General features: G+C 33.7%; 3 protein-coding genes across 3 annotated transcripts; 1 reads left to right on the top strand and 2 right to left on the bottom strand.

Annotated features, from left to right (window-relative positions):
* Positions 1-34,873: 34,873 nt before the first annotated feature.
* LOC121391718 (ankyrin-1-like) lies at positions 34,874-50,921 on the bottom strand. Its single transcript, XM_041523250.1, has 4 exons — positions 50,916-50,921; positions 48,315-48,468; positions 37,290-37,477; positions 34,874-36,469 (listed from the first exon to the last, which is right to left on the bottom strand). The coding sequence occupies exons 1-4, from the start codon at positions 50,919-50,921 to the stop codon at positions 34,874-34,876; spliced, it is 1,944 nt and encodes a 647-aa protein (XP_041379184.1).
* A 20-nt stretch (positions 50,922-50,941) lies between these two features.
* On the bottom strand, positions 50,942-54,948 carry LOC121391717 (solute carrier family 12 member 2-like). The gene is given in 19 exon segments (XM_041523249.1): positions 50,942-51,062; positions 52,171-52,248; positions 52,290-52,327; positions 52,329-52,390; positions 52,469-52,540; positions 52,543-52,624; positions 52,688-52,761; positions 52,764-52,787; positions 52,861-52,990; positions 53,036-53,143; positions 53,405-53,539; positions 53,619-53,700; positions 53,702-53,741; positions 53,831-53,906; positions 53,987-54,103; positions 54,189-54,283; positions 54,336-54,381; positions 54,384-54,578; positions 54,931-54,948. Coding segments are annotated over 19 exon segments (1,593 nt in total).
* Positions 54,949-56,749: 1,801 nt separating this feature from the next.
* LOC121391715 (cyclic nucleotide-gated cation channel beta-1-like) lies at positions 56,750-94,955 on the top strand. Its single transcript, XM_041523248.1, has 6 exons — positions 56,750-56,856; positions 57,981-58,170; positions 58,798-58,873; positions 63,142-63,260; positions 63,543-63,629; positions 94,698-94,955. The coding sequence occupies exons 1-6, from the start codon at positions 56,750-56,752 to the stop codon at positions 94,953-94,955; spliced, it is 837 nt and encodes a 278-aa protein (XP_041379182.1).
* Positions 94,956-105,892: the final 10,937 nt, after the last annotated feature.

The following is a 105,892-nucleotide window of genomic DNA, read 5'->3' as shown; positions in this document are numbered from 1 at the left end:
TGATGTATTTGGGATTTTTCAATTAAATAGTGGCAATGTTACAACATTAAACTAGATTTTTTAGCATAATAATTTAGAATGTTTAGGTCAATCGATAGTATTGGAATTTTAGCAATTTGATAAATTTAACAATGTTTAATCAGTTGTAGTTTAGAAGTTGTCAATCGAAGTAATTAGGGTAAAAAATGATGGAACTTTCATCAAAACCTGAAAAACCCAAATATTGGTAAAAACCAATCAAATTTTTATTATAGTTTTTTTTACAGCACAAATCTTTGAAGAGTGGTTATTATGACATTTGATGTTGAAGGCCCTGGTAAAAGTACATTGCCAGTACTTTAATGTTGATTAAGTAACCTTCCCTCTTAATTCTTAACAGCTAATAGTATTACAAGGAATAAGTAAAAACTCTATGAGATTTCCAAAGATAGTTTGTTACCCGAGCATTAGGTCTACAGGCTCAATTTTATAAAATTTTGATAAAAATAATGCACAGGTTGACTTTAGTCCTTTATTCATATAAACTTTTACTCAACTAAACCACAAAACACAGTGAAAGCTTTATTTATTCAACTTTTCACAATTGAATTAATTTTGATAAATATAGGATTTATTATTAGAACACGATCTATTTTTTGAATACGCATTATTCCTGCGTATATTTTCTTTGAAAGAGGTTATCCAAGCAAAGAAGAAGATCCACTATTACAGGAACGCTGCAGTGAAACGTGTTTTGATGACAGATTCATTTACTTTATCATTAAAAATGGCCTCCTTAGAAGGTAGTACTATCACAGCTTCAAATAGCATACGCATTAATACAGCTATTTTTATTAAGTTATTATGAAGAGCCTCATATGATAAATTTCTGAGAGAGTCACTAACTTGTTTTGGATGCTTTCAAAGACATTTCCTGATTTTTTCTAGTTCCCAAACAAAACTATATCCACCCATCATGTAATGATAAATTTGGAGATTACAATGTGTACGTGGCTATGCCCATTGCTAAAGTATGTGAAATGTACAAATTATATCATTAAATTTATTATGTCATTGTCTTTTTACAAAGTTATTAAAACCCAATCTGGATAAAGCAAAATCCAAAGATATATGCTCAAATGATCTTGTAATGCCTTCCAACTCACCATCAATTGAAAAGGTTAGTATAATCATTGACAGTGTTCATTGTCTCTTTCTACAAATTATTTGTCCGTATGATATTAGTCTGGACCTGCATTTTGTCAATATTTTACCTCACGCAATCCTTTGTCTCTTCAACAATCTCAGACATTGCTCAAAAATGGTGTACAACCTCCCCCTATTCTCACAGAAGTCGTGATTGTGGTTGATTTCTCTTCACCAAATGTCGCCAAAGAAATGCATGTTGGTCATTTAAGATCTACCATCATTGGAGAAAGTATTTGTCGTCTGTTAGCGTTTTGGCTGGTCATGATGTTGTTTTAGGTCTTAAATATTGATAATATGTTAACCAAGGATTTTCATTTCTTTACAAAAGGCTAAATCACATTGTTGCTGGGGTACTCAGTAGTGGCATGCTGAGTTGCTCATTTAAAAGACAAATTTCCAGAGTATACTACTGTTTCTCCACTATTGGAGACATACATTTATTTTATCAGGTATTACTTCATTCATATTGCTATTGATCTAATCTAGGACACAATATAGGATCCAAGAAACGTTTTGATCAAGACAGTGAATTCAAAAAAAGGGCCTATGCTGATGTAGTTAGACTTCAAAATGTGGACACTGAAGTGCGCAAAGGTTGGAGTCTGATCTGTGATGCTCTTCGACAAGGTATACAAAACAATACTTAATATTTTATGCTAATGACTTCTCAATTTATAGAGTTTAACATTATTTATAGAGACTTGGAATAACATTAACTGAAGAGGAGAATCATTTTATCAAAACCCTTTATGCCTGGAATAGTCAGTGACTTAGAAAGCAAGGTAAAAAAATCAAATCAAATATTAAGCTAACATTCAGTCTCCTAATAATGTTAACCGGACTTGTTAAATTGGATGAAGGACGCAAGGTTGTATTTGTTCCTGGTCAACAAGTTCCACTTACTGGGAGAAATCAGATGGAGGATACACTTATGATACATCGATATGGCAGCTTTGTGGCATCGTGTGAAGGAGGAAAGGCTGACTGGATTATTTATGTGGTAGATTCTGGACGGTATCTCTTCAAATGAACATACAAGTTTCTATGTTCACCTAATTGTTTTAATAATTGTAGTCTCTTCATTTCAAAACCGTATTTGAAGCTGGTAGGATGGCTGGCTATGCACCAGATCATGTGAGACTTGATCATGTTGGATTTGGTGTGGTTCTTGGAGAGGACAGTAAGAAAATATTGTAATCGTTATTACTTTTTCATGCATAATGACATGCAGGAAGAAGTTTAAGACCAGGTCTGGTGATACATTCGCTTACGGGATTTGCTAGATGAAGGCTTAGAGCATTCCTTAGCCGTCTGAAAGAAAAGGAAGAGATCAGGTATGACAATGCTTCAAAATTAATGATATTGTTGCCAAATTAAAATAAGGCTTTGACAAAGAGTGAACCTTGAAGCTGCTCAAAAATCAGTTGCTTATGGTTGTATAAAATATGCTGACTTGTGTCACAACAGAAATAATGATTATGTCTTCTCCTTTGACAAGGTATATATATATGTGTGCATTGTGTTTGTTAATTATAAGCTCCAATGATATTGATTATCTATAGATGTTGGATGATCGTGGCAATATATGCTGTTTATATGCTGTATGCCTACACTCGACTTAGGTATTTCAATATACACACAAAATAAAGAAAATTCCTTTACATTTGTGTAGGTCTATCATTCGATTGTCTGGAGTCACTGACACAACTACAAGAAGCTATCTTTTCTGTTCCAATTGATGTTTCCCATGAGAAGAGTTCAAATGGAGCTAAGTGTATTACTCGTTTTCCTGAGATTCTACACAGATAACATGGATGATCTTGTCCCGGATACTCTCTGTATTACTTGTATGAGCTGTGGTACTATATGACAGAGTTTATGTATGCGTGCTACTGTGTTGAAAAGGACAAAGAAACAGGTCATATCATACAAGTTAATATGATGTCGTATTCTTTGGTTAAGCTACTCGTCAGTTCTTTACCAAGCACTCCATATTCTATGGGATTGAACCACTTGAGAAAATGTAGCTTTTAGATTGTACCTGTTATACTACTAGTGTTGATTTTAATAATTAACTCTTTCATTAAGAAGATTGAAAAATCTAATTGTGTATGAGTTAACACAAAACAACAAGAACTAGGACAATATACTAAAGGTTAAACCTAATCATTACAGTATACTACAGACCAGTCATGTTAATAGAATTCCTTCAATGTTCACTCTGGCCAATAATTTCTCGTCATGTCCATAGCTGCAGAAGGTACAACTGTTAGGAAGGCTCTCACCAATGCGGGAGCTAGACCACGATACATACCTCTTACTCCATCATAGCTTTAATGATTTTAATAAAAACAGTCCAATAATTCCTTTATAGTTTGGTTGATCAGGTAAACCAGAGCTCTGTATAAGTGTTTTTAAAAACAACATCATTGGGATACTTAACAATCCAAGATATACAACCAGCTGTACCTCCATCAATACTAGTTTGAATTAAAGAGAGATCCTTTACAGATCGAGTTGGCACCTGCCCCATGAGAACTATTGAATCATATGAAGCCTATGTAAGCTGTAAAACCAGTAGAGTCTCTGATCACTGGAGCTGCAAAAACCCGTGCTAGACCCTCGGACACCACTAGCTTCTCCAAATGCGCTTGGGACTCTCCACAGACCAACATAGTTTTGCTTTGCTGTCTTTTCTCCAACATTTCTGATACTGCAGGTGATTTTTAATCAATTCCATAGGACTACATACAAAGATTTGGGGGGGGGGGGGGGGGGGGGTCTTTCCTCCAGCACCTCCGGCAGAGCAGAACAAAAGCACTTCCATTATATTTCCAAGAAGACTCTTTTGACCTTCAACCAAATCAATACATTGATACCTCCCCCAAGGGTATCCATACCTTGTAAATCCTTATCTATAAAAGATATTGCAGATAAGAATACTTAAACTATTTTCGACCCCTCATCTTGAATTCTTGATAAAAATCTAGGGTCTTGTACGTTTTGCTGTTTATTTTTGCAACGAGTCAATATTTACAATACATTAAAACTAATGCATCAAAATTTGATTACTTTGACGTATCAAACGGATGACAAGATAAACTCCAACACATCCGAAACATTTTTTATAATAAAATTTTAGTAGTAGTATAGGGGCTTATATGGGTTTTATACTCCCTCCAACGATCCGGTTTATTCCGAAAAGCGTTTTACCCACTTTGGAAAATGCCCTACTCTTTGATCTTATCGACAAATACATACCTAGCTTAATAATTTTGAATATTTCTAATAAAGATGCTATAGTAGCTTCCTTGAAATTAAAAATTATTACATAAAGTTATATGCTTTGATTTTTAAATCACGTAAAGTTTTAACGTACGGAAGCGCAAAAATTAAATCAAGCTGTAATTCTAACGCGGGTTCTGGTACCTAAACGCTGTAAGCCTTTATCTTCTTCGGGAGAATAAATTAAAACACTTTTTAAATGGGAAATTTGAACAGTCTATGAGACAAGCTAAAAGCCAGGCCGATGAATGAGAAATAATTTTACTTGTTATCAATGCTGCGTATCTGAGGAAAAAAATTAATTTTTGAAATTGTTGTCGTTGGGTTTAAAATAAAATGATCCGCATGATCTGATTCTATTTGAGGATACCTATTTTATAAATGGGTGGAATCGTTTTTGTTTGTTAAAATCTTTTTTCAAAGCTCCAAGCACTATATATATTAGGCTTGAAAGCGCCAATAATAATCATTTTAAACCAATAAGAGAACAGATTTTCTAGATCATGTCTTAAGAGAGACAGCATAGTGGCAGTTCTCCTTAAATAAAAAACTGTTCAGAATTGCACCCTTGACCAAATTTTTCCAAACAAAGATTCACAAACTTGGATCATACACCCGAATTTTTCAGTCTTAAAGTCAAGATTATGGCACGAAAAGATTCAAAAGAAATTTTACAGTTTCAACCATTCCTAAGTACGCACATTATACATTAAATAATAAATATGCAACCCTCTTTTTTGTGAAGTGGACATACTGATTAAATTTTATTAATTATAATACCAATATAAACTATTTTAATTGTATTTCTAATATAATAATATAAGGTTAAATTAATAATCATAAAATTAAATCATTGATTATTATTTATAAAACTTAATGCTATCAATACTTAAACCAGTTTACCATGCTCTACCATAATATAAATAAACCATAACACCTACAATACCTCAATATAATCAATAACCAACCAATACTACATGCCATCAATCCTATTAACGCGTTTATTCATTTTTAATTCTATTCTGTCTAGGGTATTGATTGGTGTAATACTAATAATTTATGTGTATACAGTATGTGGTATTAATGATATAACAGGTTTTTGGTATTATGGTGTATTGGGGTTGTATTGGCTACAAATGTTTACAAAATGCTTTCATTTCTTATTGGGGACATTCAATCACACCTTTAATAATGGGGTACAAAAATTATATTTGTGTAAAGAAAACATCATACTTTTGATTATATTTTGTATTGTCTGTTTTTAATAATAATGTTTATCTTTCTTCTTACCCAAAAATGAAGTGGTCAGGTTGACTGTTTATGGATTCATATACACCTTTATTATTTTTTGGGTCCATCCAATGAAAGTTCCATATGAAATAATTGAAATGACTTATTTATTACAATATAATAAACCAAATTATTCAAGTAACTTTAAATTATTATCCTAATATAAGAAAACAGTCAATCATTATACAAAATTAGTAATCAAAACTATTTTTTTTGACAAATAACTTTTAATACCCATGTTCCCATATATTTTTAAAAAGTTTTTCCAAAAAGAAGCAGCGTACGCTGGGATGACGTTTTTTATTAATAATCCATTTAACTTACATTTAAAACTCTTTAAATTTAATAATTTCACAGTTCATGCACCTTTCCCAAAATTTCTTTAAGTAGGGGGCATATAAATGTAAGAAAGTTCCCCCCCAACCTCCCCCCCAAACAAACCCCATTCCCAAAAAAAACAAAAAAAAACAGTCCCATATCCTTTTTTTTCCCCAAGTTTTTTAAAAATTTTTGGGTTTTTTTTTAAAACAATATCAATTGGATAACAAAATCCAAGAATTTCAAAAGTGAACCTCCAATACTATTTTGAATTAAAGGAAATCCCTTACATTTATTTTGCCACAAAATTTGATAATGAAGCTGAAATTGAAAACCAGGCAATCTTTTGTTCTTCAATCCCTTCTCAACTCCAAACCCAGCCCCTTTTCTGCCAAACAAGTATTTTTTTGATTTTCTCCCAAAATTTTGAATGCATGTGATTTTAAAATCAAATCAAAATGCTGTGTTTCTCCGATACCGACAGGAAATAAATACATATTGTTTTTATTCCTTTGAAGGGTCCTTTCATATCCTCAAACAAATTTTCCTTTAACTATTCTCCTAAAGGAATACATTTTTTACCCTTTCAAAAGCTTTGTTAATATGAAATATAACAGCTTTTTCATATTTAAAGTCTTAAAAAGTTTAAACTCCAAAATGATGAGTTTTTGTTTGGAGTCTTTTGAAAGTATCAAATATATCTTTTAAATTTAATAACATATTTTACTGTACAAATGAAAGGAAATCATTTCCAACCTCCTGGTTGAATTAGACTTAAAAATAATCATTTTAAAAATTACCCCTATGAACCTGTTTATATTGAAAGGTTGTATTTTTCTAAAAGCACTTTTTTAAACCAATTGTATTGAACCTTGTTGTATTTAAAAAAAGAATGATTGTGGTTTTCTGCAGCCTTTCCCAAATAACTAAAGCGGAAATTATTTTCTCAACGATAGTGTTATATTTGTAGCACAATTTTTAATTTAATTGGGTTTGGTTTAAACAAATAATGTAATTTTTACTTTTTCAAAATAATCAAAAATAAACAGTGGTAATGGGTTTTGTATAGGGTTAGGATTTTTTTGAGGGGAAAAATGACAATAATTAATTATTGTATAAAAATAAACAATTTTAATAAGGAAAATATTTGTTTGTTTGATAATAAGGTAACTTTTTTCCAAAAAACCAAATAAATATTCTTCCAATTTCAAGAATTAATTTCATTGTTTTTAATTACGCCACAGATAAGAATCTGCAACTGCGTTTAATATTCCAACATTTTAGTATTCTATAACCATAGAACCTAATGTTTCATAAAGTATAAAAAATCAGCAGCCTTTTCCTGTGGCTAGGTATGAAAAAGATTTTTTAAATTAAATTATTTGTTTTCCAAATTTACAATATTGGCCCTTTATCTCCGATTATTGTAATTTTTCATATAAATCTTTTAAAAAACAAAAAAGTTACATACAAAAAATTTGTAAAAATAACTCAAATTGTAAGAAACTGAGAAGTAATTTAAAAGTACTTTTATAAACATTGGAAAATATTTTAAAAAAGAAAAAAAAATTTATTGTAACCCCCACCAACAGCAGGAAGGATACTAACCCTAATTAATTCAGCAAAGGGGTTTATACCGAAACCGTAAGGCAAGGGCGGTGACTAAAATTTGTTTTAAAATAAACTTTTCCTCAGTTTATTATTGAAAAACCAAAGCATTTTTCTTTTTAATAGTTGATATTAAAGGGCTTTAGTAACCAATTTGGGCTTACAATAAATAAATTGGGTAATAAAACCCGGTGAAATAAAAATCTTTTAACGAATGATATTCCCATTAAGTATTTGAATTAGAATATTATCAAAAGGAAATAAGCTCAATTCTACTGTACATCATTTCATTTTTTATTTTAATATAATAATAATTTTTGTGTATTATGTGTGTGTTTATAATTATTATATAATCTTCCTTCTCATTGGTTTTCTGCTGACCAATCACACATTCAGAGATCTGGTTGACACAGTCTTGGAATTCAGATTTTCCTATTTAACTGCTCTACTGACCAAAACCGGACAACTATATCATAATAGTTTATCAGAATTTCCAAGCATTGCATAGAATAATTTGTTCACTTCAATTATATTCAATAAACCCCCACCCCGACACCAAGTTTACTGACATTTGATGCCATCTAATCAGCTACTTCTGATTTTACTCAGTAATACACATACATTTCAAAGAGCAGGTTAGCAGCAGTAAGAGCGTTTGCTCCAAGAACGCATCATACAATGGATTAATCCTATATATAGTAGACTTATAATATAGAAACTTACTGAGCGCAGTACATTGACCCTCACACAGATCTGTTGCAACAAGATTATTCCTCGTAAACCTCTGATGATCCTCCTGTGCTTGTCATAGTTTTCAATCCTCCCTATTTCTGGAGTAACCTACCAGATTTTCGCACATTACTTCTATAGTAGTTTTTGTAGCGTACTAATCCTTACCTGTGCCAGGACAAGAGCAGATGGATCATAGACGTCAATATAAATGTGAAGATATACAGTGTTTTCCTACCCATATGGTCTCTTTAGCAGATTTCATTAAAGATACCTAGAGATTTGATTCCAAACACTCAGATGGCCATAATCATACGGAAAACCCTAAACAGATAAACCGTTTTTATTGAGTTACCATGCCATGATACTATCCCTAAAAATTTTGTCCTTCAATCACAGCTTTCCTTTTATTAGATTATTCCTTACCTGATCTTTTGGCCATTTATAGTCATCATGTTCATACACCATCCTCGTAATCCACTCTGTAATCACATATTATGATCAATAATTCCCTTCTTCACTGCTCTTTCTAAATGGTGTTCCATGAGCTATCTTTTCATCCAAACATGGTATCATTCACATCTGGGTGAGCATCAACCGAATAATACCCACTGGACCGTATTTGTCACTGACAGCTCCTCAACAGCCAAGATCTAGAGTATGGTCTCCACCTATCCCAATGGAATACAGTTAGCATTGAGGATCTTCTTATAAAACTCAGTGATGTTATTGAGGGCTCTTTGAGAGATTGTACGGGTTCACAGGAACATCACCAATATCGGCAACTTGTAAAGATTCAAATGGTGCAGCTCCAGTCACTCTGCTGTATGGACCAATCAAACTAGACTCATGTCGTATCTTCTAGGTCCATGTCTTGTTCCTGATCTCCATGAAGTACCATTATCCATTGTTATTCCCACAAACAGGCATCTAATCCTTCAGGATCACCTTGTTGGAGAGGAAGTCTCATCATTGTAGCTATCCTCCAAAACTCAGGAACTACAGACTCTGGTAAAGGAAAGTTGAATGGTTTCTAAGAGCTACAGCATAGTGGAATCCCTCTCCTTTTGAAAGTGATAGACAAAGCCTTAAGAATGGCAAATCTAGCCATAGTCAACAAGTTATAGTTAAATAGTGTTCATGTCAGGACAACATTTTAATTCACGGGCGTTTATCAGGCATTACACTTCCCTTTTAAGGCGGGGCAGATTACACTTCCTAAATAGGGGTGGCTGTGCCACAACTAGGGCAAACGAGTCGGTGAATATTTTCTCCTCCAAGGTAATTATCGCATTGCTATAATCACCGTGTAGCAGCTAATTTGAAGAGAAAATTTCTAGCCCAATGAGTTACAGTATTACATTATTGTCAGTGATACAGCTGGGCAAGCTCATCTGGTGAGTGAGTATTGGGTTTAGTCCTGTCCCTATAGATGTGGTTCGATTAGCAATAGGGTGTATAGAGTATTTTGTCCTGTACATGTAATGACAGCATAAATAGAGTATTTGTCCTTCACTGGACTGTATTGTAGTGTATTATTGATTTGGTCTCTCTAAATTACTATATAATTATGTATTATGGCAAAGATGTGAGATACGTATAAACACTGACTGGTCTCCAGAGCCATGACATCAGGTATTAATAGATCACATCATAAAATTATATCTGATCTCAAGACCCTCATTGGTATAAGACAATTTTACAGAATGATTTTAAAGTAGACGAAAATATGACCTAGGCCTACTGTCCACTCAGTACTAGTACACAATAATAAGTAATGACTAAGAAATTGACTTTCATAGAAAATGTATAGCTTGTAAAAGTCCTAACAATGAAAGTACGGTCAACAAAACTTTAAAAAGCAAACTTTTATGGAAGCTTTGTATGTTTTGATTGTTGTTATTATTGACTAGTTTTGTTAGTTTCAATGCTAGATTTATTTGTCTGATCTGTTGATTTTTGTTGATGTTTCTCATGTAGTCATAGACTTACATGTATAAATGAAGTTATTATGTAATAATGAGGTTGTATTACCTAATTATAAAGAAATCATATAATTAGTACATGTATTTATACAAACTTACTATATATACTGAACTATATATGAGGTAAATACAATTAATATGCACTACATCTGGATCCAATAGATCCTCTAGAAACTCTAGAACCTGCAGAAATGTACAGAAGATCTACCACCAGTAGGCATATGACCAACAGAGTAAGAACATGTAAAGGACTAGAAAATTGAAAATCAGGTATGATCCTGAAGTGGAGATGAACAAGTAACTACTGGTAGGTAATGATGATGGTTGTGGTAGTGAAGATAATGTTGAGTATATTATAGTCAAAGGTAGAATACAACTCATATCGGCTATTAGTATCTTTGATAATTGTTGATGTTTCATCAGTAGCATAATATGCTGGAGTATGACCAATTCATTAACTATACAAGGATCAGCACCACGTAATAACAATGTCTCTCACTGCTTTGATATGATTTTCCATGACAAGCCATGTGTAATGCTGTATCTCCAGAGGGTCCATATCATTGATCTCAGCTCCATATTTCCATAACAAGTCTATAATTTCATGATGACCATTTTGACTAGCTAATCATTAAAGGTGTTATAAAGTCTTTGGTCATTATGTTAGGGTTTGCTCCATAATTGAGGAGAGCAGAGACAATTCCAAAATGTCCCATCCAACTAGCACAATATACTGCTATAGCACCATCTTCTTCTTGAACATTTAAGTCAACATCAGCTTTTAACAAACACTCCACTACTTCAAGATGTCCATTGAAACTTGCTATCATAAGAGACGTGTTACCATCCTTTGTAGGCATGTTAGGGTTTGCTCCATACTTGAGAAGAGCAGAGATGATAGCAGTGTGTCCCTTTTCACTAGCACAATAAAAACTGCTGTAGTACCATCATCTGCTTGAGCATTTACATCAACACCAACCTTTAACAAACACTCCACTACTTCAAGATGTCCATTGAAACCTGCTCTCTAAGAGGTGTGTTACCATCCTTTGTAGGTATTTAGGGTTTGCTCCATTCTTGAGAAGAGCAGAGACAATAGCAATGTGTCCATTTGCACTAGCGTAATAAATTGTTGTTGCACATGTTTTCCTTTGAGCATCTAAGTTGACACCACTTTCAACAAGCACTTCCACTACTTTGAGATGTCCATTAAAACTTGCTATCATTAGAGGTGTGGCACCATCCTTCTTTGGTATGTTAGGGTTTGCTCCATACTGGAGGAGAGCAGAGACAATTGAAGAGTGATCATTCTCACTAGCACTATAAATTGCTGTTGCACCACTTTTCCTTGAGTATCTAAGTCAACACCAGCTTTTAACAAACCTCCACTACTTCAAGATGTCCGTTGAAACTTGCCAACATAAGAGGTATGCTACCATCCTTCATAGGAATGTTAGGGTTTGCTCCATACTTAAGGAGAGCAGAGACACTGCAGTATGTCCTTTATGACTAGCACAATAAACTGCTGTAGCACCATTGACTGCTTGAACATTTATTTCAACATGAGCTTTTAACAAATACTCCACTACTTCAAGATGTCCATTCAAACATGCTATCATTAGAGAGTGTACTACCATCCTTCCTTGGTATATTAGGATTTGCTCCATACTCCAGGAGAGTCGAGACAATTGCAGATTGACCATTTTTACATGCAACAAAAATTCCCATAGCTTCCTCATGGGTACAGATTTGATCATTAATATTAATGTCAGCTACTGATAAAGAAGATTAACTGCATCAACTGAACCAACCTCAACAGCTTTCACAAAAAGAAAATGTTGTCAATAGAAATATTGTATCTTGATGTACATCACTTTTAAAATAACTCTACACATACTACTAGAGAAATAATACCAACTGAAGACATAAACTCTTTATAGTAAACTAAACCCAGTAACTAAGTCCTCAATTAACACATTAGGAAGAACAATCGAATTACTAAGTATACAACCTTTTTCAACAGATATTTTACCCAAGATGAATTTCTGGATTTTTAAAAAGTGCCTTGATTAACTTCTCAAAACTCTCATAGGGACATTACACCAAAAACCTAATAACTTCAGTTTAATGTGGTTAGTTCCTTTAAACATCTCTTGTGATACTTGATGATAGAGGCTTTTGATAGGAGCAAGCTTTTTCAATTTCTCTAATTCTTTCTTGTATTTTGTAAAGGTCTCCTTTTATTGACTTACAATTTTTTAAAAAGACATCAACTAAACCCCCCTTCAAGGCAATAATAACGAATAAAACAAAAATGTGGATTTAGGATTGCAAACACTTCATTAATAGTAGTGATGTCATGAGAGATCTTCAGGTTTATGGAGCTTAGTAAATAACATCGTAAATCTTCCACTGAAACTTTTTTGCATTGAGCTTTATTCTCACCTTATTTACTAGTTCAGCAAACTTTGATAGTATTTATTGTACTTTTTTCAGCAATATCATCTTGAACAAATAATTGCTTAATAGAGATATACTCCAGTGATTTAGGACTAGAAGTGTTAACCTCCATATCAACACTACAATCCTCCACTGACTTAGGACTAGCTTCGATATCAGTTACTAACAGAACTTATTATTAACTTACTTTATGTGTGGTAGGTATTGGATATCATTAACAACAATAATATATTTCTCACGAATTTCTTTGCAAGAGCACGATTTCCTACTTTGTCTAAAGCCCCACAATCTCCTCCCATGTAGGGTATTCTTCTCTGCGTTTCAAAACTTTGAATAATTCCTCTTTACATCTTCGAATTCCTTTGGACTCATACAGACGTTCAATTTCATCCAATATACATTCTTCTACTTCCAGAAGATACCCAGTGTACGCCAATCATTCTCCTTTTCTAATGCTAATAAAAAGTTAGCAACAACAAGACTGTGACTCATTATTGTAAGGGCTGATACGGAATTTCCTAGTCGATAGTATGGAATGTATCATGTAAGGATCTCATATAGTTAATAAACATATTAATATTAGCAACATATTATAATTAAAATAATTAAAAAAGATCAAGACATTGCAATAATAGACAATATACATAATCACTCTAGCTAAACCACACACCCCATAGTCTGTTAGGAGTAGAAGGTAAGTACTGATGTTTGGTGTTCCTCTCATCAGTAGTATAGGAGGTAAAATTAATTATAACTAAGACTCTTTGCCATCATCATATAACCACCAAACATCAATAAAACCACTCTCCTGTTTCTTCTCAAATCGTGATGGCATAGTGATAATATCAGGAAATGTGAAGAGACTGGAATACTTGAGGATGACAAAAGCTATCATCATCATTCTGGGGACTAAAAAAACAGATAATAAAATTTTTACTCAAGTGTTAGGAGATTTTCAAAGAGTAATGATAAAGTAAAACTTGAGTACTAGAACATTAACCCCCAGTTAATATCTGGAGGTGAGAAGTATATCATTCTCTAATATCATATACCTGGTTTTCTCCAGTATACTAATAAATAAAGAGCTTCTGCTGCTACTAGTGTTATTAAAGCTGCCCACCAACTGATGACAAAGATAATAGCTAGACATACAGCAGCTGCAAATAATGCTACCCAGTGAGAATAAAACTTGAATGATGGAGAGATTGGGGGAAGGGAGGAGGAGTAAGAATTATCCATTCTCTTAAAGTAGTCTTACCTGGACTCTTATGAAGGAGACAGCAAAACATGAAAAGTTAATGAGAGTATAGGCCATTAAAAAGAAGTTAGAAATAATCAGTGCTATAGTATTTAGGTCACCTACAAAATATATCACATACGTTTTTGTAAACATGTATAATAAAACTTGTATTGTACATGTTACATGTACTTACCAATAGCAATACAAGCCAGTGCTATACCTCTGATAGGTTCATTACCAGTACCCTTCCAACCTCCTTTACCAAACAAGACACACTACAACAATATATAATACATAAACTATTACACAAATGATATGGATTATAAATAGAATATGTAATTAGTACAATTGTGTACAAACTTACTATGCAAAGTAATTACAATTAATATGCAACTACATCTGGATCCAACAGATCCTCTAGATCCTCTAGATCCTGCAGAATGCACAGGAGACCCTGATCACATGTAGACATTCACACCAAAAGAGTAAGAATGATATAAAGGAGGAGAATGTTGAACACCACGTAGATTCTGATAGTGAATAGATTGAACATATTCAAATGTAGACATAGTACTAAAATCATCTAAAAAGTTGGAAATATAGATACCCTGCCAAATGGGCTATTAGGTGATTTATATGATGATAGGAGAGGGGATCTAATATCTTTGGTCATTATGTTAAGGTTTGCTCCATACTTGAGGAGACAGACACAGCTGCAGAATATCCATTCTGACTAGCAAAATATACTGCTGTTGCACCACTTTCCTTTTGAGCATCAAAGTCAACATTAACTTCTAACAAACACTCCACTGCTTCAAGATGTCCATTGAAACTTGCTATCATAAAGAGGTGTGGTACCATCTTTTGCCGTATATTAGGGTTTGTTCCATACTGGAGGAGAGCAGAGATGACTGCATAGTGTCCATTATGGCTAGCACAATATACTGCTGTTGGTCTCCATTTTTACTTTGATTGTCTAAACCAACACCAACTTTTTTAACAAGCACTCCACTACTTCGAGATCTCCATTGAAATTTGCTATCATAAGAGCTGTCCTACCATCCTTCATAGGAATGTTAGGGTTTGCTCCATACTGGAGGAGAGCAGAGGCAATTGCAGGTGTCCATTCTGACTAACATAAAAGATTGCTGATGCAACACTTTCCCTTTGAGCAACTAAATCAACACCAACTTTTAGCAAACACTCCATTACTTCAAGATGTCCATTGAAACTTGCTATTACGTATACAAGAGGTGTGCTACCATCTTTTGTAGGTGTGTTAGGGTTTGCTCCATACTGGAGAAGGTCAGAGACGATTGTAGAGTGTCCGTTCTGGCTAGCATAAGAAACTGATGTTGCACCACTTTCCCTTTGAGCGTCTAGAGTCAACACCAACTTTTAATAAGCATTCCATACTTTAAAATGTCCATTGAAACTTGCTACAATATGAGATGTACCACCACCCTTCAGTGGTATGTTAGGGTTTTGCATCATATTTGAGGAGAGCAGAGACAATTGCAGAGTGTCCGTTATCACTAGCACATTAAACTGTTGTTTCACCACTTTCCTTTTGAGCATCAAAGTCAACACTAGCTTTAACAAACACTCCACTGCTTTAAGATGTCCATTGAAACTTGATATCATAAGAGGTGTGCTACCATCCTTTGTAGGTATGTAAGGTTTGCTCCATACTGGAGAGATCAGAGACAATTACAGAGTGTCAATTCTGACTAGCACAATAAACTTCTGTTGCGCCATCTTCTGCTTGGGCATCTAAGTCAACACCAACTGTTAATAAACACTCCACCACATCAAGATGTCCATTGAAACTTGCTATCATAAAGGTGTGTCACCAGTCTTTATGGGTATATTAGGATTTGCTCCATGCTTGAGGAGAGCAGAGACAACTGCAATGTATCCATTCTGACTAGCATGCACAATAAACTGCCGTGTAGTACCATCATTTGCTTGAGCATCTACGTCAACCCTAACTTTTAACAAAGATTTACTACTACTTCAAGATGTCTATTGAAACTTGCTATCATAAGAGTGTGGCACCATCTTTCCTCTGTACATTAGGATTGGCTCCATACTTGAGGAGAGCAGAGACAATTGCAGAATGACCATTTCTACATGCAATAAAAAATTGCTGTTGCTTGATCATGGATACAGATTTGATCATTATATTAATGTCAGCTACTGATAGTAGTAAATTAACTGCATCACTGAACCAACCTCAACAGCCTTCAAGAAAATGTTGTCAATGGTAATATTTGTATCTTGAGTACATCACTTTTAAAAATAACTCTACCACATACTACTCGAGAAATAATACCAACTGAAGACATAAACTCTTTAGAGTAAACTAAACCAGTAACTAAGTCCTCAATTAACACATTAGGAAGAACAACCCAATTAATAAATACACAACCATCTCGAACATATATTTTGCCAGATGACTTGTCTTTTTGAATGAGATACTTCACTAACTTTTCAAATCTTTCAATAGTCACATTGCGCCAAAACCCTATCAGCTTTAGCTGAACATCATTAGTTCCTCTTGTGTTTTTTTGTACAATTGACTACAGAAAGTTTTGATGGAAGCTAGCTTTTTTAACGTCTGCCAATTTTCTTGTAGTTTTGAAGCTCAATTTCAATGAGTTACAATCTCCTAAAAATGCATCCACTAAATCCTCAAGACAATATATTGAATAAAACAAAACAATGTGGATACGAATCTCAAAACAATCATTAATAGTATTGATTTATTAGAGATCTCCAATTGTAAATGGATTCGAAAATAGTTCTCAAATTTCTACTAAAAAACTTTAGCATTGAAGTATTCTCTTACATGTCAACTAGTAAGGAAAATTTTGAGTGCAATCTTTGAAGTTCTCGAACTGGCGCATTCTTCAACTCAGTCCGTGAATACACATTTCTAGAGACAATATCTACAAACTTAGGACTGGAGTAACTTCTATATCACATTATTGTCATCCTTTCAATTGAGGTTACTTTGAGGTGGTATAAGTGATGAACTAATAACATTTTTCTCACGAATTTTTTGGAAGGCATGATTTCCTCATGTTGTCCAAGACTCTGCTATATCTTCCCAAGTGAGTCTTTGAGTCATTTCCTGTGTTTCAAACCTTTGAATAATTACCTCTTTGCTTTGACTCTTCGAATATCCTTTGGACTCATACCGACCATCAATTTTCCCCATCCAATATCCAATCTCTGCATCTCTTGCATTCCGAAAGATACCAATGTATGCCAATCATTCTCCTTTTCTAATGCTAATAAAAAGTTAGCAACAGTAAAGACTGTACTCATTATTTTTAGGCTGTTAAGGATTTCCCAGTAGATAGTAGGAGCTATGGTAATGTATCATGTAAGGATTCTATATAGTTAATAAACATATTAATATTATACTACATACTATAATTAAAATAATTAAAAAAAATCAAGACATTGAAATAATAGACATACAATAAACATCTTGTTAAATCATACACACCTCTTAGTCTGTTATGAGTAGAAGGTAAGTACTGAAGTTTGTTTCCTGGTATCAGTAATATGAAGTAAATTAAACTAAGACTCTCTAACCAACTCAGGTACTGTCTACAGGATCCATCTCATTGAGTACTGGTTAAGTACTATATAAACAAGATCATATTATAGGTAGATGAACAAAGTATATAATATATATCACTTACATTACAATGAGTCCTAGTTTCAGATGAATGATATGTAACATTTCTCTAATCTTCATTTGTTGATTGTCTTCTTGTCCAACTAAATTCATCAATACCTTCATCTAATGGAAGAGCTAAGTACACGATCAATACTAGAGAAAGTAGAAAGACAAGTCATTAACAGTATATCTCTAACACCATGGAGTTAGAACTAAGACAGTTAATGATGAGTTTTGTACATTACACATCTATATCATTGACTAGTAGTTATGTACTTGTCCTTTAGAAGGTTTGTTATTAATACAAGTAACTTCAAGAACATCAGAAAAATCAATATGAAAATTACAAAGTAGAGAGGTTCATCTTTATAGAGAATGATATAGACAGATATAAGAGAGTATTCACAAACCATCAAACTTGCAACTGTCAATGTTATGAGAAGATCCTGCTACAAAAATATGAAGTTTACAATTTCTTCATATTTATGACATGATAGAAGAAAGCAAGTAAGAATGCTAGTCCCTATATCAGAGATACATATACTAACTATACTACTAACTAGACACTCACCTCCATCATCATATAACCACCACACATCAATAAAACCATTCTCCTGTTTCTTCTCAAATAGTGATGGCATAGTAATAATAATTGTCAATAGTTGTATTCACCCTAAAAGGTAATACTATTACATAACTCTACTAGATAAACCTGTATTGCTACTAGCTAAGACTTGTTCACAGATTATAGTAACAACAACCTGCATGATATTTGATGGAAAAATATCAGGACAAGATGAAGGAGACCAGTTAATACCAAAAACTGAGGTCTATAGGAGATATAGAATCGAGTCTATAACCTACTGTTATTGACCATGATCATCTAGTTTCTCAATGTTAGGAGCTTTTTCAAAGAGTAATGATAAAAAAATTTGAGCATTAGAACCCTAGTTAATATCTGGAGAGAGATGAGAGAGAGGAGAGAGAGAAACATACAAGAGAGTATTATATCACTAAAAATATCATGTAACTAGTAATGATAACAGTATAATTAATGTAAGATGATACTTAAATTTTTCCTTCTTTTCTTACATATTTCATCTTTCCATAGCTAGTGCATAGCTATCTAGTGACTGTCTCACTTTTAAATTTTTTTAACTATCTCCACCTGTACCTCAATACATTGAAACTGTGTACTTATCTCACTGATAATTAACGGCTGTTCTAAAAAGAAAGGTAAAGAGAGAGAGAGAGAGAGAGAGAGCATAGAGTAGTATGTTATTCTCTGATATCATATACCTGGTTTCTCCTCAGTATACTAATAAATAATGAGCTCCCACAGCTACTAGTGTTATTAAAGCTGCTCACAACTGATGACAAATATAATAGCTAGACATACAAGCAGCTGCAAATAAATGTTACCCAGTGAGAATATAACTTGAATGCTGGATGCCAACCTGGAAAGAGTATGGGGACAAGAGGAGGAGGTGGAGGAGAGAGATTAATCCACTACTCTTAAAGTAGTCTTACCTGGACCTCTTAGTGAAGGAGGCAGCAAAACATGAAAAGTTAATGAGAGTATAGGCATTAAAAAGAAGTTAGCAGTAATCAGTGCTATAGTATTTAGGTCACCTACAAAATATATGACACATGTTATTGAGAACATTAATAATAAAACTTGTATTGTACATGTTACATGTACTTACCAATAGCAATACAAGCCAGTGCTATAATAATAGTCAGAAATACCTCTGATAGGTTCATTACCAGTACCCTTCCAACCTCCTTTACCAAACCAAATACACTATAACGATATAATATATGTGCTATTACACAAATGATATGGACTATAAATAGAATATGTAATTAGTACAATTGTGTACAACTTACTATGCAACTAATACAATTAATATGCACTACATCTGGATCCAATAGATCCTCTAGATCCTGCAGAATGCACAAGAGACTGATCACATGTAGACATCTCACCAAAAGAGTAAGAATGAGATAAAGGAGGAGAATGTTTGAACACTAGTGTAGATTCTGATAATGAATAGATTGAACATATTCAAATGTAGACATAGTACTAAAATCATCTAAAAAAGTTTGAAGTATAGATATCCTGCCAGATGAGCATTAGGTGATTTATATGATGATAGAGAGAGGAGAGCTATCAAAGGTAGGTAATGATGATGGTTGTGGTATGATGATAATGTTGAGATATCATTATCAAAAGGTAGAAATATAACCATATATCGACTGATAATTGTTAAATGTTTCATCAGTAGCATAAGACACTGGAGTAAAGCCAAACTTATTAGCTATACAAGGATCAGCACCCAGTATAACAATGTCTCTACTGCTTTGATATGATTTCCATAACAAGCCATGTGATAGTGTTGTATCTCCAGAGGTCAATATTATTGACCTCAGTCCATATTTCCTTAACAAGTCAATAATTACATGATGACCCACTTTCACTAGCTGTCATTAAAACGTGTAATATCATCTTTGGTCATTATGTTGGAGTTTGTCTCCATACTTGAGGAGAGCAGATTCAATTGCTGTGTGTCCCTTTTGACTAGCACAATAAACTGCTGTTGCACCACTTTCCTTTTGAACATCAAAGTCAACAGTAAGCTTTTAACAAACATTCTAAAGGCCCCGCTTCAAGATGTCCATTGAAACTTGCTATCATAAGAGGTGTGGTAACCATTTTTTGCCGGTCATATTAGGGTTTGCTCCATACTGAGGAGAGGCAGAGACAATTGCAGGAGTGTCCGTTATCATAAGCACAATAAACTGCTGTTGCAAGCACCACTTTCCTTTTGAGCATCTAAGTCAACCAAAGATTTACTTTCATTGAAACTGCTATCATAAGAGGTTGTCACCATCTTTCCTAGGTATGTTAGGATTGGCTCTATACTGGGGGAGGGAATGAAGAGACAACTGCTAAGTGCCCATTCCTACATTCAATAAAAATTGCTGTAGCTTGATCACAGGTAAGATTTGATCATTAATATTAATGTCAGCTACACATTACGCATCTATATCATTGACTAGTAAGTAGTATTTTGTCTTTAGAAGGTTTGTTAGTTAATACATGTACTTCAAGAACATCAGAGAATCATACAAATTTATGAAGTAGAGAGGTCATCCTTAAGAGAGATAGATAAGCGACAAAGAGGAGGAAAAAGGGGGAGATGTAGATAAACCAATCAAAATTTCTTACCTCAAACTTGCACTGTCATGTTATGAGAAGATCTCCAAAAATACAAGTTTACATTTCTCCCATAATTTATGATGTGATAGAAGAAAAGGAAGTAAGATAACTAGTCCTATATCAGGAGATATTATATAACTATATTACTAGTACTACTATTTTTTTTTGTACCTCAATCATCATATATACCACCACACCATCATAAAACATCCCTTTTTATTATCAAATAGTGATGGCATAATGATAATATCAGGATATCTGAAGAGATTTGGAACACTAGGATGGACGTGACTGTCCTCTCTTCTAAATCTTTTTCAACTATCTCCTCCTCTTCCTCAATACGTTTGATTAATGTGTACTGATCCTCACTGATAAATTAACAGCAGCTGTAAAAGAGGAGAAGATGGAGACTCTTCAGTATCCAGTGGTACCTCCAGTAAAACCATGAATATAAACTAAAGATCAGATAATAATGATACCTGTCATATAACTATAATAAGTTTTGGTTACGAGTCAGCTAATTATTGTGAATGAGAAGATATTAATGGTTGAATTCTCTTTCTTTGTCCCTCCTATTGATTCTAGTGGAGGAGAATGGCATCAGAAGTCCTGTTCATCAGTAACCACTCTACTCTTCCACTTTTCCATTGTCATCTTTTTGGTTGCATAGCTAGGGACTAGTAGAATGAAGAATGGTAAGCATTGGTTCATCATTAGTGACAACAAAACCAGCTTTTAAAAGGAAATCACTACATCACAACTGAATATCAAATGCATCACTATATCAGAAATTATAGCACTCCATTCTTCAGATATTCACTTACTGTAATATAATAATTGACATTACTTTCAATGTCTCCTTGTGAAGGAGGTCTTCCAGTACATCTTAAAACCAATCCTAAAGTATTAGGGCATAACTTACCAAGACGAGGATAACTACGAGAGAGTAATATACATCAAAAAAAAAACAATCATTTAAATCTTTCTGTAACTTAGTAGACTCTGTGCTCCTTCTCTTAATGATTTTAGCATTTACAATGATTATGGAATGCTTTTGATCTATAACCAAACATTAAATACATTCAATAAATGGTGTAAGGAACTTTACCTTTTTACTTCTAACCACTGTTCTCTTGTTAGGTACTTAGTAAGACGTTTTTCCATTAGTAGTGTATTCCCCCTAAAGTAATGCTATTACATATAATCACTAGATAAAACTTTTTTGCTTAACCAGCAAACTTGTCCCACAGATCGTAGTACAAACTACTTTGATGATATTGATTCAAAAAATAAGTCAAGTAGATGAGATGAAGGACAACCAGTTAATATTAAAAACTCCCACTGCTACTAGTCTTATTAAAGCTGCCCACCAACTGATGACAACATAATATATAGACATACTCCACCTGCATATAATGCTGACCCAGTGAGAATATAACTTGAATGATGGCCCCACTAAACCCTATAGAGATTTGGGAACATTGTGGAAAAAGGATAGAGAATTATTCCACTTATCTTAATAAGTAACTCTTACTTGGAATCATACAAGTAAGGAGGACAGCAAACCTGAAAAAGGTAAATGTGAAGTATAGGTGCCATTAATAGAAGACATTATATAATAAATCAGTTTCTATAGTAATTACTGGTTCCCCTACAAAATATAGCACATATGTTACTAAGAAACATAACAACTTGTATTGTAATGTTCTATGTACTTCACCAATAGTAATCCACGCCATACGTATACTAATAGTCCGGAAATAACCTCGAAGGGTCACATTACCAGTACCCTTCCAACCTCCTTTCCCAAAACCATTCAGATAAATGGAACGATCTTGTTCCTGACAGAACAAACTATAACAATATATAATAGATCTGAACTTAGATTAGGTGATACTGACCTGAAATTACTTTAGGGGATCAGTTTCCATCATGTAACTTTAATGTAGATCATTTTTCGTATATATCATAAATTATAATGAGATCCTAAAAAACCAATGACAATCTGATAACTGTATTTAGCCTCTATATATGTAGTCATATACTTAACATGCATAAAGGAAGTATTACTGACTGAGGATTTAGTATTAACCGAATTTAAAGAAATCATGATAATTATACATGTATTGTATCTTTACTATATCTATTGAAACTATTATTTAGGTAAATCAATTAAGATGCACTACATCTGGCCATCAAATAGACCCCTCATAAAACCTACAATAGACTCCCCTAGATCCTGCAGAATGTACAAGAATCATCTAAAATACCAGCAAAAACAAAAGGACTTAGCATATGACCAAACAGAGTAGGAATGATGTAAAGGGACTAGAAATTGAAAACATCAGGTAGATTTCTGATGTGGCTTGATGAACAGGTGGACTACTAAGTAATATGCCAATAATTACCTATTGATTCAGATTGGCCTATTAGGTGATTTGTTGCTGCTAGGGAGGGATATCTATCAAAGGTAGTAATGATGATGGTTGTGTTGTAAAAATGTTGAGAGAGTATTATGTCAAAGGAAGAATATAATTCATATCGGAGGATAGTATCTTTCGATAAATTGTTAAATTTCATAGAAAAGCACATAATGACACTGGGGCATGACCAACACGTTATTAGCCTATACAAGGATCAGCACCCAGGTGATAAACAAATCTCTACTGCTGTGATATGATTTCCAATACAACCCATGTGTAGTGCTGGATTTCCAGAAAGCGGCCAAGGTCATTGACCTCATCTCCGATTTTTCCATTAAACAAATCTATAATTTCGTGGATGACCTCTTGATAGTATCATTAAAGGTGAAAACTATCTTTGGTCATTATGTTATAGTTTGCTCCACCCTGAGGAATCAGAGGACTATTGCTGTGTGGTTCCATTTTCACTAGCACAATATATTGCCGTAGCACCATTATCTTGCTTGAGCATCTAAGTTAACAACCCACTTTTTAATAAAACAACTCTCACTATTTCAAGATGTCAATTTGAAACGTGCTATGATAATAGGTTGGTATACCATTCTTCCAGGGTATTTTAGGATTTGCTCCCATGCTGAGGAGAGCAGAGGACCATTGCTGTGTGTCCCTTATGACTAGCACAATATACTGCTGTAAGCACCATTATGCTGTGTGAGCATCTAATTAAACACCCACTTTTAAAACATAACCTCCACTATTTCAGGTGTCCATTAAAACTTGCCTATGATAAGAGGGTCGCACCATTCTTCATAGGTCATTTTCGGGATTGCTCATCACTTTGAGGAAGAGTATAGTATATTGCAGTGTTGTCCCCTTTTCACTTGCACAATATACTGCTGTAGCACAATCACGCTGTTGAGCATCTAGTTAAACACCCACCTTTTTAATAACACTACCCTCACTATTTCAAAAGTGTCCATTTGAAAATTGCTATGATAAGAGGGTCTGATTTAACAATTCTTCATAGGTATTCTTAGGATGTTGCTCTTGGCTTGAGGAGAGCAATGGACAATTACTGTGTGTGTCCCTTTTCCTACATACAATATATTACGCTGTAGCACCATTATCTGCTTGAGTGCATCTAATGTTAACCACCCACTTTTAATAAACCCGGCACTATTTCAAGATGTCCATTGGAAAACTTTCTATGATAGAGGTGTGGCCCATTCTTCATAGGTATGTTAGGATTTGTCCCATACTTGAGAAGAGTAGAGGACAATTGCTGTGTGTCCCTTTTACACTACCACAATATACCTCTGTAGCACCATCATCTGCTTGAGCATCTAAGTTAACCTTCCCTTTTAAATAAACACTCCACTATTTCAAGATGTCCATGAAACGTGCTATGATAAGAGGTTGTGGGCCAAACCATTCTTTCATAGGTATTTTCAGGATTTGCTGCCATACTTGAGAAGAGTAGAGACCATTGCTGTGTGTCCATTTGCATTCACTACCACCAAATATAAGGCTGTATCAACCATCATCTGCTGGAGTAATCCTAATGTCCACACCCACTTTTAATAAAACCACGCCACTATTTCAAGATGTCCATTTAAACTTGCTAGGATAAGAGGTGTGGCACCATTCTTTCCTAGGTATTTAGGATTTGCTCCATAATTGAGGAGAGCCGAGGCCAATTGTCGGTGTTGTCCCTTTTCACTAGCACAATATCCTGCTGTAACACCATATCTGCTGAGCTTATAAGGTTAACCCCCACTTTTAATAAACACATCCCACTATTTTCAAGATGGTCCATTGAAACTTGCTGTCATAAGAGGTGTGTACCCCATTTTTCAGAGGTATCTTTGGGATTTGCTCCATATGGAGGAGAGCCAAAGACAATTGTTGAGTGGCCATTCTACATGCAATACAAATTGCTGTAGCTGCTTGAATCAACAGGTAGAGATTTGATTATTAATATTTAATATCAGCTACTGATAGTAGTAGATTAAAGCTGCATCAACTGAGCCAAACCCTCCACAGCCTTCAAGAAAATGTTGTGCAATAGAAAGAAATTTGTATCTGAGGTACATCACTTTTAAAAATAACTCTTAGCACATCTACTACTAAGAAAGAATACCAAATGAAGACATAAAACTCTTTAGAGTAAAAACTAAACCGTAGTACTAAGTCCTCAATTAACACATTAGGAAGAAAACCAATTAATAAATACAACACCCATCTCGAACATAATATTTGCCAAGATGACTTGTCTTTTGAATGAGATACTTCACTAATTTTCAAATCTTTCAATATTCACATGTGCGCCAAAACCCTATGCAGCTTTAGCTGAACATTCATTAGTTCCTCTTGTGTTTTCTTTACCCAATTTGACTACAGAGGGTTTGCATGGAAGCCTAGCTTTTTAAAAACTTCTCCCAATTCTTTTCTTGTAGTTTTTGAAGCGCAATTATCAATGATTTACATCTCCAAAAGGCATCCACTAAAGCCTCAAGACAATACTACTGAATAAAACAAACACAAATGTGGACATAGAATCTAAAAACATCATATAGTAGTGATTTTATTAGATATCTCCAATTGTAAATGGATTCAGAATAAGCTTCTCATTTTCTACTAAAAAACTTTCTAGCATTGAAGTGTTTTTCCTACATTGTAAATAGAAGGAAAATTTTGAGTGCAATCCTTGAAGTTCTCGAACTGTGCATTCTTAAAAAAAAAAAAAAAACAAAAAAAAAAAAATTTTCAATGCATAACATTAGAGCCAAATCTACAAACTTAGAGACTTGGACGGTACTTCTATATCCATATTATGTATCATGAGGGACTTTGAGGGGGGTATGAAGGGTGACTGAAATAACATATTCTCAGAATTTCTTTGGCAAGAGCATGATTCGTACGTTGTCTAAAGCGTAGCATTTCTCCATGTGGGGTAATTTCTCTGCGCTTCCCAAAACTTGGAATAATGCTCTTTAACTTCGGATTCCTTTGGACTCATACAGACGTTCAATTATCCAATATACAATCTTTCTTAACATCTAAAGATTACCCAGTGTAGCCAATGGTCTCTTTTCTAATCTAAAAAAGTTGTAAAAAAAGCTGGATCCTTATTGAGGGGATATGGAAAGTTCCGTCGAAGTGGGGAGTAGGAAGTATCAGTAGGATTCTAAATAAAACATTAAATTATAAACTATTTAATTAAAAATAAAAAAAGATCAGAATGAAAATAGACATACATAATACTTGTTTAAACCAGAACACCCTTGTTGTAGAGTGAAGGAAGTATTGTTTTGGTTTTTCTTATCCAAATCAGCATATTTCTTAGGATCACCTGTTGATATGGTATTAATAAACAAGTCTATTAATTAGAGAACAAAGTATTAATATATTATATTCTTACAATGAATCTGCTTAAAGGATAAGAAATTTTCCAAATTGATTGTTTGAGGTTTTTGTCCAAATAAATTCATCAATACCTTAATCTAATGGAGAGCTAATAACGATAATAAAGAGAAGTAGAAGCAAGTCATTAACAGTATATTCTTAACACAGGAGTTAGAAATAAGACAGTTTGGAAGTTTTTCAAACTAATATATAGTAAGTAGTACTTGTCTTTAAAGGTTGTTATTAATACCCGTAACTTAAGAACATCAGAGAGAAATCGAAATTTGAAGTAGAAGGGTCATCATCTTTAAGAAAATAGATAAATAGAGGTATTTTAAAACCACAAAACTTTTACTAAAACTTGCATGCAAATCTTAGAGAAGACCTACAAAAATACAAGTTTAAATTTTCCAATTGACATGATAAAGAAAAGGAAGTAAGTAGTAGTCCAATAGGAGAATATATAATAGTAACTATAGACAGACCTCCATATCATATAACCCCCCAACATCAATAAAACCCTTTAACCATTACAATTAAGTATTTACATTAATTATTTTAGTCTGGAGCCAAAGTGAATGTATACTCCCATTATATTTTGTTTGTTCCATTTTCCTGTCTATTTTCATTTCAGGGGTTGATCCACAACAAAAAAAGGGACAGAGCGACCTGGATTACCTAAAATACAAGTTTCAGATTGATAGCGAAGTAAGAAAACAAGTCATAAATCTGACGGACCCAACACTTATTGGACAATAATAGAGATAGAAAGATGAGACTTACAAATGAATGAATGAAGGAGGGACAAACAAAAATGATTTAATAAATAAAAAATCACTTCATTTCCGTTTAATATGCCACTTGAGGGTTTTTGACAGTGGTAGTGTTATCCAAACGTGGAGCTAATCCAATTCGATGGTCTAATAACTTCCTTTTCCAATCAATTACCTTGGCGATTTTGAACCACGGGTTCAAAATAATTTAATTAAAAACATGAAAATTAGAGAAGAATACCTAAACTTTTGCTTTCCTGAGGATAGGACTTTTTTTTTTTTATTTTCCCGGCAAAAAAAATTTACCTAATTAGACACAAAAACATTACTCATCGTACGGGTTTAATCAGTTCTTCCAACCCAATAAGCATTGCCCATTAGGTAGAGGAACCACCTGGACCTACTCCCAAAGGATACGTAATAAGATAGCGGCAATATAAGTTTATGTAAAAAAATTTACCATTTTACCGTGGATGGGCCCAAGAGTTCCTTCCCTGTTCCAAGACCGTAAAGTTTTCAATTTTCCCCCCCCTCTCCTTGAAGATACTTTATAAAACAGTAATTTTAACCATTTTTTGATGCTAAAAAGGGGTAAGGGTTGGCCAGAATAAATTTCTGCCAAGAACATTGTAAAAAATAAGTAACATATTTTAACTCTTCCAATTTCCAAAAAAATAAAAAACATACCCCAAGAGATTTGTTGTTTAGTGAAGAGGAGTATTTGTATTCCCAGAAAGTGCTTCCCCAAGGATAAACATAGGATAGGGAGAAGAAGGACGAGTGCCCGGATGGAATCCCCTTTAATGAAAACCATTTTTGTTAGACAATATGATTTTGGTGAAACCGTAATGTCTACTTCATTCCTTGTGGAGTTTAACTTTCCATGAGAACTGAATATGTGGGATCTGTGAAAACATGTTTTTTCAGTATTTTGATGTGTTTGGTGGACAGTTGAGGATCCGATAATAGATCTATTTGTACAATGTTTATAAAATGCTCCTCTTGGAATTACAGAGCATGTGGTGGGGGGGGGTAAAAAGGTTAAAACACTCCTTATATGTAAACAAAAAATAGATTCTTCTCCTCTCTCTCTCAGCAACAACCAAACCCTCTCTTTTTTTTCCCTTTTTGCTAGTGGTAACTAGAATAAGAAAAATTATTTTTAATACCAAAACGGTCAAAAAACAATCAGTTTGCATGAAAAAGTTCAATGAATATGTCCTTGAAACATTCATGGTGTAATCTTAAGGATTATGATCATGGAGTAACAAACGGGCCTCTTTATTAATAATGTTTGGCCTACAAAAAAACAAATATTAAGTAATTTTTATAAAATATATCTGTGTTGTTCCCTTGATGAATCATTTGCTGTGGGAATGGATTAAGTTTCTTCTATAACCAAATTAAGACTTCCTAATTTAAAATAAATGATCAGTAATAGTTGAGAGCCAACCCTTCCTTTCCAATGATACCTGAGGGGAGGATGCGATTCCCTAATATTGGTCATAATTACCTTAATAGCCCATTTGATAGGAACAACTTACTAGTGACATAAATATAAGCCCAGCTTATGAAAGATAATACAAAAATATTTAGACCCATTCTAGCCCAAGGTTTTGGGATTGAATATCCAGTACTTCTTTGCCAGAACAAGAGTTTAAGATTTGGACCCTTGTATTTTGCCTCATTTGAAGCACCTGCATAATACATCACAAATAAATAAAAAGATAAAACTTAATACACACACCTTTAAAACCCGTTTCTTTGCCCTTTCATTTTCTCCGTGAGCCACACCTAAAACAATAATGTTATGGTAATTAGACAGCCAAAAGAGAAGTCATTTGATGGAAGGAAAAAACGTAATTGTAGATTGAATTTTATAGTCAAAATGGTGGCTTTAAATAGTTTTCAAAGTAAATTTGGAAAGGGCCATGTCCTGTTATAAACTTTTTTTGCAGGTTTAAATGTTTTTATAATTGAGGAACGAGTAATATTGTAAGCCAACAAGACTGGTCATGGGGGCCCCTGCCAAGGATTACTTTATTTTGAAATAAAACATCCTTGTTATCAAAATAAAACATTTCAATTTGTTCCTATATAAAGCAGTGATGGAAAAACCATTTCTCGAAAGTTGCTCTAGTTTGTTTTACTGGAGTCAAAAAAAACCCGGGAAAAAAGGTATAAAAACAGTCAAACTGCCTTTTCTCGTTTGACTGAAGAGAGGGAATATTATCCCTGGGAAGAGGTCTTTCTTGCAATTTTTGAAGGAAATACGGTTTTTATCCCAGCATTGGTCCGGAAAGAGCTATAGCAATTGATTGATAGTATTGAGGTTTCTTATGCAATTTCAATAAGAGGGCAATGTTGCGTTTGATTAGCGTGTTTTGGTTTTACATTTTTTTACAGAAATGATGGACAAGTAAGTTGTTTGTTGATTGGAGAAAGCATTCTTGCCCATTAAAAATAAGAGGATTTAAACAAAGCAAATTGTTTTTTAAACCCTTATTCAAGAATCGTCTTGTTCTTTCATCTATATGATCTTCCCTTTTTTGGACTTGTCTTTGGTTACTAGTTTCAAAAAATCTTTGCCAACAATGTCAGGAGGTTTAATAGTTGGTCGTTGAAAACTACATTATCATTGATACATATGGAGTAAACTAATGCGTTATTGCCAAAAAGATTGGATACTTCAGACCAGCCCTTAATAATTTGAAGGAGAAGATAAAAGTGAGAACTAAATAGTTATTTGAAAAGTATAGGCTTCTTCATTTCCCTTAATATTTTGTGTTATAGTAAATTTTCATAAATTTCTTAGAAACTGTAGTATTTAATTGTAATTAATTGGAATAAGATCCCAAAAAAAAAAGGATTTGTTAGAAATAACTAAAAATTAACTATTATTTGGAGGGTTAAAATTTTTTTTTAAAAATCATTTTCAATTATTATCATTGCAATAAAGGGTTGCCCTGATGGCTTTTTTTATCTTCAGTGTTTATTTTTATTTTTATTATGGACATTAAACCCGGATTTAATGGTATTTTTGAAGGGAATTTTGGGTACCACTGGATAGTGTGATTTTATTTGGGATGTGTTGTTGGTTATTTGGAACCTGTAGTCTGTTCTGAGTAGTGACCGGTTCAATTGGGGAGTTGAGAGGGACAAAATCATTGGGGTAAAGTGAAGATTGCAGCAACGCATGCAATTAGATCGTTCCCTTTTCGTTACAAGTCCATTTGGTGAACACGCGATCTAAGGGATTGTTTGTGCTTGTGGGTTATACTGGTGTCATTAGAGAGACATTTGGCCATAGCTTGGCTTTGACCCTGACAGATGGGCCATTGTTTTTGTAATGGGCCCCCACTAGTTTTTATAAGGGTATCTAGTTTGATGGTTTTATGGTGGTTCTAGTTTTTGATAGGGATGTTGATAAAAGGATAGTGCCCTAGTTTTTTTAGGTTAGATAATTACATTTGGCATGTGGTAGTTTTTTTGTGGCCCTTACTTTTACCCGATTTTTTGGGTTGACTAAAGCAACCAGTTTTGGGTTATATTTTTCCCCAGCTTTAGGGTGTATTGTCCAATTACCTGTTTATTAATTTTATTTTGTTGTTGTGTGGCTTTTGTTGTTGTCCCTTCAAAACTGGATTCCTTGTTTTTTTGTTTAGAACTGTGCTATGTGGTAAGTTAACCATTCTATAACAAACAGGCCTAATACAGTTCATTATAAGGAGATGGAAGTCCTTAAAATGTATGAGAAACAGGAATTTGTGTACCCATAGTAATGGGACTATTTCTATTCCTTTGTGTTTTTGTGTTAGCATTGCACTGGGCATTGCTCAAGAGCTTTTCTTTTGCTTCTGAATTAATTCTATGATAAAATATAATTCATTATCTTCGTTAGTATTGATTTCATTAGTTTCGAATTTCTTGACTTGGGTTATTAAGAGAGTTCAAAGACGCTTATGAAAAGAAAACAAGGCTTATTATTATTGAACAGGGCGTTTAAAGAAGCTTATATAAATAAAGGGGAATATTTTGAGGTCAGGCTCTGGATTTAAAGAAACTATAGATTAAGCTAAAGCGTTAGCATATTGGACTAAAAGAACTTCATTGGAGTTTGGACATTAAGACATTTAAATGTGGATAATAGTGCGGCTATTAAAAGTAGTTTTTATTTTGGCATTATTTGAAGCAATTTTTTTGATTAAGGGGCATTTAAAGAAGTGTGAATGTTTCATTTTTTTCAAATATGGCCATAGGGATTTAAAGGACATTTATTTTTATTTATTCCAATTTTTGAATTTTCGAGAATATAAATTTTGATTGTTTGCATATTTCTAAATTTAATTTACAAGTCATTTTTCGGGCTTATTATTTTAGTTTTTTTATGTTCCATTTTGTGAACCCAGGTTTGTAATAAAGTAAGTATTGTGATCCAAATGACGTTACTTTAGAAATTTTTTTAAATTTTAATATGATTTCTACATCTTTGGATCAAAAAGAGAATTTACCACAATAAGAAACCATTGATCAAGGAACTTCCAGTGAGTTTTAAACACATTTATAGTTGCTGAAAGATAAGAGAATTCTAAATCAATCAAGAATACATTGCAAGGAACTTCCAGTGAGTTTTATATATCTTACTATGTCAGGATATAAAAGGAATTCTACACAATCAAGAAGCCATGAAAGGAATTCCCAGGGTTTTTAAAACATTTTAAATGTTGCTTTGGATAGATAAGAGAATTTACCATAAAAGAATCCATTGATAAGGAATTCCAGTGGTTTGAAATATTTTACTAGTTGTAGGATAGAAAAGAGAATTTTACCACAATCAAGAAGGACCATTGATCAAGGAACTTCCGTGGTTTTGATAAATTTCTATTTGATTGGATAGAAAAAAGAATTTATACCATCAATAGAACTCTTTGACAATGAATTAGGGTTTTTAATAATATTTACTATGTTGCATTGGTAGTAAGAGAATTCTATTAATAATCAAGAATACCTTGATCAAGGAACTTCCAGCGAGTTTTTCTAACATCTTTTTTTGGAAGGGGAATTTAACACAATCAAGAATACCTGATCAAGGAACTTCGTGAGTTTAAACACATTTTTCTATGGATGGAAAGATAAGAGAATTTACCATAACCAAGAAATCATTGATAAGGAATTAGTGAGTTTTCAAATATTACTTTCGCATTGGAAAAAAAGAGAATTTACCCATCATCGAATACATTGATTAAGGGAATTCCAGGGTTTTTCATAATTGTTTCGTAATGGATAGAAAAAGAGAATTCTACCATAATCAAAATACCAATTCAAGGAACTTCCATAGTTTTTGTAAAATTAACGTGTCGATTGGATAGAAAAGTAATTCTATCCACAACCAAGATACCATTGATTCAAGGAACTTTCCAGTGGTTTTTATAATTGTTACCGTAAATTGGATAAAAGAGAATTTCCACAAAAGAAACCTGACAAGGAATTCCATGTTTTTCGTAAAACTGTGTCGATTGGTAAAAGAATTTAACCTCAACCAAGATACCTGATAGGAATTATGAGTTTTTATAAAATAATTTGGTTGCGTTTGAATGAAAAGAATTTCCATTAATCGTGAGTGGTTTGGGATATTGGATGAAGAAAAAAAGTGATCAAGACTCAACCAGTATATACGATAGTTTTTTCAAATTTTTTAGGAGTCAAGATAATTATTCCTAAAATTTTGAAGAAAGATTAATTAATATCTCTTCTCTTTCCCAAACAGTGGGCCAAAATTTAACTCCAGGGGTGTTTGGGGTTCAACAGTTCTGTAGGAGGCTAATCTTTAACAAAAAAGAAGCAACTTTAAATAATTTTCTTAAATTTTTGAAATTTATGGACATTGTTGATTTTTTTCAAAAAATGGTGGGGTATTAGTATTCACCCAAAAGGTAATATGATGTTAAATATATTTAAACCAATACTAGATAAACGTGTTTTGCTAACCAGTAAGACTTGTCCACAGATCATAGTACAACTACTGTGTGATACTTGATGGAAAAAAAAAAGGTAAGTCATATCAGGACGAGATGAAGGAGGACCATGTACTTACCAATAGCAATACAACCCAATGCTATAATAATAGGTTAATTACCAGTACCATTCCAACATCCTTTACCAAACCACTGGATAAAAGATCTTGTCCTGAAAGACACACTATACAACAATATATAATACATGTACTTAGATTAGTTCATATTGCTTACCTGAAATACTTTAGGTGGATCATTTCTTTTCATGTAAATTTAATGAAGATCATTTTAGTATATATCATTAATTAGTAATGAGATCTAAAAAACAGGAGAATATGATCACTGTATTTATTTCATATAATGTAGTCATATACTTACATGTATAAATGAAGTATTATGTAATAATGAGTTGTATTACCTAATTATAAAGAAATCATATAATTAGTACATGTATTATATACAAACTTACTACATATACTGAACTATATATGAGGTAAATACAATTAATATGGACTACATGTGGATCCAGGAGACCCTCTAGATCCTCTAGATCTTGCAGAATGTTCAGGAGATGATGACTTGTAGACATATGACTAACAGAGTAAGAATGATATAAAGGAGGAGAATGTTGACCACCAGGTAGATTCTGATAATGAATAAATGCCCTGCCAGATGGGCTATTAGGTGATTTATATGATGATAGGAGAGGAGATCTATCAAAGGTAGGCAATGATGATGGTTGTGGTAGTGATGATAATGTTGAGATATTATAGTCAAAGGTAGAATATAACTCATATCGGCTGATAGTATCTTGATAATTGTTAATATTTCATCAGTAGCATAATACACTGGAGTATGACCAAACTCATTAGCTATACAAGGATCAGCACCCAGTAATAACAATGTCTCTACTGCTTTGATATGATTTCCAATACAACCCATGTGTAGTGCTGTATTTCCAAAAGGTCCAATATCATTGATCTCAACTCCATATTTCCATAAACAAGTCAATAATTTCATGATGACCTCTTGACTAGCTATCATTAAAGGTGTAATACCATCTTTGGTCATTATGTTGGAGTTTGCTCCATAATTGAGGAGAGCAGACACAACTGCAGTGTGTCCATTCTGACTAGCACCATAAACTGCTGTTGCACCACTTTCCTTTTGTGCATCTAAGTCAACACCAACTTTTAACAAACACTCCACTACTTCAAGATGTCCATTGAAACTTGCTATCATGAGAGGTGTACTGCCATCCTTCGTAGGTATGTTAGGGTTTGCTCCATACTGGAGGAGAGCAGAGACAATTGCTGTGTGTCCATTCTGACTAGCACAATATAATACTGCTGTTTCGCGCCACTTTCCATTTGAGCATCTAAGTCAACACCAGCTTTTAACAAACACTCCACTACTTCAAGATGTCCATTGAAACTTGCTATCATTAGAGGTGTGACACCATCCTTTGTAGGTATGTTAGGGTTTGCTCCATACTGGAGAAGAGCAGAAATGATTGCAACATGTCCATTCTCACTAGCACAATATACTGCTGTTGCACCACTTTCCACTTGAGTATCTAAGTCAACACCAGCTTCTAACAAACACTCCACTACTTTAACATGTCCATTGAAACTTGCAATCATAAGAGGTGTGCTACCAATCATCGTAAGTATGTTAGGGTTTGCTCCATATTGGAGGAGAGCAGAGACAATTGCTATGTGTCCGTTCAGACTAGCACAATATACTGCTGTTGAGCCACTTTTCATTTGAGTATCTAAGTCAACACCAGCTTTCAACAAACACTCCACTACTTCAAGATGACCCACGAAACTTGCTATCATAAGAGGTGTGCTACCATCCTTCATAGGTATGTTAGGATTTGCTCCATACTGGAGGAGAACAGATATGATTGTGGTATGTCCATTCTCACTAGCACAATATACTGCTGTTGCGCCACTTTCCAGTTGACTATCTAAGTCAACACTAGCTTCTAATAAACACTCCACTACTTTAACATGTCCATTGAAACTTGCTATCATAAGAGGTGTGCTACCATCCTTCATAGGTATGTTAGGATTTGCTCCATACTGGAGGAGAGCAGATATGATTGTGGTATGTCCATTCTCACTAGCACAATATACTGCTGTTGTGTCACTTTCCATTTGAGCACTTAAGTCAACATCAGTTTCTAACAAATACTCCACTATTTCAAGATGTCCATTGAAACTTGCTATCATAAGAGGTGTGCTACCATCCTTTGTAGATATGTTAGGGTTTGCTCCATGCTGTAGGAGAGCAGAAACAATTCCAGTGTGTCCATTTTGACTAACACAGTAAACTGCTGTTGCGCCACTTTCCATTTGAGCATTTAAGTCAATACCAGCTTTTAACAAACATTCCACTACTTCAAGATGTCCATTGAAACTTGCTATCATAAGAGGTGTGCTACCATCCTTTGTAGGTATGTTAGGGTTTGCTCCATGCTGTAGGAGAGCAGAAACAATTGCAGTGTTTCCATTTTGACTAGCACAATATACTGCTGTAGCACCACTTTCCATTTGAGCATGTAACTCAACATCAGCCTTTAACAAACACTCTACTACTTCAAGATGTCCATTGAAACATGCCATCATAAGAGGTGTGATACCATCCTTCCTCTTTATGTTAAGATTGGCTCCATACTGGAGGAGTGAAGATGTAACTGCTAAGTGGCCATTCATACATGCAATAAAAACTGCTGTAGCTTGATCATGGGTATAGGCTTGGTCATTAATATTAATGTCAGCTACTGATAGTAGAAGATTAACTGCATCAACTGAACCAACCTCAACAGCCTTCAAGAAAATGTTGTCAATGGTAATATTTGTATCTTGAGGTACATCACTTTTAAAAATAAACTCTACCACATACTACTAGAGAAATAATACCAACTGAAGACATAAACTCGTTAGAGTAAACTAAACAGTAACTAAGCCCTCAATTAACACATTAGGAAGAACAGCCCAATTAATAAGTACACAACCATCTCGAACAGATATTCTACCAAGATGTACTTCTGAATTTTGAAAGAGATGCTTAACTAATTTCTCAAAATCTCTTAATAGTGATATTGGACCAAAGTCCCATTAATTTTAGTTCAATATGACCTTTTTCTCTTGATATCTCTTCTTGAATTTCACTGCGGAGAGTTTTGATAAAAGCTTCTTTTTTGAATGTTTTTAATTCTTTCTTGTAGTTTTTAAAACCATCCTTCAATGACTCACAATCTCCTAGAAAGGCATCCACTAAATCCTCAAGACAATAATATTGTATAAAACAAAAATGTGGACATACAATCTCAAAAACTTCATTAATAGTAGTGATTTCATGAGAGATCTCCAATTGTAAATGGACTCGAATAAATATTCGTAAACTATCTACTGATACTTTAGCATTGAGTTGCTCTCTTACATCATCTACTAGTTTAGCAAATTTCACATGTAGCTTTTCTAGTTTCCTGACTGTACTCACTTTAATAGGATTTACATTACTAGACCTAACTTGGAGATCTACAGCCCTTAGACTAGGAGTAACTTCAATACTACTACTTTGATCATTAGATGATAAATTAATATATTTCTCACGAATTTCTTTGGCAAGAGCATGATTTCCTACGCTGTCTAAAGCCTCAGCAATCTTCTCCCATGTGGGGTATTCTTCTCTGCGTTTCAAAACTTTGAATAATTCCTCTTTACATCTTCTGATTCCTTTGGACTCATACAGACGTTCAATTTCATCCAATATACAATCTTCTACATCAAGAAAGATACCAAGTGTACGCCAATCATTCTCCTTTTCCAATGCTAGTAAAAAGTTAGCAACAGTAACACTGTGACTCATTATTGCTGATAAGGTGTTCAACAGTAGATAGTAGGAGGAGCATGAAATGTATCATGTAAGGATTCTATATAGTTAATAAACATATTAATATTATACTACATACTATAATTAAAATAATTTTAAAAAAGATTAAGACATGAAATAATAGACAATACAATAATCACTCTAGCTAAACCAGACACACCCCTTAGTCTGTTATGAGTAGAAGGTAAGTACTGATGTTTGGTTTCCTCTCATCAGTAGTATAGGAGGTAAATTATAACTAAGACTCTAACCAACTCAGGTACTGTCTACAGGATCCACCTCGTTGAGGTACTGGTATAGTACTATATAAACAAGATCATATTATATTAGATGAACAAAGTATATAATATATATCACTTACATTACAATAAGTCAAGCTTCAGATGAATGATTATGTAACATTTCTCCTAATCTGATTTGTTTGACTGTCTTCTTGTCCAAACTAAATTCATCAATACCTTCATCTAATGGAAGAGCTAAGTAACGATCAATACTAGAGAAAATAGTAGACAAGTCATTAACAGTATATCTATCAGATATAGAGTATTCATAAACCATCATACTTCTTACCTCAAACTTGCACTGTCAATGTTATGAGAAGACCTGCTACAAAAATACAAAGTTTACAATTCTTCCATAATTTATGACATGATAGAAGAAAAGGAAGTAAGATACCTAGTCCTATATCAGGAGATAACATATACTAACTATTACTACTACTAGACACTGACCTCCATCATCATATAACCACCACACATCAATAAAACCATTAACCATTACAATTAATGTATTTACAATTAATGTATTTACAATTAATGTATTTTGTAGCTCATGGTAGCCAAAGTGGTATGTTATACTCCCTATTTATCCATTTTATAGTATTATGTATCCATTTATTCCTGTCTATTTATCTATTTCAGGGAGTTATGCATCCACAAACAAATAAAAGGTGACAGTAGCTGACACTGGATTACCTAAAATTACAAGTTATCAGATTGACTAGCAGCAAATAATGAATAACAATTGCTGTCATAAATCTGACCAGGACCCAACACTTTACCTGGATCAATAACCTAGATAGATAGATAGATAGATGGATGGGACATACATACAATGAATGAATGAATGGATGGACAAACAGACAAACTGATTAATAGATAATAATCACTTCATTTCCTGTTGATAATACTGCCACTTGAGGAGCTTTATAGACAGTGAGTAGTGTTACTCCAACAGATGCAGCTAATCCAATTTCAGATGGTCGTAATATACTTCTCTTTTCCAATACAATATCACCTTTGGCGATATCTGAACCCACGGGTCTAGAATAATATATAATTATAACTATGATAACTAGAGAAGAAGTACCTAATATCTTGTCCTGGTTTGACTGAGGATAGGATCTTTATTTTTTTCTCTATTTTCCTCTGGCAAAAACAATAATTATCATCTTAGCTTAGCACACCAAAACACTTACATCATCAGTACTGGCTATTAACTCAGTATCTTCCACCATAACTACAGCATCTGCACCATTAGGTAGAGGACCACCTGGACTTACATTCCCAAAGACTACTGTAATACTAGACTAGACAGACATATCATAAGTTTTTATGTAAAAATATTTACCATTTCACCTGCTGGAATTGGAGCCAAGACGTCTCTCCCACCTGTTCCATCAGCACCTATAAAGTTGAAGATGACTTACTAATAACAGCATAATTTTTAACTATCTTTTATGGATGCTAGAAAAGGAGGTAAGGGTTGGCCAGCAATAATATCTTCTGCCAAGACACATTGTAAACCATCTAATAATGTAACATATTATTAACCTCTTCTAATATCCAAAATAAAATAAAGAAACATACCTACAAGAGATTTCTGTTCTGTTAGTAGACATGAGGATGTATTTTGTGATATCACATGAAGTGCTTCATCCATTAATAACATAGGATAGGGAGAATGATGTGGACGCAGTGCCACTGGATGGAAATCCTCCTTTGCTAAAAAACCAATATTTGTTAGACAATATGAGTTTTGTGTGAAACCGTGAATGTCATACTTCATGTCCCTGTGTGAGTTTAATATTTCCATGAGAACATGAATGATGTGGGATCATGTGAACATCATGTGATTTGGTCCTAGTCATTTCTTGATGTGTTTGGTGGACATGTTAATGTGATCCAGATAATAGATCTATATTTGTACTAAATTGTTCAGTAAAATAGCTACCTCTTAGAATTACCCAGAGCATGTGGTAGGGTTGGTCGTAAAATGGTAAAAACTCCTGTATATGTAAACAAAAAGATTAGACTTCTCTCTCTCTCTCTCTCTTTCTCTCTCTCTCTCTCTCTCTCTCTCTCTCTCTCTCTCTCTCTCTCTCTCTCTCTCTCATGCACACATACACAACACACTCTCTTACTTCTAAACCCTTCTTGCTACCTGGTAAATTAGTAATTAGACAATTATTTCTAATACCACAAACAGGTCAATAAAACAATCAGTCTTGCATGAAACAAGTTCAATAAATATGTTACCTTGACAACATTGTCATTGGTGTAATCTCTAAGAATTTACTGATCATGGCAATAACCAAACCTGGAGCCTCTTTATCTAATAATAGTTCAGTTGCCTACAAAAACAACTAAATATTAAGTAATATTTTATATAAATACTACTTCTGGTGTAATGTCTCTTGGACTGAATCCTGTTCCGCTTGTAGTGAGAATGAGACTTAAGTTTCTTCTATCAACCCAATCAATTAAGACTTCCTAATTTGATGAAATCAATACTGATCAGTATATAGTTTGAGAGAGCCAACCCTTCCTTCTATCTCAATGATAAGCCTGAGGGGAGGAATAGCAAATTCCCTAATATTATTGGTCATAATTACCTTAACAGCCTCCATTTGATCAGGAACACACTTACTAGTGACATAAACATTACTAATGCTCAGCCTATGAAATGATAATACAAATAATAGTTCAGACCCATTCTCAGACACCAAGGGTTTGGGATTGGAATTATACCAGTACTTACTCTTGCCAGTCAACAGGGAGTCTTATCAGATATGGACCACTAGTCTCTTCTGCCTCACCTTTGAAGCACCTGTCACTAGCTACATCACATATATAAATAAAATAGATAAGAACATTACATACACACACCTCTTAAAACTCCTGCTTTTCTCTTTTCCCATACTTCATCCTTTCTCCTGTGAGCCACACCTCAAAACAATAATGTTATATGCTAATCTAGACAGCCTAAAATGAGAAGTCATTTTGACTGGAAGGAAAGTCAACTGTAATTGTAGACTTGAATTTCTGATAGTCAAATGGATATGTTCCATTTAAATAGTTTTCAGTGTAAAAGGGCCAATTGCCCTGTCTATTAAATCTTATATCTCATATAGACAGGTTTTAAATTGATTTTTAATAATTGAGTGAATGATGTAATATATTGTAAGCCACAAGACATCCACATGGCGGGATCCCACTGACCAATCGGATTACTTTACTCTGATAATAACACATCCATTGTGCTTATCAAAATAAAACTATTTCATATTGTTCCTACTATACAATGCAGTGACTGGTAAAACCAGTTTCTCTGACAAGTTGCTCTAGTTTGTATCTTACTGCGCATGCTCAAAATAAAACCCGGGAAAAACATGGTATAAAAACAGTACAAACCTGCACTGTTCTTCTGTTTGACTGAATGCAGAGCTGGTGAATATTGATCCCTGGAGAAGAGGTACTTTCTTCTGCTAATTTTCTGAAGGAACTACCGTGTTTTATCCCAGCATTGGTCCCTGGAGAAGAGCTATACGCAATTGATCATGACTAGTATTCTGAGTGTTGTCTTATGCAACTTCTCAATTCAGAGAGGGCAATATTGCAGTTTCGTTATTTAGTTGTGTTTGTATGTTGGAACATTTATACAGAGATGATGGACAAGTAAGTCTATTTGTTTGTTTGTTGATATTGAGTAGAACTGAGCATTCTTGCACCATAAAAATAAAGTAGACCTTTACTAACAAAGACACATTTAGTTTTTATTAGCCTTTATTCACAGCTAAGTCTGTCATTAGTTCTTCACTCTATATGATCTCTTCCTCTTCATTAGGACATTGTCTCTATTGATGTTACTCAGTCTTGCTAACAATCTTTGCCCAATAATGTCAGGAGGATCATTAATAGTTGGTCGTTGTCAAACACTCACATTATTCATTGTATACATATGGAGCCTAAACTAATGCTGTAATTTACCAAAAGACTGATGACTACTTCAGACCATGCCCTCTACATTATATTCTGACAGGAGAAGATAAAAGTGAGTACCACTACATATAGTCTATGTTGTCAACTAGTATAGAGCTGTCTTCATTCTCCCTTAATATTAGTGTGTTTATTAGTATAAAGTTACATTCATGATAGGTCTTATGTATAACTGTAGTATTTCAATTAGTACATTAATTGTGAATGTGAAGCATCCCAAAAAAGAAATGCACTTTGTTAGAAATAACTAAAATAATTAATCTATATATTTGTGAGGGTTAAATATTATTCTTGTTTTAAAATCATTTTTCTATATATGTATCATTGCAATAACTGGTTTAGCCCCTGATAGCTGTTTTTCTATCATCCAGTGTGTATCTTTTATTTTTATATCTATAGGACAATTAAAACTTTGGATTTAATTGCGTCACTTACCTCTGTTATTGTGAGCTATCATGTTGTGTACCACTCTGGAGTAGTTGTGATTTTATTGAGGGATATTGTATTGTTGGTTATTATTTGTAACCTGTAAGTCTGTTCATGTATGTAGTGTACACTGTCTCATGTATTGGGTAGTTGCATGATGGACAACATACATATGATGGACTAAAGTGAAGACTTGCATGTTAACGACACATGACAATATAGACTTCCATCTCCCTATGTTCTGTTACAAGTCCATTTGTTGATACACCGCTGTATCTAAGGGATTTGTTTGTGCTCAGTTGGGTTATCACTGTGTGTTCGCTTCGGTAAGAGAATCATTTCTGCCCCATAGCTTGGCTTTGACCCTGACGGTATCTGGGCCATCTAGTTTTTTGTAGACTGGGCCACCACTTAGTTTTTATAGACTGGGTCATCTATCTTTGTTTTTGATAGGAGTGCATGATCAACAAGGTATCATGTGCTCCTAGTTTTCTTAGGTCTAGATAATTGATACATTTTGAGCATGTAGGCTAGTTTTTTTGTGGCCCATCTACTTTTTACCCAGATTTTTCTGGGTGACCTAAGTCAACCCAGCTTTTACTGGGTCTATAGTTTTTCCCCAGCTTTTACTGGGTGTATTATGTCCACATACACCTCTGTATTATTTAATTTTATTTGTTGTTGTTGTTGTGGCTTGTCTTGTCTTGCTTGTCTTCCTTCAAAACTGTGAGTTACCTTGTCTTTTTGTTTAGTAACTGTACGCTATGTGACAGTAACTGTACTACTACATTCTATAACAGAACTAGGCACTAATACAGTTCATTATAAGGAGATGGAAGTCCTAATATATAATGTATTGTAGAAACTAGTGATACCTTTGTGTACCCGTAGTACATGAGGACTAGTTTCTATTACTCTATTATGTTTATTGCTGTTACTGCATTGCACTGTGAGCATTAGCTTCAAGAGCTTTTCTGATATTGCTTCTGAATTAATTGCTATGATCAAATATCAATTCATCATCTTCAGATTAGTATTAAGTTATCATTAGTTTTGTAATATTTCATTGACTATTGGTGACTTACAGAGAGCTTCAAAGACAGCTTATTGCAAAGATAGCACAAGGCATTCATTATTTATTGAACATGGGCTTTTAAAGATAGTTTATCATAATAACTAAAGAGAATATTATTGAGGTCAGGTCTCTGGCATTTAAAGACAACTTATAGTTATTAAGCTAAAGACAGCTTAGCATTATTGGACTAAAAGACAGCTTACATTTATGAGTTTGGACATTCAAGACATTTAAATGTTGGCATATATAGTGCATGCTATTAAAACGTCACGTATTTTATGTTTGGCATTCATTATGAAGCAATTTTGTTGATTTAATTGAGCATTTAAAGACAGTGTGTATATGTTTCATTTTCTTCTCAAATATGGCCTATTTTTGAATATTGCCTCACATTATACTGACATTGAGGATTAAAAGACACCTTAGTTTTCTAGTTTATTTCCAATTTTGAACTTTTTGAGAATATAAATTTTGTATTGCTTTGCATATTTTCTAATTTAATAAGCTTTTCACGAGTCACTATCTTCGGGCCTTATTTATCTTTAGTTTCTTTTCTATAGCTTCCATTCATTCTAGTGGACACAGGTTTGTTAATAAAGGAAGTTATTGTGATCCAAATTGACATTACTTTTCAGCTATTATTTTTTTCATATTTCTAATACTGATTTTACTACATCTCATTGGATCAAAAAGAGAATTCTACCATCAATCAAGAACTACCATTGACCAAGAAACTTCCAGTGAGTTTTTCATAATATTTTACTATGTCGCATTGGATAGAAAAGAGAATTCTACCATCAATCAAGAACTACCATTGACCAAGAAACTTCCAGTGAGTTTTTCATAATATTTTACTATGTCGCATTGGATAGAAAAAGAGAATTCTACCATCAATCAAGAACTACCATTGATCAAGGAACTTCCAGTGAGTTTTAAACACATTTTACTATGTTGCTTTGGATAGATAAGAGAATTCTACTATCAATCAAGAAGTACCATTGAACAAGGAACTTCAAGTGAGTTTTAAACACATTTTACTATGTTGCTTTGGATAGAAAAGAGAATTCTACCATCAATCAAGAACTACCATTGATCAAGGACTTCCAGTGAGTTTTAAACACATTTTACTATGTTGCTTTGGATAGAAAAGAGAATTCTACCATCAATCAAGAAGTACCATTGATCAAGGAACTTCAAGTGAGTTTTAAACACATTTTACTATGTTGCTTAGGATAGATAAGAGAATTCTACTATCAATCAAGAACTACCATTGACCAAGAAACTTCCAGTGAGTTTTTCATAATATTTTACTGTGTCGCATTGGATAGAAAAGAGAATTCTACCATCAATCAAGAAGTACCATTGATCAAGGAACTTCAAGTGAGTTTTAAACACATTTTACTATGTTGCTTTGGATAGAAAAGAGAATTCTACCATCAATCAAGAAGTACCATTGATCAAGGAACTTCCAGTGAGTTTTAAACACAGTTTACTATGTTGCTTAGGATAGATAAGAGAATTCTACCATCAATCAAGAAGTACCATTGAACAAGGAACTTCCAGTGAGTTTTAAACACATTTTACTATGTTGCTTTGGATAGATAAGAGAATTCTACCATAAATCAAGAAGTACCATTGACCAAGAAACTTCCAGTGAGTTTTTCATAATATTTTACTGTGTCACATTGAGTAGAAAAGAGAATTCTACCATCAATCAAGAACTACCATTTATCAAGGAACTTTCAGTGAGTTTTAAACACATTTTACTATGTTGCTTTGGATAGAAAAGAGAATTCTACCATTAATCAAGAAGTATTATTGATCAAGGAACTTCAAGTGAGTTTTAAACACATTTTACTATGTTGCTTTGGATAGATAAGAGAATTCTACCATCAAATCAAGAAGTACCATTGATCAAGGAACTTCCAGTGAGTTTTAAACACATTTTACTATGTTGCTTTGGATAGATAAGAGAATTCTACCATCAAATCAAGAAGTACCATTGATCAAGGAACTTTAAGTGAGTTTTAAACACATTTTACTATGTTGCTTAGGATAGATAAGAGAATTCTACCATCAATCAAGAAGTACCATTGAACAAGGAACTTCCAGTGAGTTTTAAACACATTTTACTATGTTGCGTTGGATAGAAATGATAATTTTATACTATCAATCAAGAAGTACCATTGATCAAGGAACTTCCAGTGAATTTTAAACACATTTTACTATGTTGCTTTGGATAGATAAGAGAATTCTACCATAAATCAAAAAGTACCATTGACCAAGAAACTTCCAGTGAGTTTTTCATAATATTTTACTGTGTCGCATTGAATAGAAAAGAGAATTCTACCATCAATCAAGAACTACCATTTATCAAGGAACTTTCAGTGAGTTTTAATCACATTTTACTATGTTGCTTTGGATAGATAAGAGAATTCTACCATCAATCAAGAAGTACCATTGACCAAGAAACTTCCAGTGAGTTTTTCTTAATATTTTACTGTGTCGCATTGGATAGAAAAGAGAATTCTACCATCAATCAAGAACTACCATTGATCAAGGAACTTCAAGTGAGTTTTAAACACAGTTTACTATGTTGCTTAGGATAGATAAGAGAATTCTGCCATCAATCAAGAAGTACCATTTATCAAGGAACTTCCAGTGAGTTTTAAACACATTTTACTATGTTGCTTTGGATAGATAAGAGAATTGTACCATCAGTCAAGAACTACCATTGATCAAGGAACTTCAAGTGAGTTTTAAACACATTTTATTATGTTGCTTTGGATAGAAAAGAGAATTCTACCATCAATCAAGAAGTACCATTGACCAAGAAACTTCCAGTGAGTTTTTCATAATATTTTACTGTGTTGCATTGGATAGAAAAGAGAATTCTACCATCAATCTAGAAGTACCATTGATCAAGGAACTTCCAGTGAGTTTTAAACACATTTTACTATGTTGCTTTGAATAGATAAAAGAATTGTACCATCAATCAAGAACTACCATTGATCAAGAAACTTCCATTGAGTTTTTCATAATATTTTACTATGTTGCTTTGGATAGATAAGAGAATTCTATACCATCAATCAAGAAGTACCATTGATCAAGGAACTTTCAGTGAGTTTTTCATAATATTTTAGTATGTCATATTGGATTGAAAAGATAATTTTATACCATCAATCAGAAGTACCATTGATCAAGGAACTTCAAGTGAGTTTTAAACACATTTTACTATGTTGCTTTGAATATATAAGAGAATTCTACCATCAATCAAGAACTACCATTGATCAAGGAACTTCCAGTGAGTTTTCATAACATCTTACTATGTTGCGTTGGATAGAAAAGATAATTTTATACCATAAATCAAGAAGTACCATCGATCAGGAACTTTCAGTGAGTTTTAAACACATTTTACTATGTTGCTTTGGATAGATAAGAGAATTCTACCATCAATTAAGTAGTACCATTGAACAAGGAACTTCCAGTGAGTTTTAAACACATTTTACTATGTTGCTTTGGATAGATAAGAGAATTCTACCATCAATCAAGAACTACCATTGATCAAGGAACTTCAAGTGAGTTTTTCATAATATTTTACTGTGTAGCATTGGATAGAAAAGAGAATTCTACCATCAATCAAGAACTACCATTGATCAAGGAACTTTCAGTGAGTTTTTCATAACATCTTACTATGTCGCATTGGATAGAAAAGATAATTTTATACCATCAATCAAGAAGTACCATTGATCAAGGAACTTCCAGTGAGTTTTAATCACATTTTACTATGTTGCTTTGGATAGATAAGAGAATTCTACCATCAATCAAGAACTACCATTGATCAAGAAACTTCCAGTGAGTTTTTCATAATATTTTACTGTGTCGTATTGGATAGAAAAGAGAATTCTACCATCAATCAAGAGGTACCATTGATCAAGAAACTTCCAGTGAGTTTTTCATAATATTTTACTATCAACAGAATATGGTAGAATATAAATGTACTAAATTTCTTATGAGTCAGCTAAATTAGGTGAAGATGAAGGTATTAATGGTTGAATACTCTCTCTTTGTTCTCCTATTGATTCTAGTGGAGGAGAATTATCAGAAGTATGTTCATCAGTAACCACTCTACTCTTTCCATTGTCATTTTGTGGTTGAGTAGGACCAATAGAATGAGATGGTAAGTATTGGTCATCATTAGTGACAACAAAACCAGCTTTTAAACGAAAGATCACTACACCAAAATGAAGATCAAATGCATCACTATACAAGAAATATACACTCCATTCTTCATATACCCACTTACTGTAATATATTGACATATTCTTCAATGTCTTCTTGTGAAGAGGTCTTCCAGTTACTCTTAAAACCAATCACTAAAGTATTAGGACGTAACTTACCAAGACCAGATAACTAGAGAGAGTAATATACATCTTAAAATAAATGTCTTATGAAAATATAATGTTACAATAAATACTATTTCATACGTATGTATAGGTTGCATTATTATACAAAGATTATGTATATAAACTTACTACATGAAGTAAGTCAATATGCACTACATCTGGATACAATAGAACTAATAGAGCTTCTAGATGTATGATTAGAAGAAGAAGAACAATGTAAAAGAGTAAAATAGTCCTGAACAGGTATATTCTGACTAAAAATATATTCAAAGTAGATGAAGTAGCAACATCAAATGACTGTGGTGACAATTCAACTATCACATCAAATTGGCTATAAGGTGATTTGTATGATGATAGGAGAGGAGATCTATCAAAGGTAGGTAATGATAATGGTTGTGGTAGTGATGATAATGTTGAGATATCATAGTCAAAGGTAGAATATAACTCATATCGACTGATAGTATCTTGATAATTTTTGTTAATGTTTTATCAGTAGCATAATATGCTGGAGTATGACCAAACATATCAGTTATATAAGGATCAGCACCCAGTAATAACAATGTCTCTACTGCTTTGATATGATTTCCATAACAAGCCATGTGTAGTGCTGTATGTCCAGAAGGTCCAATATAATTGACCTCAGCTCCATACTTCCATAACAGGTCTATAATTTCATGATGACAATTTTGACTAGCTATCATTAAAGGCGTGATATCTTTAGTCAGTATGTTAGGGTTTGCTCCATACTGAAGGAAAGCAGAGCAAATTGTGGTGAATCCATTTTTACTAGCAGTAAAAAGTAGTGTATCTAGGCCTAATATTGAAATGTTATTTTCATCCACTGATAGAATAAGATTGACTGCATCAATTGATCCAACCTTAAAAGCTCTTAAGAGAACTTTATCAATTGAAATGCTTAAATCCCGAGGTAAATCCCTTTTAAAAATAACTCTACCACATACCACTAGAGAAATAATACCAACTGAAGACATAAACTCTTTATAGTAAACTAAACCAGTAACTAAGTCCTCAATTAACACATTAGGAAGAACAGACCAACTAATAAGTACACAACCATCTCGAACAGATATTCTACCAAGATGAGTTTCTGGTTTTTGAATGAGATATTTTACTAACTTCTCAAACCTTTCGATAGTGACATTGGACCAAAACCCCATTAATTTCAGTTCAACACTTCTAGTTCCTTGAGACATCTCCAGTGATATTTGATTACAAAGACTTTTGATGGGAGCTGACTTTTTAAATTTCACTAATTCTTTCTTGTAGTTTTCAAATGCTGCCTTAATGGATTTACAATCTCCTAAAAATCTAGCAACTAAATCCTCAAGACAATAGTACTGAATAAAACAAAAATGTGGAATTAGAGTCTCAAAAAATTTGTTAATAGAAGTGAATTCAGAAGGCATCTCCAGTTGCAAATAGACTTGAGAATAAGTTCTTAAGCTTTGTACTGTTATTTTATTGATATGAGTTGCCTTCTTACATCATCCACTAATTTGCCAAACTTGAGCGTAAAGTTTCCAGTTCTCTCACAGTTTTTTCTTTAACTAAATACATTTTTGTATCATCAAATGATTCATGATGCCGGCTAGGAGTAACATCTGTGCTGTCACTATTAATACTTAATTCAGGAGTTGGTATTGTAGTAAATGATTTTAAACAATAGTTGCCACGAATTTCCATTGCAAGAGCATGATTTCTCATTTTGTCCAAAGCCTCAGTAATCTCTTCCCATGTGGGGTACTTTTCTCTGCGTTTTAAACCTTTAAATATTCCTCTTTACATCTTTGGACTCCTTGGACCATATAGACGTTCAATTTCATCCAATATACAATCTTCTATATCCATAAAGATACCCAGTGTACGCCAATCATTCTCCTTTTCTAATGCTAATAAAAAGTTAGCAACAGTAAGACTGTGACTCATATTTAACAAAAGACAGGAAAGTCCCTATGATAGTCTCTCAGCAAGAAGGAGAGTGGCTAACTCATATTCAAACTTGGAGGTTCTACCAACCAATCAAAATGCTTCTATCATGTGACTGACGGTCTTGCATACCAAAGTATAATTTCTAAAGCTACATCAAATTCCCTTCCAAAAGGAATCTTCTCTGCACTTCAAAACTTTGCCTCTTTATAGCTTTAGATTCTGTTCAATTCAATCCAATATATATATATTATATAATTTTGTCAATATATTTATACTATGTTCTACATCTATCAATTCATTATTGATTAATTTTTAGAGGTGAGCTACGAAGTTAACAGATAGTAGGAATAAGAAATACATCATGTAAGGATCTATATAGTTAATAAACATATTAATATTAGAGTACATACTATAATTAAAATAATTAAAAAAAGATCAAGACATTGAATAATAGACAATACAATAATCACTCTTGTAAACCAGACACACCCCTTAGGAGTAAAAGGTAAGTACTGATGTTTGGTTTCCTCTCATACAGTAGTATAGGAGGTAAAATTATAACTAAGACTCTCTAACCAACTCAGGTACTGTCTACAGGATCCACCTCGTTGAGGTACTGGTATAGTACTATATAAACAAGATCATATTATATTAGATGAACAAAGTATGTAATATATATCACTTACCATTACAATCAGTCTAGCTTCAGATGAATGATTATGTAACATTTCTCCTAATCTGATTTGTTTGAGTGTCTTCTTGTCTAAACTAAATTCATCAATACCTTCATCTAATGGAAGAGCTAAGTAACGATCAATACTAGAGAAAATAGTAGACAAGTCATTAACAGTATATCTCTAACACATGGAGTTAGAACTAAGACAGTAATGATAGTTTGTACATTACACATCTATATCATTGACTAGTAAGTGTGTACTTGTCTTTAGAAGGTCTGTTATTAATACCAGTAACTTCAAGAACATCAGGAGAAATCAAATACGAAATTTACGAAGTAGAGAGGTCATCCTTAAGAGAGATGATAAGAGATCGAGTATTTTATAAACCATCAAACTTCTTACCTCAAACTTGCACTGTCAATGTTACGAGAAGATCCTGCTACAAAAATACGAAGTTTACAATTCTTCCATAATTTATGACGTGATAGAAGAAAAGGAAAGTAAGATAGCTAGTCCTATATCAGGAGATAAACATATACTAACTATTACTACTACTAGACACTCACCTCCATCATCATATAACCACCACACATCAATAAAAACCATTCTCCTGCTTCTTCTCAAATCGTGATGGCACAGTGATAATATCAGGAACATTTGAAGAGATGGGAACACTTGAGGATGGACGAGAGCTATCATCATCAACCTGGTGACTAAAAATAAAACAGATAATAAATTTATTATTAACAATACAATGTAACTAGTAATAATAAACAATATGATTGATATATAGATCATTAAAATTGTTTATTCTTTTCTTACATATCTCCACTTTCCATAGCAAGTACATAGCTATCTAGTGACTGTCTCTTCTAAATCTTTTTCAACTATCTCCTCTTCTTCCTCAATACGTTGATAACTGTGTACTGATCTCACTGATAAATTAACAGCAGCTGTAAAAGAGAGAGATGGTGATTCTTCAGTATCCAGTGGTACCTCAGTAAAACCATGACTATAACTAAGAGGTCAAAAGAACATGATGTCATATAAATATAATAAGTTTCTTACGAGTCAGCTAGACTAGGTGAAGAGGAAGGTATTAATGGTTGAATACTATCTCTTTGTCCTCCTATTGATCCTAGTGGAGGAGAATCATCAGAAGGTCTGTTCGTTAATAACAACTCTACTCTTTCCACTGTTATCTTGTGGTTGAATAGGACCAGTAGAATGAGATGGTAAACATTTGTCATCATCAGTGACAACAAAACCAGCTTTAAACGAAAGATCACTACACCAAACTGAAGATCAAATGCATCACTATACAAGAAATATACACTCCATTCTTCATATAATCACTTACTGTAATATATTGACATATTCTTCAATGTCTTCTTGTGAAGAGGTCTTCCAGTTACTCTTAAAACCAATCACTAAAGTATTAGGACGTAACTTACCAAGACCAGATAACTAGAGAGAGTAATATACATCTTAAAATAAATGTCTTGTGAAAACAAAGATATACAACAAAAAACAATCATTTATAATCTTTACTTGTAGTAGACTCTGTGCTCCTTCTCTCAATGATTTAGCATTTACAATGTTATGGAATGCCTGATCTATAACAAACATTAAATACATCAATAAATGGTGTAAGGAACTTTACCTTTTTTTACTTCTCAACCACTTTCTCTGTTGTGTACTTAGAAGAATTCTTCTGTTAGTAGTGTATTCACCCTAAAAGGTAATGATATTATATATATCTACTAGATAAATGTGTTTTGCTAACCAGTAACACTTGTCCACAGATCATAGTACAACTACTGTGTGATACTTGATGGAAAAAAATAAGTCATATCAGGACGAGATGAAGGAGGACCAGTTAATACTAAAAACTGAGGTCTTTAGGAGATATAAATTAATATAGAATTGAGTCTAGTGACCTAAAGTTTTTGACATGATCTTCTAGTTTCCTCAAGTGTTAGGAGATTTTTCAAAGAGTAATGATAAAGAAAAGCTTGAGTACTAGAACCCCAGTTAATATCTGGAGAGAGAGGAGAGAGAGAGAGAGAGAGAGAACACAGAGAGAGAGAGTATTATATCATTCTCTAATATCATATACCTGGTTTTCTCCAGTATACTAATAAATAAAGAGCTCCCACTGCTACTAGTGTTATTAAAGCTGCCCACCACTGATGACAAACATAATAGCTAGACATACAGCAGCTGCAAATAATGCTACCAGTGAGAATAAAAACTTGAATGCTGGACGCCCAACCTAGAGAGAGTCAGGGACAAGAGGAGGAGAGAGAATTATCCACTACTCTTAAAGTACTCTTACCTGGACTCTTAGTGAAGAGGCAGCAAAACATGAAAAGTTAATAAGAGTATAGGCCATTAAAAAGAAGTTAGAATAAGCAGTGCTATAGTATTTAGGTCACCTACAAAATATATCACATATGTTACTGAGAGCATTAATAATATACTTGTATTGTACATGTTACATGTACTTACCAATAGCAATACAAGCCAGTGCTATAATAATAGTCAGGAAATAACCTCTGATAGGTTCATTACCAGTACCCTTCCAACCTCCCTTACCAAACCATTCAATAAATGGAAAGATCTTGTCCTGACAAACACGCTATAACAATATATAATATATGAACTTAGATTAAGTGATACTGACCTGAAATACTTTAGGTGCACTGACAAGACTAGCCAGAGCAGAAGAGAGTGTAGCAGCAAAAATACCAGCTGTTACAATAGGACCAAATGCTGATATCATTTCCATTATCTGTGTGTGTGTGGGGGGGGGGAGTAAAATATACCCAAGTAATGTCCACTTACTTGAAAATAAGGTATAAGTCCAAAACCACAGTTATTATTCGAGCACACAGTGTTCTCAATCCATCAGCTCCATTTCCATATGAACAAGTTATATTAGAACAGTCAATACAGGAGTCAGCATAATTTGGAAATTTGGATATATTATACATATTATTATCACAGAATGTGATATTGTCACTCTCAGCACATGTAAATGTACCCATGATACCTGAAAATAATCATCAGGAGTACCAGGTGCATATCGTAACACATTAAATCCTAACATCCAAGCCACACCCAGATATACAGTACTAGTAATAATAATAGCAAGAAGTGTTCCTTTGGGAATAGCTGTCTGAGGATTCTATTTAAGAGAAAAAGAAGTGCAAAAAATTTTGTAATATCTATTTTGTTTTCATGATGTTGCTAGTATTGATGTTTACCTTCAAATCTCCAGATATATTGGCTCCAGCTAATATACCAGTAGCTGCTGGAAAGAAAACTGAAAAAACAGTGAAAAGCTTTCTCCTTGAAATCAGGGACAAAATTTTCCATAAATGTTGTAGCTGTGAGAAACATGAAATTCAATTCATTTTAATGAGCCTGACTTACAACTATAATAAGTAAATCCTTGTAATGTAATCCTATTATCCACAATGACGAGGTATAAAGGAACAAATAATAGCATCTAACAGAGCTATGATCAATATTACCAATAGAACGATTTGAATCTGAGAGAGAGAGAGAGAGAGGTGAGAGAGACAGACAGACAGAAAGTGAGTGATATTACTAATAATATTAGCTCTCTTACTTTTGATTCCCAGTCTAATCCTATCATTGCTATTCCAAGTAATATTAATGCAGTAATAAATCCAAATAGTCTGATATGATTGATCTCAGATAAACCAGGTATCAGACTGTCATTACGCTATAATAATAGAAACATTGTATATCACAGTCTGTGTTGTGTGGACAAATCTAATAATCCATCTATCTATCCATTCATTTCTTACCATTAATAGTTCTGTAAGAGTCTCAGCAAAACCCACTATATAAAGAGCAACAGCTACTGCATTAGCTAATGAAAATATAACTCCAATAGCTCCTCCTAATAAATATAATTATATACAATAATAATAATTTAGTATGATAATATTTACCAAACTCTGGACCTAAACTCCCCCCCCCCCCCCCCCCCCCCCCCCCCCCGATATCAGATAAATAGCTCCACCCCCTTTCACTTCCCCATTTGTACAAATAGCAGACATTGATAATGTAGTTAATATGGTAACTACAGTAGAAAGGAGAATGATAACTGAAGCAAGTCCAATTCCAGCTTGACCAACAACCCAACTAAGTCTAATAAATAACATGACACCCAAAATATTGAGGAGACAACGAACCTGTGATAAAGAGAGGGAGTATATGTCGTGTGATCTAATAAGGTTATAATGCACTTTACCAGTACACCCATGATCCATCCTAATTTCTTAGGTTTCTTCTCTTTATTCCTATCTCTATGACAACATTGCTGCCACCATTTTGGTCTCTCAATTTCCTCTCCACCCTCAACCTCATCAGTAGCATCCTAACAATGACATATAACATGTACTATACATACTCAATATTATACTATAGTCATATCAACTTAATATTAAGTATAATGGTCCCCAGGTTATATATATTATAATATACTATTGTATTAGAATATACAAACCTCTTCAGAATGTTGTCTAGATTTGTGGTGTTCATTGCCTGATCGAGAGCATCCATGAAGGTCGAGGCATTCCCTTATCTTCTCCTTGATCTCGATAGTAAAGGGTAGTTGGGACAGCTTCAGAAGTATGGTAGACCATACTGGATATAGTTTTTCAGCAGCTGATGGACTACTGGCTAGTTCATCATGTAATGATTGTGGACGACTTTCTTCAACATCCCAACTTGAAACCTAATGTAATATTTAATTAAAAGTAATTATACTATAAAAAAATATCAATGATCTATCTTGATAAAGAAGATAATTACTATAGTAACAAGGTGAGTTAATAAGAATTCATTTAACTTTTGCTATCTATTATTAATTAAGCTACAATATCTAAAAATAACAAAACTATTATTAAAAAATTCATCCTATAACTTCGGAAGATACTGACTTCACAATAAAACAATAAAGATATATATAGTTATAAAGATTAAGAGATAGTTATAAAAATAAAGAGATAGTTATAAAGATTACAGATTTAGTAACAGTATCAGAGGAAGACTAATAGCTGTAGAATGATAGAGATACAGTAGATCTGGAAAGTTTCAGTGTTTATAAAAAGTTCTAACAATGAACAATGTATGAAATTTAAACACACTAATATAAATAATATATTATTACACATATTTATGGTATGTAGTTCACTTTTACACAATGGCAGATGCCTCTTTTTGAGATATTTGAAATTTACAAATGATTCAAAAGGTTCTATTATCCTCCATATAGCCACAGTAATTGCTCAGACAATGAAGGAGTTAGGAAGGTCATGAAAAGCGTGTCAAGAAAATGTGGACCTTATCAGCTGTACAGTTAAGACATGCGAGCTAAAATTGTCAAATATGCTAGTCATCATGATGCTACTGCAGCCCTGCATTTCTCTTTTATAGAATTATATACAGGATAGCCTCAAATAAAATGATCATTACCATATTCATTCATAGTGCTCAATGTGCTATACTTTCTAAAATTTAGAGGTTAACAATTTTCGTACATGCCTCTTGTGTCCGAAATTGTTTTAAACATGTTAATTGTTACATGAAACTTTTTGCAACACAAAAGTTTCCCCAATCTACGCTATAAAAACAAGCTAGTGAAGAGCATTGTCATCACACCTATTGTCATACTGCTTGTAGTTAGAGTTAATAAATTTATTGGTGCTATATGCATCCTATAAGTTACATACAATAATATATTAAAAAGATGAAAACAAAAAAATTGGTTATTACATTACATACATACTATATATATATTATATAATATATATATATATATATATATATATATATATATATAACATGAATAACATGATCCAAATTAATTATAGGAATACTACAGGCAGAAAAGACAGTTATAATGATGGCATTATGATATGATAATAATGACTGACCTCAGACTATTGTTACGACAAATTGATGGATCAGTACTCTCAGTTACTGGAAGAGTATTTAGTTCAATATTAGACATATTGTGACGTACAGCTACTACAAGTCCACAGAGTAGAAGCTAAAACAAGACTGAAAATAACTGGGGACATTCCTATACTCGTTATAATGACCATATATGGTAGGTCATATGATGAAGTATGGTGTGGTAGAGTCGAATTACGATTTTTATAATATTGGCGTCAAGTACGTAACAATATCGCAGTATAAATTAACAAGATATTAAATTTGTACACTAACAACTTACCAGACAGGGCAACTTGGATAAACTGCCAATAACTAATTAGAGATAGGCATTAAATAGAAAGAAGGTTACTTAATTATTATTTATTACTCAATTGTTTAATTGACCCGCCTATTTTAATTAATAATGGCTGAACAAATAGAATGTCTTGAAAGTGAAGAGATAGAGATAGCGACTGAATCACCTGAGGAAGAAGCATACAGTGAAGACCATGGCGAGGAGAACGAGGAGTAGTATATATAGTAATACTTCTACTGACAACAATATACAATAATAATAATTTAATATTATTAATTTTGCGCCTAAACTGTAGTAAATTCATGATATATGGTGTCGTTACTTATTAAAGATGTAATATCAATTAGTTCTACTTCAGGTTACAATATGATAACAAAAGACATTTATTTTACATGTATGTCATTGTTTAAGAGTTATTAACTGGTAAATCAATATGACTTCATTTTATAGAATCCTGATAGAATACCACAACAAGAAGATAGAGAGGACCCAGATGTGACAATGATAATGAGATAGATATTGATAAGACACTTGAAGAAAGAGCTGCACTAAGAAACCTCACAGTTCAAAATGTGAAAAGTATTATACATGTATGTGTTGTTGTGACTCCACCCACTAACCACACCCATTTTCTAGCATGTACTGAAGATAAAAGAGTTGTTTGCCATGGCTAAGAAAATTGGCAGATGAGGAAGACACACCCATTGATAATGATGAAGATATAATTCCCTTTGTAAGTACTAGTCTTGAATGCAATAGTATGTTAATGGGTCAATGGACTTTATCTAATAATACATATAGAATAGTTGTATAGTCAATTGTATAAGTTAGTATTATAGTAGTCAATAACTCAATGGTATAGTTGTACTTATAGATTATTTCTTTATATGTAGGAACCACGATTAACACGATCACGTGTGCGTCAAGCTGTTGTTTCATCAGTCAGTGATGTCAACCTTAGTCCAGACAAACTAGTGACTTATATAGTAATATAACATACATTATTAATGTTTATATTAGTCTAGTTTAGCTGGCAATCATCTGGTATTTCTCCTTGTAAACTACCTTTAATAAAACCAGTAAGTACTTAGCACATGTTTATATTAATATTGTTTATAGTTGTTGTTACTATTATTAGAAACCCTATTTATAATTGAAAATGTTGTTACCCTATTATTAGAAATCCATTTCATTATTGGATATGACATTTCTCTGAGGACTCATCTGATGATGATGAGTACACTCCTGGTAGAGAAACAAGTAGAGATATAGAGGTGTGGTTATATTGTGTGTAGATTCCAGTGTTACTGTTATATTAATAGGATACACTTACTGAAAGTGAACTAGGAAATGAAGCAGAAGAGCAAGAGGAAGTAGAAGAAGAAGAAGGGCAAGAGGAAGTAGAGGAGGAAGTAGGAGGACATGGTGTTGATGAGGAGGATATGGAGACTGATAAAGAAAGGAGAATGAAACAATACGATAATATCACTACTCCCACACACATGATGACATCAATGAGAGAACAAGATGTTCAATCTGACACTAACTCCGTCACTACTTCAAATCAACCACCATTAATTCGAACAAAGTACTCAATTAAGTTTCTACTGTACAACAGATTATTCCTTCAGAGTCTATTTCACACCATACACACCACTATCTAGTAAATCTATTACTACTAGTAATATTACTATTGAATCATCAGTACCCAGCTACCAGTATCTCCACCACTCACTCTATAACCATTGATACTAACAAGAACATGTAGACATTACAAGACAACCAGTAGCTTTTGCTGACTCTACTAATAAATCAACACCTACAATCTACTACTGATCCTCCACTTAATAAACCAGTCACCTCTACTACAATATCCCTTACTAATCTACCTATGACATTATCTCAGTCACTTACTGACAGTACTGTTGGTAAGTTCTATCCACACTCTAATATTCTTATTTCTCTCTCTTAGACAATGATAATCAAATTATTCAAGAAGCTGCGTCATTGTTGGCATCATTATCTGATGTTATTCTGTCTCCTTTGAAATCTCCTCATCAACAAACTCATTCATCAAATGCTGACTCATCACAACAAACTGAACAGGTATATGATTACACATGCATGTGCTTTGAGTGTGGGTGTGGTTTTCTCAGGAAAGTGAAGGTGAAATTGCTCGAAGAACCAGATCAAAGTTTCCTCTTGTTAACACTGATATTGAAGATATTGAAGGTATCAAAATAATCAAACCTACTTTTATTTCCATGGCAACCATTTGTCTTGAATATAGCATCTTTCAATCCACCTGATGTCCTTCCTATGAAGATTACTTAGCCACACCCACTATTACTAGTGAATTAGATGAAGATGATTTGAATGGCAGAGATGGTTAGCAGATCTCATGAATCCTCAAAGTTAGTCTTGTAATACAGCTACTGTAATGAAGTTGATTCTCTCTCTCTCTCTCTCTCTCTCTCTCTCTCTCTCTCTCTCTCCTCCTCTCTCTCTCCTCCTCTCTCTACTCTCTCTCTCTCTCTCTCTCTCTCTCTCTCTCTCTCTCTCTCTCTCTCTCTCTCTCTCTCTCTCTCCTCTCTCTCTCTCTCTCTCCCTCCTCTAGGTTCTCAACCATCAGAATTAGAAGATCAAGAAGATGATGCTGAGTTATAACTTTTGGGCAGAAACAACTTAAAGATGATAAGGAGAGTTTCGTACTGACAGAGGAGTAAAGATACCTCGTAAGTGAACTGCACCTCTTATTAAAAACTTGTTATATATATTGATAATAGAGAAGGAGTTGATGAACTGATAGAGGAACTCCTTAATCCAGTGAGTTAATTTGTAGTGTTACATAATAATTACATGTAATTTATTTAACAATATTTACATACATTTTGTACTACATTCTAGTATCATGTTAACCATATACATATTACAATCCTTAATCATATTTTTAGGCATAATATTTTAGGCCTTATTTTAATGTTTACTGAAACATCTATTTTACAGAATAGCGGAGTATTCAATACTGATCTTAATAGTATCATATAGCCTCCCTTCACTTGGTGGTCTTGGAGAGGACATGTTAAGTGATAAACAATGGGGGTTACTTGGTGTTGATCAACAAGTGCTTACCTACTGGAATCATTAGGGTAAGTTTATAGTGATTGTTGATGTTGTATTCTTTAATAGTCTTCGTTTACCAGTGCTAAGTCATACTCAGTTATCACAAAACTCCAACTACAGAGAAGTCCAATGATGAAGAGATGGTGGGTGTTGTAGGATAGGAGAAGGAGAATGATACTGACAATACTTTCTATTTGTAAGAGACCAGTCACTCCAATTATGGGATCAAGTACAACAGGTAACATGTCATCATGTGATTGTCATGTGAATGATATGTCATAGCATTTTCAGCTATTAATGCAGACTTTTATAATGACACGATTTGAACCATCTTTAGTTTTCCCTGTCACAAATTTCAGCTCAAGCTATTGTATGTTGTTGCTACATATGTATATATATTATTATTATTGATATGTATTTGTATGTGTTCAGGAGGAAATATTAAAGTGGTGTGAAGAATCAAAAGAAGGTAAGAATGATATTTTAATAGTGGATCTCTTTCAATCTCCTTCCTATGTTCTAGGCAAGACTAGTCCTGTAATGTATGTCCCTGCAGAAAGAAGAAGCTCGTGGATTATTACAGAAATATAATCCATTTGATAATGATGCTGTTGACTTATAACAGGTATATAAAAATACTTAGTAGTGATTAATGTCTCTCTCTCTCTCTCTCTCTCTCTCTCTCTCTCTCTCTCCTCTCTCTCTCTCTCTCTCTCTCTCTCCCGTCTCCCTCCCTCTCTCTCCTCTCTCTCTCTCTCTCTCTCTCTCTCTCCACACACACAGCATATGGAACTCCTCCTAAAATCCCAGATGTTGTTCAAGATATACTGATGACACATGGTCTGTTCTGGCAATATCCTCAATGTCTTCCTGATATAGGATTATGTAAGACTAATAATATTTAATAATAACAGCATTACTATCCTCTCCATTATGTAGATCCAGTTGAAGGCTCACACATCACAGACATCAGGTATTTCACTACAACAGAAGACTAGTAAGTTATTAAGATATACGGACCCTCATTACACGCAATGGGACCAAAATAATCTGAATTATAGTGAACTGTTTCGATTGTTGCACCATTACTAAGTAATACATTACACATGAACCAAACCACAACTTCAACTCTTGGTAATGTACTTGTTCCAGATAGGTACCTAGAAGAGGTGTGGTCTTAAGTTGCCAACTTTGGCAGTTTCTAGTCTTACAAGATTTTTTTTGTGCTGTTAATATAGTTTGCACTAATCTAACATTTTGTTAAATCTTGTCTAATTTTTGGCAATTTTCAAGGTTTCAGATTAGTAAGAGTCCATTGTATATTTGAACACATTCCTTATTTGTTTCTTAATCCATTGTTTCATTGTCTGTCTCTGGGTCTAGTCTTCTTGTACTTGGAATGGATCATTATGGTTCATCAGCTTGGAAATTATTCAAGAGAAAACTTCTACCAACGAAAACACAAACAAGTAATGTCCATAACCTCACTACTTACAGTAATATGTAATGTCAAATATACTCACTAGTAATAATGTCCAAGATACTCAATACTTAAGTAATACTGTCATTACACACTACAGTAAATAAGGTCAATTACTCACTACGACATTAATAATGTCCATAGACTCATACTTACAGTAATAATGTCCACTATACTCACTACTTCAGTAAATAATGTCAATATCATACTCAGTAACTAAATGTCAATAGAGTACTACTTCCAGTAATACAGTAATCACTGTAATTTCCTATATAATTCACTACTTACAGTAATAATGTCAATATACTCCCTACTTACAGTAATAATGTCAATATATCAGAGACTCACTAATGTCATATACTTACTACAGTAATAATGTCAATATATGTCACAGTAATAATGTCAATATATCACTACTTACAGTACTATTGTCAATATATCTAACTATTACAGTAATAATGTCAACAGTAATTCATGTCAATATACTCACTACTTACAGTAATAATGTCAATATCATATTACAGTAATAATGTCAATATCTTCATACTTACAGTAATAATGTCAATATATTCACTACTTACAGTAATAATGTCAATATACTCACTACTTACAGTAATAATGTCAATATATTCACTACTTACGTAATAATGTCAATATACTCACTACTTACAGTAATAATGTCAATATATTCAATACTATAGCAGTAATAATGTCATTCACTACTTACAGTAACAGTAATAATGTGTCAATAATTCACTTCACTTACCGTAATAATGTCCACTACTTACAGTAATAAGTCAATATTCCACTACTTACAGTAATAATGTCAATATATTCACTACTTACAGTAATAATGTCATATATACTTCACTACTACAGTAATGTAATATAATATCAAGTAATATTCACATACTACTTACAAGTAATAATGTCAATATACTCACTACTTACAGTAATAATGTCAATATATTCACTACTTACAGTATAATGTCAATATATTCACTACTTACAGTAATAATGTCAATATATTCACTACTTACAGTAATAATGTCAATATATTCACTACTTACAGTAATAATGTCAATATATTCACTACTTACAGTAATAATGTCAATATTCAATACTAATTTACAGTAATAAATGTCATATATGGCATTCAATATAATGTCAATATATTCATACTTACAGTCAATAATTCACACTATAATGAATATAATTCACTACTTACAGTAATGTCAATATATCACTACTACAGTAATATTCAATTAGTATAGTAATAATGTTTATGTATACACTTCTATAGTATGAAAGTCACATCAACTCAACCCTCATACTTATGTGTCAGCAAGAAACAAATGTTCAGCAGAAACAAGCAGATAATGTTATAAAGGTATGTAAATTAAACTCCATATATGAAACTCAATGATGTAATTTATTTTAAAAGTATTTGTTCTGCAAACTGATGGAAATACAATATTTGTATCTCTGTAACTATATAAAATATAATTAGTAGTATTAAACTTGCAAATATTTCATATATACTCCTTAGATGTCATATATTATAATATGATGGTGTATTTTTTAGTATTTCAAGAGGACTGGTATAGTAAAAATACCTTTTCAACAAGAGAGCTCTACAAGAGATGATCAATCTGGTGACACTGACAAAATTAAAATGCCTCATTGGGTCTCAGTGAGTCATAATGTGCTATTATTACTAGGGGTATACTCTTTCAATGTAGCTATATCATGAAAAAAGAGTACAGAAAGAAAAGGCTGATGCTGAGAAAACGTGAAAAACAATTCCAACAATGAGAAAACTGGCAGACTTTGCCTCCAAATCAGTCAATATCAATAATAGTTGAATTATCTATTGGAAGTAAAAGAAATTTAACAGGACAAATGATTGCTTTGGAATCTGATGCAAAAGAATCAAAGAACCAGACAAAGGACGAACAAGACCAGAGACTAGGTCGTCGACCACGAGGAAGTGTGGAGAAAGATGTGGGAGAAGAGGTAGAAAGAAACAGCCATCACTTACTCCGCCATTACTAAAACAACCTGTTAATGATATCAGTGATCTCTGTAAAATACCTCAATCACCTGATGCTAATTATAACCAGCTACTTTATATGGCTGGACTAGAGGTAATAGAATTAATACATTCTAGTTACTTTCATGTGTACTGTGAGCATCTGATCCAACTGCTAGATATGCCTATAATTATCTCACTGAAGTGAGGTAGGTAGGCTCTAGTAATTGTTTCGTTGTTATTGATAATGTTCTCTACTTTTGTAGGCTACTGTAATGGATGATCCTGATGTCTATAGTAACTTTTTGAAGCTACTGATAAAAGCACGTAAGAAGGAGTGGTCACCTGGCAAAGTAAGAAACTGCATTTGTATTATTTATAAATGTGTTTTTGATTTTTTTTCTATTTTTCTTCTTTATAGTAGCTGTATATTGAAGTTCAACCTCTTCTACAACCTTGGCCACATTTGATAAAGTTATTTATGGCATTTTAGATCCAAAAGATGCTCTTCAAGTTAATCTGTAAAAAAAATGACAATCATATCCAATATTGTTATTATTAACTCTATCTTTAGATGGCTGAGAAAATAGAATTTGAACAAGTTTAAAGCTTTTGTTAATAAATTAGAATAAGAATAGCTTATCAATTTAATGTCATTTCATCTCATAATAGCACAAAATATGCTGAGACACCATTACAGTTAGATGAGCTTCTGTCAAGAATGAAGATTCTTGGCTCTCAACAGGACATCACAAGACAACAAGTATGACAATGTTCTGTTATATTCTAATTCTATATACTGTGACTTTATTAGATTATGGATAACTTAGGACCAATGATGCAGGCACATGAAGATTTATGGAAGACATAAAACATTTTATTCATGGAACATACCTGCTAAGAAGAGTGCATTAAAGTAAAGATTTATTTTTATATAATTCATCTTTTTTTGTTTTAGTTCTTATGATGATTTTGAGGAAGTTACTTTGTCTATTCTATAACTATACAACAGTAAATAATTCTCATCTCTTAACTAGCACTTAACATTTTGTCACGATATCGTTTGCAGAAGGGAGATGACTTTGAAGAAACAACAATCCCAGACGATTGGACAATGACTCCATATTCTCCACAAATGGAAACACAATCTGCTGCTCTAGATATAAAGGACACTACTAGTACAAAGACTGGCCAACATTTATATGATGAACAAAATATTGATGGACTAGTTCACAATCTACAGGACACTTATTACTTACAACAGAGTGTGACAAGGAAAGTGACTAACAAGGCCAATATTGGAGATACTTCTAGTATTGGAGATACTACTAATATTGGAGATACTACTAATATTGGAGATACTACTAATATTGGGGATACTTCTAGTATTAGAGATACTACTAATATATACTCTATAATTGATAAACCAGAAGTTGATCAGACTGGTATTGACAAAATTATTAATAAGGAATCTACTAGTATAAAGATAATGACACTACTGCTGCTGTTGAGGTTTGAATCTATTAGTACAAATTGTCAAAGTGTTTCTGCATCAACTTGGAGTAGGTAAGAGAAAATATTAGATAAAAAAAAAAAAAAACAAAAAAAAACTAGTTCTTTAAACTTGTTTTACTAGAGAGAAGAGATCGTCTTATTTTGCAGTCATTTATGGACAAGCAAATAGTGTTAAAAGGGCCCAGAAGTAGCTAAACAACTTACCGAAGTGTTGAGAGGTATAAATAGATTTTGATCTCTTCATTCTAAACAACTGTTCATATTTCTCTGAAATCGTTTTGTTTCTAGAATTGTTACTGATATTATTTCTCTCTCTAGGTGACCTCCAGATATCATGATCTATTAGCATTATATCAGTCCATGACTACTCCCAAATGATTGCTGTGTTTTTAATATATAATTATCATCCATATCACTTGTTGTGTGCTGTATATAGTATATCTCTATATATGAATATTTAAAGATCAATTTATTAATACTTCATTTAGCAGTAAAGTCTTAATCAATGTGTGCCAGAACATGGCTTAGTGAATAAGTAAACATTTTTGGTTTCTATATGTAAAAGAACAAGAAATGACATCATCAGTATTATCATTGTCTCAAGCTGACAATTGGAATTACTTAAATCTATTCAATTTTTACATACATATACTTAATGTTTCTCTAATTTTTGTAAAAATGAGTTTCATTTTTCAGATGAGGCACTTGATACACTGTCAACACTGGAATGAGTGATGTAGATATTGTATTGAGTGAAGGCCTTCTACCTGTCCTATCTTCTGAGTCATTTTCTTCAATGACTGGTATAATTGTTGGTGCTTTTAAATATGGAGAGTGCACGTAACTTTGTTCTAACACGTTGAAATTTAGCTCTAACTTCTTTTCCTCATCTTGTGAATCCATTGAGATCCTTTCTCATATCGTGCACGAATTCAGGGAGTCTTTCTACAACACCCTCAATTCCACGTCCACTGCTCCTTCTACGATGACCTCTAGATAGTACATAGTCATTTTCATCTGTCTCATTCAACCAACCTAATGACACACCCCTCAATTCCACGTTCACTGCTCCTCCTACGTCTACGATGACCTTTAGATAATACATAGTCATTTTCATCCGTCTCATTGACCAACTACTGACACACCCTCAATTCCACGTTCACTGCTCCTCCTACGATGACCTTTAGATAATACATAGTCATTTTCATCCATCTCATTCGACCAACCTACTGACACCGCCCTCAATTCCACGTCACTACTCCTTCTACGTTGTCTCTTATTGGTATATAATCATTTTCATCATTCTCACTCACCAACCTATTGATACACTCTTACCACATTTTGTCAAAGAGGTCATTTTTGGAGCCTCAGATATATTGTTAGGCAGAAAGACATCATCAAGGCTTTCCTCTTTGATTGGTGACAATGATTCACTGTCTGAACTTTGTCCTGAACTAGTTTTCTTTAAAGTCTGGGGTTTGTTTGGAGTAGTAGTTGAACTTGTTAATATGGACTTGTTTGGTGAACTAGTTGAACTTCTTAATATGGATTTGTTCGGTGAACTAGTTGGACTTGTTAATATGGACTTGTTTGGTGAACTAGTTGGACTTGTTAATATGGACTTGTTTGGTGAACTAGTTGGACTGTTAATATGGACTTGTTTGGTGAACTAGTTGGACTGGTTGGTTGTAAGGTTGCTTGGTGAATCAATATCTCAGGGAGATCGTTTACAATAGTTTCATCCTCTTCATTATCTGCAGTAATCCAACTACAAGATCCTCTGCGTTCACGAATTTGTTTTATAATAGTAGTATTAGGAACTGGTCTTGTTCATTGTTTTTATTCTCTGATTCAGTTTCACTTTCAATTCTCTCTCGATATTGTTTAACATCTTCATCATCATCTAATGTATCTATTCATTGACTAGATTCTTCAATGCTAATTCAAGTCTGAACACTCCAGATTGAAGTTTGGAGAATGTTCCAAGTCATAAGCCATGTGTAATTCTCTAAAGTTGTCTCAGCTACAAATTGTAGAATTTGTAGGAATATCTTGCGTGGAAGTTTTTGCAGGCCATTGTCATCCAAAATGTCACAGTGGGAGTTGCCATACATTTTAACTTCATCTGGTGTACTAAGTGTATACCAAACTCATCTTGGTCATCATCTTGACTGACTTCCTTTATTGTATCCCAAATAATAACTGAAAGTAAGGCTGGATTGAAGCCCTCTAGATATGGTTGAAGCTGCTGTTTTCTCATCTCTACTAAGAGTATTACCCATTGAGGCTGTACAAGTTCAAGGTGTTAAAACTTGTATTTATCACAATAATACTGCCAAAAATATGGAATCTCATGAGCAATACTCATTGATTTTAAATTATAATAGATGGTAATTAAAATTTTAATTGTATCTAGCTATCTACACAAATTTTATGAAAAATAAGAAATTATTAATTCAAAACTTATTTCTCAGTCCTGCCTGTAATGTCTGAGAGGAAGAGTAGGAAGGCACAAGCTGTCAAACTATAGGGCTCAGCAACATAACTGCCTCTACACATACATAGTAGGATACTAAAGAGATTACTTAACAATATCGGTAAGTATCTGTTAGCAAATCTTACTTCATCATCTTCAAAGTCTCCCAATGGCCTTAGCTTTTCACTCCAAGGGTTTCCAAACAACTTTGTTTACACATTACATCAACTCAATGATCACATTTATATTACCTGTGTCGGAAATCCTGATTTCTTTAAACATATTGTTTTGTTGCCAGATACATTTGTGATCAAATGATCCTCTTGGCTCCTTTATAAACCCTAATAAGGAATATTAATTATTTATTGAAACTGGTCACACCTGTCAGTAAAACCAGTTATTGCAATTGGGTCATTCATTTCCTGTTTTTCTTTTTCCACCATCAACCTAATCATGTATTCAATGAAGTCATTATGTTGTAATTATAAAGGGCGTGTACCTTATCAATATATGTCATATCCACCCCAAACCAGATATTCCAATCTGTGTGACATCAGGTGTAAGAAAATAGGTATGAAGTAACCAAGTAAAACTAAAGGAATCATTGTCTAATTAAGAGACCACCATAATGATTAATTAATGAAAGAAGAATATTACCATTGAGGTTCTTTACTGAGAGCTCAGTAATGAGACTATCAGCTTTAACAGTAACTGTTATAGACTAAACTAAATCTGGAAATGTGAAGAAAGGTGTATTCTCTAACATACTTCCATAGAAATGTTCTACCACACCCCTCTCAAAAGGCCTAATGCACTTATACTTATTAATGTTTTATACATACTTGTTATCCCACATGCTACGAGTGTTGTCATTATCTCTAAGTTCAAATGATGCTACTGCATTTCTATCTCCATCCTAGACATATTAATACTATATTACATCACTATTACATAATCATTACCAACTATTATTAATACATTAATTTATCGATAGCTTACCATGTGGGCTCTTGATGCACAGACCATGATGAAGTACGTGCAAAACCATGTTGTGGCCCAAATCCAAGGTCCAAAGCAAGCTAGGATATATTAGAGGATAACATGGAACAATAATATGAGTTTCTTACGGAAAACAACTGGGTATCCCCTCCACGGATAGCTTTCTTGTTATCAAATACAGCCTTCTTGCTGCATTATCATAATAAATATACAATAGTTATTTGGAATATTGTTCACACCTGACAAAGATCATCTTGTACCATCTTGAATCCAGGATAAAAGAGTAGCTCCTAATAAAAGAGTGAAATCCCTCATTGCATTACACAAATCAAACTTACCATGCAAATTGACCAACAGCAAAGTTTTGTCATCTCTACGGATCTCTTTCACTTTCTGCTCAATTGTAGCAGCCATGATAAAATAACCTAGCTTCTTCCTTAGTTTCCTCTAATAGCGGAAGTTAAGAGACACACCTCCACTACACATGCAACATGTCTTCACCTAGAATATTGTAGACGTCTGTCTAAAGCGGTAAATATACTATTGTATTAACTACCTAAACTTCCCTCCTTAGGAGCTTCATGCCCACTTTAAATGGCTCTATCAGTATTGATACATGGCTGTCCTTTAGATATGAAGTCCAGAAGTTAAATTACAAGGTAAAGGAGACACAATACCAGAGATATGGCAAGTGGTCATCAATAAAGGAGAGCAACGACAATTGGACACAGGTAAGTCACATTCCTGTACCTACTTGGTATGCAGAACTGGGGATAGGAAGAGTCAAAATATGCACAAGTCCCTACATAAAATACCAGTATGTACAACTCTAATGTGTTTCTGAAGTTTTAAGCTGAGAAAAGTAGCCGGCTTTAATTTCCTTTTAGTGCTTTTGAAATGTTTACGATAATACATTCTGTAGTAGACAATGAAGAAGCCACTTGCTACAGTGAGTTATGTACCTTATCATTAACTAGTTATATTAATAGATAATAATTTTATTTAGGTTGCTTGTGATGTAGTGAAGGAATTTGCTGAGGACAATGTAAAGTATTTAGAGCTAAGAACTACACCTCGACCTAATATCGAGTCAGGTATTACATTGATTTTTTCTAATAACATCTTGTTATATAATGTATGATATTAGGAATGACAAAACAAAGTTATATTGATGCTGTTATAAATGGAATACAAAAGGCCATACCACTGTGTACTAATGATATGACGTTAGGTATGAATGAATGGATAGACTAACAGAAGTATGGCAAAGACATGTCTACAGTTAAATTTTAATTTTCCACTAGATGCTGTTATCTATTGATCGTCGTCAGTCAGTGTCAGAAGCTTATGATACATTGAAATTAGCTCATAACTATAGTACATTAAGTGATGTGTGAGTCCAAGGGAGAGTTAGTAGGTATTGATTTAAGTGGTGATCCTAAGGTAATATCAGTCTCTTTGTATTAATAATGTTATGTGTTTAAAGGCTGGTAATACTCGTGAAATTGTCTCTGTCCCTAGAAGAAGCTAAACATCAAGGTTTAAAACTATCAGTTCATATTGCCCTGAGGTATATATTATAGACTATTAATAAAATTTCATGAGACACTTTTTATAGAGACCAGATCGAGAGGAGGATTCAGAATTGTGCTTACAGTTTTCTCCTGATCGTATTGGTCATGGCTACTTTCCTTCATCTTGGTCCTCAAGGAATCTTTTCACCAGCTGTACAAAGTGTTTTGGACAATAAAATACCAATTGGTCAGTTTAGTAGATAATATAAACCATTTAAATTTTGTCCATTGTTACTAGTAGTTATTTCTCATCATAGAGATTTGTCTTACCTCTAATATCAAAGCTAGAACTGTATCAAGTTATGACCAGCATCAATTGAAATTTTGGAGGGACAAAGGACATCCATGTGTCATCAGTGTAAGTATTCATGTACATATTGGACTGGTTTAGACTACAATATAGGAACATGCATTTAGTATGACTTAATTGGATTTACCATTTTAAAAGTATTTGTTTGGCTTTAGCATAATGACTGCAACCTGTTAATGAATCATTTAGTATTTTAAAAAGAGTCAGCTATAATTATACTTAATTAAATTACTACTTAGCTTTTTAATTATCCAACATATATGGCGTATAAAAATTGTACAGTATTTAAAGTTTACACATATTTGTACAAGGAATGCATAGGTAGGAAATCATATGAGGTACTGGCTCTCCTGTTCATGCTTTGTGAACCTTTAATATCATCAGTAGAAACAAAAGATATGCAAAATATTGTAGTAGCTATATTCTAAAATGAAGTTAGAAAGTGGACCATGATAAGCTTTAAGATATGCCTATGATTTTTTGAGAGGTCCTTAATATATTTTATTATTGGTCTACCATTGTTCCTTTAGACTGATGATAAAGGTTGTATTTGCTACCTCCCTCAGTGAAGAATATCATATTGCTGCTGAGCATTTGGTCTAAGTGATGGAGACCTCTGTCAAATGGCAAGAGAATCTTTTCAATATGCTTTTGAAAGATATAATGTGATAATATAATTGAATTGTGTATTTTGATTATTAGAAATATAACTCACAAACCACAGAACAAAAAATGGTTATGTTAATGTTGCACAAATACATCACAAATATTTTTAGCTATGATATTATAAATTAAATCACGTTGTTTGTTACTGTCTTCGGTTCCTATAGCATTTTTAAGTAGCCAAGTGGAATAACACCAGTAATTGCTTGCAGCAATACCCACTAAACCTCCAATAGTGCCTTGCTATAATTCATATCCATCAGGTGTATCATCTTCTGTGCCACCATCAATAGCTGGGCCACCACCGTAGTAGGTGTGCCTACCCAGTAGTTGATGTAATCAGTAGTAGCAGTACTGCCAGTAATTGACCCTCCATCTACTTTTATAGTTGACTCAGGATATTGATTATTGACATTGATAGAAGAACAGTAAAAGTTGCAAGAGATACTTTATCCATCTCTCCCTAACCCATATTCATCTGAAGACTCAGACAGTTGTGTATTTGTAGATTATAAACTCCTTTATTAATTTGAACTGGATTGCCTACTTGGCCTGAACTATGAAAAACATTCCATCCATCTCCACTATTAACTACAGCTTTAGATGTAAACTGTCCAATCTTTCTTGTATTCCAGAATACGGTTAACAACATTTGAATAAACCATCATTACCATATTGAACATCAGTCACTGTGAGTTGATTACATGAAGTGTTTATAACCTTCCAATGAGAAGGTAATATTGTCTCTTAGAGTTAATTTATTAATACTGTGACTCCACCTGAAGCTTAACTGCGATATTTTTGAACACACCAGTACTAGTTCCATGTTCGGCTTCTATCTCCATCTACCAGCTAGTACATCTATATATCGTTATCACATATAGAATAAAACGAGTCTCAACCTCATATCCCCCGTTAGGCTCACTGCAAGATGTATGTAGTGTTCACCACACTAACCAATAAATTATGAAAGCACTGAAAGCCCGTATTGGCCCCCCCCGACTACTCACTAGAATAACATACGTCCTACAAAGTAAAACTCGACAGTTATTACACTGACATACTTTTATTCCAAATTTAGAATAAACAACCGAATTGTACACCTGTACTCCACTCACGGGACTATTAGTCCCTCCTCCATTGACGTAGAATACTACTGGTCTTCTGAGAAACCATCATTCAGAAATGACCTTCCGTTTTCGTCATAACCTTAACTATATACCTTGTACACTTGAAAAGAAATTAAGCCATTTTTAACAGCAATGGAAGTATTCAGAGCATAAGTTTGGTAGTTGATTACCATTTGATAAAAATATAAACTCACAAACCACAAAAATAAAATATTAATATTGAACAAATAGTCTATGACATAAATATAAAATTTCTTATGATATTATAAAAATGCATGAATTAATCATTAATTATTTCATAATCAGTTGATATGTTTGACTGTACTACTATTTGTATCAGTCATAGCAGTGCTATGTAAACCACACCCACTAGATGAATACAATTATATACGCATTATAAGAATGTAGTTCTAGTGAGCTAGCCCCTTCTCCTTTTTGAGATAGAGCTGATGGGGAGGAGGAGGATCTAGAAGCGTATGAGGCTTATTCCAATTGGCAATGTGAGGGAGTATCACAATTTTTACATAGTATTTAGATAAACTGTTAATCGTGGACCCATGAGCTAGTTTTTTTGGTTTTTGTTATCCATCAACTCTATACTATGAAAAGAATGGAATAAGGTTCACTAACATAGGAAAATGATATTGTCATCAACTACCTTGCTTTACTATGGAGTTTCTATTCAGGTTCAATTGTTGAACCCTGCATGAATACAAATTTAATAACAATATATACATATTCTACATAGCAATTTGATGACAAACACCTGAAAACAAACTATATGACTTTTGAAAAGATTTGTAATCAATAAATAACATTATCCTACAAAGTTAACAGAGTTAACTCCTTAGTAGATTGTATACATGTACTTGTTTATTTCAAAAGTAAATTAATACATGTGGACCTATTTACATCCTCTATACAGGAAATATAGACTTAAAAACATCATTCAGTTATAACCTGTTTTTTCATAATCCTAACTCTGTCTTTGGACTCTAAATAGAAATTCTTCTATTTTCAACCTCAAATGTATATGTATATTCATATTGAGTAAACGCTAATTCTTTATCAATATATATCATATATCATTATGCTTATATGAACACAATGTAAAGTTACCAGGGGTGCATTTAACAATGCTATATTGATTAAGTATAGAAAGTCATATATTTATATATTACACACACTGACACACACATACACACCTACAATGTACATGCATACATACATACCTACACATACATACATACATATATATATAATATATATATAAGTGTATTTACCTGCATTAAAACTAGTTTTATTAATGAGCTATGTTTTTCTTATCAAATCTACTTGGATAATATTAGAGTAATATTTAAAAAACTTCTTTCTTCTATTCTAATATCAAGTTAATTGTTTTTTATCGTATTCATATTCAATTAGATAATTTGGTAGTTGTACACCATAGTATGTTTTAAGTCGTACTAAAATCCAGTGAGCATTCGAAGTTGGGATATTGATTATGGGTGTGGCCTTCAGTCGTTTTTATATAATCCGTGTACCGCGTCGCAAGACACACTCGCATTTGACAATGTTTACGCTGCGTCTCTCCATAGTCGTTGTGACATTTCTACACTTGCACTGCAACTGTAGTGCACTGACAATAGATAAAGAAGCAAATATGGAACAACATTGGGTACTCTTATGTTTCCGAAGTGCTGCATCCAATGCCCGAGCAGTGTGGTTACATAGAGAAAACGATCGTAACTAGGTGTACCAACGAAGGAACCTTGTTAATGCGAATAACGAACGCAGTTCTACAGTATGATTGCAATTCAGTCGTGTTTTCAACATAGTGGAAGTAGTTTTTCTTGGACCTTTTCGCACAGATCAAAATTCTAATTGGGGCTAACTCGGTGTAACGTATTTTTAGTACTGACCTATTGGGAATCACACAGTAGCTTTCTATCTTAACTCTAACAATGATTGTAGCGATTACCAGACGACTATGGAGTTGAATGACAAATAACATTGAAATGCACTGTACCTTGTTACACCCACCCAACACCACACCCCTACACCTACCTCAACACCAAACCCTACCAACCTACTACCCCCAACACCACACCCTCTTCTTAATCCTACTATGATACCATTAGTTTTGAAGTGAAATTGAATATTTACTGTGGTACTCATATGTTCGAAGTGCTGCATCCAATGACAGTACAGTATGTCTAATAGTGGAGAACAATCAACCTTATTTTAGCATTACGGAATCTTGCTTGTTGCACATCAAACAACATGTTCTACAGCAATGATGTGACTTCAATCGGTTTCAGTTCTTGTGGAGGGAACTTTCTTGGGACGTTCCAACAAGATCAAAATCAGACTGTTGTACCCTGGATGTCTTTTTTAAGAACTGTACCAATTGGTCAAATGACTTCAGTATCCATGGAACTCACGTAATTAAAATTGTAGCTACGTCCACAGACTATTATGTAGTTTGAAATTGACCAAATAACATAGGAAGTACTTGCAAATACATGCCCCTCATCAATATCATTTCTACCATGTTGTTTCTATTTACGATAGATTAAAACGCTAGTAGATACAGCTGACAACATCTCTAGACGACGATGGACATCCCGTATTCAGAGTATCGACGTAATGCAGCCAATATATAACATATGTGGCTACATGACAAAGAGACTATTTGTATTTCGTCCTAATATTACAACAACAGATGTTCTTTTTAAACAATCAAGAACATTGTCTATGCAATGATGTAATATGATCATGTGTTGTTCTAGATTTGATAGAATTCTTTTGGTGGTGTTAAAAACCAGATCTAAATCAAATTATGGTACCCTGTGGACACTTTTTATAAGTACTGAACAATTGGAATATAAACACTTATCTACTGGCTCTACGTTATGAATTATAAGCCCCCCCCCCCCCCCCCAAAAACCCCTTAACCGGACTTTTATGGATTGAAAATCGAACAATAACTGTTGAAGGAAACTGCACAAATAATCGTCGATTTGTTTACTATAGATCACCTCCAACGTTGTATCTATCTTAATAGTTCAACTACTACTTCAATTCTAGGTTCCACCTCAACTTCTAGCAGTAGTAAGAACTGTATGCTACAGTTTTTGTTCTTTCTGACAGTCTTTATTTAGCTGCAACTCCACTTTTTTAGTCTTTTTACCTCAATACATGTAGTTTGTTTAATGTTTACATGTCATATAATGTTGTAGAATTTGGATTGTTGTAATTTTATCAGTTCTAATAATATAATTAGAAATGAATGAACCAATTTCCTAGGCCGTCTATTTTGGCTCTAGAGTAGGTATTAGTATGTGGGTCCATTGAAGCTTGGCTGCAACCACCAGTACATGGTTCTGCTCTGTCTCCTAATTTAAACTCATACACTAATATATAAGGCTTACATATAAATTAAAGGAATTAACCATATTGAATTAGGCATTCACAACTAATAAATAAATAAATTCTATAAAAAACAGTAGAAGCCCATAGTGGCTACTACTATAAAAAGGGAAAGACCGTTATTACACTGGACATACTTTTGAATAAGTCAAGAATTGCACACCTGTAACTCCACTCACGGAATAATTAGTCCCCTCCTCCTTGTTGTTGATTTTGGATGCTATGGTCTTCATGAGTAAACATCATTCAGAAACGGGAACTTTTTTGTCACTAGGTTTTTGAGCTGTATTCCATCCATCTCCACTATGAACTACAGGTTTAGATTAAACTGTCCAATCTTACTTGTATTCAGAAGAAACAACAACCTCTGATAAACCATCAAGTACTATATTGAACATCAGTTACTGAGAGTTGATTACAGTAGTGCTCATAACTGCCAAATTGGATGTAAGATGTCCCTCTTTGAGTATTCATATCCACTGGGCCCCATTTGAAGCTTGGCTGTGATGTTTTTTGAACACTTCCAGTACTAGTTTCCATGTTCCACTCCATCTAACTAACAAATTTCTCTCTCACAAATGGCAAAAAATTGTTTTTATATGCCTTTGAAAATATATATGTGCTGATTTATAATTGAAGTATTTATTCTGAATTTTTTAAATGATTATAAAACTCAACAAACCAAAGAACAAAATTATTAATGTTAAACAACTAGCCACACAAATGTTTTGGTATGACTTCATTATAACCTAAATCCACAGTTTTACTACTGTCTTTTGGTTTTTCCTATAGCATTTGAAGTACCAACCTTAATTAACACCAGCAGCTGTTACAGCAACAAGTGAAATCACAATCATTGAACTTACCTAAATTTTTGTAGGACACTGAATTTTTTAGTAGACTTAATATCGCCTCATTCATAGAAGATATGTATTAATTGTAAGATATCTTTATCTAACTGAACACCATATTCATCTGTAATTTTAGCCATTACTGGAGTTGATTGGTTCTTGAAGTTACTTGAACTGGATTTACCTATTTGACTCGACCTTCGAAAAACTAAAGTTATAAGTCCAAAGTTAATTGCATTGTTCCATACAGTTAATCACATGCCAATGTTTTTTTGGGGGGCCCCAATTTTATTTTAACAAGATACTTATGACATTAACTTAAAACGTATGTTTATAGTAATAAAGGTATGCATTATTGTAAGGCTTTGACTATAGAAATCTGAGGAAAATGTCTCAGTACAATTTACATATAATATCATTATTATTCGCTTAATTTTGATAAAATTTAAATCTCTAAAAAGTTGAGATCTATTTTATGGTGTATTTCAGTTTAATTCTTTGAAGTCTAAAAAAACTATAGCCCAAAGTAACAATCCTGTGGATCAACACAGATCTTGTGAATCACTTTCTGACTTTTTCCTATAGCATTTTACGTACCAAGTGTACTAACAACCAGCAATGCTACAGCAACACCCAACTACACCTCCAATAGTGCCTGCTATTGGCAAAGTATATCTGTTAAAGAGTAAGGCCTTCTGTATCATGTTTATCACCGTCTTTGACACCACCAGTAGGTATGTGCTACATAGGTGCCTGGTATCAAGTAGCTGTACTGGCCAGTTTGTAATTGATCCTCCATCTTACTTTTAATAACTGACTCATGACATTGATTATTGACATTGAACCAAGAAACAGTAAATTGAAGAGATACTTTTATCTATCTCTATACCATATTCATCTGAAGACTCAGACATTGGTATTTGTAGCTTATAACTCCTTTAGGGAAGTGGAACTGGATTGCCTACTTGACCTAGCTTTGAAAAACATTTCCATCCGTCTCTCTCCACTATTAACTACAACTTTAGAGTAAACTGTCCAATCTTACTTGTATTTAAGAACCACTTGTTCCCCTTTATATTAACAGCCTTGATAAACCCTCATTCTATATTGACCATGCAGTCACTGTACGTTGTGATACATGTAGTGTTTATAACTTCCAATGAGAGGTAATATTGTCTTTAGAGTTTTATTAATGATCTGCGTGCCTCCACCCACTGAAGCTTGGCTGCAATATTTTTTCAACCCACCAGTACTAGTTCATGTTCTGCTTCTATCTCCAACCTACAAGCTAGTACATCCCATATATAGTTTCCACAGATAGAATAGACGAAGTCAACCTCATACTCCAACTAGGCACACTGCAGAGTAGTTAGTTTTCACCACTAATAAATAAGTTATCAAATCACTGATGCGCATAAGTGGCTACTACTCCGCTGAACCATATGTCCTATAAAGTCAAGACCAGTTATTACACTGACATACTTTTTGGAATTGTACACCTGTCTCCATCAACGGGCCTAACTACTCCCTCCTCCTTTGACGTAGGATGCTACTTTACTTCTGAGAAACTATCATTCCAGAATGACTTTTGTCATAACCTTAACTATAACCCTTGTACCACTTGAATAGAAATTATATTTTTAAAGCACTGGAATATTCAGAGTATATAGTGTGGTAGTTGATTTACCACTGTTGATAAAAATATAACCTCACAAAACCAAATAACTATTAATATTGAACAAGGCGTCGATGAAATAACTATAAATGTTCTTATGATATTATCCAATGTATGATTAATTATAATTTAATTAATTATATAATTATACTTTTTGACTGTACTACTATTTGTAATATCAGCTGCTATGTAAACACAGTCACTAGCATGAATCAATAGATTATAAGAATGTAAGTCTATTGAGCTAGCCCCTCCTCCTTTTAGATAATCTGATCGGAGGAGAAGGGTCTAGAAGCGTACGACGCTTTTGAGCCAATTGGAATGTGCGGGAGTATCACAATGTTTACATAGTGTTTATAATATAAAACGTTTACATCGTGGACCATTGCATGAGCTAGTTTGTTTTGGTTTTTTTTGTTATCCATCAACTCTATGACTATGAAAAGAATGGAATAGTTTCACTAACATAGGAAAATGATATTATCATCTACAACTTGCTTACTATGGGTTTTCTCTAGGTCAATGTTGAACCATGACCATGAATAGAAATTCACATAACATATATATACATATTCTACATAGCAATTTTGATGACAAACAACTGAAAAAACTATATGACTTTTGAAACAGATTGTAATCAATAATAACATGTATCCTACAAGTTAAAAAACAGAGTTTAAACTCATTAGTAGTTTGTACACCTCTATCACAGGTAAATTAATACAATGTGTACTATATTTACACTCTCGTACAGGAAATAGACTTAAACCTCAGTAAAAAAGTTATAACCTGTTTTCCATAATCCTAACTCTGTACTTTGTACTCTTAAATAGAAATTCTTCATTTTCAACCTCAATGTATATGTATATTCATATTGAGTAAACCTAATTGTTTTATAATCTAATATCATATCAGATATGCTTATATGAACACAATGTAAGAGTTACCATGTGTGCATTTAACAATGATATTTGATTAAGTATAGAAAGGTCACTATATTCATATATTACACACACAACACTGACACACACATACAACACCTACATATTGTACATGCATACATACTACATACATACACATACTACATACATATATATATATATAGATATATGGGTAGTGATTTACCTGGCATTAAAACTAGTTTATTAATGAGCTATGTTTTTCTAATCACAATCTGCTTGGATATATTAGAGTAATATTTAAAAAACTTCTTTCTTCATATCTAATATCAGGTAAATTATTTTATCGTATTATATTCAATTAGTATAATTTGGTAGGAGTTGTAGACAATATAGTATGTTTAAGTCGTACTAAAATCCAGTGAGCATTCGAAGTTGGGATATTGATTAGGGTGTTGCCTTCTAGTCGTTTTATATAATCCGTGTACCCGCGTCGCAAGACACACTCGCATTTGACAATGTTTAAGCTGTCTCTCATAGTCCGTTGTGACATTTCTACAACTGCACTGCAACTGTAGTGCACTGACAAATAGATAAAGAACAGAATATGGAACAACCTTGGGTACTCGTATGTTCCGAAGTGCTGCATCAAATGACCGAACATGTGGGTTACATCTAGTGAGAAACGATCGTACTTAGTTTTAACAACGAAGGACTTGTGATTCAATGCGAATAACGAACGCAGTCTAACAGTAATTGATGGCAATTCAGTATCGGTGTTTCACTCAGAGTGAATGGAGTTTTTCTTGGACAGTTTCGAACAAGATCAAAATCTAATTGGGGCTACCTGTGGAACGTATTTTTAAGTAACTGGACCTTGGTAATACACATAGCATTATCTATTGGAACTCATACAATAAGATTGTAGCTGATTAACAGAACTACTATGGAGTTGAAATTGACAAAAATAACATTAGAAATGCACTGTTACAATTGTTACACCTACCCCAACACCACACCCTACACCTACCTCAACACAAACCCTACACCTACCTCAACACCAACCCCCCTGCTTAATCCTAACTATGATACCATTTAGTTTTGGAAGCTGAAAATGGAATATTTACTGGTACTCATAGGTTTCGAAGTGCTGCATCAAATGACAGTACAGTATGGCTACATAGGTGGAGAAACAATCAACTTAATTTAGCATTAACGGGAAAATCTTGCTTGTTTGCACATCAAAAACATGTCCTACAGCAATTGATGGTAAATTCAGATCGTGTTTCAGTTCTTGTGGATGAACTTTTCTTGGACAGTTTCAAACAAGATCAAAATCAGACTGGGGTACCCTGTGGAATGTCTTTTTAAGAACTGGACCAATTGGTAAATGACTGTCAGTATCCAATGGAACTCACGTAAATTAAAATTGTAGCTACTTACACAGACTATTATGAGTTGAAATTGACCAATAACATTGGAAGTAATTGCAAATACATGGCACCTACTCAATATCAGTTCTACCATGTTGTTTTCTATTTACGATATAATTCAAAACTCTAGTAAATAAAGCTGACATCTCTAGAAGCTGAAGATGGGACATCCTCTGGTATTCAGAGGTATCGAAGTAATGCATCCAATTATATAACAGTATGGCTACATGACAAAGAACTATTGTATTTCGTCTAAATATTACACACAGAAATGTTCTGTTTAATACAAATCAAGAACATTGTCTATAGCAATGATGGTAATATTGATCATGTGTGTGTTCTATTTGATAGAATTTCTTTTGGATGTTTTAAAACAAGAAGACTAAATCAAATTATGGTCACCTGTGGAACACTTTTATAAGTACTGGAACAATTGGTAATATAAACACTTTTATCTACTGGAATCTACGTTATGAAAATTATAGCCAACTACACTGACTTTTATGGAGTGTATGAAATCGATACAATAACGTTTGGAAAGTAACTGCACAAATATCGTCGAGTTTAACTATAGATCACCTCCAACTTTTGTATCTATCTTATAGTTCAACTACTGACTTCAAATCTAGTCACCTCCAACTTCTAGCAGTAGTAAAAGAACTGTTTATCTACATGTTTGTGATTTTATTTCTGACAGTCTTGTTGTATTGTAGCCTGCACACTTTTTTAAGTCTTTTTTACTCATACATGTATTTGTTAATGTGAACATGTCATAGGAATATTTTTAGAATGATGTAGTATTTGATTGAGCTTGTTATATTTTTATACAAGTTCTAATAATAGTAATTAGAAATGAATGAACCAATTTGAGGCAGTCAATAGGAAGATAATTTTGGCTCTTAGAGATTTATTAGTACTGTGGGTCCATTTGAAGCTTGCTGCCACCAACCATGTACATGTTCTGCTCTGTCTCCAATTTAACAACTAGTACATTCATATATAATTATTACATATAGAATTCAAAATGAATTAACCTCATATTGATGAAATAGGCAATTCACAACTAATATAAATAAATTATAAAAACAGTGAAGGCCCATAGTGGCACTACTATAAAAAGGTAAATCAAGATAGTTATTACACTGACCCATACTTTTGGAATAAGCAAGAATTGCACACACCTGTACTCCACTCACGGGACTAATTAGTCCCTCCTCCTTGTTTTGATTTTGGATGCTATGGTCTTCTGAGTTAAACATCATTCAGAACCGAAACTTGTTTTCACTATGTTTTATGAGCTTTATATTCCATCCATCTCCACTATTAACTACAGGTTTAGATGTAAACTAGTCCATCTTACTTGTATTCAAAAGACACAACAACATCTGAATAAACCATCATTACTCAATATTTCTCCAATGTTGAAACATCAGTTACTGAGAGTTGTTTTCCTATTACATGTAGTGCTCATAACTTCCAATTGGAATGTAATATTGTCTCTTTGAGTATTCATTATCACTGTGGCCCATTTGAACATCTTGGCTGTGATGTTTTTTGACTTCCAATTGGCCAATATTCCAGTACTAGTTCCATGTTCCACTCCATCTACATCTAACAAATGTCTCTCTCAAATGGCAAAAAATTGTTTTAATATGCCTTTGAAAATATATAATGTGATGATATAATTGAATTATTATTCTAATTTTTAAAATATAAAACTCACAAACCACAGAACAAAATATTAATGTTAACCAAATATGCCACAAATGTTTGGGTATGACATTATAAATAAATCACATGTTTACTACTGTCTTTGTTTCTATAGCATTTGAAGTACCAACCGGTAATAACACCAGCAGGCTGTTACAAGCACACAAGTTAAATCAAAATGCATTGAAATTACTAAATTTTGTAGACACAATTTTTAGTAGACTTAAGATATCTCATTCATAGAGATATGTATTAAATTGTAGAGATATCTTATCTAACTGAACACCATATTCATCTGTAAATTTTAGCCATAATTGTAGTTGATTGGTTCCTTGAAGTACTTGAACTGGAGACCTATTTAACTCGACCTTCGAAAACTAAAGTTTATAAGTCAAAGTTTAAATGCATTGTTTCATACAGTTAATCACATGCAATTGTACGAATTTTATTTAACAAGATACTTAGAATGACACTTAAAAACGTATGTCTATATTAAATAAAGGTATGGCAGTTATTGTAAGCTTTGACTATAAGAATCTGAGAAAATTATCTCAGTACAATTTACATATAATATATTATTATTACTAATTTTGATAAAATTTAAATTCTTCAAAAAGTTGAGATATAAATTTTATGGTATTCAGTTTAATTCTTTAAGTCTAACAAAAAATATAGCCACAAGTAAATACTGTGGATCAAAACAAGATCTTTGTTGAATCACTTTCTTTTACTTTTTTCCTATAAGCATTTTAAGTACAAGTGGTAATAACACCAGCAATTGCTACAGCAACAACCCACTAAACTCCCATAGTTCCCTGCTATTTGCAAATATCTCTGTTAAAGTAAGGCCTTCTGTATCAGGTTTATCACCGTCTTGCCACCAGTAGTAGGTGTGCTACCCAGTAGTTGCTGTATCAGTAGTAATCTGTACTGCCAGTAATTGATCCTCCATCTACATTTATAACTGACTCAGGACTTGAATTATTGACATTGACAGAAGAACAGTAAATTGAAGAGATACTTTATCTATCTCTATACCAAATTCATCTGAAGACTCAGACAGTTGTATTTGTAGCTTTATAACTCCTTTATGAAGTGGAACTGATTGCCTACTTGACCTGAGCTTTTGAAAAACATTCCATCCCTTCTCCACTATTTAACTAACAGCTTATAGATGTAAACTGTCCAATCTTACTTGTATTTAAAAATATATTAACAACATCTGATAACCATCATTACTATATTGAACATCAGTCACTGTAAATGATTGATACATGTATGTTTTATAACTTCCACTGAGAAGGTATATTTGTCTCTTAGAGTATTTATTAATACTGTGACTCCACCTGAAGCTTGGCTGCGATATTTTTCAACACCACCAGTACTAGTTCCATGTTCTGCTCTAATCTCCAACCTACGCTAGTACATCCATATAGTTTATCACATATAGAATAAGACAGTCAACCTCATAATCCATTAGGCACACTGCAAGATGTAGTTGTTCACCACTACAAATAAATAAGTTATAAAAGCACTGAAGGCCAGAGTGGCGACTACTAGATTAACATATGTCCTATAAAGTCAAGACAGTTATTACACTGACATACTTTTGGGAATTGTACCCCTGTACTCCACTCACGGGACTAACTACTCCCTCCCTCCTCCGTTTGACGTAGGATGCTACTGGTCTTTCTGAGAAAATATCATTCAGAAATGACCTTTTGTCATAACCTTACTATATACCTTGTACACTTGAATAGAAATTATATTTTTAACAGCAATGGAAGGTATTCAGAGTAAAAGTTTGGTAGTTGATTACCACTTTGATAAAAATATAAACTCACAACCAAAATAAAAATATAATATTGAACAAGTATCCTATGAAATAATATAAAATTTCTATGATATTATAAAATGGTATGATTAATTATAATTAATTAATTATATAATTTGATACTTTTGACTGTACTACTATTTGTTATAGCAGCTGCTTGTAAACCACAGTCACTAGATGAATAAATAGATTATAAGAATGTAGTCTAGTGAGCTAGCCCCTCCTCCTTTTAGATAAGCTGATCGGAGGAGAAGGGTCTAGAAGCGTACGAACGCTTTTAGCCAATTGGAAGGTGAGGGAGTATCACAATGTTTACATAGTGTTTTTAATATAAACGGTTTAATCGGGACCATTCATGAGCTAGTTTTTTGGGTTTTTGTTATCCATCAACTCTATACTATGAAAAGAATGGAATAAGGTTCACTAACATAGGAAAATGAATTATCATCTACCTTGCTTACTATGGAATTTCTATTCAAGGTTCAATTGTTGAACCATGATAAGAAATTCAATAACATATATATTACATATTCTACATAGCAATTTTGATGACAAACCACCTAAAACAACTATATGACTTTTTGAAACAGATTGTAATCAATAAATAACATGTATCCTACAAAGTTAACAGAGTTAACTATATTTACACTCTATACAGGAAATATAGACTAAACATTATTCAGTTATAACCTGTTTCCATAATCCTAACTCTGTACTTTGTACTCTTAAATAGAATTCTATTTTTTAACCTCAATGTATATGTATAATTCATATTGAGTAAACCTAATTGTTTATAATATATATCATATATCATAGGCTTATATGAACACAATGTAAGAGTTACCATGTGTGCATTTAACAATGGATATATTGATTAAATATAGAAAGTCATATTTATATATTACACACACTGACACACACATACACACCTACATATGTACATTGCATACATACATACATACACATACATACATACATTATATATATATATATATTTAGTGTATTTACCTGGCATTAAAACTAGTTTATTAATGAGCTATGTTTTTTCTAATCACAATCTGCTCAGATATATTAGAGTAATATTTAAAAACTTCTTTCTTCTATTCTAATATCAGGTTAATTGTTTTATCGTATTATATTCAATTAGATAATTTGGTAGTTGTAGACAAAAGTATGTCTAAGTCGTACTAAAATCCAGTTGAGCATTCGAAGTTGGGATATTGATTATGGGTGTGGCCTTCTAGTCGTTTATATAATCCGTGTAACCGCGTCGCAAGACCCACTCGCATTTGACAATGTTTAAGCTGTCCTCTCATAGTCGTTTGTGACATTTCTACAACTGCACTGCAACTGTAGTGCACTGACAATAGATAAAAAGCAGAATATGGAACAACCTCGGGTACTCGTATGTTCCGAAGTGCTGCATCAAATGACCAGAACAGTGGATGTTACATAGTGGAGAAACGATCGTACTTAGTTTAACAACGGAAGAGACCTTGTTCAATGAAATGAATAACGAACGCAGTCTACAGTAATGATGGCAATTCAGATCGTGTGTCAATCAAGTGAATGGAGTTTTTTCTTGACAATTTCGAACAAGATCAAAATCTAATTGGGTCACCTGTGGAACGTATTTTTAAGTACTGGACCTATTGGTAATAATAGCATTATCTATTGCGAACTCATACAATAATATTGTAGCTGATTACACAGACTACTATGGAGTTGAAATTGACAAATAACATTAGAAATGCACTGTACAATTGTGTTACACCTACCCAACCACCACACCCTACACCTACCTCAACACCAAACCCTACACCTACCTCAACACCAAACCTCTGCTTAATCCTACTATGATACCATTTAGTTTGGAGCTGAAAATGGAATATTTACTGGTACTCTAGGTTTCGAAGTGCCTGCATTCAAATGACAGTACAGTATGGCTACATAGTGGAGAAACAATCAAACTTATTTAGCATTAACAGAAAATCCTGTTTTGTTGCACATCAAAAACAATGGTCACAGCAATGATGGTAATTCAGATCGTGTGTCGTTTCTTGTGAATGAACTTTTCTTGGACAGTTTCAAACAAGATCAAAATCAGACGTTGGGGTACTCTGTGGAATGTCTTTTTTAAGAACTGGACCTATTGTTAAAATGACTTCAGTATCCAATGGAACTCACGTAATTAAAATTGTAGTACTTACACAGACTATTATGGAGTTGAAATTGACCAAATAACATTGGAAAAGTAATTGCCTCCATCTAACTAATTGCTCCATCTAACTAACAATATCTCTCTCAAATGGCAAAAAATTGTTTTTTTAATATGCTTTTGAAAATATATAATGTGAAGATATAATTGAATTATTTATTCTAACCTCACAAACCACAGAACAAAATAATAATGTTGAACAATATGCCACATGTTTTTTGGGTATGATATTATAATTAATCACACATGTTTTATTAACTGTCTTCGTTTCTTGATATAGCATTTTAAGTACCAAACCATACCGTAACAAAACACCAGCAATTGCTACAGCAAACACCCACAAACCTCCAATAGTTGCCTGCTATTGAAAATCTATCTGTTAAAGTAAGGCCTTCTGTGTCAGGTTTATCACTCTCTGTGCCACCAGTAGTAGGTGTGCTACCAGTAGTTGCTGTATCAGTAGTAGCTGTACTGCCAGTAATTGATCCTCCCATCTACTTTTATAGCTGACTCAGGACATTGATTATTGACATTGACAGAAAAACAGTAAAATTGAAGAGATACTTTATCTATCTCTATACCATATTCATCTGAAGACTTAGACAGCTCTATTTGAAGTTTTATAAGCTCCTTTACGAATTTTGAACTGGATTGCCTACTTGACCTGAGCTTCGAAAAACATTCCATCCATCTCCACTATAAACTACAGCTTTAGATGTAAAAACTGTCCAATCTTACTTTGTATTCAAGAATACATTAACAACATCTGATAAACCGTCATTACTATATTGAACATCAGTCACTATGAGTTGATTACATGTAGTGTTTACAACATCCAATAGGAAAGGTAATTTTGGTCTCTTAGAGTATTTATTAATACTGTGACCCATTCCATTGAAGCTTGGCTGCGATGTTTTGAACACCACCATACTAGTTCCATATCTGCTTCTATCTCCAAACTACAGCTAGTACATCTATATATAGTTATCACACATATAGAATAAAATGAGTCAACCTATATCCAATTAGGCGCACTGCAAGATTATAGCGCCACACCACTAATAAATAAATATTATGAGCGATGAATGCTATATATGACAACCACAATAATGTTATTCTACAAGGTCAATAAAGTTATTAGACTAAATATACTTTTGGAGCACACCTGCATTCCACTCACGGGATTAAATTAGCCTAGACTTTGAGTAACCATCATTCAGAATGACCTGTTGTCATAACTTTAACTTATATACCTTGTACACTGAATAGAAATTATTGTAAGAGATTATAATATTCAATTGTGACTGATTATTATTCATGTAATCAATATATATATATTCACGTGATCTTGAGAGAGACCACGTTGGCCAAAAATTCCTTTTGTGAATATCTATTTGTTGATGTGTGAATCCTCTCAAAGAAAAAAAGGGTTCTTCTAATCTGAACAACTCTAACTAATTTGTGTTGAACTCTATTACATGGTCCAGCCGAAACGGATACTTGAGAAGTTAGAGTCTGTTATTCACAATGGCTGAAACAGAAGCGGTTAGTCGAAAGAAAGAGGATACATGCTGGTCCCCGGGGATCAGTCACAAAAACCATCTCACAGGTATATGAGGCCCGCTACTAGACAGGTGAAGCCTAACTCCTCGAAATTGGGTCAAACAACACCTAACTCTCTCCAAAGAAATTGGATAGTCCTTAAGAAACTTGACGAAGACATTTTGAATGCGATTTTGGCGAGACAATTAGAAGACGAAATCGAGCAAGGCGGACTCCTTCAGGCGACAGATTCCCTCGGCCATAATCAACATAGACAAGCTGACTCTCGGACCCGAATCTTACGTGACCGTAATATCACTTAGTGGTCTCGCGGTTGGAAGAAGGAACTCCACTCCCACCACAAGAATAGACCCTTTCTTGAGACAGACAGAGATGAGCGCAACCTCTCACAATCACCTGGACCCAAGGTTAAGTTACCAATGATAGACTTGAAGAAATTCAATGGGGATGTCAACCAATTTGAATTTACCTTTCGGAACTTGTTTGATTCAGCTATTCACAGCAATAATGAACTCTCGAACGTCGAAAGTAAGTTTTTTAATTATTTGAACTCTGTCCTCCGAGCGTCATTCTGCTGCGAACAAATCTCAGGGTCTGAACTCTGATGTCTGCGAATTATGACGAAGCAAGTAGACACCTCAGAGAAGGTTTGGGAATAAGCAGCAAATTATTAGCAAACAATATGGATATTTTTCTCCAATCTCGATGCTGTTTCATCGCGCAGCAATTTGAAAGGACTGAGACATTTTATTTGACCTGGTAGAATCTCAGCTGAGGGAGAGACTAACAGTCCCTAGGAAATTCCGCCAGCAGGACATATGGCAGTTTGTTGTCTTCCTGTCTAATTGTTGGCCCACCCAACTTCCCTCAGAATTTCGTTTGATCATCAGTAAGACATGTTAAAAATGATGAATGGGACCTCAACACACTTGCGATGACGGTCCATGGAACAGGAGAGATAGATGCCAGAGAAAGAGCAGCGACAGACCCCAAACGTATTGCCAAAGAGACAGAGCAGAGATCCCCCACTGTGGCAGTACTGCTTACTAGAGAATCAGGACCAACTGTTTATATTGTAGCCCAGTCTCATTCATACCAATACTTGTAAGGACAGTAACAAATGTGGGAGACCAGTGAAAGCACGATCCTTAAGAAGGCAGGGGATGTTTTGTTTGCCCTGAAACGGCACCATATTAGCAGAGATTGTCGTTCAGGCATGAAGGGTGGGTCGGTATTGCGATTGCAATGGAAGACACCTAATGGGTATATGTACCCATAAGGACCATCACTTCAACGAGGATCACCACTTCGAGCACTACACTCACCAAGATTACACCTTTCCTCCCACAACAAATCATTACCGTATCAATGCCTGTAATAACATCTAGGACACCAGTGTTACTTCACACAAGCCAAGGACATTAGTCTACAATCCTCAGGAACCACATAAAACTATGAAGGTGAGGCGCTATATTAGATAATGGCTAGCCAAAGGTCATATGTAAGCCTTGTAACAAAGTAAGGGGCGGTCTAGGATTACGTTAAGAATGTGAGTGTAGAGAAACTTTTCAATTAAGACATTTGGTGCCACTGAGGATGGCAGAAGACAAGCATATGATGTGAGAAATTCTAGAGGTGCACTACCCAAGTGTGGCGCAGGCTTAGAGATCACCCCAATAATTGGTTGTGGTAACTAATTTGTGGTCATTGTTCAATCAAGCCCACAGCTGGTTGTAGAGAGGAAGGAAAGATAACAATATGAACACCTTTATGGTTTAGGCTAGGACCAGACTCCTACTGTGACAGTGCCAACTTGGAGGTTGCTATTCTTATCGGTCTGCAACATCTATTGGAGGACCTTGTCACAGGCAGGATTCATATTAGAGGGCGAGTCTGGTCAACAGCTATTCGAAGTAAGTTTGCTAGATGGGTGTTATCTGTCTAGCAGAAGAAAACTAAGCATCAAGAAGATACTATTGTCAACATCGTGTCAACTAATATTTTGAGCGTTTGATTCACAGTACTATGCCAATGCCGAGAATCAGGACTTAGATGCAGGTTTGAAGACATTCTGAAGATCTGGAATCATAATGCGTCTGTGTAACAGTGACTCTTCCGTTGTACAGTGAGTTCAATAAACAGTCTATATTAATTAGTATAGGTATTGAAGTTTGCCTTCATGGAAGGAGTCACAGCCTTCCTGTTACAAGCAGATAACATGCCTGAGACACGACGATGACTAGCCTTCTCAAGTGACTCAAAACATGACCACAAAACCCTCCTAAGCATACAATGCTGTCATACAGGATCAATTGACCCAAGGAATATAGAAGTTGTTGACAAAACCAGGAATATGAGATGTTGGTAAAGTTCACTATCTCCAACATCATGCTGGTATACAACGGGGAGAAGCAGACCGACCAAGCGCTTCGCATTGTCTACGAGCATCAGCAAGACCAAAGCTGTCTCTCCTCTACCGATTTGGATGCATACGGTCCGAACCATTTGGACCCAACAAAACATGCATGGACATTTTTGATGAGTTTCGATCTTCAGTAAGGTGGGCACTTGCTGTGATATCGAGAAGGCATTTCTGATGATATCGATGGCGAAGAGAGATCAACGAGGCATTGAGTATTCTGATGGTAGTGATGTCATTAAGCATAGCCAAATGTTGTGGTGCTGCCGCTTTACCCAAGTAGCATTTGGGAGTATCTTCTAGTCAATTCTTGCTCAACGCAACAGTTGAAAGATTATCGGAGCGTATATGCATGAGGCTCCAAGTTTTGTCAATCAGTCTAACAACTCATCTATGTCGATGAATTTGCCTACGGTGAAGATCGTGATTGCAGCTGCCTTCAAATTGTAACGCGTGTTTAAATTAAGATTGGCCGAAGGAGGTGGTTGAATATGCGTAACATTTGTTCCATCTCTAGAAGTCTGATGGAACAGATTGACATTGAAGAAGGAGGTACTCGATTTGGGATGTATTCAATGTTGATACCCCCAAGTGCTTATAAATTTTACGTAAATCTGTCCTTGGAGGCAAGAGTGATCCTCATGGAGAGGAGACACGAAAAGATCTGTGCAGAGTTTGTTGGAACTTCATACATGACCAAACTGGTCTTCGATCTACCAGACATTGGCACATAGTATGGAGCACGTTGGAACCCACAAAGAGAAAACATAGTTGGACGTCTATGCCAAGTTTCTATGACTCTTGGGGTTCGTAATCTCTGTTAATGTTCAATTTAAGTTATTATTAAAGGCATGTGTGAGGCAAAACTAGAATAGGATGAACCTCTTGCAGCAGAACTTACTAGAGGGACTGGAGTGTACTCGTAACAGGTTTGCAAGAATTAGCATGAACCTGTGTTCAGTTCTAGTACTATACTGAGGAGAATTGGTAGTTACACAATAAAGCAGGTTTGCAAAGCTGCATGGGTACTGTGATGCTCCTCCAGATACATATCAGGGGCCAAAAAAACCCAAAAAAAAAAACAAAATGTGTATGTACACTGTTGTGTACTGATATGTAGAGGACAAATGGAGAGTTTGATTTTTGTAAACGGTTGGGGGGGGGGGGGGGGGGGAAAAATAAAAAAAACAAAAGCTTGGCATGAGAATTTTGAGTCAAAGACGAGAGTCGTCCCCACCACCACAAGAAACTATTTCAGAGGGTGGAGTTGGCTTTCAGCAACTATTGTTGTCTAGACTTGGTTACGGAACATTATCAGTGACTCTGCAACAGAGATGTCCCGCCAACAACCTATGCTTTCTAGATCTCTAAAGACAGGTCTTTATTTGGATAAGGGTCTCACCAAGAAATGGAAACAGTGCGTCCAAAATAGACTGGGAGAGATCAGAAGCTTACTTATGATTGGAGGGCTGGGTCAACTGTCCTGGGGTTAGCAAACCAGCCAGATATACCATCCAGAGGAAGCCAAACATATGATTTTAAATATCTAATCCCTTATGTGGAATGTACCTGAAATAATTGATCCTTGAAGATGGTAACCCAGTTGAACAGGTACCAATCCCAGACGAATGCCGTTGATGAGATGAAGTCAAGCCATGATAAGGTCCACGTTACTCGTTAAAAGGGCATCTAATAGACTCTCTTCTGTTATACAATGTGAAGACTTCAGTGTATTGGGAGACTTTTACGGGTCATTGCTTACAGTTTTCAGTGTCCACTGACCTCACTGGTAGACAGGTTCAAATGGGTGTAGGTTTTAGGGGTTTAAGGTTTAGGTTTAGGGAATTACCAATGTACTCACCACATGAAGATCTTAGTATGGCTTGAGTCCAGCTACTGTTAAAGTTAAACTCGCAGGAAACCACTCTATAAAACTTTTTCTGTCCGTATTGTATAGTTATATTAGCAGTTATAATTTTTTTTTAAACACATTGGTTTCTTACAAGGCCTTCCTTCTGGATCAGCTACAATACTTCCTCAAAAATTTTTATAAAGCACTTTCAAGGACTTTTATGGTTTTGAAATGAACTTGTAACATACTTTCATTACTCGGTTCGTTGGTACATACTTCTGTTAATTGGTTTCTGTGTTTGAAGTCGACACTTTCGACACCAGTTCAAAATCACATCTAGCGTGCATTTAATTATAGTTATCGTCATGTTCAGAGTGTTAGCAAGTATAAATAATTTAAACAATGTGCATCCTATGTAATGGTTTGTATTTACACGGTAATGGTCATTATTGTACTTTGTTAAAATGAGTCATCCAGTCGAAAACCACCATGCATTAAGGTGCGCCCGCATGTGACTAGCTGGGTCACATGCTTACCACCTCTCTTGGAGACTTCATTAAAAGTTTGCATGAACAAATTGAACAACAACTAATATGCAGGGTGGTCTTGACTGGACTGATGACTCATTTAACACAAAAGGACAACTGTTTTTCTTTGCATTCCAAAAGCCCTCATTGTCAGTATTTACTCTGTTGATCTGAACATGACCTTACAACATAATAGCTAGTTAGGAGATATATGTTATGTAATAAAATAAGAACAAACTGATGATCATATCTATCCATGAACACAAGCCAATACATTTAAGTATCATGGTCATTGCACTACATTGTTTAAAAAATAATCACAAAGGAATATATAATATAATATAATATAATATAAGTATATAATATATAATAATATAAGTAATATAATATAAGTACATAATATAAAAAAACAAGTAGTGAGTAACATCGAACTGTTCGTAGTAGTTTGCACATTTGAAACAGGGATTCCACCCCCCCACCATAAATTCCAACAATTTATACAATTTATTAATAAATTCTTTATTTAGTGCTTGAGATAACATTGGCTTGATATCACATTGTCAAATATTTCGCTCCACAACCTTTTGGACTCTTCTTCTTTTAGAACTAGGAGTAGTTTCACTAGGAGCAGACGACATTGCCATGACTATAAAAATACCCAATAGAAAAGTACATAATGTAAAATTGTACAAAATTCAAATATATACTAATATAAGTACTTAACCAATTAACCAGATAGTAAGGAATTTCAGGGTCACCATGATCACTTTAAAAAATTGAATGAACCGAGTAACAATATCTCCTTTAGTGTTCATTTCACTCCACAACCTTTGTAGAAACTAGGAGCAGAGAGACAAGACATGATAGTAGTTGGTCACGTGCAACTACACCCTTTAGTTATGTGTGTAATTCACAGTAAATAGTTAATGACTAGTTGGAAGCAGTTCGATGCATTCAAAACAAAACTCAAAATAATAGGTAGGATATGTGTAATATTTTTACTATGGTTATTTGAAGTAGTTCGATACTTTCAACCCATCGAAAATGAACAATTACAATAAACTATATAAATGTAACTTGTTTTTATTTTTTTTTTTTTTGCACTTTATGTAAATGTTCGAAAAAACTCCGAAAACAATTACAATATAAGTATATTAAATTGAATGTACAACATTACATTTAATTATATTTTTACATTTACATACAGTTCACTATTATTTCTATTTTGAAGTTGTTCGGAATGCAAGCAACCTGCTTCCGTATATTAAATATGTACTGTAAAGTACATACTCACTAACAGTTCATAACTGTGGTACAGACAAGTGAATATATGATATATAATAATCAAAAACTCAAACTTTATGAAGTTAAAATATTTTTAAATACTTGGTATACGTTTACAAGACGCTTCAGGATAAATTTCAATGTTAAAATGAGTTGTCCGTACGCCAACTTCTATTCGTCTCTTTTTTTCTTGCCATTCCAAAACCACTCAAGAGAATTGTGTATACAAAGGGCTACATCATTTACTTTGAAATGTTTGGATTACAATTAGTGCTGTCTCAAAAACCTGCGGCAACTTGTTAGTACTCTCTTGAGACTGCAAGAATATCTCAACATTTTTGCTTCTATTATAACATACTTTGTTCACGCACTAACTTGGATAAGAAAGTCGGTGAAAGTATCGATGGCCCATGAAGCTTGGCTCAGTCCGCAGGACAGAATTTTTTTTGGCAATATGGAAAAAGGGCAAAACAGCAAGTGTCAAAATTTGTGACATACATCACTTTCGCGACAAGTGCAAGTGAGAAATAGGAACAGGAGCAGCGCAGACATAATGTAGTGAGTTAAAGATTTTTTCTACCCTATTGTATTGTAACTTCAGTCCTCTATCTCTCGGTATCGTGACATTGGGGGGTAATCCTCTATATTTTTAGATTCAGGAAGTGATCCAACTAGAACATGTAGTAGATCACCTAATGGCATGTTTGATGGTGATGGAATCCCCATCCTGTAATGATAAAATTGCTTCTTTGATCTAATTTCCAATCCTTCTACACTACTGCCATGCAGAATGCCTTACAAAAATCGTGATCCCTTTAGAAATTCGTTGGAGTAATTGATTCAATGAAGTGAGCAACATAACTTCCTTTGGTCATCAGTGATATTTATTTTGGTCAAATACTTCACCTCCATAACTTTTGGCGTTTTCTTCTTGAGAAAATAGAGCAGGAGCAGACATAATGTAGTGCACGTGACCAACTAATAAGTGGTTCAAAAGTGTCGAACACTTCAAAAAAAAATTACCAGAGAACCAACGCAATGGAGACGAACTCAGTAGAAACCAGAGAACCAAGACCACGATAGAACTCAGTATAACCAGAGAACCAAGAAACACAATGGAGAACTCAGTATAACCAGAGAACCAAGAAGACAAGGAGAAGCTCAGTCAGAACCAGAGAACCAAGACACGATGTCGAGACTCAGTGTAACCAGAGAACCAGACAACCAAGACAATGGAGAACTCAGTAGAACCAGAGAACAGAACCAAAACAATGAGAACTCAAGACCTCATGCACACAGACAGATCTATCCATAAAAAAACGGAAAACATGTGTTTGGCTTGCTTGATAGCACTCCTTACAACCACAAATACTAAGGAAGAACTAATGGTTGAAAGTGTACCATAAAATAAAAATCTATTATTAAAAAAATCTTGAGGAGGTGTTGGAGAGGACTCATTAGCTACTGAATGTAATTTTTTGCTATCTAATATTTAGTTTGAGTAGTAAAAATAACTAAATAAATGTGTGAACTTTAAATAGAGTTTATTGTATTGTTTATTCTAATTGATTGAAGTTGTTCGACACTTTCGAACCACTTATAAATTATGCAGTTAAATTTTTTTTATATGAGTACCTCATATAATGTTCACACATTTATTGTAAATTATTTAAATCATATGTAATGTTACACATTTAATTAGTTTATTATAATGTTCGAAGTAGTAAAATAACTATATTAAAAGTAGTTCAACACTTTTCGAACCACTTAATATAATCACAAGTAATGTGTACATACTTTAATATGGTTCCTGTAATTGTTCGATACCATTTAAAAATCACACTTTAATGTATACGTGCATTTAATATAGTTAGCGTAATGTTCATAGTTGTTAGACATTCGAATTCGACCGAAACATTACATGTAATTGCATTATTGTAACTGAACTGTTCAACTCTTCGAACTATTTAAATGAATCAAATGTAATGTTTACATTTAACATAATTAAATCACATACAATTACAATAACCCAAAGAACAGCTTCAAAATAATAGTGAAGCTTAGGTAATGTAAAAATGAATTAAATGTAATGTTTACATGCATTTAATATAGTTATTGTAATTGTTTCAAAGTTGTTCGACATTTTAATATTAAAGGTTACATACATTTAATATAGTTATTGTAATTGTTCATTTTAAATGGTTTGAAAGTATCGAACTACTTCAAAGTAACCATATTAAAAGTATGTACCACATATACTACTATTATTTTGAAGTTGTTCGAATGCATCGAACGCTTCCAACTAGTATATAAATTACTGTGAAGTACATACTTGCTAGCTATTGTTGTAAAAGGTCATGTTCAATAACCTGTGGTAATGACAATTGAGTTGAACAAAATTGCATTAGTTTGTTATTGAACATGACCTTTTGTTCACTCAATTGAACAAAAGGTATGTTCATTTTACATTAACATAAGCTTACTATTATTTTGATCTTATCCTCCCATCCTTCTATTCCCAATGTAGAATGCATTACAAAGTACGAACCACATTAATATTAAGTGGTTCGAAAGTGGACATCCTCCATTGAGCCAAATTAGTCAAATGGATTGGGAAACTCCTCCTACTTTTGACTTTATTAAGGAAGATGGCTCAACACCACAATGCTCTCTTTGTGTCCTCTGACCAATTACGATAACTATTAAATGTGATTTTTAAATGGTTCGAAAGTGTCGAACTTTCAACAATTACAGTAACCATATTAATTAATAGTATGTACACATTACTTGTGATTAATAGAGAACTCAGTATAATGCAGAAAAGTTTATAAGTGGTTCAAAAAGTGTCGAACAACTCCACACCTTTGTAGAACTAGGAGCAGGGGCAAAACAGACTATAATTATGTAGTGCTAGTTGGAAGCAGTTCGATGCATTCGAACAACTTCAAAACTTCAAAATAATTGTAGTATATGAGTACATACTTTTAATATGGTTACTGTAATTGTTTGAAGTAGCCCACATTCAATACTTTCAAACCATTTAAAATGAACAATTACAATAAACTATATTAAATGTACACTTGTGATTAATATTAAATGTCGAACAACTTTGAAACAGAATAGAACCAAGAGAATAGAAGCAAGACCTCGTGCATACAGACGGATCACAATTAATTAAAAACGGAAAACACGTGTTTGATAGCCACTTCACACACATTAATTATAGTCATGGTTCAAACATTAATGTTTACATTATAGTTATTATAATTGTTTGAAGTAGTAAAAATAATCTTCAGTTCTTTCCTTTTCTAACAGAAAAACTTATTTAACAAATTCTGCTGGAGTAATTTAGGTCTTTCACTGGCCATGCGACGAAGCTATGTATCTCGAGAGGATATCCATATGTTGGATGAGTGAGATCTTCAAAAACACATCTTTTATTAGTATGTACTCCTCAATCTCTAATAATACATGACCATGTACAAGTTTTGGTTTGGGAAACTTATAATTTCCCTTTAGCCACAATGTTCAAATCATCAAGGAGTTCCACAGTATTCTTTTTTTTCTGAAACAAAAAGAATCACATTACTTTATTACAATTTAAATAATGTATGCATTACTTGTGATTAATGTCATATGAGTTTGAAAAATATGGAACACAAACAATGTAGTGTGTGTAATGTTTCATTTGCCAACCACTTGTTTACAAGGTGTTTCACACGGTTACTTACAAGCTTGGTATGTTTTTTCGTCTCCGTCTTAAAGTCTCCTCTCCCTGAAATAGTCATAAATAAGTACTTACGGTACAATGCATTCCCTTACTGAGTTGTGTTGATTCTCTTCTTTCTTCTTTTCCTGAAACAATCATTAAACACATAAACAATGCAGTGTGCATAACCCTTACCGAGTTAGGTTGAGAATTCTCCTCTTGAGAATCTTATTTTCCCTCCTCCTGAAACAGTCATTAAACAACATAAAACTATATTGAATGTATGCACACATTACTTAAATGCATGTATACATTAACTATAACTTATTAATTATTAGATGTTTGAAAGTGCTAACAACTCTGAACAATTATGATAACTATATTAAATGCAGTATATATTAAATGTGACTTTTAAATGGTTCGAAGTGTCGAACTTCAAACAATTACAGTAACCATATTAAAAGAATGTACACGTTACTTGTGATTAATATTAAGTGGTTCGAAAGTGTTGGAACTACTTTGAACAATTACATTTAATGTAACCAACATAAACAATGCATAACCCTTACTGAGTTGTGTTGAGAATTCCCCTCTGGAGAATCTCTCTTTTCCTCCTCCTGAAACAATCATTAAACAACTTAATAACTATAACTATATTGAATGTATCCACACATTACTTAATAATATAATTAATAATAAGTTGTTTTGAAATTGAACAATTACGATAAACATGTATACATTAAATGTGATTTTTAAATGGTTCGAAAGTGTCGAACTTCAAACAATTACAGTAACCATATGGACACATTACTTGTGATAAATATAAGACGTATATTAAGTTCGAAAGTGTTGAACTACTTTGAACAATTACATTTAATGTAACAACATAAACAATGCAAGTGTCATAACCCTTACTGAACTGTGGTTAATAATTCTCCTCTTTCTTTTCCTGAGTTCTCCTCCTAAAAGCAATAAACAACATAAAAACATGCATGTTGCATAACCCCTTACTACAATTAGAGTGAATTAGAGTGAAAATTTAACAAATAAATTTATTTACAGATTAGGGAATTTCAAGGTCACCATGAATCTTATCTCTGTGTCAAATATATCCAATGCACTAGTGCAGCTCCAATCAAAAACAATCCTCCAAGAACACAATGTCTGAATATAAATACTAGTCACTTACAGGACAGAAAAAGTTTTGTGCTTTGCAATCGAATTCTTTTCTAATGAGTGACCTCAAGTTAATCTTTTTAGTTCCTTCGAGTCTTGGTGGTGGTAAAATCTCCTCAAAATTTTTTTTTAATAACTCCTAAACAACCTGTTATGGGATAAAACACAATGTGAAAGACTCACTCACTCTTTCATCTTGCAGAACTTTAACTACAACTTCTATTACTTTTTCCTGCATTTACAATGCAACACAAAACACTAATCACTACTTACTGGTAAACTATCAACCTGACTACTATCCTCAACTCCTTTACTTGCTACTCTACAACGCATTTAAAAGCAACACACAAAAAAGCTACTTACGGGACCATCTTGTTCTTCAATTCTTTTCCTTTTCTAAAACAGTACAAACTTAACAAAAACAACTAATTCACTACTTTACTGGTGAACTATCATCATCAACCTGACTACTATACTCAACTCCTTCATACTTGTACTCTACAACAGCATTCATTTAAAAACAACACAAAAAAGCTAATCACTACTTAATCACTACTTACCACCAGACCATGTTCTTGTTGTTCTTGTTCATTAGTTCTTTTCCTTTCTACAACAAACTTAATGCATCACAAAACAACTAATTCACCTTACTGGTGAACTATCATCAATCTGACTACTATCCTCAACTGGGTAACTTTCACTACTATCCTCAACTCCTTTCATGCTTGTACTCTACAAAAGCATTCAAAGCAACACAAAGCCTAATCACTACTTACGGAGCATCTTGTTTCTTGTTCCTTAGCTCTTTTCCTTTTTTACAACAGTAAAACAGCACAAGTAACAAAGTTATATATTAGCAAAAAAATTACATGGACTTAAACTCTGTGTTTCTGTGTTTTACTGACAGTTACCGGAGTTTCTATTGGATGCACAAAAGTTGTAATGTACATACATACATACGTACCCGTGGTAAATTTTCCTGCACTCTTAAATGTTGAATGTGATGGTGTTAATGATGTATAAAGACCGTCTTTTGGTTCCTTAATACATAAATACACACATATTGATTATAGTTTGTGCACTAAAAGTCACCTTTTCAACGGGCAACGATTCCTTTTCGACCACGATAAAGGTACCCAGTTTTATTCAACTCATCTAGCTGTTGTACTCACTACTTAACTGCTTCAAACTTGTAATAATCACTATAATTATGATTTTATATTATATAATGAAATATATGCATTTAATATGGCATTGGAATTGGTAAATTTCGACACTTTTAGAACTGCCTCCAACTAGTAAAAGAACTATATTAAATGTATGTTTACTAGTTGGAGGCAGTTCGAATGTGTCAAACTCATATAACTACATTTAAATTAAATTTTTAACACATATAATGTCTATTTGCATTTGATATAGTTATAATTGTTTGAAGTAAATTGTGATAACAACGCATTACTTATGATTTCAAAGGTGTCGAACTGCTTTGAACTAGTATATAATAAATGTATGTACTCATTACATTTCAAGTGATTCAATCTTAGTTTGAACTCAAAAAATCTCAAAATATAATATAAGCAATAGATAATTAGTTAAATGTTTTATATTGTTCAGAGTTGTTCGCACTTTCGAAGTGCAAAACAACTCTGTTATGCACACATTTAAAATTTTTCATAGTAGTTCAACCCTTTCGAACTACTTAATATTAAATTTAAATTGTTAGAAATTGTCAAAAGTGTATGTGTACATACTTGTGATTTTATTTGAAGTTGTCGTATTGCCTTCAAACTCCTATAATAACTATGAAGTCTATGTGTACTCTGTCTCGACAAAGTTAGAACCAAGACAACCAAGACAATGGAGAACTCAGTAGAACCAGAGAACCAAGACAATGGAGAACTCAGTAAGAACTCAGTATAACCAGAGAACCAAAACATGGAGAACTCAGAACCAGAGAACCAAGACAATGGAGAAGTCCTCAGTAGAACCAGAGATAGAACAGAGAACCTGGAACCAGAGAACAAGACACAATGAGAATTCAGTATAACCAGAGAACAACAACCAAGACACAATGGAGAACTCAGTATAATCAGAGAACCAAAACAACCAAGACAATGGACTCAGTATAACCAGAGAATCAATTAATATTCGTGTAGAACCACCAACAGACGGATCTATCCGTAAAAAAAAAAACAGAAACACCTTTATTTGTGTTTGGCTTGCTTGATAGCCACTCCTACAACACAAATACTAAGGAAGAACTAATGAAATTGAACATTTGAAACTAAATGATGTAACATTTGTACTCACCAATTTGAATGTATGCACACATTACTTAATAATAAGTTGTTCGTGCAAATGTGTACCTAATATAATGTTCGAATGCATCGAACTGCTTCCAGTCACATGACCAACTACCATCTTGTGTATTTAGTGTAATACATTTAATGTAATCTATTGTGAGTAAGTAATTGTGCTAAATACAAGGACAATGGAGAACTCAGTATAACCAGAGAACCAAGACACAATGGAGAACTCAGTATAATGCAGAAAATTTATAAGTGGTTCAAAATGTGTCGAATTTAAGTCTTTCACTGGCCATGTGACGAAGCTATGTATCTTGAGAGGATATCCATATGTTGGATGAGTGAGATCTTCAAAAACATCTTCTGAACAATCATAATATAATATTATAATATAATATATATTTATATATTATAAACATTACATATGATTTTAAATAATTACAATAAATGTGGTGAACATTATATGAGAGTACTCATATAAAAAACATTTTAACTGCATAATTTATAAGTGGTTCAAAAGTGTCGAAAAACTTCAATCAATTAGAATAAACAATTACTAATGAGTACGTATTTTGAAAGCAGTTCGATGCATTTGAACAACTTCAAAATAATAGTGAAGCTTATTTAATGTAAAAATTGAATTAAATGTAATGTTTACATGCATTATATAGTTATTGTAATTGTTTCGAAATTGTTCGACATTTTAATATTAATCACAGTGTACATTTAATATAGTTATTGTAATTGTTCATTTTAAATGGTTTGAAAGTATCGAACTACTTCAAAGTAACCATATTAAAAGTATGTACACATATATACTATTATTATTGAAGTTGTTTGAATGCATCGAACTGCTTCCAATTAGCACTACATTAATTATAGTGTTTCAATTGTTCAATTCACAATTTAATGAAGTCTCCAAGAGAGGGTGGTATGCATGTGACCAGCTAGTCACATGCTTACCTAAACCCTAAACCCTAAACCCTTACTTAGCTAAAACCCTAACCCTAAACCCTAACCTTAAATCCTAAACCCTAGACCCTACAAGCAAACCAAAACTTGTAGGGTTTAAGGTTTAAGGTTTAGGGTTTAGCTAGTAAGGGTTACATTAAATGTAGTTATTCTGCATAATATAACTATACAATACTAACAGAAAAGTTGTTTTATAAGTGGTTCAAAAGTGTCGAACAACTTTCAAAAAACTAGAACTCAGTATAACCAGTGGATAATATAGTTCTATATAGTTATTATGTTGTTTTAATGTTGTTTAATGACTGTTTCAGGAGGAAGGAGAATTCTCAACACAACTCAGTAAGGGTTTATGATGTTGTTTAATGATTGTTTCAGGAGGATGAAAAGAAAGATTCTCAAGAGGAGAATTCTCAACACAACTCAGTAAGGGTTATGCACACTGCATTGTGTATATGTTGTTAACTTAATGTAGTTTATTAAGAACAATAACACTTTCAAACCACTTAATGTTAATTGGTTTGACAACCATATTAAAAGTAGGTACACATTACTTGTGATTAATATTAAGTGGTTCGAAAGTGTTGAACTACTTTTGAACAATTAGAATAACTACATTTAATGTAAACAACATAAACAATGCAGTGTGCATAGCTCTTACGAGTTGTGTTGAGAATTCTCCTCTTGAGAATCTTTCCCTCCTCCTGAAACAGTCATTAAACAACATGATAACCCTTACTGGAGTTGTGTTTGAAAATTATCTCTCCTCCTGAAACAGTCATTAAACAAATTAAACAACATAATAACTATAACTATATTATCCACTGGTTATACTGACTTCTAGTTTTTTGAAGTTGTTCGACACTTTCGAACCACTTATAAACTTTTCAGTATTGTAATAGTTATATTATGGGCAGTTATAATTTTTATATCTCGGCTTCATTGATGCAGAAATTTGTTAAATACGTTTTAACTGTTTTAAAACATAAAACTATAACTATATTGAATGTATGCAACATTACTTAATAATAATTATAAAGTTGTTTGAAAATGCTAACAACTCTAAACAATTACGATAACTATATTAAATGCACGTATATATAATGTGATTTTTAAATGGTTTGAAAGTGTCGAACTTCAAACAATTACAGACTAATGTAGTTGCACGTGACCAACTAACAAATTGTAGTTGGTCACATGCACACATCGTGTTTACTTCAGTAATGAGTACATATACTTATTACAGTTCGATGAATTCGAACATTATATGAGGTATTTTGACAAATGTTTCTTTCTTTATATATATTATTACATAAATTATTGACTCAAAAACTCAAATTATGAAGTAAAAAGATTTTAAATACTTGGTATACTTTTACAAGCTCTTCTGGATAAGCTACAACGTGAAAATGAGTTGTCCATGCAACTTCTATTTTGTTTCCTTTTTTCTTTACCATTCCAAATGACCACTCATGTGAATTGGTGAATAACATGTTACATCATTTACTTTGAAATGCTGGATTACAATTTGTGCTTGTCTCAAAACCTGGACAACTTCGTCACATGGTATAGTGAGATCACAAGATAGCAAAACATCTTTTACTTCTATTATAATACACTTTTCTTCACCATCATTAATAAGAAAGTCGGTGAAAGTAGGATGGCATTTGAAGCTTGGCTTAGTCCGAACTAAGAACTCTTTTTTGCAATATGGAAAAAGGGCTAACAGAAGTGTAAAAACTTTGTGACATACATCATTTCCGACAAGTATGATAGAAAGCATTGTTTCTACCCTATAGTATCATGACTTCAAGTTCTCTATCTCGTTATCATCACATTGGGGTAATCATCTATATTTTTAAATTTAGGAATTGATCCAACTAGAATGTGTGGTAAATCTTCCCATTTCATGTTCGATGGTAATAATGAAATTGCTTGTTTGATGTCATCCTCCCATCATTCTATCCACTGCCAAGGCAGAAAAGTCTTACAAAAACAGTCTGATGCCTTTAGAAATTCTGCTGGAGTAATTGATTCAACGAACCCGAGTAACAACATCTTCCTTTAGTTTTTTCATCAATGATGATATTTATATTGTCAAATATTTTACTCCAACAACCTTTGGACTTGTTCTCTTTTAGAACTAGATCGGGATCAGCCATGACTATAATTAATGTAGTGGACGTGACCCAACTACCACAAAATGGTAGTTGGTCACGTGCACCTACATTCACAGTACATATGGAAGCAGTTCGATGCATTCTAACAACTTCAAAATAATAGTAGTATATGTGTACATACTTTTAATATCGTTACTTGTTAATTGTTTGAAGTAGTTTGAGTAGAACCAGAGACAACAGAACTCAGTAAGACTTGAGGTCACTCAACGTACGGTTATACGGTTTTGCCTACTCCAAGTTTTAATACAATATACTTTTTTCGCCTAACGGATACCATAATTACTAATTAAACATATTGCGATTTTCAAATTAGAGCGTCAGACACACAGAATTCAAGGCCGATGTAATTTTTGCTAATCTATAACTTTGCTTTTAATCTATTACTTACTGTGTAGAAAAGAAAAGAACTAATGAACCTGCAACTTTTTGGCAATGTAAATTATTACAAACAATAAAACATATTAAAAGAAGTTCTTACACTTAACAGTTTGCACTTTAGAAGTGCATTAAGTGTAATGTGTACACATACATACATTTCTTTCGTGAAACGCATTATTACTTATGATTTCAAAGGGTGTCAATAATAAACATTTGATTATTTTATACTAAATAATCCAATTATATTTGAATTTGTAGTTCGATACTTTCGAACCATTTCAAATGAATCACATTTAATGTGTTAAGAGTTGTAGTTATTCTATTATTATTCTGGTTGTTCGAAGTAATTCGACATTCGACCATTCTTAAATTATCACATGTACTGGCCATGTGACAAGCTATGTATCTTGAGGAGGATGTGAGATATGTTGGATGTGAGATTTTCAAAAACATCTTTTATTAGTATGTACTCCTCATCTCTCTAATAATACATGACCATGTACACAGTTTTAAGGGTTTTGGACTTATAATTTCCCCTTTAGCCTTGTGACGGAGAAGACCGGAAGCGGAAGCAAGGAGATCACTTGCCCGGATCACGACCGAGGTGGACCAGCCGTACTAAGTGATCCAGGCCGGATGTAAATGAACCAAACACTCATTCTATTATGATATTGACTGTTTTTATAAATTTATTATCAATTACTAAACGTTAAGACGACGAGTTCTAGTCACTCTGTAACATTATTTGGTGGCATGCGGTGGGATTGCAAGAACAGTTGTGAGCAACCTACCAAGACGACGGCAGAAAAACACAACATAGTAAGGATAAACGACCGACCCTATTCTGGAACCAATCGAAGGAGAAACTGTGAGCGACTCGAGAAGAAAATTCTTTCACCCCGGCAGTTACCAGATCAGCCCTGAGAACATAGATCTAAGAGAGGAAGAAGAGAAAAGAACGTAATCTCAGGGAAGAACAGGAAAAGATGGATCAATTAGCGGCAGCTATGGGTCACTAGCTCAAGCTCACAGCAGATGTTGCAGCAGATCGCACCTCAAAGAACACGCATCGAGATGGCCATCTACAGGAAGGTGAGGATTATCGAAAGCTTCTTGGAAACGTTGAAGGAATGATGCGGTTACATCAAGTGCCAGAGATGAGTGGGTGGTACATCTGATACCAAAGCTACAAGGCAGGGCAAGGGACGCTTGGGAGGCCTTACTTACACGAGAGACGTACGCGGAAGTCAAGGAGGTGTTTACGGAAGCGTTTCATTGTAACTGAAGAAGGAAGCAGGCAGAGTCTGAGGAACCTCAAATTCAACAGCAAGATGACACCTGAAGAGTATGCGATACAAGCTATGAAACTGACAAGTCGGTGGTTTACACCTGACAAAGGAGAGGAACAGATGCGACAAAAAAGTAGCTATGGAATCAAATGGTACAAGGAATGACGAAGGAATGAAAACGTGGATAGTCAGAGAACAGCTGCCAGATCCTAGGCAATGGCGAGTGATGCAGTCTACTTGGTTCA

The sequence above is a fragment of the Gigantopelta aegis genome, unplaced genomic scaffold (assembly GCF_016097555.1).
Source record: "Gigantopelta aegis isolate Gae_Host unplaced genomic scaffold, Gae_host_genome ctg2871_pilon_pilon, whole genome shotgun sequence".
Taxonomy (NCBI): Eukaryota; Metazoa; Mollusca; class Gastropoda; order Neomphalida; family Peltospiridae; genus Gigantopelta; species Gigantopelta aegis.
The sequence above is the reverse complement of the archived record's forward strand: the minus strand, read 5'-3'. Positions and strand labels throughout refer to the sequence as shown.

What these genes read in the sequence shown, in the direction of transcription:
- LOC121391718 (XM_041523250.1), bottom strand. An exon ending in TACAGCACTACACATGGCTT is followed by an intron (nt 37,478 to 48,314) that starts GTTATGGAAATC and finishes ACTTTTTACTAG; the next exon opens with CATTGGAAAAGGAGAATGAT. An exon ending in TTGCTGAGGCTTTAGACAGC is followed by an intron (nt 36,470 to 37,289) that starts GTAGGAAATCAT and finishes ATTTTCTTGAAG; the next exon opens with GCTGTTGAGGTTGGTTCAGT.
- LOC121391715 (XM_041523248.1), top strand. Translation starts at nt 56,750, where the DNA reads ATGGCTGAACAAATAGAATGTCTTGAAAGTGAAGAGATAGAGATAGCG. An exon ending in GGCGAGGAGAACGAGGAGTA is followed by an intron (nt 56,857 to 57,980) that starts GTATATATAGTA and finishes ACTTACTGAAAG; the next exon opens with TGAACTAGGAAATGAAGCAG. An exon ending in AGGAGTGGTCACCTGGCAAA is followed by an intron (nt 63,630 to 94,697) that starts GTAAGAAACTGC and finishes CGAACTCAGTAG; the next exon opens with AAACCAGAGAACCAAGACCA.